General features: G+C 56.5%; 1 protein-coding gene across 3 annotated transcripts; it reads left to right on the plus strand.

The window, feature by feature from the left end:
• The first annotated feature begins 18,836 nt into the window (after window positions 1-18,836).
• On the plus strand, window positions 18,837-120,823 carry LRP5 (LDL receptor related protein 5). 3 transcript variants are annotated; one of them, XM_027580149.1, is made up of 23 exons: window positions 18,837-19,008; window positions 47,758-48,154; window positions 54,104-54,301; window positions 57,436-57,632; window positions 58,752-58,883; window positions 75,953-76,349; window positions 77,766-77,937; window positions 87,300-87,516; window positions 89,642-89,931; window positions 91,382-91,608; window positions 92,938-93,122; window positions 95,509-95,832; window positions 96,837-97,036; window positions 100,426-100,634; window positions 101,788-101,978; window positions 102,589-102,798; window positions 105,582-105,707; window positions 109,018-109,254; window positions 111,476-111,586; window positions 113,325-113,561; window positions 113,813-113,952; window positions 118,397-118,494; window positions 120,354-120,823. In XM_027580149.1, exons 1-23 carry the CDS (start codon window positions 18,945-18,947, stop codon window positions 120,613-120,615), a joined length of 4,821 nt encoding a protein of 1,606 aa, XP_027435950.1. In that variant the 5' UTR covers window positions 18,837-18,944; the 3' UTR covers window positions 120,616-120,823. The 3 variants fall into 3 exon arrangements, with proteins under 3 accessions (XP_027435950.1, XP_027435951.1, XP_027435952.1); XM_027580150.1 differs by lacking the exon at window positions 58,752-58,883 and having other exon boundaries at window positions 120,354-120,728; XM_027580151.1 differs by lacking the exons at window positions 118,397-118,494; window positions 120,354-120,823 and adding an exon at window positions 114,400-115,337.
• The last annotated feature ends 1,073 nt before the right edge of the window (window positions 120,824-121,896 follow it).

Genomic DNA, 121,896 nt, shown 5'->3' on the forward strand with positions numbered 1-121,896 from the left:
ACTCTCGTGCATACTGCCCCATGGGGCCATAACCACAGAGAGACCCAAAGATGCACACGCAGGGCTGCCAGCTGCAGTATTAGGTCCAACGCTGAGAACACGGAGAAGGCTAGACGCCGTGCAGAATGCTTCAGTAGGTTGTACTATATCCATAGCAAAATTACGAAGCAGCTATTAAAAATGATGCCTGCGGAGAACATCTAAGAATATGGGGAAATGCTCGGGACATAATATCAGGTGGGGCAAAAAAAAGCAAGATAAAAAATTGCATAAAAGATGCAATTACTCTTTTGTATCTCATGCATTTCATGTGAATGTATTGCCGGTTTAAATATGTAAAGAACAAAATAAAAGTTGCAGTTAAAAAAAGAATGAAAAGATATGTATAAACGTAGGGGGGAAAGTTGTTAAATTATCCTTTCTCTCTCTGTTTTTTTTTTTAGCTGAAATGATTAAACAGCTAGAAAGCCCGAGATAATCAACATTAAAAAAAAAAAGATGCACCTCAACCCTGATCTTGGTTTCTAAATACCATTCTTTTAAAGTAGGCTCCACGCCCAGCATGGAGCCCAACGTGGGGCTTGAACTCACGACCCTGAGATCAAGACCTGAGCTGAGGTCAAGAGTCAGACGCTTACCCCATTGAGCCACCCAGGCGCCCCTAAATACTCTTCTTTGTAAAAGGAACAAGGCTCCCTGGAGAACTGGTTAAGTGGTTGACTCTAGGGCTGGGCAGGGAATAGACCAGATAATCCTGGAGGACCTTGCAGAGCCAACATGTAGGGAAATGCTAATGGTAATAATAATAATAATTATTATAATTATAAAGTACCCCTAATGGAGGGTGTTTGTCAAAGGAACACAGGAGCCAATTGAAGGAGTTCCCAATGACCCAAGCTGGAGAAATTTGAGCAAGAAAACAAGTAAAATAGTATTAAACTAAACCCTAAGTATAAAATAAATATCCATGAGTGATATAAGTAAATGACTTACTAAGTCAACAGGATTCGGGGAGACAGTTCAATGTCCCACACAGAGGAATCCTAAATAATTTATACAGATGCCCCACCCTCAGGGAGGTGGAACACCACGCCCTGCCATCCATGTGGGTTGCAACAAGGGACTTCCTTCCAAAGAGTACAGTATGGAAACGGGGGGGGGGGGGCGGAGAGTAACTTGGCAGTGGAGAAATCTCACACACACACCTCAACCAGGAGGCCAAAGTCAGCATGAACAGTGGGTAGGGCCGTCATGTTGAAGTTCCCTTCGTGTGATGTGATGAGAAGGCGCTTTACCTCTGTGGTCTTCCTCCCCCAGGCCCCGAACCCCTGCCTAATCATGAGAAAAAAATTCCAAAGGAGAGATATTCTGCGAATCGTGACCAGCGTTCCTTGAAACCGCCAAGGTGAGCCCAAGCAAGGAAAGCCTGAGAAACTGTTCCAGCCCAGATGAGCCTATGAAGACAAGACTAAATGTGATGTGACATCTCATATGGGCTCCTGGAACGGAAAAAGAATGTCAGGTAAGAACTATGGGAATCTGGGGGCGCCTGGGGGGCTCAGTCGTTAAGCGTCTGCCTTCGGCTCAGGTCATGATCCCAGGGTTCTGGGATCGAGTCCCGCATCGGGTTCCCTGCTCCGCGGGGAAGCCTGCTTCTTCTCCCTCTCCCACTCCCCCTGCTTGTGTTCCCTCTCTCGCTGTCTCTCTCTGTCAAATAAATAAATAAAATATTTAAAACAAAAACAAAAACAAAAACAAAAAAACCATGGGAATCTGGGGGCACCTGGGTGGCTCTGTTGGTTAGGCATCTGACTCTTTTTTTTTTTTTTAAAGATTTTATTTACTTATTTGACAGAGAGAGACATAGCGAGAGCAGGAACACAAGCAGGGGGAATGGCAGAGGGAGAAGCAGACTTCCTGCCGAGCAGGGAGCCCGATGTGGGGCTCGATCCCAGGACCCCGGGATCATGACCTGAGCCAAAGGCAGATGCTTAACGACTGAGCCACCCAGGCGCTCTAGGTATCTGACTCTTAGCTCAGGTCTTGATCTCAGGGTAGAGAGTAGGGCCCTGCATTGAGCTCCACATTGGGCATGGAGCGTACTTAAAACACACACACACACACACACACACACACACACACACACACACAACTATGGAAATCTGAATAAAGCATGGACCTCAGACACTAAGAATGTTATTGGTTCATTAATTGTGTATCATGCTAAAGTAAGATGTTAATAACACAGGAACCTGGGTGTGGACTGTATACGATCGCTCTACTGTCTCTGTAACTCCCAATCGGAAACTGTTCCAAAAATTAAATGTGTACTTAAAATGCAGTTTGATAAAATAATGAAATAATATGTAGACATGTTGGAAAGGAGAGAGTAAAATTCTCTCTCTCTCTCTTTTTGGTAGCTGATATGATTACATAGATAGAAAACCCAAGATAGAAACATTTTAAAATAATTAAAATACTGGCGCGCCTAGGTGGCTCAGGTGGCTAGGTGTCTGACTTGATTTGGGCTCAGGTCACGATCTCAGGGTGGTGAGATGGAGCGCTGAGTTGGGCTCCGTGTGGAGCCTGCTTAGGATTCCCTCTCTCCCCTACTCCCTCTGCCCCTCCCCTCCCTGCTGGTGTGCATGTTCTTTCTCTATAAATAAATAAGTAAATAAATAAAAAATTAAAATAAAAAACAAGATGAAACAGGACAGACTTAGTACCCAGATCTTGGTTTCTAAATACCATTATCCCATCAAAGGAGCCAGGGCTCCTGGGAGAACCAATGATTCTAGCTCTGGGGCAGGGAAAATCGAAGTTGGTCCCAGAGCGTCTTACGGGGCCAGACACTAGGGAAGCAGCGGGGCGGGGGCAGGGGTGGGGGTGGGGCACATTACAGGGACCAGAGCCAAGTACAGAGCTCCCATGACCAGTGTTGCAACAGCTGGCCTCACAAAATAAATAAGGGCAGTATGCGATTATGACCCAAAGAATAAAACCAATATCCGTGGGTGCACACTGGTCTACATGACTGAGAAGAAGGAAGAAATGCAGAATGCTGTCTTGCGGTTTCTCAGGCGCACGAGGCTTCCTCCCGCACACACAGTGGAGGTTACCGCTACTGCGTACAGTCATTGATTTCGATTTAACCAAATGTTTACCATTTTGGTTGCCTCCCTTTGCCCTGAAGAACATGTTCAAGCAGCGTCTCCGCTGAGGGTGTGTTGGCAAACTCCCTTCCTTCTGTCTATCTGAAAAGGGCTCTCTTTGGCCCCGTGTTTGAAGACGGTTTTGCTGGGTGTGGGATGCATGGTGCAGGTGTTTCTGCTCCGAGGTCCTCCGCCGCTGCCCTGGGCCGGGCTGGTGGGCACTGGCGGGTCGGCATTCCGTCCTTCCCTCTGGCTGGCTTTGGGAGCTCTTTCTTTCTGCTGTCCTGCGGTCTCGCTGTTGGGCCAGCTGGTAACTTGCTGCCTGCTCAGTGGCAGGGGACCTGGAGGGCACTGGGGACAGTGGGGCGGAGGACCGATGGCTTGTCCTGCTTCTGTGTGTTTCTGCCCTCCGCATCCTCGTGGGGGCCACCGGCAGGACACCTCGCCACGACAGGCTTCCCCAGCATGCGAGGGTGGATTTCCGGGGACTGCTGCTGGTAGCACACCTCGGGGAACTCTCCGGCACCCTCAGCCCTCTTGGGTGAAGGCTGGATCTCTGCCCGGGGATCACCTTTGCTGGGCCCTCTGGCTCAGCCCCTCTGCTGCTCCTGTGTTCTTTGGCGTTCTCGGTACCTCTTGCTCCCTGACCGCCATCACTCCCCTCCCCGTTATTTTCTTCTTTAGCATAAACTTTCCTTGTTCAATGATGGTGTGATTTCTGTCTCTTGACTGGACCTGAATGTATCCCTACGTGTGTAGGTGTGGATTTCTTTTTCTTTTTTCTTTTCTTTAAAAAAAAAAAAAATCCTGCTTGTGGAGCGCCTGGGTGGCTCAGTCGGTTAAGCATCTGCCTCCGGCTCAGGTCATGGTCCCGGGGTCCTGGGATTGAGCCCTGCATCGGGCTCCCCGCTCAATGGGGAGCCTGCTTCTCCCTCTCCCCTCTGCTTCTCCCCCCACTCATGCTCTCTCTTTCACATAAATAAATCATAAATAAATAAGATCTTAAAAAATGTGGGAAACAATTTCTTAAAAAATAATCAAAAATATAAAAAATCCTGCTTGGGATTCACTGGGTTTTCTGAGTCCGAGGACTTTGGGTCAGTGACCACTTCTCTAAACTTCTGCAAACTCTCAACCATTAGGACACTGAATATTGCCTCTGCCCCTCTATGGTTTTTCCTTCTGCCGGCTGATGCTCTGTTAGATCTCCTTGCCCCACGCCCCTACCCTGTGTCTCTTCATCTTTTTGAAAAATCTTTGTTGAGATATAATTCACATACCATACAGGTCACCTATTTCAAGTGAAGAATACAATAGTTTTTTGTATGTTCACAGAGTTGTGCAACCATCCCTTCAACTGACGCCGGAACATTTCATCACCCCAAGAAGAAACCCCATGGCCATCAGTGGTCGCTCTCCATCTTCCCATCCCCCCAGCCCTTGGCAACCTCTAATCTGCTTTTTCTGTCTCTATGGATTTGCCTCTCCTGGATGTTTGAAATAAACGGAGTCATACAATATGTGGTCTTTTGTGCCTGGCTTCTTTCATTTAGCATAAGTTTCAAGGTTCCTCCCCATTGTAGTGTGTATAAGCACTGCATTCCTTTTTATTGCCAAATACTATTCCCCTAGTATCGATAAATCGCATTCTGGACATCAGGGCCGTTGGGTTGTTTCTACTTTGGGGCTATCACGGATAATGCCGCTGCGAAATTTCATGTGCACATTTTCATGTGGATTTTTCCCTTTGCTTCTCTTGAGTAGATGCCTGGGAATGTGGTGGTACTAGGTGTAACCTTTAGAAGAGCTTCCAGAGGGTTTCCAGTAGAAACAGCACAGAGCACACACACCATTGTACATTCCCACCAGGAATGTGGAGCTAACTTCCTTTTCACCTGCTTGTCTCTCTGGACTTTGCTCCGGGCAATCGCTTCCATCTGTCTCCAGAGCACTCGCCGGTGTTGCCAGATCCTTAACCAGGCCATTCGTTTCCCAGGTGCAAGGATAGTAGTTTTTATTTCTGAAATCCTTCTTTAGTCCTCTTCTGCAATTTCCCTGAAAAATGTGATGGCTTCTTGCTTTTTTGTCATACTTTCAATAGCCTGTTTTCTTTTTTTTTAAAAGATTTTATTTATTTATTGAGAGAGAGAGAGAGAGAGAGAGCGCACACGTGCACGCAAGCGGGGGAGGGGCAGAGGGAGAGGGAGAGAGAGAGAGAACTTTAAGCAGGTTCCACACTCAGCGCAGAGCCCGACGTGGGGCTCGAGCTCACGACCCTGAGATCATGACCTGAGCCGAAATCAAGAGTCAGATGCTTAACCAACTGAGCCACCCAGGTGCCCCCAGTTTTATTTCTTTGAACATTTGAAGAAGGCTTTTTTTTTAATGGTTCATAACTGAAGTTTCTCTGGAACTTGAGTGTCTGCAGCTTTTATGGCTCTGAACCACAGTTTGCTTTTTCTGCTGACCCTTGCTCATGGTGGTTCATTTCCTGATGTGCTCTATGAGTTCCATAACTCGATTAGCGGGAAGCCTTCAAGGGCTGTGTCTGAAGTGCGTTCCCTCCTGAGTTGCCTTGGCTTTGCCAGGCTTTGTGGAGCTCTACCAACGGGGACCACTTTGGATTACACCCTCAACTTCAAACTTTATGCGGCTTCTTGCTCCAAGCCCCTGGGAGTACAGCGCCATGCTGAGACATTCTCAGGGAGACGTCTATCTTCCTTCTTTTTCTGCTCTACTCAGAGCCGAGGCCAACGTAAGGAGGTCTTCTCCCTCTCACCCCCACAGCCCCCCAATTCTGTTGCTGTTTACTTACTGAGGATGTCTCTTTTCTGGGGGGTCTCAGCATCCTGGGGCTTTCTGATCTGACCTTCCTCCTTGCTCAGGCCCAGAGCTTTGCTCCTGTTGGCAATGTGCTGCCCTCCCAGGGGTTCTTGGGGACAGAGACATCCCCAGGGCAAAGCCAGCTGCGGCCCTCCATGATTGTGTTTTCATTTAATGCAGAATTTCAAATATACGTAAATATACAAAGAACAATGTGACGACCCCAGTGAACATTTCAATTAGTTCAGTGAAGTAATGACACAGCCAGCTTTGAAACCCACTTACCCTCGGTATGGTTTGGAAGCAAATTCTAGACATTATGCTGTTCCATCTGAAACTACTTTGGTATGCATCTCCAAACAATGAGAACTCTTTTTTTTTTTAAGATTTATTTATTTATTTATTTATTTGACAGAGAGAGACCCAGCGAGAGAGGGAATACAAGCAGGGGGAGTGGCAGAGGGAGAAGCAGGCTCCCCACTGAGCAGGGAGCCCGACGCGGGCCTTGATCCCAGGACCCCAGGATCATGACCTGAGCTGAAGGCAGACGCCTACCGACTGAGCCACCCAGGCGCCCCCAAACAATGAGAACTCTTTAAAAATATGGCCTTAACGTCTGCATTCACACACCAAAAATTTAAAATAATAATCTCCTAGTATCATCAGTGTTTACACCTCTGCTATAATCAGTGTTCAACTTCCCAGTTGTCTCAAAAATATTAATATGGCTTTCTTTTTATTTTCGGCCTGGAAGATGTCCCCTACTGTCCCGCCAACTCCACCATGCCTTAAAAAAAACTTTTTTAAAATTAATATTGTCTCAGTATTTTTACGTGCTCTGTATTAAGAGGTGCTATCTGGATATCTAGCTTGTCATTCTGCCAGAAACAGAAGCTTCTGACTACAATTTTGCTGTAAAAATGTCATCTCAGGAGCACCTGGCTGGCTCCGTTGGTTGAGCCTGCGACTCTTGTAAGTTGGAGCCCCGTGTTGGGTGTAGAGATCACTTAAAAATAAAATCTTAAAAAAAAAAAAAAAAGGTCATTTCCACATGTATGCCTGGGAAAAAAAAGACTAGAAGGAAATAAATAACAGTGCTAACAGCAGTGAGCTCTGTCATGAGATTATATATGATTTTTCTTGTCTTCTTTATCCTTCCCTGTCTGCAATGAGCATGAACGAATTCTATAATCAGAATACAAAATAAATCCCATTAATTTTCTAATTGAAACCATAAGCACCGCCTCTGAAACTGGGCACCTCTCTCTTTGACTTTTAGCCTCAATAACACCAGCCTTACTGTAATGATCATAGGGCTGCCCCAGGCCACTTGCACGTTCCTCAGTCTATTGAGGCTGGCAAGGGATGGGGTGGGGGTCCTGACTGCATCCCCCCTCCACACCTGCCCATTGTCTTGCCTTTGGCTGAGGGTCCTGAACCAGTGGGGAGGGGGCAAGGCAGACCAACAGTGGAGCTCTGCCTAGAGTTTTTCCCAGGAAATCCAGCAAACCTGCCCAGGGCAGACATGCGGAAGGACAACCATCAAAGTGTCCATCAGCAGCTCCCACCTTGGTTGAGGGGATTTGGGAGGAAATTAACCTCCCTGACCCTGCAGAGGTCACTTGGACAGCCTTCGGTGCAGGTTTGTGCAGGACTTGGAGGGTGCCACCCCCACCCCCACCAATCCCATCTCCTGGGCCCCTTGGCTGATGCAGGCAGTGGCTCCAGACCAACCTCTCTGAGCCTGTTTTCTCACCACAAAATGGAGACACCTCTGCCTGCAGGGGTGACACGGATGCTCAGTTGCTGTTATGGATCTCTAGATGTGTAGGTCCCCAGTGTGGGCCGAGAAACAACGTGCCCTGCTTGTGGTAGTCATGGGCCGACCAGGGAGACTCGGAGCGGCCCTGCCCTGAAGGGCACCTACCCAGGTGTTATGAGGTTGCAGCCTGGACGCCCAGGACCCCCCCTCCAGGCACATGCAGGAAGCCCAGCCCCGTCCTTGCTGCTGAATCCCCCCGGGGGATCTCTGAACGCTGCTGGTGACATTTTATGTGCACTACCTGGTTATCCTTTCTTTCTTTCTTCCTTTCTTTCTCTCTCTCTCTTTCTTTCTTCTTTTTCTTCCTTCCTTCCTTCCTTCCTTCTTTCTTTCTTTCTTTCTTTCTTTCTTTCTTTCTTTCTTTCTCTTTCTTTCTTTCTTTCTTTCTTTCTTTCTTTCTTTCTTTCTTTCTTTCTTTCTTTCTTTCTTTCTTTCTTTCTTTCTTCTCTCTCTCTCTCTCTCTCTCTCTTCCTCCCTCCCTTCCTTTCTTTCTTTGGATTCTTTCTACCAAACCCCTTTAGTAACTAATGTGAGCCTTAGGTGTTCAGGTAAGATTTTTCCAGGTCTGGCTACCTGGTTATCATCATCCCCAACACAGCCAAGCCAGCAGCTACTATTAACTGAGCACCTTAGCACCGACTAGAAAACTGAGGACCCCGGAGGGCGGGGGGTTCAATAATTTGCCCAAGTGGCCATTCCAACAGCGTCCGCTGATCAGGGAGCCCGCGTTCTTTCCTCTTATCTTGACAGCATCTGGTGTGTGCGGTGTTTCTCTGGGAGGTCGTCTCGGAGTGCGCTTTCTTTCCCCAGCGCCGGGGAAGAGCCAGGCCGGGCAGGATGCTGCTGCCCCCTCCTGGCAGCACGGCTCATTGCAGGCCCGAGGACCCGGAGCGCCCGGAGCACAGAGATGCCTCCTCAGTCAACCCTCACTGGCCTCAGCGGCTTCTCCCCAGAAAGGACGCAGAGCCCCGTGGAGACGAGAAGTAACGGAGTCTGCAGTTCCATCCTTGCTCACTGAGGAACCTCGGTCAAGTCACCTACGGTGAAACCGACAGTTTCCCCCACTGTAAAATGGGCATAAATGAGACCTTCCTTGAAGGGCTGTTAGGAGGCAAGGAGCTCAGCGGGCCTCCGGGAGAGCCTGCCCTGCAGCCTCCGGCGCAGGGAGAGCATTGAGAAGGCCTGTGGTCCGCTTCCTCCTTGCAGGGAGAAAACAGCGTGGTACAAAATCTGCAGCACTTTGTTGACTGTGAGGCGGGGGTGGGGGGGGGCCGCACATCAAAGGCGCCGGGTGCCCTTGCCCACTGCCCGCTGTGATCTTTGGTCAGAGACTTACGGAAAAGCAGGAAGGACGCATGATCCTGGCCTGGGAGAGGACACTGGCAAGAGGCACGCCCCCCTGGCCAGGCACCCCCAAGCTGCAGGCTCTCAGCCTCCCCTGCTGCACCCGATAAGGGCTGAGGGCCAAGGCCCGGAGAGGCGCAAGCAAGCCCAGGGTCTCGCTCGCCGGCTTTGTGAGGGGTTCCGTGGCCTTACTGCCCCGATGCTCCAGCAAGTGTATCTTTCGGCTCGAAGCTATCCTGCTGACCCTCTGAGGCCGCTCCCCCAGAGCCTCGGCAGGGGGAGGGAGAAGGCTTTCATGGCATTAGTAGGGACCCGAGACCCCCTGGGCGTGCCCTCAGCCACAAACAGCCCTGAGACCCGCACCCTCCCCCACCTGGTCCCCGCAAAGCCTCCTGTCCTGGGCGCCTTCCTTGACCTTCCTTCCCATCACCGCTCCTGGGGTGTCTACGTCCCAGGATCCCACTGGGAGGGAGTGTGTCCTGCAGCAAGGAAGGGGTTGAGACCCATCCCCCGGCTAGGCTCCTGGAGCGCCCCGAGGGGACAGCGCACAGTATTCCAGCAGTGCAGAGCCCTCATTAGGGGGAACGCCCTGTCTGGATCCCTGCCCCTACAGCCCGCCTACCTCCAGATCCCCTTCCCCCCCCCCGCACTGCAAAAATCAGCTGCGCCTGGCCCCAGACCTGAGTGTCACCATTCCACGCACACACGCTGTCTCCTACCGGGGGCACCAGCCTCTCCATGGCTGCCCGTCCCAGCTGACCCTCGGTGAGGGCATAGTTCACCCGGTTCACCCTCGCTGGTGGCTGGCGGGGGCCTCCTGCACACGGAGTTTCTGTAGCACCCACTTACTCCTCACCGCCCTCTGTCCCCCTCTGAGCCCCCTTGGCCTCACCCAGTGACCATCACGCCCGCAGAAGGGCAGCAGCTAGACCCAGAGAGCCAGGCGCTGGGAGGACTAACCAGCCTGGAGGATCCGAGCCTGGCCGGTGGAGAGGGGATGGATGCCAGCGGGAGAGCACGCTCCAAACCTGGGGCCTGGTAGAAACAGGAGCCATGGGGCACTGGGGAGCCAGAGAGGGTTTATGTGTAGGGAGGGCCACAATCAGATGGGCATTTCAGGACCATCGGGCTGGTTATGCTGGCAGCCAGACTGCAGTGGAGAGAGCCCGGGGGCCCGTAGCTAGCCGTGGAGATGGAGAAAAGTGGCACAGCGGAGGGCCAGGCCAGCAGCAGGAGGGGCCGGGACTGGGAGAGGGGTGTCACAGAACGGGGGTGCGAGGTGACTCAAGGAAGCACTGGAGGGAGGCCTGGGGTGGAGGAAGCTGCAGAATCGAGAAGCAAGATATAGCAGGAACGGGCTTTGGGGTCGGCAATGGAAGATCACGGCCGGGGCAGGATCGAATGAGCAGGAGGTGGGCTGGAGAGGCTTGACAGCTGAGGGCTCAGAGAGGAAAGAATGAAGGGGAATGGTGACTGGGTCGTGCTTTCCTAAGAAGGCAGCCCCTCGCTCCAGGTTGCAAGCTGAGCCAGTGGAGCTGGAAGCGGGGGGTGGGGGGGGGGGTGGGGGGGTGGGGGGGGTGGTGTCGGGTCCTGGTGGGAGGCGAGTTCCCCGGGGAAGGAGAGGTGATTGGTGCAAGGGAGGGGATTAGCCTGGCAGGAGGACCACGGCAGAGCCAGGAGGCCTGGGTTCAAATTTCAGCCCGGCCATTTTCCAGCTGTGTGACTCCGTGCAGGTGCCCTGCCCGTTCTGAGCGGTGGTGTCTCTCTTGAGGGGTGGAGATATTGTGGGACTTTTCACCCCAGCGTTGCCTGATATTGAAGACCTCAAACAAAACAGGAAGCGCCATCCTGCCTGGGGCTCCAAGCTCTAGGGGACCCCCCCCCGCGCCCCCTCCAGGCTGCCCATCCCCCATCGTGGGCATGCTCCCTGCCCCCACCCCACCTTTGACCCCGAATCCCTGCTGCAACAACACAGGGCACGGAGTCCAGGCTGTGTGCGCGGCTCCCCCAGACCTACCCTCCCACCTGCTGCTGTCACCTGGGGCAGAGGTCTGGTGAGCTCACCTGACTCTTGTTACCAGGCTCCAACGCAGAACTCCAACCAATCCAAGAAGTTCTACGCAGCACTGCCTTCCTGATGTTACGAAGGTGGGTTTGTCCAGCGGGAGGACAGAACACTCAGTGTTCCATAGTCTGTGGGCTCATTTATAACTTTTTGTTTTTCAGTGACTACCTGTAATTTTATTACCTAGATTCTAAATTTGCTAAGGTTTTGCCACATTGCCAAAAATATAAATATTGAGGACAGTTGTGGACAATATGGTGTTTCTCCACTGAATAGTTTGGAAGAGATCTCCTAGGAAAATTCTCCTACAAACACATAGTCTGTCACATCTAAAAAAAAAAAAAAAGCTCATGGAGTGCCTGGGGGGTTCAGTTAGTTAAGCATCCCCCTCTCGGTTTCGGCTCCCCGCTCAGCGCGGAGTCTGCTTCCACCTCTCCCTCTGCCCCTCCCCCTGCTCGTGACCCCTCCCGCTCGCTCTCTCTCTCAAATAAGTAAATAAAAAAATTTTTAAATGCTCATAATTTTTAATATCAAAATTATTTTTTAAGCAGGATATCATCAGCCAGGATATCTCTTTTGTCTCTTTTTATTCAGGAAAATCCCTCTCCTTAAAAAACAAATCCGACATCCACGAGTTCAAGAGGGATTTTCAACTTTTAGGTGGCAGGCACAGTGTAAGGCCTGCTTTGCACTTTTGCCCTGGGCCCCCCATGTGCTTAGGGTCAGGGCCTTGCAGAGGGGAGCTTGGTTCCACCGGCCCTAGGGCAATCCACTTGTTCCCATATGCCTGGGACCTTCCCAGTTTAAGCTCTGAAAGTCCCGAGTTCTGGGAACCCGTCGGTGCCAGGCAAACTGGGATGGCTGGGCACCTAATTAGCCCACTGCCCAGTGAAAGCATAGAAGAGGAGAAGGCAGAGTGAGAAGAAAGAGAGGTTCTGAGGTGGGTCCCTTTCATCTCAAGACCTGACAAAAGGGGCTCCAAGGAACCAGGGGGACATATGTCCCTGGAGCTGGGTCTGTGTCTGGTGCTTGCTCCATGCCTGATAAATTAAAGGCCAAGGCCATTGCTGTGGCTGCCTGGCCAGCCACAGAACTGGGCAAAGTCATGTGTCCAGGGGTCAGATGGCATCCGAGAAATAGCCAAGGTGCCCACAAAGAGCCCGAGAGGGAAAGAATCAACATCTGGAATCCCTAAACCTACAGGCCCCCAGTCAGGCCACAGGGACGCCTGTCTGTCCCCCCACCCCAGCCCTTTCCCGCCCCCATGTCCCTCCCTCCCCCTGCTCCAGCCTTGAGGAGGAGAGCAGAGGCCAACTGGCCCTCTCCCGCTTTGGCTCCCCTGCCCCCAGCCCCGTCTAGCTGGAGGAAGGGAGAAGTAGTGACTTTTTTTTTTAAGATTTTATTTATTTATTTGACAGAGAGAGACCCAGCGAGAGAGGGAACACAAGCAGGGGGAGTCGGAGAGGGAGAAGCAGGCCTCCCACGGAGCAGGGAGCCCAACGAGGGGCCCGATCCCAGGACCCCAGGATCATGACCTGAGCCGAAGGCAGCTGCTTAACGATTGAGCCACCAGGCGCCCCAGAAGTAGTGACTTTGAATAAACTTTGAATAAACTTTAGTTTTGATCGTTAAGCCGGAACTGGAATTGCAGTTGCTAACCAATGCTGTTTGGGGACCCAAAGTGACCCAAGGACCTCACTGCCCCCGAGAGTGACCAGGGAGTTGTGGCAGCTGCCTCAGTTTCCCCCCAGGTGTGTGGGCCCAGGTGCTTTCTGCCCTCACTCGTGGAGTCCTCCGTGTTCAACTAAGTGCCTGTCGTGTTCCTGGGCCCGGGTGAAAGCCAGGTGCATGTGAACCACTGTGCATTTCAAAACAGCTCCTCAAGGTCACGGATGACCAGCCATCTGCTGGGTCCAGTGGACAAGTCTCCATCCCCAGGCTTCTCGTCTCAGCAGCTGCCACACTTGGCCCTGGCCCTCCACTCACTTTCTCCCTGGCTTCTGGGAGCCCCTCTGTCCTGGTCCCCTCACCTCTGAGCTTGGAGGCCCCAACATGCCACCTTGGACCTCTTTCTGCTAGGATGCTTCTCCAGGATCGTGGCCTTAACATTGAAGATTCCCACCTTTCTGTGCCCAGCCCAGCCCTCCTCCCTGAACCCCAGACTCTCTCATTCTACTCCTCCGCTGGGAAGTAAATAACTGAGCTAGACAAGTTCAAGGCAGGATGCCACTCCCTGAGCCTGGGGTCTCTTGCCTTTCATTCAGCAACACTTACAATCTCAGCCCAGCCTTCCAGGTGCTCAAGCCAAATGCTTTGACAGCATCCTTGATTCTTGCTCTCCATGTCCTCTCTCCCCTCAGAGAGACTCAGAATCCAACCACTTCTCATTTTCTCCACTGCCGCCAACCAAGTTCCCACTATCTTGAACTTGGACCCCTGCAGTGGCCCCTCCACTGGCCTGCTTGGTTCCTCTCCTGCCCCTGCTGCCTATTCCCTGCATAGTAGCTGACAGATTCCATGACATGGAAATCAGATCCTATGCTCCCTCTGCTCCTGGCCCTCTGGGGACCCCCCTCTCACTCAGGGAGGTGAGGGCCTCCAAGACCCCACAGAGCTGGCCCATTCCTCTCTGACCTTGGCTCTCTCTGCTCGGCTCCTCTGGCCCCTCACAGTGCCTCTGGGCCTTTGCACCGGCCTTCCCTGCTGGCTGCAAGGCTCACTCCCTCCCTTCTTCCAGTCAACAGATGTTGCCAACAGATGCTGCCTTCTGTACCCCTTGACCCTCTTACCCTGCTTTATTTTTTCCAGAACAGGCATTACCATATGAGCACAGGTACCCTAGAGCACAGGTGGGAAATGTGTGTAAGAGAGCAGATAGCAAATATTTTAGGCTTTGCAGGCATACCATCTCTGTTGCAACTCCTCGACCTTGCCCTTGAAGACAGTTGGGGGATGGTACCCTGGACAAACCATTACCTCTCTGACCTCAGTTTCCTTCCCTGTAAAATGGGTTTGAGAAAATTAGGGTCTGTAGTAGTCGCCTGTGGCTGTTGTAACAAACCATAGACTGGATGTCGTAAAACAGCAAACAGCGGAAGCGTATTCTCTCGCAGCCTGGAGGCCAGAAGTCCGAGATGCAGGTGTAGGCAGGGCTGCACTCCCTTCTGAGGCTCTGGGGGAGGATCCTTCCTGCCTCTTCCGCCTTCAGGCGCGCTCCTGGGCTCGTGGCTGCGTCCCTCGCACCCTTGCCTCTGTGGTCACAGGTTTCCCCTGCTCTTCTGCTCTTTCTCCTCCTCTTCTGTCTCAAATCACCCTCTGTCTTTCTGGTATAAGGACAACTGTCACTGGACTTAGGGTCCACCCGGATAATCCAGGATGATCTCTTCATTTTATGGTCTTTAACTTAATGATACCTGCGAAGACATTTTGTCCAAGTAAGCTAACATTCCCAGGTTGGGGATTGGGAATGCGGATATGTCTTTTTTTTTGGGGGGGGGCACCATTTAACCCACTACAGACGTCTTTAAAGTGCCTTAAAAGGAAAACGAAACTGGAACATCAGCTTCTTAATCTGTAGCAAAAAGAAAATGAGATGGGCCAGACGCTTGTGTGGCTCGGTCAAGAACATGGTCCCCAAGGACGCAGCCCACACGGCTGCCAAGCCATCAGGAGGGCTGGAGCTCAGGGCTGCAGAAGGTCAGGGCTGGTGACAACTATCAGAGGGAGCGGGGGGAGGTGGGGCGGTGACACTGAGTGGGCCCCAGCGCGTCCATCTTCCTGCCCTGTCTGGGGCCCATGTTAATCACGATTCACATTCAGGCAGGGCTTTAAAGTCTAAAGAGCATTTTTCTGAGTCTCCTCTCATTCGAGATTCATGTCAGCACCGACAGATAAGAAGTCCATCAGATAGCACCGATCCCATTTTATGAATGAGGACGCTGAGGCTCAGAGAGGTAAAGTCCAGCTGATTCCGTAGCCACCATGCCCGCTACCATCTAAGCCTTCCACTGCCCACTCCCACGCGGCAGTGGCCGCCTTCCCTCGCCTGCCCCTGGCGCAGGTTGCTGGGAGGCGGTGGTGCAAGGGAGAGGCTGGTGGGGCCCAGTGACATCTCCACTGCGTGCCTCTACCGGGGAGCCCTCGGAAGGATGCTTGGGGCCCGGAGAGCCCAGGAACACTGGGCACCCAGTGCACACCTCTGATCACAGTGGCTGGAGGGCTCTCGTGCCCAGAATAACTCTCTCCAGAGTCAGCATGTTCCAGGTTGGGAGGGAAACCAAGAAGGCACTTTCCCCCAAGTGTCATGGGGCTGAGATGTCATCCTCCGATGGGCCCTAAATGGACCCCAATTGAGCCCCTGTCCCCGGAAACGATTAGACCCGACAGGTGCCGAGCCCCGTTACCTCACTGGGACGGAACTTGCAACTGAGGGGTGAGTTGAGAGTGAACGCTTCCAAACGGGAGGCCTAAGAAAAGGTCGGTGGTGTGATGAGCTGTGACAGGCAGTCCTGTGGGGAAGTGGGAGCTTAGCACCCTCTCCGGTTGCTTCTCACATGAGGGAGGAGTCTAAAAATTACTTCCCTCGTGACGCCGGAATCCTGCAGAATCAAATAGGGACCGTTCTCATGTGTTCTCTGCGAACGACTTTTCTAAAGTTCTGATAGGAGTCAGGCAACCTAGGATCTTGTTCTGATGTCTCGAGACCTGGGGCTCAGTCCTTTCTTTCTTGGGGGCGGGCGGTCTCCGGAGGCTCCTGAACCTTTGGCATCTCAAAAGGCAGCACAGGAAAGTGCGGGGCACGCCCAGAGCCGCTGCTGGCCCGCCATCCCGTGCTGGTCATGGTGTCTTCTGGGTTGACTGAGTTCTCCCGCTCTGAGAGTCAAGCTTTCCATCTCTCTCCTGGAGAACAAAGAATCTCAATGTCTCTCTGTGTGTCCTTTTATTCTGGTTCATTCCCCTTTTAATCATTCGTGTAACTGGGTATAGGGTCTTCAGCCTCTCTCTATTCCTTCTCAGCTCTAGAACCTTGATTCGAACTTTGGACCAGCTGCTGCTGCAGGTGTCCCCTTAGAGGAGCCCCTGGGGCTCTTCCCCAGTGCCTTTAGCGAGTCCCATTAGCTCTTCCTAAAGCATGCTGAATCCAGTTCCTTCTCGCCATTCGTGAGCATCCTGCCCCCCTCATCAGGCCAAGCCACCACCTCTCCCGGCTGCCATGAAACCCATATGCTGACCAGTCTCCCGCATCCCCTCTCCTCTCCTGCCCTGTCCCTAGTCAGCAGCCAGAGTGCTCTTTTTATGAACATAAGTCAGAGCTTTTCACTTCATTCTGTCATTCAACAAACATTTACTGAGCACATACTGTATCCTGGTCTAGACACAGGGGATACACACGGAACAAAACAAAGGAAAATCTCTGTTCTCTGGAGCTCCCATTCTAGTGGAGGGCAGAAAAGTAAGTAAACAGTATGTCAGATGTTGGTCAGAGCCAAGGAGAAAAGTAAAACAAAGAAATGGAGCGGAAAGTACCTGCCGGGGCGGGTGGTGGAAGGGATGTGATTTACTATTTTCAAAGGGGGTCAGGGAAGGCCTGGCTGAGGAGCTGAAGATGTGCGGGAATAAATCAGGTGGATAACTGGGGTAAAAGAGTACCAGCAGAGAGAAGAGCTAGTGCAAAGGCCCTGAGGCAGGAGTGTGCCTGGTGTGTTTGAGGACCAGCAAGGAGACCTCTGTGGCTGGAGCAGGGTGAGGAAGAGGAAGGACAGTGCATTAGGAATCGGAGAGATAAAGGGACATATGTGGCCGGATCAGGCCCTTAGGTGCCATAAGGCCTTTGGCTTCTCTTCTGATTTGGGAGTCAGCAGATTCCTGAGCAGATGAGAGAATGTGATCTGTCTTGTTTCAACAGGCTCACTCTGGATGCTGGGAGAGGAGGCTGATGAGGGTCATGGCAGGAAGTGGGAGACTCGTTAGGGTGTGGGAGGTGTTGGTAGTGGGGGGGCTACAAGAACTGCATCCGGCCCCAGGAGAGGCAGCAGGACGGGCTACTGGAGCTGTGCATGGGGCCTGCCTGAGGAACAGCCAGGGTTTTTGCTACTTAAACCCCTGTAATGGCTTCCCGTTGCTCTTGTGATAAATTCTTGACACCTTTTCCAGGTCCGGTATGCACTGGCCCTGGCTAGCTTCTCCTAATTCAGCACTGCCCCCTTCCACCCGACCTGCAGCTTCTGCAGCCTTGGCCTTTGGGCTTCCTCCCACGAGTCCAGCATCCAGGCGGGCCCCTGCCCAGGGCCTTCACCCTTGATGCTGTCTCCACCTGAACTGCTCTTCCCACAGCGCACCTGTTTCTGAGTTGTGGCTCGAATATCCCCACTCCCTAAGTCACAATGTCCCAAGACTTTGCAGCCCAACACCATCCACTTTTCATGGCAACCCTTGTAGTCCGTTAGTGGTGTTTTTGGTTTTCTGTTTTAAATGTTTCTGTCTCTTGTTTTATTTTATTATTTTATTTTATTTTATCTTATTTTATTTGTCTCCCTCTCTAGAACATAAGCCCCAGGAGGACAGAGACTTCTGCCTGACCATTAGCTTTGTAAAGCTGTCCCAAACACACGAGGAATGTGCATATCCTCCAGTATGTGGTTGCACATGTGAACTATAGCTCTCTCAGCACCTGTGAGGTAGGCATTGCTATACCTATTTTATAAGGGAGTCAAGACTACCGGAGAGGTTATATTTAGACCTGCCCAAGGGCACACCTGGTTCTAGGAAGCAGCAGAGCCAGAGTTTGAACTTGGGCCCACCAGTTCCAGAGCCGGTGCTTTGCCCCCTCCCAGGCCCTCCTGTGGCCTGAGGCTTCAGAGCTGAGCTGCCTGCTCAGATGGGCAGAGCTGGAAGGATGGGGGAGCTCGGGTGCATGCTGGCTCTACGAACCAAAGGTGAGGGCTGCCATCCTAGAGCAGCTTTCTGCCTCAGAGGGCCTAGGAGCATATTTGGAAGAAGAGCGCGTCTGCTGCTCAGTGCTCGTGCACTGTAATATAGAGGGCATATATTTAGTGTAGAAAAATAACCTCAAGCTCCCCCCCCACTCTCAGCTACTGCAGCTCCCGCCTCTGCCCATCATCCGCTTCTGTCCCTGCCTGGACCGACTCGCCGTCGCCCTCCTCTGCCCTCCCGGGCGCCCTCGCCGGTGAGAACAGGTGTCTTGGGGCTGCCCCGCGCGACCGGACCCTGCCAGGGTGGCTGCGGTCTCGGGAAAGCGCACAGACCTGGCTCCGAGCTTCCGACGCCCTAACTGCCCCGCGGTGTGCTCTTCCCACGCCCCGCCCCCTGTGCCTCAGTTTCCCCGTCGGTAACGGCAGGGGCCTTGCGGCTCTACAGGTGACACACCTGCTTCCGGGACTCGATCGGCCCCGGAGGGCCGCCCCCCCCTCCCGCCTCCCGCGGACTGTCAAGCCCGCGCCGACCCCGCGCGCCCCCGGGGAGCCCCCGGGGAGGCGGGGGCGCGGGGAGGGCCGCGGGCCGGCTCCGGGGGGCGCCCGCGGGAGGGCGCGGCGGCGCGGGGGGCGGAGACGCGGCGCGGCTTCCGCTCCCGCGCCTCCTCCCTCCTCCCCCGCCGTCCTGGTCCGCAGCGCCCGAGGGGGGGAGGCGGCAGGCGCCGGGAGCCGCGCGAGGAGCTGCCGCCGCCGCCGCGCCATGGAGCCCGAGTGAGCGCGCGCGGGCCCGCCCGGCCCCGGACAACATGGAGGCGGCGCCGCCGCGGCTGCTGCTGCTCGCGCTCTGCTGCAGCCTGGCCCCCGCCGCGGGTAGGTGGGCGCGGGCCGCGGGGACAATGGCCCCGCGGCCAAGTGCGCGGCGCGCGGAAGCGACTTTGCAAGTTGGGGGCGAGTTGGGGCGCGCGCCGCGGGTGCCCGCCGCCCCCCGCCGCCCGGGGGCCGCGCGCGGGCCCTTTGTCTCGCCCGCCCGGGCCCCTCCCGGGAAGGCCGGGCCCCGTCCCGCGTCCCGGGCCGGCGAGGAGGGCGCGCAGGCGGCGCCGACCCCGCCAGGTGCGGCGCGGGCGGGTCCTCACCTGCCCGCGGCCCGGGGCGCGCTCCGAAGTGCGGCCGCGTGTAGCCGGCCGGGCGAGGCCGCGCCGGGACCGTGTGGACCCCGGGCGGCGGGCCGGCGCAGAGCGGGGACTTTCGGCCCAGAGACAGGCCTCGCCGCCCTGCGTCGGGGACTCTTCGGCGAGCCCGTTTCCGATGGCCGCGCGGCAAGCCCCGAGAACTGATTTAAGTTGCAGAGAAAGTTCTCAGATCGGGCGCCGGGCGGCCTGGCCTGTTGCGCTGCCCCCTTTCATCTGCGAGGCTGTCGGTTTCCAAGCGGACCGACACCTGCCAGGTGTCCGGAGGACCCGTCTGGCCGCTGGGCCCCCACCCCCACCCCCCCGCAGTGGCCCCGGGCCGGTGTCCACGCCAGGGGTGGCCTCGTGGGGCCGCCGCGCGGGGTGACGTGGTCGCAGAGCACGGCGTGGTCGGGAGGCGCGCTGGTGCCCTCACTCGTGCACAGCCTTTGGGAGATCGAGGGCTGGGGACCTTTCTCTCCCAACTTTTGGTGTGTCCCAAGGGGTGGAGTTGAGGTCGGGAGGACTCAGGAAACCTAAGCGCGTTGTGAAACGCTACACATGTTCTTTTAATTTGGAGATTGCCATGTGGTTTTGAAGCAGATCTCTTGCTACCTAAATCATTCTCTTCGGATGTGAGTGTTTTGTTTTTCTGGAGTGTGGCTGGCCAAACTGGACAGGGCCACAGAGCCCTGGGCTCCCCGGGACGCCGTTCTGCTGCTGGTAGCAGATTTTTGGGGGCTGCTGCTGGTGGTGGTGGTGGGTAGCTCAGGTCCCTTTGTCTGGGCCTCTTTAAGGCGAACAGCTGTCTCCCTGAATATTTCCAGTGTGGGACATTGCAGGGAGGTGTCCTGGCCAGGCGCTGTGGTCTCGTTCCCGGCGCTGCGGCCCCTTCCTTGAGGTTTGGGGGGCATAGAGCAGATAGTTTCCCCAGGTCCCTTTGCCTCCCAGCCCAAGCCTCCAAATGTTGGCGGGTTCACCCCAAATTTATCTCCCTCGGGAGCGTGTTTACATTTCTCGGCTATGTCTAATAGCAGCAAAACAAGGTGACGACAAAACAATGACAGTATCTGGGCAGTTCAGGCCAACGCGCTGCTTTTCTTTCCGGAAATGCCTGGATCACGGAGGCAAAAGGTTTTTTTTGTTTTTTTGGGGGAAGATGTTTGTTTTAAAGGTGGAGTTTCTCAGCGGGCTATGTTGCTTTTCACTTGGTTGCTGTTTTGGATTTCCTGTACCTTTCGGGGTGACGTTGCTGGAGTCGAATGCCTGTCGTTTTGTGGTTCGAGCCCCTAAGGAGAAGGAATCACATCTGTGGAGTTCAGTCGTGTAGGAGGCAAAAATAGAGTTGATTATTTTAACATTAGGAAGCATGTCAACAGCACCGGCTAATGTGGCAATCCAGTCCTAAAATGGAAGGAGGTGAACTCCTTCTGCACAACTGCTTTGACTGTTCTTGATATGTTCTGCCCCTGATTTCTATGTTAGGTTTATGCATTGGTCCGGAGTGGAGCCAGTAAGTTGGTAGCTAATTATTTTTTCTGATTGCTTCCTGTTGCAATTTGAAGCTGTGAGCCCACGGAAATGCCTTTGTTTTAGTGGTCCCTGTGCTGGGAATGGCCTTCCCCAGCTCCACAGGCCCAGGCCTCTCCCCTCTGGCCCCACAGCACTTGCTACAGGACCACCTGTCCAGGACCCTCCCTTCACCCCCCTGCCCCCCTCCCCCCAGCAAGGGTGGTTCCTGCGGATGCCTACTGCCTGGCCCACTGGAAGGGCCCAGCAGGTGGGTGCGGAGTTAATAACTAAATGCTGTGTGGAGTCCACTGAGAGAGGTCTCCCCCCTCCCTCCTCCCCACCCCCGGTTTTCAAAGCAGGGCCCACGTGCTTTTAGCCCTCCCTGTTCAAATCCAAGAATTTACCCCGACAACCCGTATGATCCCACATTTGCTGTGGAGATCCTGTCGCATTTGGAACCCATTTAATTTCAGCGGCACTGTATCACCACTCAGGCATTTAGCAGAATTTGCACACTGCTGTGTGGGGGGGGGGGTGGTGGTGGTGCAGTCAGGTGAGGAGGACTCAGCATGGCTGCTTGCCCTGCAACTTGGGCTGAGAATGGGGGCTCTGGGGTCAGACCAGCCTGGGTTTCCATGCTCAGGAGCTGTTCAACTTTGGGTGACTTACTTAGCTTTTTTGCATCCGGCATCTTCCCCTGATACCCCCCTACCCCGGGCCGTTCGGGGGCATGAAGTGTTATGTGTGAAACCCTTCGCACCATCCCCGGCCTGGGTGTGGGACCAGGGGTAACCGAAATACAGTGCCTCTTGTGTAATAGGGTCTTTGATCTTTCTGGCCTAGAGGTCCAAAAGCTCTGGATTTTTCTTCTGCATGCGACCTTGGCTACTGAGGTCCACTGTCCTGACTCATTTATTGCTGCAACATTGGTGGGGGCTCTTGAGGTGATTAGCAGCAGGACAGAGCCCGAGTACCAGGGGCTAACGTCAGCCTTGGTGCGTGGAGGAGCTTGAGCATCCAAGCCCACCTCGTGGGCCTCACTTTTCTCTTCTGTAAAACGGGATAATAATACTTCCTATCACTCAGTGAGTTAACACCTGCCTGGCGCTCTGTCAGGTCTTACCATTGCTGCTGTTACTCTTTGGCCCCTGGTGCCGTGTGACGTGTGGGGACAGAATGGCAGACGAGGTTGTCAGGACGTTCTGTGTCGACGGGAAGATAGGCGGACAGAAGCCGTTTGGGCGGCTGTGGGAGAGGTGGGCCCTAGGGTCTCTCCCTCACGGTCCCAGAGTCCTGTCCTCAACCATCAGGTGGTCTCCTCCAGTGAAAGAGGCCAGATCACCATGCAGAGTCTAGCATGCACTACCATGCAGTGCTCCAGAAGGCAATGGAAGCTTCTGGAAGAATTTAGTCAGGAGTAGGAAATAGGAAATGCAGGCTGGAGTTGTCAGGCCTGTCCTAGGTGAAAGGTGTTGAATTGATTTTTTTTTTTAATCGAGGTGAAAATCACGTAATATAAAATGAACCTTTCGAAAGGATACAGGGCATTGGCATTTAGTACATTCACTATGCTGTGCCACTGCCACCTCAATCTAGTTCCAAACATTTCTGTCTCCCCAAAATAACACCCCACACCCATTAAACAAGAGCTTCCCATTCCCCTGCCATCAGCCCACTTTCGGTCTCAGTGGGGTTGCCTGTTCTGGATGTTTCTATACACGGCGTCATATGATACGTAGGCCGTCTGTGTCTGGCGGCTTCTGTCACTGAACCTCGGTGTTTTCTAGGTTCGTCCACGCTGTAGCGTGTGTCCCTGCCCCTTTCCTTTTCGATGCTGAGCAATATCCATCGTAGGGTCAGAGTGCATTTGGCTTATCCACTCACCCGTCAATGGACCGACCTTGGTTGGGGCCTTCTCTGCAGGCACGAGCTGCAGGCCGTGCCGTCCGAGTGGGGTTTGGAACAGTGGACGCCGTTTGAAGCTGGGCTGGGCGCGAGCAGATTTGTCCTTAGATCTGCGTCTCGGTTCAGAGACGTGAGAGCTGGTGGCCGAGGCTGGGGACAAGCAGAGGGCTGGTGCTGGCCTCCGGGAGGAGGTTTGCTGGGAGGTGGGCTGCGTGCCGTGTTCAGTACTGCCAAAGCCCTGGGAGACACTGGACATTTGTGGCTTGTGCGGTTTCTCGGACAGTCACTTAACATGTGCTCAGCACGGGGAGGCTCTGCTGGGGGTGAGGGGCTGCGTCCCAGGCTTGCTGGCATACTTGTCCGGAGAGCAGTGCTATGTCTGCCACGAGGCAGGCCCCCTGGGGGGGGCTGTCCTGGGGACAGCGTGGGTCCCAGGGCTGACCTGTTGAGGCGGCTGCAGGTCTGGCCAAGAGCCGACCCCAGGGTCCTGCCTGCTACTCTGTCCTGGTCTCTGCTTTCTCTGGCGAGTGGTTTGCTAGCTCGTGGCCTCAGGTTCTTCGTCTGCAAAAGTGGGATGTGACGTCTGGCTTGTGGGGTTCAGTGAGCCAGTGTCCGTGAGGAGGGACCAGGAGGCTCTTCCCTCAAGACAGGCCTCAGTGGGAAGGACACCAAGAGGTCCTGCTCCAGGTGTCCAGGTTGCCTTTTCAGTGTGCTGGACGGCACGATCAGAGGCAAGGTTGAGAACACCTTCCCCAGTGGGGGGCCGGGAGTGCTGAGACCTGTCGGGAGTCTGGGTTTGGCGCTGGCTTGTCCCTGGTAGCCCTGAACCTGTCCAGAGCTCCAACCAGGAGCAGACCTGGCTGCTGACGCTTCCCTGGTAAGGAAGGGTGTCCCGCTCCCCAAAGCCCCGTGGTGCCCTTGTGCACGACCGTTCTGCCGCTCCTAAGCCCTGAGCAGCCCTGACTCCCGTACGCCTCCTAGGCCAGCCTTTGCCCACCTGGCTGGGGACAGTTAACCCGCCACGGGCCCTGCCCACGGCTCACTTGCCAGGGGAGTGCTCCCTCACAGTGGCAGCGTGGCCCCGGAACCTCGGGTCCAGATGCAGTCCATGCCCAGAGTCACATGTCCACTGTATCCTTCTTGCTCGGGGTGTCTCTTGCCATGGACCCCCCTGGGCGGTTATCATGGTGATGTCACGTGTGAGCCCTTTTGCAGGGGTGGGGCCTACTGTACTTTCTGGGTATTTTATTTGCATTATTGGTTGGTATTTAATTTAGTGCTTTCAGTTTGCCTCATTGCAATTTTCTAGTACTTAAAGGGAAGCAAAGATTCACTTGGGGAGGAGAGTAGTTTTTAGCCTTTTTGGGGTCTCAGGAACCCCTCTGAGAATATGGTAAGGCTCTTCTCCCTGGAAGGAGCCAGCAAGTGGTGCACACACACTGGGCTCCTAAGTGCCTCCCTGTGGGGTCCGGGGTGCACTTCCCTTCCACAAACCTCAGTTTCCTTCTTTTTTTTTTAAGATTTAATTAATTTATTTGAGAGAGAGAGAGAGAATGAGAGAGAGCACAAGCAGGGGGAGTGGCAGGCAGAGGGAGAGGCAGAGCGAGAAGCAGGCTTCCCGCGGAGCAAGGAGCCCGACATGGGGCTCAATCCCAGGACCCCGGGATCATGTCCTGAGCCGAAGGCAGACGCTTAACGACTGAGCCGCCCAGGTGTCCCTATTTCCACAATTTTTTTTTTTTTTATTGCCTGAAACAGAAACTGTGTCTATAGAGTGGTCACACCCCATTCATTGCTCTCTGCAGCCCTGGCTGACCTCTCTCCTACTTTCCTGTGGCTGCAAATCTGCCTCTTTGTGGAATCATGCAGTGTTTGTCCTCTGGTGGCTGGCTTATTTCATTTAGCGTCATGTTTTCGGGTTCATCTGAGTTGTAGCGTGTGGCAGAACTCCATTCCCTCTTACGGCTGAATCATAGCTCACTGTACGGATAGTGCACGTTTTGTTTGTCCGCGCACCTGCCGATGGACCCCGGGGCTCTTTACCCCTCTGGCTGCTGCTGAGCACATGGGTGTGCGAGCATCTCTCTGAGTCCCTGCTTTCACTTTGGGGGACGTGCCTGGGAGTGGAACCACTGGACCATATGGTAAGTCTGTGTTTGATTTTTTTTGATGATCCATCAAACTGTTGTTCAGCGGCTGCACTGCTTAAGTGGCCGGCAGCAGCCTGGGAGTTCCAGTTTCTCCACATCCTGCTCAACACTTGTTTGCTTTGCTTTGCCTTTCTTTTTTTTTTTTTTTTTTTGGCGCTGGATGGTGCTAGTCATCCTGGTAGGTATGAGGCTGGTACTGTGTTGTAGTTTTGATCTGCATTCTCCTGGCAGCTGATGACATCGAGCATCTTTGCATGTACTTGTTGGCCATTTTCTTTTACAAATATGAATAAATATGTAAATGCAAGACGTACAGGAATACATATGCACTGCTTAAATATTTACCATGGTTCTTGTTTCTGTGAGGATGAGCATCTTTGTTTATTGTCTGTTTTGTTTCTCTCCTCAGAGATGACCAGACCTCTAACACAGACTGTAACAAATGTATTACATTGTTTTGAACCGGTGTTCATATTTTTTACATAAACCCAATCACTCTCTACCCGATTCTGTAGCCTTTTTTCCTTGCTGTCTTAAACATTTTCTGTATCTTTACTTTTCAGATCTTCTTTCTTTTTAAAAGCTAAGCAGTATTTCATAGTACGGATCTACCATTCTTCATAGCTTTTATCCATTGGAGGAGCATGTACGTTTTTCCAGGCTTTCTTGTTATTATGAGGCATGCTGCAGTGACCACCTTGTTCACGCAGGTCTCCTTGCCCAAGAGAATATCCACTTGTAAGTTTGTAAAGATACTGACAAATTCCACCAAAGAGGCCGCACTGGTTTATACCCTACCAGGCATCTGTGAAAGTGTGTGCTTTCCTGTGCCCTCGCCAGTGCTGGCAGTGACCAGATTCCACTTTTCTTAAATTGGTTTGTTTAAAAATTATAACACCTTTTGTTTTTTTTTTTAATATTTTATTTATTTATTTGAGAGCGAGAATGAGAGAGAGAGAGAGAGAGAGAGCACATGAGAGGGGATAGGGTCAGAGGAAGAAGCAGACTCCCTGCTGAGCAGGGAGCCCGATGCGGGACTCGATCCCGGGACTCCAGGATCATGACCTGAGCCGAAGGCAGTCGCTTAACCAACTGAGCCACCCAGGCGCCCCCAAAAATTATAACACCTTTTGATCTGCACATCCCTCATGACTGGCTTCTTGGCCATTTGGCCATTTGTATGTATTTTTCTGTAAATTGCCTACTCCTGTCCTGAGCCCATTTTTCTGTCGAGTTGTTTATCTTTTCCTTATTGATTTGTAGGAGCTGTTTATTTGGCACGGACCATAACTGTTAAATGTGTTCCACATTTTTCTTCTAACCTGTCGTTAGTCTTTCACCCTTATTTCTGGTGTTTTATTATCATAAAGGCAGTAAAAAATTTCGTGTAATCAAAACTATGTCTATTCCCTTATGGTTTCTGGGTTTTGTGCTTTATTTCTCTCCCTTCGGATTGTAAACACCTCTTCCTTTATCTTCTTCCAGGGCTGTTATTGTTTTGTGTTCTATATTCAGACATTATTTTATCTGATTTTGGGGAGGTATGCGGTATGAGGTAGGGATCTGAACTGTCCCTGATGTGGCCCCCCCCCCCCCCACTGTAAGTGGATGGGGAATTTTCCCAACACCACGACGGAACAGCCCATTCTGTTCGCATTCATCTGAAATACCACTCACTGTTTTGTGTGCGGTGTTCACAGATGGCGTGGCTGCATATCCTGGCACCTTCTGCTCTGCTCCATCTTTCTGTACCAGTATGCTGTTTTAACCTCTGTAGCATCATAGCGTATTTAGAAACTGAGTGTGCCACTTCATGGTTGTCTTCAAAAAAATTGTGTCTACTATTCTTGTACCTTTATTGTTTTTTTTTTTAAGATTTTATTTATTTATTTGACAGAGAGAGACACAGCGAGAGAGGGAACACAAGCAGGGGGAGTGGGAGAGGGAGAAGCAGGCTTCCCATGGAGCGGGGAGCCCGATGTGGGGCTCGATCCCAGGACCCTGGGATCATGACCTGAGCCGCAGGCGGACGCTTAATGACTGAGCCACCCAGGCGCCCCATTGTACCTTTATTCTTTTGTGATAAACTTCAGAGTCAGCCTATCAGGTTCCATCCTTTGATCTCTTGATCCAGAGACAGTAAATGGCCACATTCAACAGGTGTCAGAGGGCTGGACTTTAGAAGCGGTCTCCGACAAGCAAGCTGGCCTCTGGCTGTGGAAGTAAATTCATCTTCCACTGTGAAGGAGCTGGTCTTCGTATTTTTGCTTCCTCTTGCATATGGAGTGCTTCAGAGGTGACATTTGTGCTGGATTGCCCGCCGCGCTCCTGTTCTTGGGCTCACACCAGTGTCTGCTCAGGAGCCGAGCTCTATTGCAACTAATTCCAGTGTTAGCCTGAAGGCAAATATAATTACTGCGTAAATTACTGCTCCCCTCCCCTAGTTCATTCCAGAGTAAAATGTGAGTAACTTTAATTTCTTACCTGGCTCGCACCCCTTTATTAGCCCAATGGGGAGGCGGTACCTGCCTAGCAGAAGTCTTAGGGAATTGCTCAATCCGGCATTAAAAGCCGCCCGAGCGCGTGGCCCTGGCCAGAACATGTCAGCCAGGTGCCTGGGTGCCTTCCAGACTGTCCACTTGCGGCAGCTACCACCCTGGAGTTGGCCCTGTGGGAGCTGAAGTGATGCCCACACTGCAAGATGTGTTTCAGAGCGAGATGTGTTCTCCAGTTGCTTTTTTGGGGGAAGGACATTTCTCTGAACTTTCTCCAGAACAGACTCGGTTTCAAAAAGAGACTGATGGGAGTGTGCACCGTCTTGGCACCCGCCCACTCCCCCCTCCGCCCAGGATTCCTCCCACTGAGGCTGGAGTGCGGGGCCGACCCCAACAGCCGTTCTTCCTCTGCTCTGCCGGCCGGGTCTCCTTTCCCTCCTGCACATTGGAAAGCCCGGGTGCGCCTCCTTTCCTTCCCCTCTCCACCCCACTTCTCCGGCTCTGAGGCCTCACCTGTCGGCCCCCCACAGCACTCACCCTTGGAGTGGGAGACTACACCAGCTTCCAGCAGGTCTCCCAGAACCTCTCCCTGCCCGTGTTTACCTGTCACTCTGGCCAGATTAGGTTTTCCAAAACTAGTTTAATCATGTCCTTCGCCTTCTCAGAAAATGACACCAGTTTCCCAACATCTAAAGTTGGAACTTTTTGGCCTGGTATTCCGTGCGGCCCCTGGGCTGGCTTCAGCCCACCCCTGTGCTCCCTGGAGTGAGCGCTTATCCAGACAGATCTGTCTCCCCGTAGTCCAGAACCTTCCATGGCCCTCCCAGCCAGAGAGGGTCTTGGGGACAGAGGCTGCCTTCATGCTTGTGCTTCCACCTGCTGTCTGGCATCCCGTAGATGCTCTGTCGCTGTCTTGAGGGTTCCCAAGGCCCCATCTGTCCAGGGAGCAAATCTTACCCATCCTTACCCCCTCTGGCCCCTAGATCTACAGCACGGTAAGCTCCCACCCCCATCCTGGTGTCCGGCGCTGTGTTCCCGGATTATAGAGCACCTGTCCTACATAACAGAAGGCTTGTGGGGCCAAGTGTGGGAACCACTCCGACAATAGAAACCCGTATTCCTGAGGTATGGGCTCTGAGAGGGCCTGCTACAGATAAGGCTGTTTTACTTCAAGAAACCCAGTGCATCCTGGACACACTTCACCGTGGAGTCCCGGGTCCGTGAAACACCTACCTGCCACGGGGGGTGGTTGGTGCTGGCTGTCACCGTGACACCCGTGTTTGCGCGGAGTTCTCCTTCCCCACGGGCCAGCGCAGTATTGCCTCACAAGGGCCGCGAGGCTGGATCCCCAGCCCGGCCCGGGAGCAGCCCCGGCACAGGGGCCTTGCGTGGGCGCCGCCCGCCTGAGAGGAGTGTGGGCCCGGTCATCTCGGTGCCGGCTGCGGCCCCGCAGAGCAGGTGAGCACCTAGCCTTGCGTGGGTGGAGCAGGACAGCCCCGAAGCCTGTCCCCGTTTGCCGCCCCCCCCACCCCGACCTGCTGGGCTGGGTACAGAGTGCCGCGTCCCTGGGGAGGACACGGTGTGGGCCATCTGCAGCCCGGGGACGCCTCTGTCCGTCTTGCCCCCGGGTGACCTCAGCAGAGGGAGTGGAATGTTCCACTGAGGCTCTCCTCACTTTCATGTCATCCTCACCTTCTTCCTGGAGAGGCTTGAGCCGCCGGCCGTGGAGCGTGCCGGCGATCGCTCAAGACGAAAGAGCAGTTTTCACTTGTCGGGCTACCATTTCTTTTTTTTTCTTTTTTTAAAGATTTTATTTATTTATTTATTTATTTGACAGAGACACAGCGAGAGAGGGAACACAAGCAGGGGGAGTGGGAGAGGGGGAGGCAGGCTTCCCCGCGGAGCAGGGAGCCCGATGCGGGGCTCGATCCCCGGACTCTGGGATCATGACCTGAGCCGAAGGCAGACGCTTAATGCCTGAGCCACCCAGGCGCCCTGGGCTGCCCTTTCTAGTCTCTAAAACATTCTCCCTTTGTTTGGGAAGATTGTACCCTTTCAAGGAAAGGGCCTTTGTTAAGTATTAACCTTTTCTGCATATCTCTTCGGCCTGCAGGTGGCCCGGTGCAGATGGCTCGAGCTCTGGAAGGCCCGCCAGCAGCATGGGTGCCCGAAGCAGCCTGGGGGTTCCCTTTGCCTTCACGGGGGCGGGGGGGGGGGGTCTTCATTCAGCGCCTCCGTGGCCCCTTGGGCCATGGACCTGGGCTGGAAGTAACCGATTTGGAGGGTGAAGTAGAATTATTCCAGGATCCAGGCAGGTGTGGCCACGAGGTGGGCACTGGGGGCCCCGGCAGCCCCCTTGCTCTGCTCCATCTGGGAGGATCCAGAAAGACCTGTTCAGAAACCCTCCCCCTGCCCCAACACCCCAAAGCATTCCTCCAGCCAGACTCCTGCATCCCTGTGTGGCCCAGTTCTTGAGACCTCTCTACAGAGCAAGGCCTTCCCGGGGCCCCACCCCCGCCAGGATGGAATGTGACCGGACGTGGGACTCCATCACGCAGGCCCAGGGATCCTGTTGGGGTCCTGCCTGACCGTGAGCCTGCGAGACAGAGTCCCCAGGGTCTCTAGGCACGTCCTCACGGATCTCTCACCACGATAAGGGTGTGCGGTCTCTCCTGGAGGGCTGGGAACGGGGCACAGGGGAGGTTTGGGGTTTTCCTGAACGTCAGTAGCTGTGTCAGCAGAAGCAGGAGGGGATGCAGTTAGGAACGCGCTCCCATCCACGGTCAGTGAGGTCCTCGCTATCAAAGGTGACAGGGGACACATTTGGTTAAAGTGTCCCCCTTCCGCTCTTTGTGGGTGTGAAGAAGACAGGTGGGCCCCGTTTCTTCTCACCCGCCTGTAGTACCAAAGGTCAGCCGGGTCACCAGTGATTTCTCGGGAAGGTCACCCCACTGTAGCCCACTAGACATGGTATGTGTTTGCATCCCGCAGCTGCCCCCACTCCGGTGCTGGCCCCCCCAGCAGGGTCACTGTCTCGGGTACCCCTGGACTGAGGCATGCTGCACCCCGGCCTCCTTCCCTGCTGACGCCCCCAGGTTCACTGTGAACAGCTGAGGGGGCTGCTAGAGGGATCTGAGCACGGAGCCCAGAGGCCTCCTCCACCTGTTCCGGCCCCGCCCACGTTCCTGGCTCCGCTCTCAGCTCTGCGGCCTTGGGCAAGAGAGGTAACTCCTCTGGGCCTCAGTTTCCTCACGTGTCAGGGGATAATCGTTGCCCGAGGATGCAACGAGGCTGCAAAGTGCTTAGCACGGGGCTGGTTCCCCGTGAGTGCTCAATAATTATTAGCTATTAGGGTTATTATTACAATCATAATTGTTATTCTCCGGGGAGAGGGCCCTCAGGGGATTCTGGAGTCAGGTTCAACTCCAGCTAAGGGGTGACTTGGCTGAAACCATCTTAGCTCAGACTCATCAGAAGCTGGAGTGCTGAGTTGCGTTAATGGCCGCATTGAGCCTGATCTCTCTGCACTGAATTTGCTTCCTTGCCTAGATGAAGCCTGGCAGGGGTGGGCTCTGGAAGCCCTGGGCCTGGGGGAGCAGGTGCACATGTCCGTGGGGGGCGGGGATGCCTCCCGGGCCTTTGCTCTGTCAGAGGTGTGGCCAGGGCGTGCTCTGGGCTTCGTTCCTTCATCTGGAGTCCTCGCCCGATCGATTTGTGGGGTGTTACCAGCACACCCCTTACCTCCCCCTCCGCCTCCTCAGAGGAAGTTGTTAGGGAGCCCGCTTTCTTCTCTCCCTGTGCCCGACTTCTGACAGCCCCCGGCTGGGGCAGGGCATCCTCCGTGGCAGACCGGCCGCCTGGCTGGCCAGCAGTCGTCTCTGGGCCTCTTCTGTCTGTTGGCCCTCCTGCCCCATTAGTTTCCCGCTGGAGGCAGAGGAGGGAGCCCGGGCACCGAGTCTGCCCCCCCAGGCGAGCTCCCTGCTCCACCCGGCTTCCCCACCCTGGGATGTGGACAGTCAGGGCCTTTGTCCCAGGTGGCCGACGGGGCCCTGTGCCCAGAGAGGCTGCTTTCCAGCCCGTGGGCCAGACCGGCTCTCCCATTGCCACCTCCATCTCTTCCACAGCCCGCAGGAGGGGCGCAGACCCCACAGCCCCGAGCTCCCCGAGCTCCCGGCCCTTTCCCTGCACCTGCCCTCTGGCCAGGAGCCCAGGTGGGACCTGCCCGTCCCTTCCTCAGTCTAGGCTGGCTTTCCTGACTTCCTGTTGCCTCTAGCCCGAGAGTAATTTGAGCCTCTGGCAGGTGCTCCTGTGTGCCCGGCCCAGAACTAGGCCCCCGGGAGAGGATGAACACAGGCAGGCAGCGGCTCTGTCCTCATGGCCAGGCCGGGCCGGGGCCGGGAATAGAACACTCTGACCCTCGGTCAGTGGTGACTGCACTTTAGGTGAGGCCCTCCACCCCGTGCCACCCCTGTGCCACCTGGACCTCGGCTTTGTCTGGTCTCGCCTCCTGGGGAGAGCATGGCGGCCTCTCTGCCTGCCTGGTGGGCCATTCTTCCCCTGCTTTGACCTTCACACCAGCCCTGGAGGCAGGGAGGCTGGCCACATCTCCGTGGTCACCGAAGAGCCTCAGAGTGCTGACCCAGGTTTGGAGAGTGAGCCATTTGAGTGGCAGGCACGCCCTCCCCAGACCCCAGCACTCACTGCTCAGTGTGCGACAGGAATGTTAGGCCCTGTCATGAGGGAGATGTGTAGCTCCACGCTTAGAGCCCAGTGGTCCCTATGCAGGGGCCCTCGTGGAGTGTGGGTTCACACTCCTGGGTTGCTGTGTGGTTCTAATGCCTGGCATGTCCGTACCCCCTTCCTACACATGGGAACGTTGAATCTGAGGAGAACCTGGAGCCTGTACAGGGTTGTGCTGGGATGACAGTGGGGGGGGGGTGGCGGGTGGGGTAGGAGCCACAGAGATGAGCAGGAGGGGCTGCTGACCCACCCGCCTGACCTGGCTCCCCCTCCAAAGCAGCAGTCTTCTGGGACCTGCTGTCTCGCCTGAGAAGGAGCAGTGTGGAGCACCAGGCTGCAGGTGCCCCTCTCTGTTCCGTTTCTTCTCCCTGGGGACGGAGGGGTTGTCCTGGAACACAGGACCCGGGTATGTGGTCAGGTGGTGGGAGGCCACCATCCCTAGGGGGCAGAGGCTGAGGGACGGGGCTTCCTCCTTGGCGTGTGGTAGGGTGACCGCAGTGTCTTGGGGGCTGAATATTGCTCCCTTGTCTCTCTGACCCTTCTGTAGAGAGATCTTGGGGTCATTCAATTGCCCCCTTAGGCAGAATGAATGAATTTCAAGTACTTTGGTAAGAACCTGCACTCTTTGCTCTCCTGTGTTGGTGAGTAGTGGAGGGTTACTTTGGGCAGGTTACCCAGCCCCCTCGTGCCTCAGTTCCCTGGTCTGCATACCAAAAGAGCTCCCCTAGGGCTTCTCCAAACCCTAATTCCAAACCCTAAAGAAACCTGAACCCTAATTTTGGGCTTCTCCACATTCTCATGAACCTCCAGACCCGACGCTTAGCTTGTTCCCGGGATAATCAGAGCTGGTCTTCAGTGCTGAGTGTTATAGGCAGCCCCCAGACCTGCATAAGATACTCAGGACTGAGAAGATCCAGCTCTTGAAGGCATGTTAGAGTTCAGAGAGGCTTCAGTGGGGACCAAGAGGCAAGAGGTTAAAGCAGACCATGGTGAGGATGGTTTCTACCTGTCCGCTTCTCTCTGCTTGGAAGAGAGGTGTCGCGAGCCTGAGGTCTTTTGTTTGGCTCCTGGCCGCAAACTGCTTTTTTCAGGAACAGTAGATCTTTGAAAGCAGAGCCTCCCAGTTTTGCCCCATAAAAAGGAGATTTTGCAGAGTGATGGTAAATTTGGCACGCCTTTATTATTTTTTTTTTTGCACCACTTAAAGAAAATAAAAGCTGGTACAAAGGTATGTTTGTTTCTGAAATGCGTTTCCTTTCCCAGATGTTCTTTTCTGCCAATTCCAAAATGCATTCTGAGCTCAGTTCTCATTTCCTCTCTGCCGAGCAGAACAATGAGATCTCTGTGACCACACGGGGAAAGCGCCGTCTTCCTCGCCAGTGGACCTGGGGGCGGGGGAGGGCTGCAGTGGTCCCACCTTCTCCCACTTCAGTGGAAACGACCCGTCGGTGCCAGCCCGGTTAGAGACCCCCGCTGACTGTTGCGGGTTTGGCAGCCCGCGTGCCCGTGCCCGTGGTGGAAACTTGCAGGGTGGGGGCTTAGAGGCACCGGGCGGTCTGCACCTTTGTTCCTGAATCTTGAGTTTGCTGTGTGGTCTTGCACGAAATTCTTTTTTTTTTTTTTTTAAGATTTATTTATTTATTTATTCATGAGAGACAGAGGGAGAGAGAGAGAGAAGCAGAGGGAGAAGCAGGCTCCCAAGGAGCAGGGAGCCCGATGCGGGACTCGATCCCACGACCCTGGGATCATGACCTGAGCCGAAGGCAGACGCTTAACCGTCTGAGCCACCCAGGCGCCCCTTGCACGAAATTCTTGTATGTGCATTGCATTTGTGCACCCTGGGGTGTGGGACTATATGTGCTCCCTGGAGCTGATCTGGCCCCTTCTTTCTTGCATCCAACACTGGTCCCTGGCCAAAGGGCAGGTATCCAGGACACAGTGCAGATGCCGAGCTGGCCGGAGAGCCAGATAGAACCGGGTGGGCATCACCAGAGTCAGCAGGGCCTCAGGCCTTCCTTGGCTGACTGGCCTGACCCCTTTTTCACTTGAGACGGGTGGTACGTGTGCTCCTTAGGAGCTGTGAACCACACACCTGCCCGTGCTCACACATAATACACACATGCATGCGTCCACGTGCAGTACCCTTAGAACCTTCTTGGTTGGTTTCCAGGGACTTTGAAGAGACTCATAAAAGCTTGCTCTTAGGATGATTTTGATACTGGTCTCCATTTAGAATGTTTTCTGTGGGGTGTGCATTTTTAGTTGGGGTGTGCATTTCATGAAATCTTTACTTTCTGGTCAATGCATCCTGCCTTAGAACACCCACGATACAACTATCTAGACTTAATAAATAAAAATAGCTGATAGTTACTGCACGTTTATAGTGTATCAGGCAGGTTCTAAGGGATGTTTAGTGACTCATTTAATCCTTGCAGCCACTCTGGGGACTGGGTGCCCGTTATATAGATGAGCAGACTAAGGTTAGGAGAGCCTGCAAAACTTGCTTGGGGTCATGCAGGGACTAAAATTGGCAGGCTGAGGCCCCACTGCCTACCCCTTAATTGCTTTTTGAATTATAAAAGTGTTTCCTTTCATCTATAAAGGAAATAGGCTGCAGAGCCCCCAGTGCATTTAAACGAGCGGCTTTCATTATTGGGGGGGTGAGGACACCGAGGCCAGAGGGCTCTCCTGGGTGGCCCCACCTTCTGTACGAACCTGAGCTGCCACCTGGTGCCTATTTCCATGGGGCCTTCAGGACACTGGGTGGAAGCTACTGCCCCCCTCCCCCTTGCTGGAATGGGCCGGCAGCGTCAGCCCCCCAGGGCCCCCGAGTCAGTCTCTGCCATGGCCTTGGGCCACTTCCGGGAGCGGGGAGCTGTTGAACCGACATGGTATGTAATCAGAATGCTATATTTTGTCGAAAATAAGAATGTTAGTAACGGGCTGGTTTCTGGCAAGTCAAACTGGGACTCTGAAATACATATTTTTCCCTGCTCTGCCCTAAACCTTCTAATTAGTGAAAAACGCACATTTGCAAACATCCATCAAATGTCGTATTTCCTATAAACTTGTCCTAGGTATCACTGAGTTGGTAACATTCCATGGGGGCTAAATTAGGGCTTGCAGAGTGCGTGTGTGCATGAGTGTGCGAGAAAGCACGAGGGAGTGGGAGGGAGACACTGCGGTGCCTGCTGGTGAGCCCTGGCCGCCCGTTTCCTTCCCTCGCAGGTGCTTGGGCCTTTGCTTCTGGCCCCCTCACCTGTCAGCACCTGCTGGGTCACTGCAGCGAAATGGATATATTCACCCAGTTAAAACATAGCTGGTAGCGGAAATGGCTTTAGGGAGAAGCACTTCCCTCGCAGGGAAGTCTCTGTGGTGTTTGTAACCAGACCCTGACATCCACCACCAATGGGCTCTGTTAATGGACTCCGTTTTGGAAAGGGCGATTTTTTTCTGGTAACCGGCCCTGGTGTGGGCTGTGTCCTCCCTCACTGGCACTGGGACCGGCTCTAGGGCCCCCTCCTCGTGCGCTTCTCTGGCCGGGTCCAAGGACGTGACCTTGGGGTCACGGTCAGTTGGGGTCATTTCCGGTTCTGTGCTGTGTTGGTGGGTAGGATGCTTTTTTGCCCGTGGGGACCAGTGTCCTGGAGCTTGTTGGGTCATTTGTAGCTGGGGTGGTTTGTTGCATGTGATTTCCCAGTAACCAGACGGAGAAAGTCTCTTGTTAGGACTGACATGCTCCCGGTCGGAAGACCATGTGGCCCCAGAGAGCCCCCAGCCTTGGACACCAGTCTTCCTGTCCATGAAAAGGGGAGGAGGTGGCTGGGGGGTGGGAAGTGAGTGTGCCGAGCTGGAGATGGCTGGCATTCCAGGATCTGCCTCTGCCCAGTGTCTGCTAATGTGTCCTGTTCAGTTTTGCTTTTGTGTTTCCTGTTTTACTTCACCTTCAGGCCAGTATTTTTCAGAATGCGGCCCCTAGGTCAAAACTTCATGGTGCTCTTTCATCAGATATGCTTGGGAAATCCTGGGTATAGGACATGAACTCGGTTTCCTCACTGCGGGACTTCTCAGAGCCTTTAAAATGGCAGTTACATGCTAGACTATGTCCCCCTCTCCCTAGGCTCACTTTACAGGTTGGGGAAAAAGGGTGGTTCCTGGTGTGTGAGTTGGGTTGTGCCCAGAGTGACATGGGACATCCCCAGCACTGTTCTTTCCTGTCACCCTCGCTTTGGTGTGGCTTCTTCACACTTGTCACCCCTGGGAAGTAGTCTCACTCTGCTGACTGTACGGAGTCTAGCTTTGTGTCTGAGTCCAAGGTCAGGGTAAGCTCCTACCCACTCCCGTCAAGAGATTCGGTGAGATTTGTCAAGTTTGACATTCTTTGAGATTGCTTGTTGGTTGCTTTTGGGATTTGTCCCCTCAAATAGACTTGGGTGAGGAGTGGCATGGTGGGAGGTAGTGGAGGAAAAAGCCAGCTTAAGATCGGGGGCTCCACCCCTCGCCCCCTCCCCCATTGGATGCTGTGTGGCCTCGGAGAGCTGCTGGAGGGATTTGTCATCTTCAAAAAAGAAAAAAAGAGAGAGAAATAGATAAAATTGCTGCTCCATCGGGCCCAGGGGCGGGGGGGGGGGTGGTGTTTTGAGATTGAGTTGGGTTAAGGTAGAGGGTGATGAGCGCGCAGTAGGCCCGCAGCAGATGCCAGTTCCTTCCTCTGCCCATCCCTCTGCAAGTTGGGCTGGGGCCTGGGTGCTGGGGAACCGGCTTCCGTTGCGAAGGGGTTTCTGGGATTTGCAAGGTGTGAGGCTTGCTGACCATCTGACATTTATCCCTGGAACGTGTCCTGGGTTGGGGGTGAGCCGATACTGGGTGGGAATTAGGGCCACACAGTCACCCCTGGAAGGGGCCCATGTCACTTGGGCCAGGGTTGGGACCCATAGACTGGCCCCTGGAGGCATTGGGCTACCCCGACTGCTACTCAGGGGTCACTCTGGCAGGCCCTCGCTGGGTCTGTGCCAGGTTCTGGGCCTTTGCTTGTCTCCCAGGACTTTGCGGAGTAGCTGAGCCCAGGTACAGCCCCCCTCAGGCAGGAGGACAGCGGGGGCCCCCCCAGCCCATCTCCCTGTTTAATGAAAATCCTCTTTAAGGGCTTCCTCTAAGCTTCTTTGTGCTCCGAGGTGTCTGAAACTTTATTTTCTTTGTATCTTTTGCCACTGATTTCTTCTTTCCTGCCCCACCCCCCAAACCTGCCCCTGTGTTTCCTGTCTGCCTGCTTCCCTGACCTTTGAAATGTGGTCCCTGCTCAGGAAACTTGCCTGGGCCTCAGGGTTAATTACTCGTGTGTGTGTGTGTGTGTGTGTGTGTGTGTGTGTGTGTGTGTGTGTGTGTGTGTGTGTGTGTGTGTGTGTGTGTGTGTGTGCGCGCGCGCGCGCGCCTCAGGGTTAATTACTCGTGTGTGTGTGTGTGTGTGTGCCTCAGGGTTAATTACTCGTGTGTGTGTGTGTGTGTGTTAGGAACCTAGCATGGCAGCTAGGGAACAGCAGAAATGGGGTGACCAAAGGGTTAATTACCGTGCGTGTGTGTGTGTGTGTTAGGAACCTAGCATGGCAGCTAGGGAACAGCAGAAATGGGGTGACCAAAGGGTTAATTACCGTGCGTGTGTGTGTGTGTGTGTGTGTGTGTTAGGAACCTAGCATGGCAGCTAGGGAACAGCAGAAATGGGGTGACCAAAGGGTTAATTACCGTGCGTGTGTGTGTGTGTGTGTGTGTGTGTGTGTTAGGAACAGCAGAAATGGGGCGACCAAAGGGTTAATTACCGTGTGTGTGTGTGTGTGTGTGTGTGCGCGCGCGCGTGCGCGCGCGTGTTTGTGTGTGTGTGTTAGGAACAGCAGAAATGGGGCGACCAAACTGGAGGAAGAGGGCTGGCTCTGAGCGGCACCATGAGCCCAGGCTGGAGAGCCTATTGATGGAGGAGCAGGTGGGGAGACACCAGGAGCCCGGCAGGTGCAAGGCAAGCCTGAGGGCCTGGCACCAACCCGAGTGGCTGGGCTGGGACAGGGAAGGTAGGTTGGTGGCCTTGCTTCTGCAGCCAGTGATGTGCATAGACCTCAGGAAAGCAGCTTGATGAATGTCCACAGCTCACCGTCGTAGTCCAAGTCAAGAGTAGAACTTCTAGTGTTCCAGAAGATTCCTCGAGCTGCTTTCTAGCTTTCCCCTGCCCTCCTTGTCCTGGGAGGCACCACTCAGGTTTTGTCTGTTCTGAACTCCCCACCCTTGTGGTTGTAATAAAGCTCTCTCTCGGTGTCACAAGCAGCCTTGGTTGGGAAGTAGATAAGCAGTCCTTCGTAATGGGTTATCGTCTCATGCCAACCTTGGCCGTATCTGCTCTGGATTGGAAGCAAAATGGGAGATATATTTATTATTTTTGTGCAGATGTCAGCATACCTGATCGATGGCTGGGTCATTTTTGGGATAGCGCCTGGAACGGGAACGGCGGAAGGAGGGCCCTCTGCCAGAAGCGCCACATGCCGGGGCCAGCCTCCAAGGCGTGCGTCCCCTTGGGCAGCTGGGCCCTGCTGTGCATGGGCCCATGGGTGGCACCGGCCATCCCTGCCCCGAGGAGGTGGGCCAAGCCGGGTGGTCTCACTGAGGACCCCACTTTCACCTGGGCCGGGAGTGGGACCAGGAAGGGCTCGTGGGGGTGGGAATGGCTAGAGGCATGGTGGTAGGGAATGGGGTCTCCTTGGTCTACGCTGGGGGGGAGTGGGAGCCTGCGGGGAGCCCGGTGGGCTGGGACCAGGTAGGAGGTGGGAGAGGCGTTTGGGCAGATCCCCGGCTGAGTGGGTCCAGGGTGAATAGATGGGTGGGGCAGGCTTTGGAGCTCTGACGGGGCAGGCGAGGGGGAAGCTGGGGGAGCAGAGTCTTCCTGGGGCTTTGGGAGAGGTTATCGAGGGTTCCGCTTGGGCTCAGCCCCTTCAGGCTGACAAGTTTGAGTTTGCTGAGCTTTCCATAAAAGGCAGAACATCTGTTCAGTTAAAGGAAACCCAGCGTTTATTACTGTTGTAAATGTCAAGTCTCCCCTTTAGAACGTTCAGGAACTGCAGAATGTGTCACGGAGGGGAACCTCTTTTAGTTGTGTGGAAAGACCCAGGTGGAGGGTGAAACTCTGTTGCTGGGATCGTGGTCACCCCGGCACGAGGGGTTGCACACGGGGCCTCTGCGCCCCAGTGACAGGGTGCCTCCCTTGCGCTGGGCGCCAGGGCAGAGGCGCGGGGTGGGAGGGTTCCCGGCTTTGAGGAACTGCTCACATAAAAGGGAGTTTGGGCATTTGATATGACGGTCATCGAGAAGTTGCCCTGAGAAGCTGCAGTGGGATTTTGCTGAGATCGCTGCTCCCAGTAGAGCCACAGACATTTCCTGCCACTTTAACATCCTCGCATTCCGTGCTCGGCAGAGAAGTGCAGGCTCCTTGTACTTGGAGGTGAGGGACTGAAATTCTCCGAGCGCAGAGCTGGGGAGACTTGTTCGCTTGCACTTTTGGGGACAGCACCGATTTCTCCTTGATCCCTGTCATTTTAGCCAGATCTGCGCCTCTCCTGCATTTCCCCTAGAACTTTCCTGCCCTGGGGAGGGGGAAGAGGCTTGCACAGCTCCTTAAACATGCCCCCACCCCAGCCCGAGTGCCTTTGAGGTATGCTTTATCTTAACATTCAAGAGAATTCTGCAGTTTCTCTCTGTTCAAGTCATGCTCCTTTTTTTTTTTTTTTTTTAAATGATGGTTTGAACTTTATCTGAAGTACCTAGGGTTATATCTAAATAATAATATATAAGACTGTTCGGAAAAATAATACAATTTTATAGAAGGACCCTAAACAAGATTTAAATAAACGTTCGCGGATAGGAAGACACTATCCTAGAGATGTCACTTTCCCCCACATTGATCTGTGGCTTTAGCACGACTCCAGTGTCCTTCCTTCTCCCGGGCACAGATGCTGGGCCCTGGCACGTGAGGAAATGGGGTGGTGATGGAGGTGCTGGTGGTGACATGGCCGGGCCGCCCGGCCTCGGAGCTGCAGGGAGGGGTGCGGTGAGTGGTGGCGGGCGGCAGAGGCTGGGAGTGGCCGGGAAGTAGTTACATTGAGCAAATAAGTAAATGGATCGATGGTCACAAATGCCCGGTGTCCACTTTGGAGAAGCTGCTGACCGGCCCAGCGAGGGGAAAGATTAGAAAGCGCCCCGGGAAGTGTGTCAAGTTGCGAGGACTGCTGTGCACTGCTGGAGTTTTACCACGTGCACGCGCACGCACGCACACACACGCACGCACGCACGCACACACGCGGAAGGAGGCACAGAAATAGTTCCGGGTGTGCGCATATATACACGACTGTCCACTCTCCTTAGCTATAGTCGCGTGTTCTGGGAAGCCGCTGCAGACATGAATTAGTGAAGGTGGGGAAATGCAGGATTGGCTTCCCGGGAGCCTCGGGTCACACAGCAGGTTTCTTGTTTCGTGCTTTTGTCGAAAGACACCTTATTTTGTGTGCACTGCTGAGTCGTGAGCCCTGAACGCAAGGCCAGCAGGGCTGTGAGTCACGCCTGAAGGAAGCTCCTCTGGCGCGTGTTTGTCTGTGAGGCACGCACGCGACACGGCACTCCAGCCTGGGGACCGTTTTTAACGGTGACCCTACTACCGACAAGCACAGAAATATGAACAGCACGGCGCTCACGGACGAGGCCACAGAAAGGACGCTGGCTTGCGGTGTGAGAGAGGAGACCAGGAGGCAGAGCGTCGCCTCCGTCTCTCCTGGTGGGACATGCAGGTTGGGTGACAGTTCTCTTGCCTCTGCATGCGCATGTCCGGGGACGGTCACAGACGCTCCACCGGTGACCTGGGGACTGTAAATGAAACTTAGTGGGCCAACTCAGACACGCGGTGTGTGCGGATAATGGGGGTGGCGTACGCTCGTGTTTTCAGGCTCTGTCTCCTGACAGCCCCGGAGACAGTGACATCCCAGTGGCAGCGAGCCCCGCCGGTGGCCAGGGCCGGGCTGCCGAAGCTCACTCTCCCTGGAGAGGAACCAGAGCTTGTCAGAGGAGAGGCCAGCTCGGGGCTGAGGGAGGGACAGGGGCACCTGTGCCTGGAGCGTGTTATTGGCCAGAAAGGAAAGAAATCCTCAGGGGGCAGTGGGGAGGTACCAAGAGGACACCGGAGCCAGCACGAAGGGAATCTCACTGTCCGGACGTAGGGAGGTGTGGACATCAGAGTAAACGGGGATATTGGACTGTAACCCATCCAGTGAGCTAGGAATAGGTGAGTCTACACTGGCTCAGATAAATGAGTACGTAGCACATTGCAGACACGCTTTAACGATGGCCCAACATTTGAGCCGGGAGCCCGATGCGGGACTCGATCCCGGGACTCCGGGATCATGACCTGAGCCGAAGGCAGTCGCTTAACCAACTGAGCCACCCAGGCGCCCCAAGGGCCCAACATTTGAAAACAGAACGCCGAATGCAGGCTATACCTGTGGTTCTAAGTCATTCTTTTCAGTAGCTTGTGATACCCTGTAACATTACCACACCATCCGTTTTGGTTTATGCTGATGTGTTAAAATACATATCACATAAAATTTACTGTCTTCATCACGGAGAAGCATCCAGCCCCCGTGGCATGGAGTACATTCACGAAGTTGTGCAAGCATCCCCTCCACCCACCTCCCCTCCCACGGTGACGTGACATCGAGACGCTCCCGAAGCCAGGCTTTTGCTCCCAGACAGCAGCGCGATAAGCATTCTTGTGTGTCTTTCTGTCCCGCTGGCTACGCTGTACCTTTTTGCCTTTTCGTTTTGGGAACCCTTTAGGATTCCATAGAACATCCCAGCAGAGACTGTAGAACTCTGGGAGCCGGTTGTAAAGTGTGTAGGGGGGTGTAGAGGGCCCGAGACAGCCAGGACGTGCTGAGGAGGAATCAGGAGGGGCTGGCTGTGCCAGGTGTGGGGGCACGTGGTTGTGGTTGGGGGTCGGACAGGTAGACGAGAACAGAGGGAAGGCAGAAGCAGACCCAGGCGTAGCTGGAGGTATGGCATGAGCAGGAGAGGCATGGTGGCTCCTGCCCCTGGGGATGGGGTGTGCCGGAGGGTGGTATCCATACCTGGTTTGAGAAACTGCTAGAAGGCATGCAGAGCTCTTAGATGTTGGGTAAGTTGCTTGTAAGCCATCGTGAGTAAAATTACCTTGAGTGCAAAGATGGATCTTGGTATTGAGCCTGGGCACGCTCGGCATTCACAAAGTCTTATTCATCCTTCAAGGCTCTGGTCTCCCTTCCTCCAGGAAGCCTGCCAGGTCCAGCCGAAGGTTCATTCTCCTTCAGGCTCCAGAAACCTCCCATCTGTGGCACTCACCGGCCATTTCTTCTTGTTTCGGTTAACTGTGTGTGTGCAGTGTGTGTCCTGCCCAACTAAATTATAGGCTCCTTGAATGTGGCCCCACGTAGTCTTCCTTCCCTCGAGGGCTGGTGTGGGACGAAGGGTCACTCCTGGCTGATAAATCCACAGCTTGCGTCCAGGCCTCGCCTGCTCTGGTGAGCAATGTAACGCTTGGTGAGTATCAATAGGGCATGTACTAAAAGCGTTGCTTCTTTGGTGGAGTAGCAGAGGATTGGGTTACCTTGAGTTGGGTTGTATTTAGTGTAACCATGTGAACAGTGTAAAATACGGCCTATTGGAATGGAAGGCCAGACATCTGCTATGAATTCTATATATAAATACTGGATATGCTTACATGGGGTAGAGTGGGATGGCTCGGGCTGGATTTTCAGACTCCTGATCCTGCTGCAGTGGGGAAATTGGTCACGGGTCCTGGTCCCCAAGGGAGGAGGGAGAAGGAGCCGGCCTTTGTCCGACGCTAATTGGCCGAGGGGGGCCGGGAACATCAGACCGCCTGCAGACAGGTGGGAGGTCCTGCTCCCAGGCCCCTAACGGGGAGGTATGGAGAACCCGCAGGACTCTTCGGGGTGTCCTGAGGGTCGTGGCAAGAAGGGGCCGTGGAAATCCAGGGCCACAGAGAGGGTAATCTTCACCTGGTTAAACCAAGGAAAATGTCCCAGGGGGATTCAGTCTGCTTGGGGCGCCCGTGTGCCTTTTAAGAGTAGATCTCATTTCCTGCCTCTAAAGTTTTGCCCCAGATCTCACGGCGAGAGGCCAGGTCCCGAGAGGCCAGGTCCCCTGGGTCCAAGTCTGGGCACATTCCTTTGGAGCAGAGCTGGCCCAGGGCTGGATGGAGGAAATAATTACTACCCCACCCCGGCTGCTGTCTACTGAACATTTCAAATGTGCTGCTTCTGGGCCGAGCCCTTGGATGAATTGCCCTGGTCAAGCCTCACAGTCTCCGAAGTGGAGGTATGGTGATCACCCCCATTTCAGACTAGACGTCACGGTCTGAGAGGGCTGGGTCTGAGCGGTCGCCCTGAGCTGGCTCCGGGGCTCACACCCTGTCCGTTGGCCCTTCTGATATATGGTCCTGAAAAATATATTGGCACAGGTAACCTTGTAGCAACATAAATGGAATTCAGGGCAAAAACGTGACAAGTATGTCTACCTGGAGACCCAACAAGGTCATCTTCTCCCGTGTCCTGTTCGGTCTTCGGCGTGTGGGCATTAACTGTGCAAGTACAAATCAGGGCTTAGAGTTAGGGTGGTGGGTGTGTTTCGACCTAACACGGTATCGTGCACGTTTTCTGATGTCACTGCGGCCACTTTCTTATTACTTTTGTGGATGTGATTTTACGCCGAAAGAACAGTCTGGTTACCCCTGACTTTGGAGAAATTTTGTTCATTTTTTGTTACAAAGAAGGCTGCAGCAAATACCGTGACCAGGATGTTCTCTGGGATGATTTCCTGCCAGGGTGATCCCCGGGGAGAGGGTTTAGATGTTTTCATGGTCCTTAATACAGGTTGCCACTGTGTTTTCCAAAAGGGTTTTCCTGGCATCCGTGGCCACGAGGTGACAGTCTGATTTTTCGTGGTGACCTGTGTGGGTTCTGGAGCTGGGATGTGGCTGGGCCCAGTGGCTCCCACTCCCACTGAGCCCAGAAGCTCAGCCCGTGAGTCAACAAATCATCCCTGGGTGGAGTGACTGGGGCAGGTCAAGGTCCCTTTCCCAGAGCTGCAGTTACCTCAGCTGAGACCCCTGACCCGCGGGGGGCTGTGGGATGAGAGGGGCTTGGGCCTATGGGCACGCTGCCTGGCAGGGAAGGAGTACATAGGACCAGCGTCTGCTCCGCCCACATGCTTCACCCCAGGACCTTTGCACTGGCCATTCCCTCCGCTGGTGACGCCTTCCCTTCCACCCTCCCTCACCCCTTCACGTCTGCCTGATTGTCACTTTCTCAGGGGGAGTGTCCTGACCATCTTACCTGAAATGACAGCCCCCACTCCCAGACCCCTTACCCTGCTCTGTTTTTGCAAACCATAGCATTGATGTTTCAAGGTACTAACTTGGCCTATCTATTGTATTTATTGCTTATTGTCCGTTTCCCCCCGTTGTAATATGGGCACGAAGGTGGGTTCCGCGTGTCCCAGAGGGTGCTACAACAGCCGTCTGCCCCCACTCTCCTGGCTGGCTCTGTCCTGCTCTCAGTGCAGAGCACCACCCGTCTGTCCTGCTGTCCTGAGAGCTTCCTCGCCTTTCTGCTCTGCTCTCGTCTGTTCCATCTGGCCTTGCTCCCACCACATCCCCGTGGCAGGCTGGCTCCTGTGCATCCTGTTCCCAGCGTCTTTCCAGCCATGTCTCCCAGTGGGAAGGCCCCCGTTGGCCAGGGTTGCCTAGGCCCGGAGCAGGCCACCGGGAGAGTGGGTGCTGCCTGTGTCAGCTGGGAAAGCACCCCCTCGCTGTGAGTTCCCCGGGGGACTGGGGTGAGGCTGGTGCCTCTGGGGACTCGGGAGTGGAGTGTGCCATGCTTTCTAAACATCCTAGAAGCAGGAACTGCTCCTCCTGGGAAGACCCTGCCTGCTGGGGCCATGCCTGCCCGGGCTGCAAGGAAGCTTGCCCGCTGCCCACCCACCCACCCATCCCTGGCTCTCCAGGGTGGCTCCCTCCCCAGGAGTCTCACTTTGGGAAAAGCACAAGAAATTGAAAAACACCTCCCCCCCACTCATCTGTGGCCTTTGAAGGGTGCACCTGAACTGCCCAGAGTGTAAACCGTGGTGAAAATGTGGTCTTTCCAGTTTGGGGAGAAAGTACAGAGCAGAGCTAGGATTTTTTGTGCCTGGGGCAGCTTTCAGGAGCTCCCTTCCTCCCCCCCCCCCCCCCCCCCCATCTTCCCAGCCCAGGCACCTCTGCTGTAGGGTTGGGTGTTTTGGATTTCTGGCTAATACCAGGGCTGGCAACTCCCCCTCCCCCCCCGCACCTCCATAGCACCTCCCCTTCCGGCTAGAGAGCAGCTGATTGGAGACTGCTTGTCTGTGGGGCCGTTCACCTGATGATGCTCACACCTGGCACGGCTCCCCTGCAGCCCCTCACCTGTAGTCACCAACCAACACTTGAATATCTATGACCACAGGGAGCTTTGCTCCCCCTGAGACAGATGCTAACTTATAGAAAGAGTAGTCAGCAGCTCCCCCCTGCTTGCTTTAGCAAGGGCTCGTCTGGCCAGAGCTGGGTCCTCCTTGGTAGGGGGACGTCATGGGGCCTTGGTGACAGCACCGTGTGTGCACCTGTGCGGGTCTGTGTCTGGGGAGAGGATCAGTTTATCAGAGAGCGTTGTGGTCCTCAGAAGGTGAAGAACCATAGTGTGGAATTTCAACTCCACGTGCCCGGGCAGGTCATGCCTTGGCTGGATGAGTGGGGACGAGCCAGGGGACCTGGCTGCAGGGAACCTCAGGAGCCTGGGCACCGTAAACCTCATGGGCGGAACGGGATTCCTGGTAATCCTTGCTCTGGGTGGCCAGGAACAGCACGGTGATGATGAATGGGAATGTGCCCCAGGCCTGCCACGTCACCTGGGTTTGCTGTGGGGTGTCTTTGTTGGCCGTGGCTTTGCCTGCCTGTGTCACTCTGTCCTCCCGGATCCCACATACAACCCTGTTTGCAGTGGAGGCCCCCCTGCCTCTGGTCCTCATGGATTCTTCCTCCTTGGAAGGTTCTGGACCCTCCATCGTCCTGGGCATCATTCCCTTCCCCCACTGTGCTCTATGGCTGGCCGGCACCTAAGTTTCAGATGGCACCAGCTGCTGGCCAGGCCGCTGGTGGTGGGTGTCCCTCTTCACCCCCCGGAGCCTCTTACTGGGGGTGGTGACCTACACCCTCTGGACTGTCCCCCTTTTCCTTCCCACCTCTCACAAGGCAGAGGTAATGTACCTTCTTAAAGTTGGGGTGCCGGAGGCTGGGTGGGGCTGGTGAACGCTATGTGTAGAGCAGCCGGGTGCTGGCCCTGGGGGCAGGGCCAGGAGCGTTCTTAGCCAGGCAGGTGGACCCTCAGCATGTTGGGAGCCTTTCCTGTAAGAAGCTGGGAGGACGGGAAAAGTTCCATTTCTTAATGGTTAAAAACTCTTTAGTGAAGTAAGTATACACAGAAAAGTAACGCGTTTTTACAAACCAAATACACCCATGCAACCAGCACATGAAAAGTGGTCCAAAGCGCAGTGGCTTTTGGTGCACTGTTGCACTTGGCTGTGCAGGCGCCTCTCCAAGTCTTATCCTCCCCTTCCATAAAGTGGGCGCGATGTCTTGCGCAGCCTAAGCCCGTGCACGGGGTCCTCAGGGCGCTTAGCGGGGAGCCCGCACGGCTCTGCGTATTGTGTGTGAGCAGCGGAGAGCAGTCGGCCTGTGGTGATGAGTGTTCTTTACTGTCTGTCTGCATCTGCTTGGGGCAGGGAGGGGTGAGATCCGGGGACACATGTCCTTTGTGGCCATCTCCTCCTTGCAGGAGGTCAGGATGCCCAGCTCAGGTGTAGCTGTACCACCACCGTTTGATCCTTACGGGCGTCCGTTCCTGCCTCCTGACATCATGATGCCGGTGATGGTGGCAGTGGCGGAGCCCTGTGGGGGTCCTGACCTCCAGCCCTCCTTGTGTCCCTGAGTCCTGCAGAGGCGTGGCCAAGGTTGGAGCCTGGCGCTCGCTGTGGCAGCCTGACCTCAGCCCCCGTGGCACAGGGCGCCGTCGGAGGGGTTTGAGCTGAGGGGCTGGCATTCCAGAGTGGGAAGCCGAGGCCACTGTCCCAGGAAGGGGCCTGAGCTGGGACAGCAGGTCTGGGAACTGTGAGGGACTCCTGAGGTTCTGCCGCACCTGGGCTTTGCAGCCCGGCCGGGACTGGGCCCCCACACCCCCTTCTCTTGCATCAGGCTGATGTGACTTCTCTGCAGCCCCTAGAGATGCCGTGTGGCGTGGCCGTGGCAGGAAGAGTCACCTGGGCCCTGGGGGCGCTCGATGGCAGCCTGCCGTGACTCCAGTGATAGCGGCCCTGTTGGCCACATTGGAAAGCTCCACGAGTGGCGGGCTGGCCCGGGCCTGCCGAGGCACCTGCCTGCCCGCGCCCGGGGGAGCTGAAGGAAGGAGCGGAGGGGCCGGGGTGCGGCCGGGTGGGGGCCAGGAGTGCGCGGGGCCCGCAGCCCCCTGTGCCGGGCCCCCTCCTCACCGTTCGCTTCCACCCCTGCAGCCTCGCCGCTCCTGCTGTTCGCCAACCGCCGGGACGTGCGGCTGGTGGACGCCGGCGGAGTCAAGCTGGAGTCCACCATCGTGGTCAGCGGCCTGGAGGACGCGGCTGCGGTGGACTTCCAGTTCTCCAAGGGAGCCGTGTACTGGACGGACGTGAGCGAGGAGGCCATCAAGCAGACCTACCTGAACCAGACGGGGGTCGCCGTGCAGAACGTGGTCATCTCCGGCCTGGTGTCACCCGACGGCCTGGCCTGCGACTGGGTTGGCAAGAAGCTGTACTGGACAGACTCGGAGACCAACCGCATTGAGGTCGCCAACCTCAATGGGACGTCCCGGAAGGTCCTCTTCTGGCAGGACCTCGACCAGCCACGGGCCATCGCCTTGGACCCCGCACACGGGTAAACCCAGCTGCCTTCTTCCTTGGGGGGGGGGGGCGGTGAGGGGGTCGTGGTTTCCCTCTTGAATTGAGCCCAGGCAGCTTTGTCAGAGAAAACCTGGCCATCTTAAAAGGAGTTCACCTTTCAGAACCTGTTGTTGAGAATTATTTCCCCTTGATAGGCTGTAGTTACGTTTCTGTTTGACACCTGCTGCGTCCAAGGCACTGGAGGTGAATCATGAGGTATCTCTGTTGTGTGCGTGATGGCGTCCGAGGAGGTGCGGTTGGTCCAGCAGGTTGGATCTGTACCTTTCACACCTTTCTAACCGCATTTGCCGAGAACGGTGGTCCTTGTCTGGAAGTAGAACTGGCCAGGGGGACTGTTTGGCCTCTTCCGGAGTCCTCTGCTCTCCTCTGCTCCCCGGTCTGGCCAAGCTCACCGTGACCCATGAAGGCTCAGGGCCCAGCCCTGAGGCCCAGGTGGGGTCGTGTGAGTGGCAGCGAAGCTAAGAACATCCTTGGATTTGAAGGCTGGGAAGGCGAGATCACGGGGAGGTGCCTGAGTGTCACAGCCCAGGCTGGCCAGGCCCATTCTAGACTTTTCCCAGCGGGAGCTGTTTGCTCAGTCACCGCTCCGCCCTCAGTCCCCTCCTCCCACAGCCTAGGAGGGACACAGCCTTACCTGGGCAACAGTTGCCTGCCTACCCGCTGGTGGCAGCCGACCCATGGCTGTGTGCATCCAGTTCTCTGCTGGTTCGGTGGTCAGAGGTGGACGGCTCCCTGACATCTTGAACAGAAACGCAGTAGGACCCCTGGGTTCTGGGCCTGATGCCACCCGCTTGCTCTTGTCCCTGCCGTGCCTTCTCTGCCCGGTCAGCCCTCCCCAGGGTGGGTGGAGCAGGGGCCGGGAGGTGGAGGCCTGTCCCGCCAAGGCTGGCATTTGGGGGAGCAGGCTGGGTGAAGGGGTGCTGTGGTGGCCGAGTAACCCACCTTATGGCATGCTGACTTAGAAAATGCACCCCTCTGGCTCTGGTGTCCACCACGTGCGCACACACGAGGTCAGGGATGGTCTGCGATTTACGGCCCCGGCGTCTGATTCCCTGGAGTCAGGCCTGACAGGCCTGGTGCTTCCACCACTGGAGGAGCACCCCAGCATCCTGGGGGGCCAAGCCCGACAGTGACTTCCCACCCTTAGGCCCCTCTTGCCCCCCTTCCAAGCAGGCTGAGCGGCCCGGGGCCAGGCTGACCTTCCAGGATGTTCCCCATTTCACACCTCTCCCATACTGCGGGCCGAGTCTCCCTGGCTAAGAGGGGACGTTGTCAGTGATGGGAGAGGCTGAGGGCTGCCACCTCGAGGCCCTTGTGATGCACCTGAGGGAGAACACCATAGTATGGTATGTCCAACAGATACTATGCCCAGGAGGGATGTGTGCCACAGAGGAGATTAATGCTAGGCCCGAGGACAAGAGGGGGTGAGGCAGGGTTAGGTCAGGAGACTAAGAACATCTGTTGGTGACATTTGAGCAGAGCCCTGAAGCAGATGAGAGTGAGAGCCATGTGGCCGTCCAGGGGACAAATATTCCAGCCAGTGGAAGTGGCCAGTGCTAGGTCCTGGGGTAGGAGGAGGCTCGGCCTGTTGGAGGGGCTGTAGTGGAGTGAGGGGGAGAGTGGAGGACACAGAGCAAGGGGAAGGGTAGGTCCTGTTTAGAGTGGAGGAGTCGCTGGGTCTGACTCATCAGCAAAGGGGTCCCTCTAGCCGTCGGAGTGAGGGTGGACTTTGGGGTGGGAGCGGGGGGCTCATCAGCGGCTATCACCATGATCTGGTGCTAGAACGTGAAGACTTGGATCAGGAAGCTAGTGGGCCATGAGTGAGAAGTGGCCAGATCTGGGATCTGTTTTGAAGGCAGAATCACACGGGTTTGCTGGTTCTTTGCGTAAGGGTTAGAGAGAAAGGCAAGAAGCCTGCTCTGTGCCTCAGTGTCCCCATCCGTACAGGGTGAGACCATGTCCCGTGTCCTGCAGAAAACACCAAGAACAGTTAGCAGCCTCAATTAGTCTTACTTGTTGTTACACTAAAAATGCCCCTCCCTCACCACCCCAAATGGCGTCTCCGTGCCTGTGCACAGTGTTCTCTTTTTCCTTCCTCATGACCTCTCAGTGTCTTGGTTAGGAGGTGCTTGTGCTCAGCTGGGAGGCGCTTGCTGCTTGGTTGGGAGCTTGGTGGGGAGGTACTTGGTGGGGAGGTGCTTGGCACTTGGTAGGGGTGCTTGCTGCTTGGTGGTAGTAGATACTTGGTAGAGAGGTGCTTGGTGCTTGGTGGGGAAGTGCTTGGTGCTTGGTGGGGAGCAGTCTTCTCCATGTTCATGTGCAGGCTGCCCTTGCCTGCGCCATCACTGGGAGTCGGTCAGTCTCTAGCTCTGCGTTTTCTTATTAAATGTTTGAAATCTTTTCTGATCTTGCCTCTGAATTCTCTCCAACACCTCCACCCCCTGGGGCGAAGTTGACTTTGGTGCTGATGCCTTGGGAAGGACTCCTGAGCTGACCTGTGAAAGCCCCACACTTCCCCTGTGGTGAAGGTTTGAGATGCCCGTTCTGTCCCCTTGGGCACCATGCTGCCCAGGAGGGGAGGACTCTGGGTCAGTACCCAGTTGCCACGGGCAGCACCACCACTCTTGCCGAATACAAGCTGGGGCTGAGTCCTGGGGGCAGGACCGCTGTGGGTCATGCACTCTGTCCTGGCCACAAGCACGAGGTTGCAGGAGCAGCAATGCCCCTTCCTGGTCCCGTTGGAGCCTCTGCCACGTCCTTGTGCCCTCCTGTGACACAGTCCCCTGTGTTAGAGGAGGGGACCCCCGGACCTCATCAGGAAGGAAGATTCTCAGTCCATCTCAGTGTGCACACGACTGAGAGCCCACAACCAGGAGGGCCCATGGTCCCGAGGCTGGGCTTGGCGTGGTTTCAGCAGCACAGGTAGCCAAGTGTAAGCATCCAGACAGGGTGGAGGGAAGACACCACCCTCCCCAGGGCCAAGGGCCCACGTGGGCGGCAGAGCCAGCTCTGGCGAGTACCCTCTGGCCCTGAGTACCTGGAGCAGGGCAGACACCAGCCCCGCACCGAGGGGAGGCCCAGGCCTGCACCAGCCCACGAGGGGCTGCAGTGGCTCCTGGGTCTCAAGCTAAAGCCAGGCTGAAACCCAACCCCTTCTTTAAAATGCAAGATGGTCCCTCCCTAAAATAACACACAGCCACGACCCACGGCCGCAGGCAGCCTCTGCACAAAGACCGGGCGCTGTGCTCTCCTTCGGAAGTTGATTTCCCCCCCGCGGAACTTGGCCGGGTCCGTGGCAGCGTTCAAGATTTTGCAAAAGCACGTCCACGCCAACGGGTCTCTGGTAACGGAGTGGCTCGCAAATTCCCCATTTAAGGAAAGCAGCGGGCCTCTGTTATGAAACCCGGGGGAAGGAATTTGAATTATGCTCCTCGCGGAGGTCCTGAGCCTTCACATTTTCCGGCCTTTCTCGCTGGCTGCAGGGAGCGTTCAGGGAGGTCAGGAGTGGATTGCCCTGAGATTGATTCTCCTGATATCTTCTCGGCGGGTGGTGGGAAGGCTGGGCCCTTTCCAGGCTGCTGGGGGGCGGGAAAAGCACTGGGAAGAAAGGCGTCTGCAGCAGGCCGGCGGGAGCCCTTGCTGAGCTGACCCACAGCACCTGCGAGCCTCGGGCGGCCAGGAAAAGTGCACCAGGGCCCCGGGCCTGCTGGTACAGAGGAGAGTCACATGACGGCCAGGCTCGGGCCCTTCTCAGAGAGCCACGCGGTGCTCCCGGAGCCGCTGGTACGTGCCTGGGGCAGGTCGGCCTCTGGAGTCTCAGTTTTCCCATCTGTCCGGTGGGAAGAGTGATCCCCGCTCTCCCTGTGTCGGCCAGATACTCACTAGGTGCAGAGGAGGGAGGGCAAGAGAAGCCCCTGCGAGAGACGTTTCATGTGAGGGGCACTTTCTTCTCCTCCTGTCCGCACTGGGGTGGGAGAGCAGGGGAGCTTGGTGGCAGGAGCCTTGCTGCCACGCGGGGAGGAGGCTGCCTTTTGCATGGCTCAGTGACCTGTCCCAGCTCCTCCAGCCATGGCAAGAGCTCTTAAGTGAGGCTGCACGGCCTCATAAACGGGGGTGGTCCCTCCGGCACCCACACCTCCCATGGCTGCAGGGGGCCCACTGGATGAAGACCCCCAAAAGCAAGGTGGGGCGTGTTCTCCCCATGCCCCCAGTGAGCGCGCCGGCTCCCGGTGCACAGCAGAAGCTCAGGGTTTGCTGAGAGGGGAGGAGATCTTACCTGGGATGGAGTAGAGCCCGGAACCATAGGGGACTTGCCGGGTCAGAGAGAAGTAGCTCGAAGTGAAGAGAGAGTCTCTGGGCCCGGCACCTAGGATCCTGAGAAGGGACGGTGCAGCGCCTCCGCCTGCTGGATTTGCACTCCCCACGGGCCTCCCACGGATGGCACAGGTGGGACCCGGGAGCTCCCTGCCTTCTCGGGTCAGCGTTCCGGGTGGACTTCCATTGGCCCGGCGGGGACGAGCTGCCTGTCTTTAAAGCAGTCTCTGAGGCCGAGGGTTATGGGATTTGCTGATTAGCCACGACCCACCCATGCCCACCCGGGGAGGCAGGGAGAGCTTGAGGGACCACACGTGGGAGTGGGGCTTCTCAAGGGGAAATTGGACACTGTCCTTGTCGGCAGAGAGACGCTGGGCAGACCAAATAAAATAGGTCTCCCACCCTTGTGTCCCATGGCTCATCCATGTCCGACTAGAACCTGAGGGTCCCGTGTCCTCCAGGCTGGTGTGGTTCCTCTCAGCTGTCACTAAGACCCATGCCTGGCTTCGAGGAGCACGCTGGGTGGTGTGGTCGCCCCACCTGGAGAACTAGATGCGTTCTCTGGGTGCTGGTGGGGTTTGAACCCGTCACCCCAGACGCCTGGTGTCACTGCATATCATGTCCGCTTACTTGGTGGGCCGTCATGTAAGGAAGCCTTTAAGGAGGTGGGGTGGCTTCTCGCGGATGTGAGGGGCCTGCCCCTTACTGGAAGCCGAGAATGTGGATAAGCAGAGCCAAATCACCCACAAACCCACCCGTGCAAAACGGCTATTACTGTTTCAGGGCACGCCCCACCCGTGTTTTTTTGTTTTTTTTTTTTTTAAATAGACTTTATTTTTTTAAGCGGTTTTGGGCTCACAGCAAAATTGAGGGGAAGGTACAGAGATTGCCCATATGCCCGTGAGCAGTCTATGGTTTTGAAAAAGATGTAACACCGTGCATCCACCAGTGTAGTAACTTACAGAAGAGTTTCACTGTCCAGGAAATCCTCAGCACTCCATCTGTTTGTCCCTCCCTCCACAACCCCTGGCAGCCCTTCATCTTTTTATTGTCTCTGTAGTTCTGCCTTTTCCAGAATGTCCTGTGGTTGGAATCACGTAGTATGTAACCCTTTCAGATTGGCTCTTTCTCTTAGTAATAGACATTTAAGATTCCTCCATGACTTTCCATGGCATAATGGCTCATTTTTTTTATCTGCTGCATAACATTCCGTCCTACATATTTTTAATTGGCTTTAGCGGTCCATTTACAGCATTTTCGTGGTAGCAAAGAATCACAAACAACTCGAACGTCTGACGTGGAGTCATGTAAATAATTTATGATACCCCATCGCCATTAAGAGAATAAGGAGGATTTCTATTAGTAGGAGAGGGTACCCAGAGTATATTGCTAACTGAGGACAAGTTGGAACGGCATATTTTGATTACCCAAGTTTGTTTAAAAATTAGTATGTTCCTAACTGCTTAGGAAAGACATTGGAAATGAGAATAGCCGAGCCCCTAAGCACTGGTTATCTCTAGTGGGTGAGATTTGAGGACGAATTCACTGTCCCTGTCTTACACGTCTGCATTCATGTAGACAGAAAGCTCGTGCTCTGCCTCCTCGTTAGGTACATGTACTGGACAGACTGGGGCGAGACACCTCGAATCGAGCGGGCAGGGATGGACGGCAGTACCCGGAAAATCATTGTGGACTCCGACATTTACTGGCCCAACGGGCTGACCATCGACTTGGAGGAGCAGAAGCTCTACTGGGCCGACGCCAAACTCAGCTTCATCCACCGTGCCAACCTGGACGGCTCGTTCCGGTAAGTGCCCACCTGCTTGTGGGCCCCTACCTCTCCCTCTGTTCTCTGGCCATTGCCAAGGCCTTGGCCAGTCCGCTGGGCATCAGCAGGTGACCCTTCTTAACTCAGACCCCATGGTCTCGTATCTGAAACCCTGGGGGCCGGAGGAGTTCTGGACTTTTCAGCACTTGAAAAAGTGATAGAGTACACACGATATGTCTTAATTCCACACCAAGCAAGGTCGGTGGGGGAGGGGGGTGGCGTCTGCCGTCCACCGTGTGAATATGTTCGCAACAAAACACAGAATGTTCGTTCTAAGCAGGGTTGGGAGACTATAAATAGCCCCACATCCACACACAGGTTTTGCCACCAAATGAGTAACAGAACTCTTGCCATTTTCAGAGTTTTTTGGATTTCAGAATTGCAGATAAGGGATTGTGTACCTAAAGCCCAGGGGTCCGACAGGGTTTGAAGAGTTCACTGTACCCCTTTCCTCCTGTCACCAAGTACCCATTGTGAGGGCAGGAGCAGGGTTGGTCTTGGGGTTCACTGCATTACCCCGTCTTGCCAGAGGGCCTTACACCTAGTAGTGGCTCAGTGAAATGAGTTAAATGAGTGAACTGTAAAGGATTTTTTACTTGTTAGGTAATTGCTTTTAGAGTTTTCTGGTCAGCTTAGCTTAATAGCCCCCTACCTCATTACGCTGTAGATGTAGGAACATCCCTTCAGCGCACAGGTGTTTATTTATTTTTATTTATTGACCAAAGACCGCCTGCTAGCTCTTTGCCGGGTCTTGGGGGTCCTCCTGGGAGGATAGACCCTGTTCCTGCATGGTGGAGCTCCTGAACCAGGCGGGGAGTATGTGGGTGCTGGTGCCATGGGCTGCAGTCACGTGGCATGGGGAAGACTCGGCTGGATCTCTGCACACACAAGCAGATGACAACTCCAACAGATTTGAGGATGTTAGCAAGTTTGCCACATTTTACCCAGGCCTGCGTATTAGTTGTCTATTGCTTTGTAACAAAAGACCCCCCAAACTTGGCCACCTAAATCAGCAAACGGGTTTTTTTGTGGGGAAAGGGTATCAGGAATTAGGAGTGGGTTAGCTGGCTTAGCTCAGAATGTGCCCTGTGGTTATAGTCACGCTCCTGGTTGGGGCTACCGTCATCTGAAGGCTTGACTGAGGCTGGAGGATCGCTCTGATGGCTGTTGGCAAGAGGCCTCAGTTCCTCCTTGACCTCTGCTGACCATGCCCAGCTGGTTTGAAACATTCTATCCCATAGTCTCTGTGAGCACAGACTGGCCTGGGGCCTGGATGGAGACTTGGAAAGTGTGGCAGCCTAGGGAGCTGTGGTTCTTGGGGAGCTGAGTGATCCTGGCCATTGTGAAGGGAGTGTTAGAGGCTGGAAAGGCTGCAGGCTGGGGGTGCCTGGTGGAGGGATTGTGACAGGACAGCAAGGATGGTGGTGGCATTTAGGATATGATAATCGTGGTGGTAGTGATAATGGTAATGATGGTGTGGTGGTGATGATGGTGATGGTGATGTGATGGTGGTGATGATGGTGATGGTGATGATGATGATGGTGATGGCGGTGATGGTCATGGTGGTGATGATGATGGTGATGGTGATGATGGTGATGACGGTGATGGTGATGATGACGGTGATGGTGATGATGGTGGTGGTGATGGTGATGATGGTGATGATGGTGATGGTGGTGATGATGCTGGTGGTGATGGTGATGATGGTGATGATGGTGGTGGTGATGATGGGGCTGGGGTGGAGGGTAAAAAGGGTAACAGCTGAGTGGGCTCGGAGTTCTCCTGAGGAGCAGTGGGAATATTTGGGAAGTAGATGGAGGTAGTGGTTGAATAACATTCTAGATGTGCTGCGTAGCACGGAATTATTAACTTAACAAAATAGTTAATTCTGTGTTACGTGAGTGTCACCTCATTAAGTTTATTTAAAAAGTGACATCAAGGGGATGCCTGGGTGGCTCAGTTGGTTAAGTGTCTGCCTTTGGCTCAGGTCATGGTCCTGGAGTCCCGGGATCGGGTCCTGTATTGAGCTCCCTGCTCAGTGGGGAGCCTGCTTCTCCTTCTCCCTCTGCCGCTCCCCCTGCTTGTGCTCTTTCTCTGACAATTAAATACATAAAAATCTTAAAAGTGATATCAAGAAAACAAAAAGGAGGCAGCGTTGGGTCAGATCAGGGAAGATCAGGGAATGTGGCTTTCAGTTGTTCAGTGACACCTTGTAAGTGTTTGTCTCCAAGGTGCGGTGCCAGGGGGCTGGGGATGTGCTGGGTATCAGCCCCCTGCAGCCCTCCCCCCCTACCCCACCAGGGAGCCTAGAGGCAGGGGAGGGTCATTAAACCAGATAATCACACACGCTACCAGGTATAAAATTCTGAATCATTACCAGCATCCATAATCTCATTAAAAACAAGTTGTCGTTGGGACGACTGGGTGGCTTAGTCGTTAAGCGTCTGCCTTTGGCTCAGGTCATGATCCCAGGGTCCTGGGATTGAGCCCCACATCGGGCTCCCTCCTCTGCGGGAAGGCTGCTTCTCCCTCTCCCACGCCCCCTGCTTGTGTTCCCTCTCTCACTGTCTCTCTCTTTCTCTCTCTCTCTGTCTAAATAAATAAATAAATCTTTAAAACAAAAACAAGTTCTTGTTTGCTGGGCATTATAAATACATAGAGGAGAGCTGCTTTTTCTTGCATTGATATCAAATTCAGTTTACTCTGATCCTATAAATTATTGGCCTTACAGGAATGAGCAGGCGCATTTGGTCCAATTTGTATTAAGTTGTTGAAACATCAGGCAGAGCAGGCGTGCTGGTCACCAGCTCGTAGTCATCAGCTGTGGCCTCCCCTTGCCATTTTTCTTCCTGTGGGGCCCTTTGCCACCAGCCACTTTTCTAGAAGCGGGTTGGGAGGGGAGGCCTGTGTCTCTGTGAGGGGTGGCGGGAGGCTGGTTGAGTCTGGGAGGTGCCCCGCACACACTGGGACGGACGGTTCCTGGGATGCCTGCCCCACTGTTGTGATGTGTGATGTGAATGGGTCCACAGTGACCTTGGAGGGTTTTCAAAGCTGGGAGCACGCAGGGCTGTGGGCAATCTGCTCATGGCTCCTCGCTCTGCCTCCCACCCCTGCAGGCAGAAGGTGGTGGAGGGCAGCCTGACACACCCCTTTGCCCTGACGCTCTCTGGGGACACTCTGTACTGGACGGACTGGCAGACCCGCTCCATCCACGCCTGTAACAAGAGGACTGGAGAGAAGAGGAAGGAGATCCTGAGCGCTCTCTATTCGCCCATGGATATTCAAGTGCTCAGCTCAGAGCGGCAGCCTTACTGTAAGTGGGGGGCTGGGTAGGGGGTGGCCGGCAGCTTCCCTCGGCCAAAGCCCCCAGTCTGGGGGCACTGACCTCAGAGCAGTGGAGGAAAGGAGGTGCTGGTAGAGGAGAGGGAGATGTATGCAGAGTGCAGGGCTCGGCTGGGGGGCAACTGAGAGAGCTCTCTGCAGAGCTTGGGTGAGGGGCTGCTTCAGGTGGGCCCCCCACCCCAGCTGCCCTCTCTTCAGAGGTGACAGAGGGACTCTCAAGGAAGGTTGCTTTGTTTTCAGGGCCAACAGAAGTTACATAGTTATTGATGAACAATCTGCTGTAAGTTGAGGCTCTCAGCCCGGGGTCCCCATAGGGTGGTGGCTGGGGTCCTTGATGGTGAAAAGCTTGAAACACATGGGCTCAGGGCTCCTGTGACAGGTGGCTAGCAGGGTCCTTGGGGACCAGGGTGCTGTAGAAGATTCCAGCTTTGAACTTAACACTGGGGGCCCAAGGGGGGCAACCGTTGTCGGTGCCAAAGGGAAGGTGGGGCTCTCTGGAATTGTTTTCTGGTGAGAACATCATGGTCCTTAAATGCATCCACACTTGGGGCAGCTAACACCTGGAAGGCAGCCTTAGGGAGAGGAGAGGCACCACCCCATATATCTTCTCCAGTTGACGGGGGGTGGTTCATACTCTAATTTCGGGGTACTGCACCCCAGCCTGCCCTGAGCAGAGTGAAATGCCGGCAGTGTTCAGTTCAGTTGGTGTTGGTTGTGGGCGGGCTTGGGAAAATGAGAAGGGTTGCTGGCAGCACCAAGAGTGTCCAGGCGTGGCCACCAAACATTTGTGCAGGTCCCGTGGGGTCCAAGCACGCCTCCGGGATTAGGCAGGCCTCTGCTCCAGGATCTCCCAGTCCATACCGCGTGCGGGGGTAGGTCCTGAGATCCTGGCGGCGGGGGCTGAGGGTGACCTTCACAGAGGAGGCGTCGTCTGAGGGGCCCTGGAGACGGCCAGGGTTTCTTGCTGTAAAGGGTGGGGGGAGGGGCAGGCCAGGGAGGATGCCCCCACGAGGAGTGGTGCGTGGCAGGGGGGAGTGGGGTCGCGGGCCCTGTTCTAGAGCCTTCCCTCAGTCTGCCCCGTCTTCGCCAGTCCACACACGGTGTGCGGAGGACAATGGCGGCTGTTCCCACCTGTGCCTGCTGTCCCCGAGGGAGCCTTTCTACACGTGCGCCTGCCCCACCGGCGTGCAGCTTCACGACAACGGCAAGACGTGCAAGGCAGGTGAGACGGGGGGCGCCGGCTGGGGGCCGGCCTGGCGGGGGGGTGGGGGGCGGCCACCCGGTCAGCGCCTTGTCCTGTCCGCAGCTCAGCTTTCGCGCGCTCTGGGCTCCGCGTCCAGGGGCGCTTGGGCGGCCCAGCAGCTGCGACCGGGCTCCGATCTGGGCTCCGCTGCCCGACAGGCACGCTACCGGGCTCGGGACTCGGGTTCTGGTCCGTCGGGCGAGCTTGCAGGGGGCCGCCAGCACGCCACGCTTGCAGCCTAGATGCTCGCTGTCGCGAACTGCCACGCGGAAACCGTGCGGACTGGAAGAATGACGTCAGTGGGGGAGGACCCCGTGAATCGGGAGGCGCCCCGCGATCCGGTGCCCGACACTGTGGCTTCGTCTCCTGCTTTTCTGCTTTTTCCGCGTTGATACGGAATTTATGATTCATTTTTATCCTTGCGTCCCATTTCCATGGTGTCTTCATGCCCTAATAACCCGCCCCATGGAAATTCAGGTTGCAGGCACGTGCTCAATGGGAGAAAACTTTGGGCACACGGAGTTCAGTTGCTGTCCCTCCCTGCGTGCAGGTGTTCTTCTCTACGTCAGGTGTTCACCCACCTCTTTGTTCTCCTCACGAATTCTCAGCACTTGCTGCTTTGAGGACTCCTAGTATGATTATGTTTTAATGAAGTGTCACCTGCTCGTCCGGGGCACTGTCTGAGGCTCTTCCTTGCCGGGTGTCAGGTTCAGGGTGTGCTCTTCCAGAAATGATGCGCATCTAGGATGCGGCCATCTCTGGGGATGTCCAGGGCCCAGCGCGGCTGGCTAGCACTGGAGTGGGCCCTGGAGTGGCTGGCGAGGGGCTAGTGAAAGACGTCAGGAAGCAGCCACCCCTGGGCCAGTCGCACCTGGGGGAAGGAAAGGGAGACCAGGGCTTACCTGGGGACCTGGGGGCAGAGGGGAGGGAGTGTTACCAGAACTTGAGCACAGGTTTATTTATTTTTTTATTTTTAAGATTTTATTTATTTACTTGGGGGGGGGGGTGGAGAGCGTGCTCGAGAGAGAGCCCAGGCAGTGGAGAGGGAAAAGCAGGCTGCCCATTGAGCAAGGAGCCCGATGTGGGCTCGTACCCAGGACTTTCTGAGCCCAAGGCGGCCACCCAACCAACAGAGCCACCCGGGGCCCCATGAGCACTGGTCTAAAACAAAATGTTCAGGGGCCCCTGGGTGGCTCAGTCGGTGGAGCGTCCAGCTCTTGGTTTCGGCTCAGGTCATGATCCCAGGGTTGCAGGATTGAGCCCTGCGTCGGGCTCCACCCTCACCATGAAGTCTGCTTGAGAGTCTCTCTCTTCCTCGGCCCTCCCCACTTGCGCTCTCCCTCTCGCTCCATCTCTCTCTCTCTCAAATAAATAAATCTTTAAAAAAAAAAAAGAGCAAAAAGTTCATCCTGGCAAATCTGAAAAATATGGGGTATACTGAGTTCCACGAATCCACAAGCAATGACCTAATGTCTGTTAAAGGAGCTGGGTGCAGAGAATAAAGCCGTAAATGACACTGGCCTATTCCCGCCCCCCTTCTTAGAGCAAATGTGCTAGTGGGGGTGGGGCCGACAGGAAGCAGGCAGGCAGGCACACAAATGAATAAAACCAATTCAGATTTGGGTCAGAGTGAAGGAAGGACACAACGGGGGGGGGGGGGGGGGGGGGGGGGGGGGGGGGGGGGGGGGGGGGGGGGGGGGGGGGGGGGGGGGGGGGGGGGGACTCAGATGGGTGGGCGGGGGGAGGCTGGGATGAAAGGTCAGAGAAGTTCCTTCCCAGGAGGCACCATTCAGGCTGAGACTGGAGGATTACCAGGGAGGAAGGGCAAGGAACAGTGAGAAGAACAGCGTGTGCGGCGGCCCTGAGGCAAGAGCTAGGTGGTGTCAGGACTGACTTCACAGGGGTTTGACCTGTGCAATCACTCAGGGCCCCGAGTTCAGAAGAGCCCTGTGCTTGGTTTAAGGCTCTGTTGTTGCTGACTTGAAATGCTTAATAATTTTGGGGCACGGGGGGCCCCACATTTTCATTTTGCAGTGGCCCTGCAAATTATGTAGCCAGTCCTGCTTTGTGTATAGGAGAAGCTGAAGGGCATCTGGAGGTCGTCTTCATATTTTGGTGGGTCTTTTTCTGCTGGTTTTCCATGTGCGTCTGTGCATCTTACTTGACATTATCGCAGGAGTATTTGCAATTGCAGGAGGTGTATTTGCTTCTAAAACACGAGTTTTAGTACCGAAAAAGTATTTATCCAATGAAACATCTTTCCCCTGTTGGGCATCTCTGTTTTATTTGTGTTTTTGCTATTTCCGAGTCATGCTGCCTTGAGAGAGCCAGCGTGGGGCCTGGCCCCAGGGTTAGAGGGATCTGAAGCTGGTGTCTCTTGCTGCCGTGGATTGGTGATCCCTGGCCTAGCCGTGGTGCTGGATGGGGGAGGTGAGGTCGGCTGTGGGCGGAGGACAGGCATGGCTGAATGCCAGCGTGGTTGCCATCTCTGCCCACCTGGGGTGTCTGGAGCCGGGGTGCACGTGGACATTTGGGGAAGGGGTGAGGGCTGGACACAACCGCCCCCCCCCGCCACGGTGGATCACGCAATAGTGCTGGCCCTTTTGGGGAACTTGTGCAGGCCGCTTTTGTGAAGGGGCCCTGTGAGGGAGGAGACCCATGCATCAGGGTTCCAGACTGGAGTGTGGGGCCTCCTAGAATCCCAGAGTCGTGGCTTAGTGCCCTGCACAGCTGGAGAAGCCTGGAGTTCCACCAAGGACTTGCCCAGACTACCCCGGGGTATAAACGGCTGTTGGTCATCGAGGGTGGACGGCATTTGGGGTCTTGTCGCTCTGTGCCTCTCTTCCTCCCTTGTGAGATGGGGCTGTCACCGGCCACCCCCTGCCCGGGGAGGCCGGGGAAGGACATGGCGTACTGATAGGACTCAGAAGCACTGTGCAGGGCACCCGGTGCGTAGTCAGTGCAGAGTATGTGGTAACCACAGCCACCGTTCACACCGTTGGCGTCTTTCTTCACGTCGGGCCAGAGGAAGTAGGCCAGGTCCTCAGGAGGCCTAAGTTTGCCTCCATCGTCCAAGGGCCCTCCCACCCCCTGGGGAGGGCTGATTTCTTTGGCAGGCAGAGGAGCAGGGACTTTCTGGTTCCCTGCATTCTAATAGCCGGAGCCTCTGAGGTCCGGGCACCCTCGTCTGTAGTTGAGCCTCTGGAGGGCATTCTGTTCTTTTTGCAAACATCCACGGGATGGGGGTGGGGGGCAGGGGGCAGAGTAGAGGAGGTGCCCTGGGGCAAGAGGGCTTCCTGGAGGCCGCTGCACAGGAGGGAGGGGGCTGGACGCTGTTGTGGTGAAGAGGTGTGGGGTGGACCTGGGGGATTAGCAGCGCGGCCTGTCCTGTGGGAAGCTGTCTGGCAGGGGGCTGATCCGCAGCTCCTGGCCTCCTTCAGGAAGGACGGCTAGCTTGCAGAGTCCCCTGGGACCCAGCAGTGCAGGGCCACCTTCCCTGGTCTTGTGAGAGCTGTTTCCATCTCCCAGCTGTAAAGGGCACATTCACCAATAACTCAGTTGGAGAATGCCAAGTGTGAGGAAGAAAATCATTTTTGTTGTCTTTTGGCGCTGCCGGCTTGGGTGGGTGGGGGAATCCATCTGCACAGAGCAGCTCAGGGGACTCAGGCTGAGGCTGCGTCCTTCTGCTTTTGCTCTAGATCCCCTGTAGGGTATGTCACAGGAGAGGGAAGATCCCAGAAGACAAAAGGGATGGGCTGGGGCTCTTGCTCTGCATGAGAGTGTGACCGTTGGGTTCTGTGTTTTTGTAAGAGTGGTTCCCACTCCATGGGCTTCCCACTCATTGACTGGCTGGTTTTGGGGGCTGCATGGGGCTTCTGTAGCTTCCTTCCCCAGAACCACTCAAAGCTGGGGTGGGAAGGGACAGAGTTTCCTAGAAGTTTTGGTTTGAGTTGAGAAGAAATCCAGGAGCTTCTCACAACATTGCAAGGGTTTGCCATCAAGGTGGCTTTCTGGAAATTTGGGGTGGAAATGTGGGGGATATCTGTCTGTCCATATTTCTTAATCCAGAGGGATCGGGGCACGAGTGAGGAATGGATTCTGTCTTTGAGGGGCTTTCCTTCTGTTTGGGCGACAGACACAGCGAGTCAGAGACGGGGCCGTGAGCGGGGGCCGAGGGCTTGGGACTTCACAGCACGCGACAACTCCACTGGCTGACTGCGTTTTAGGGTGCAGATCTCCTGCCCTCCAGGGTTTATTCCTGACCTCAGAATATCACGTTAAAGGAAAGTGTTTGATGAAGACGCCGTGGTTGTTTTCCTTTCCTCGAGTGGCCTTCTAGGCTGCCCCGCATCCGCCGGTGCGTATAGTTTTGCCTGCTGGTGGGTCTAAATTACACGCCGAGTGTGGATTTTGACCGCTGACGTTGTGCAGGCAATTGTGAACGCGGCCTGGAGATAGCAACTGGCAGCACGAGGGTAAGATGGAGAAAGCAGACCCTGAATCCTGCTGGTTGCCTCTGCCCAGAGTGGAGCTCGGAGGTCCCAGCGTGCGGGCACCCGGTGCAGGGCCCCTCGCTGGCCGGAACTGAGCAGCACGCGTGGATACCGCTGGCGCTCGGGAGAGGCTTGCTGGCAGCCGGTGGGAGGGTGGGATGCAGGGCCGGCACAGGAAGATCTCGTCTGGGCCATGGAATCGGTGAGGTCCAGTGCCCCCGGGGGTGAAAACTGAGGCCGCACGCTGAGGGTCAGGAGGTCCTGGTCTAGAGGAAAGGCTTTTGGGAAGGAGAAATGGAGCGTCCCAACTTCCGCTCTTCTGAAAGGGGAGGCGTCAGAGGCGACATTCGCGGTATCGATCGTGGCTTTGGTCTGTAGTTGAGAGTCTGCCAGAGGCTTTTGGGGTGGTGAGGAAATTCAGTCTCAGGGAGACCCAGAATTTAAAGCAATTTCCTGTCATGTGATGGCTTTGTATGTCCGCTTATCATTCTATGATACCGGCACTCACATCCCGGCTGTGTGATCTTGGGAAAATAACTCAGCCTCTCTGTGCTTTCAGTCACTTCACCTGTAAAAAGAGATGATAACAGTACCTGATTCTTGGGAGGAAGGCCTGGCTGCCCAACAAGTAGGAGTGTGCTTAAATTTGAACTTGAACTTGGAGCCAGGCAGGCACTCTGATTGGATGCCAGAAGAGCAATTCTTCCCTGAACGTTTGGAATCAGAAGTAGATGATGAGGCTGGGTGGTGGCGAGAGGAGGCTCGAGGGGGCGTGGGGTGGGTGCGGGAGCCCTCCTCGACACTGCCAATGGGAAACGGGTGGAAGAGTGACGTGTGTGTCCTGAGTGCACTGGGCACGTGGCTCGCTTTCCAGGGATGAAGGCCAGCATGGGGCTGGGCAAGATTGGGGTCCGAGGCAGGGGTCTGGATGTGTCAGAATTACTCAGGCCCTGACGTCACATCCAGGTCGCCCAGCCCTAGCAAATCAGAGTCTCCAGGACAAGGGACGGGCGTGGGAGGCAGAGGGCTGAGTCTGCGCTTGACACGCGCCCAAGGCAGGCTGATGTGTTGCAGTTGGGGAACCCTCCGCACTGCTGGAAACATCTCAGGACCCGAAGCCACGGCCTGAGGCATGACTTGCGGATTCCTGGGGCTTTCACTCTGAGCGTCTGACCATTTATGCTGTGGAGTTGAATCGGAAGAAATTTTCGTGATATGCATGAGTCCTATTTTTCCCTGCTTTTGAGCAAATGAAAGCCAGCCCTGTGCAGGGAGTTGGTGCCTTGCCCCAAGGAAGGGGCTTAGGTGGCAGTGATGCTCAGACCCCCGTGAATGGGGCTGTGACAGCCCAGGGCCTGCAGACTGCCCCCTGGAAGCAGAGGATGACACGGGGCGGGGTGTGGCCTTCTCACCTGTGAAATGGGGAGAGCAGGATGACTCTGCTCCGTGCAGCTGGTGGGTCAGATGAGAGGCTGCTTCCCACAGTGCCTGGGTGGGGGCCGCACAGACAGGACGGGAGACTCGGACTCCCTTGCCTTGGATCAACAGTGTCTTGTGTCCCGTGTGTGGGTGGGGTGACACCCACTCGCTGCAGGGTGCAGTGTCTCCGGTCCCCCAGTCCCTCCCGACGTGGCCCCCGTGGGGGTCCTGTAGGCTCTGAGACTAGGAAGGATGTCAGAGCAAGTGGCCCCCTCCTAGGCCGCAGCTCGGCAGGGGGCCGGCGAGGGGGCTTGGTGAGACCCAGGGGGCCTGAGTGACTCTTGTCTCGCGAGCCAGTGGGAGAGGATGCCTGGGCCAGGCTGCGATCCCACGCACCGTGCGTCCGCCAGCGCCAGCCTCCCGCACCCCTCCCCGGCAGCCTGGCCCACGGAGGCGCCCAGCTGGCTTTGGTTTTCCCCATGTTTTTCCAATTATGTGGGATGGGCTAAAAACAGCAGTAGCGGGGCCTTATTTGGGAGCTCCCACCACCAGGAAGCCTGGTGCTCTCCTTGCTCCAGCTCCCACGGTGGCTCCTTGTGGAACGTGCCCCTGTTGTGACATTCGTCCCCGTGCATTCCTCACCACTGGGGGCTTTCTGGACAATGTGTGTCCCTGCTCAGGGCCCGAACGAGCTGGGCAGGTCACTCGCTGGGGCTGTGTCCGGGGCAGTGGGGCCAGGCTGCCACCCTCTTTTGTGCCCTCCACCGTGGTGGGGCGGGCGGATGGGCGGCTCGGGCTTCATGGTTTACGGGTCCACCTGCTGCACCTCGCCAAGAAGTGGTGTGAACAGGTGTTCGCGGGGACAGGAAACAAAAGGTCGAGGGGCTATGGTGGGCCGAGGTGGGGGGGCCGGCGGGGGCGGACAGAGGGCGTCACTGACGGGTGTGACGGCCAGACTGACAACTGGGGCCGTGTCTAGAAGCCCCTCACGTTCATCCGTCTTTCTGGGTGGATTAGCCGAGGCTCAGGGCCGAGGAATAAGGGGCGCGTTTGTTTCCAGTCTGACTGTCTTGTCACTTACCGGGGAAGTAGGTCAAAGGGAAAAGAAAGGAGGCCCTTGTGGCCGAGGCCTCCGCCGCCCGGGCCGTGACTGGCGTTGACTCTGCAACCAGAAGGCAGCTGCTGTTCTCAGCCATGGACCGTGAATTTGTAATAGCAAGAAAATCAGATTGCACAGTCCCAGGAAATGGTGTCACAAGTCCAAGCACTGACTTTTTTTTTTTTTTGGCCGGGGGGGAATGAAGGTATAGCTTGCAGACAGTAAAACACACAGAGTCTGAGCGTCTGCTGTGATTAGCTTTGACAGTTGGATACATCTACCTCTCCACCACCCCCGTCCGGATACAGAACATTTCCAGCACCCAGAAAATTCCCGGGTGCCCCCTGCAGCCCCCCTGCCCACCCCGCTGGGCAGCCCCGTCCTGACTTCCAACACCACGGGTTAGTTTTGCCTGTTCTGGAGCGTCCCAGAAACGGAACCACACAGCATGTGCTCTTTTGTGTCTGAGCCTGAAGACTAACTTCTAAATCTAATAAAAGAGAAGAGGGGAGTATGCCATATTCTTAGAGAAAACTGTCATCCTAGGGCCGGGCAATGAGACCGGGTGGGGCCTCCGGGGTGCCCCGGGTCCGCCGGTGGAGAGCGACGCTGCCGTCACTCCCCGTGCTGGCCCCGTCCCCCACCCCCAGCCCGTCCAGTGTCCCCCTTGCTGGTGCCACGCGAGTCTAGCTCCAGCCCGGCCCCAGAGCGCAGGCAACTTCTTTCGTCTGTGGAGTCAGGTTCTGGGCTTGAGGTCCAGGCCCTGGTGAAGCCCCCAGGCGGCTAGAGAAAGGCCTCACCTGCCCCAGCCCTGCCCACCATGTGCCCCTCCTGCCGGCTCTGGCTTTGGGGATGGCTGCAGGTCCTCTGTCTTGGTTCCACGGACCGTGCCCTGGTGCGTCTGCCCTTCCCAATTCCCAGGGCCCTGGGGTGAGCTGATTGCCCATGCGTGCTGGGCTGACGCCGGGGCCTCTGACTTGTCCTCAGACCGAGGCCAGGAGGCCAGGAGGCTCTTTTTCATCCCTGGCCTCCTATTCCAACTAAAATGGATGGTTTGCTCCTTTCCCACCCACCTTTTTGCCTTTGCCTGTGCTGTGCCCATTGCCGGGAGCACCCTTCCCTGTGGCTTCTCGCCTCACATTCCCACAGGCCTCCATTCAGACGGCCCCGGCCCCTCTGGGAGATGTGTTAGGTGTGTTATGATGTGCTCCCACATCCACGGCACGGGAGGGATCCTGGCTTCCCGCGGGACCAGCGTCGGGCCCAGGAAAGTTGATTAGGCGCCTTCAAGAGCCTTTGCCCTGGCAAGCGCTGAGGTTTTTTGGTCATCCTGGGGCCTGACTGCACCCTTGTCCTCTCCCTGCCACCCCAGGTTAGGGGGAGAATCAGGGCATTTGAGTTTGGCCTTCGCCCTGCACGATGTGGTTGTGACCTGATGAAATGCAGGATCTTCGTGTCTCGTTGACCTGGGAGTGAGTATCAAACAAGCTCACGTTTCCTAAAGCGCCTTATGAACTGTAAGGTGCGGGGGCGCCTGGCTGGCTCTGTTGGTTAAACGCCCGACTCTTGACCTCAGGTCTTGATCTCAGGGTTGTGAGTTCAAGCCCCACGTTGGGCCCCATGCTGGGCGTGGAGTCTACTTTAAAAAAAGAAAACAAGAAGGCCTGTAAAGTGCAGTGCACTTGAGTTAGGTTGAACCACACGGCCCGTCCCCACCAACCTCCTTCCTTGGTTCTGGCCTCGCTGCCAGGGTGGGGTGGACAGTAGCAGTAATAATCCTGCCCTGGGCTGCCGGGCAGGCACGCTTCTGAGCGCTGTATCACTGGTCAGAGGGCTGGGGCCAGCCTGCTTCGGAGGTTTGGGCAGTCAGAGCTTGCTCAAGGCCCCAGAGGAAGGGATAGAGGTGGGATTTGGACCCAGCCTTGCCCCGTGTTGCTGGGGCCCCGGGGAGCTTTTATGTGCTGTGGCGCGGGGGTTGGGGGGGTGGGTGGCGTGGCCGCCACCACCTCCAGGAGCCACAGGGCAGGAAGGATTGCTGCTGTACATGGACACCTGCAGTATGCCTGGGCTCGGGAAGGCACTCTGTGCTTTTTTTTGTTTTTTGTTTTTTAAAATTTTATTTATTTGAGAGAGAGCGTGAGAAAGGGAGCATGAGCAAGGGTGAGGGGGAGAATCAGACTCCCCGCTGAGTGGGGAGCCCAATGTGGGGCTCGATCCCAGGACCCTGGGATCATGACCTGAGCTGAAGCAGACGCTTGCTTAACCGAATGAGCCACCCAGGTGCCCTCGTGTGTGTGTGTGTGTGTGTGTGTGTGTTAAGATTTTATTTATTTATTTATTTGACAGAGACACACAGCGAGATCAGGAACACAGCAGGGGGAGTGGGAGAGGGCGAAGCAGGCTTCCCGCAGAGCAGGGAGCCCGATGCGGGGCTCGATCCCAGGACCCTGGGATCATGACCTGAGCCGAAGGCAGACGCTTAACGACTGAGCCACTCAGGCGCCCCGTGTGGTTTTTTTTAAAGAGCTGAGCCATATGCCCAGAGAGGTTGGACCGGGCCTTTTCCATCATGTGAGTCCCCGACTGTATTATATCGTCCAACCCCATGTTCTTGTGTTTCAGGTGACCAGGGGTCGCCCACCTTTAATTGGTCCAACCAACTGCACTTTGTTCACAAGTGTCTCTCTCTCTCAAGACCCTCTGGCCTGGGTCATGAGCCTCCAGGCCATGTCTCTGCTGCTCGTTCAAAGAGAACGTGGCCTGAGGTGGGTCCCCGGGGCATGCTTGGTGCCACCAGGAGTGGGACTTGTGCTGGGGCTGTGGCCTTGGGCTCAGAGGCTCATTGACTTTGTCACGGGACCACCCAGCCTCGCTGTGAGGAGACAGAGGTCAAGTTGCTCACTCCCGGCCACTCAGTGAGGAAATGGGGGCCGCGGGTGGGTGTGGCTTTTGGCTGTACGGCCTGTGTGGTGAGCAGCCCCTGAGGGGAGGGGGAAGGGCAGGTGGCAGAGGACCACGTGAGGGGCTGACTCCTGGCAATAGGAGAGCAAGGGAGTCACGAGGCAGGCACCGACCTTGCTGCCCTGGCCGCCCCAGGCCTCAAGGCAGAGGAGTGACTCTCCCATTTTACTGCTGTGCAGACAGAGGCCTGGACCCTGGGGCCGAGGTGACAGCCTCCCACACGCTTGTATGAGGGCCCGGGGTGGGTCGTGCAGACAGCTGCTCGGGCCTCAGGTTTCCAGTGGAGCCAGTGCCTGGCCCGGCCACTTCCGCTGTGGTCACTCGGCACGGTCTCCTGGGCCAGGGCGCCGGGCTGTGGTCTCAGCGCCTGTCCAACAGCTTACCCCAGGGGGCCGTGGAGAAACTTAATCAATTGCTAAAAAACAAAAATAAGTTGGCTGCCTACCAGCTGTGAAGCTGTTTATGGCCTTAGAACGGTAGTGTGGAGGGCGGCCTGCGCTGGCACCCGGCTCTGCCCATATGAAGCCAGGGGTGGGGGCGGTGAGGGGGGTCGGGGCCGAAGGGAGGCGGGAGGCTCCGCTTGACGAAAAGAAGCTGGTAGGAGCCGCCCTGGGGGCGTGGTGTAAGCCTCTTGATGGGGATCCGTCCTTTCTCGGAGATGTCTTTGGTTCAGTGGGGACAGTTGTGATGTACACTCTGCCAACTGGGAAGGCCAGGCCCTGATGCTGGGTGAGCGGGTGGGGGGGCGCAGGGCTTGGGGGCGCTGCCTCTTTTCATCTGTGTTGATTTGGTTGGTCCACATCCTGGGACGTGTGGTTTTACTCATCGTGAAAAATCCTTTCCCGTGTTGGGGTGCAGAGGGGATTAACCAACAGGATCTTCCAGGTCTCCACGCTGGAGCACCTGGCAGGGGGCTCTCCTCCAGGGCTGTCCAGGGGCTGTGGATCCTTCTGCCCCGTCCCTCCTCCTGTGGTTCTTCCCTCCCCCTCAGCTCAGAACCTGGAGGCCAAATAGGTCAACCCCGCGTGGCCGCTCCGTTCCCGCTGCTGGGACAAGTGAGAAAGCCTTGTCCCCGGAGCCAAGCCCTCCCCACCACCGCGAGAACCACAAGGCCTCTCCGCATAAGCCGGGGCAAAGTCTTGATGTTTTCTTGTTGAAAAGTTACATTTGTGATCACCCTTGAAAGGAACACATCACCCAAAATAACAGAAAATAAAAACCACCCAGAGAGGACCGCTGCTAACCTTTGGCTGTTTCTTGCTCCTCTGTCCCTCTGCTTGCGTTCAGGTCTGGGTTTGCACGATGTCTTCATAGCATGGCCCCGTCGCGCCCTGACCTCCTCCACCGCTCGGCGGGCATTTCCTTCCCCAGCCCTGCTCCAGAGCCCGGTGCTTTCGCGGGCCCTTCGTTTATTTGCTGTTCTTGTGTTGTGGGATATTGACATTGCCTGCAGGCCCTTTCCCGCGGGTTTGGGTTTTGCAGTGATCGCGAGGCCATGGTGATCCTGGGCAGCCAGGAACCCGCGTGCATGTCTAGCGGCTGCTTTGGTCTGGGCTTGCCGAGGGGAAATTGCCGGGTCAGAGGGTCCCCAAGCCACACTGCCGTCCAGGAAGCGCGTGCTGGGCTCCGTCCTCTGGGAGGCGGGGGCCTGCCGCAGCCACGCCGAGTGACCGGCACTTTCCACCTCCAGCACCTTCCTCAGGTTACTCGTCACTCCTGTTTGTTGCTGGGGTCTGGGTGGTTTCCTTCTTGACTTCGATGCCGTCCAGTGAACTTAAAAAACGACAGACTTTACCTTGCACGGCAGTTTCAGGCTTACAGGAAAATCGAGTGGAGGGTCCTGAGAGTTCCTGGGTATCTGCCCTCCCTCCCGACACGGTTTCCACCGTGACTAGGATGGGCCGTCTCATGTTGTGAAAGGTATACACGCGCGTGTCAGCCGAGGGGCCGCAAACCTCGCTCAGCCCCTGGGCCACGAGGCTCGAGGCCTGTTTCTCTGCAGCCTTGGAGCTCTGAAAGGTTGGGACGTTTTTGCACGGTTGAAAAGAGACTCACAAGAAGGATGTTTTGTGACACAGGAAAAGGAGAGGAAATGCGAATTTTGGTGTCCCTGCGTGACGTCTGGCTCGCATCCCCCTGCTTCTGTGCCGTCTGCCACAGCTTTCGCGCTGGGACGCCGAGCTGGCCGCCGGCGACAGTCGGGGTCATGGCCTGCAGAGCCTAGCATGCTGACGGCTGGTCCTTTACAGAAGACGTGTGCAGACCCCCGCTGGAGACCAGAAGGAAGACCGAGAATGGTCCCAAGATAGCCGCTGTGGACGTTTGCGTGTGTTTCCTGCCAGGAAAGGAAGCTTTGGTTCATCTGTGGGAGCAGATTTTGTTCCAGGGAGGCTTTTGTTTGTCTTGTGGCTGGGCTCCTGCTGCATGCACAGCATGCTGTTTGCACGAGGCTTCCTTGTAGGCGGTGGTGGGCTCAGCGCTGTCCCGGCGTCCGGAGTGCATGGTGTCCATGGGCTAGCTCCATTCCCATCCATCCCAGTGGCAGCAATGGCCCGGCGCGCTCTGGAGCCCCCCACCCCCACCCCCCCGCCCCTTGGACCTGCCTCTCCTTCCACGGAACATCTCCTCTCACCTCTGCTCCCCACCTCTTGTGGGTTGCATTGTGTCCCCCAAGAAGACACGTTGAGTCCCCGGAATGTGAATGTGACCTAACTTGGAAACAGGGTGTTTGCAGGTGTAACCAAGTTAAGATGAGGTCATACTGGAGTAGGGTGGGCCCTGAATCCAATGACTATTGACCTTTATAAGAGGGAAATTGAGACACAAAGGTGCGGGGGAGGAGGCTGTATGAAGGCAGAGGCAGAGGTTGGAGTGGTGAAACCACAAGCCAAGGAATATCCAGGGATTGCTGGTAACCACCAGAAGCTGAAAGAGGCAAGGACGTCTCCCCCAGAGCCTTCAGAGGGAGCTTGGGCCTGCCAGCCCCTGGCGTTTTTCCTTCTGGCCTCCAGAACCGTGAAGGAGTCCGTTCCCACTGTTATGAGCCTCCCCGTTTGTGCTGATGTGTTACGGCAGCCTTTTCCTGGCTGGGTCCGTGTGACCCACAGGACGGTGCCCTGGGATGGAAGGCAGCTTGGTCCGGAGGGATGTTGGCAGAGAGGGATGGTGTTGAACTTGACGTTCCCGTGACATTGGGCCATCCCTCAGGTCGGCTTTTTTGTTTGGAGAACGCCGGCTGCCAGGAAGGCTGTGCCCTGGCCTGTGGTCAGTGCCCCGCACTTGGCCCCAGGACAGGGGCGCTACCCTTCTTTCCTGCGTGTGTGCATGCAGTGAGGAAGGGGGAGGTCAGGAGTCCGCCCGAAGGAGGCTCCGGGGACGGCTGCCCAGCCAGCGAGGGGAAGGTTTCACTTTCCTTGGCAGCACTGTGGGGCAGGCTATTTGTTTAAACAACCCCAAAGAAAACCATTTGGCCAAACTGTTAGTTTCTAAACAATTTACTTCCCTAGTGTTTAAACAAACTCCTACCCAGGATCTGTGTCTGGTCCCAGGGAGGGGGGTGGCCTCTCCTCCTCTTGGCCCTGGCACAGTGCCCTATACCCACCCAGGTGGCCGGAGGCCGGGGCTGCCGCTCAGACCTCGCTGCTGACAGCCTTGGAGGTCACCTGTGAGTAGCAGCCTCTGTGAGCGAGCGGCTGGGGGTTCTGTCTCCGCAGCTGCCCCCCCACCCTGCCCGCCGGCCTGGTCCTGGACAGAGTGCTCCACCCCCTCTGTGCTTCAGGCAACAGGCTGGGCTGTGACTCTCGCCTGCATGTCCCCGTCTTCTAGGCAAAGCTCAAATAAAAACTTCAAAGGCTCTGCAGCCCAAGGGGAGTCACACCCCCCTCCTTGGAGTCAATTATCACCTACAGATTTATCCTGGCACTTAATTACTGCCTCAGCCACAGAGACTTAATTCTAAGGGATGCTGACAATGGGGTTCCCTGGCGGTGGGGTGTGCTGGCGGCTTTGTATTGACCTGGTTAATGGAAGGCTGGGGCTGGGCACACTTCACCCCTGATGGCTCTGTGCCCCTTGGGGACACTCTGCTGGAATCCGGTACATGGTCACAGCCACATGATTCTGAGGTTCTTGGAGCCAGAGGCCAGACTCCCCATCTCAGCTGGCCCCCTTAGCAGGCCCACCTGTAACCCCAGCTCTCCTCCCTAGTCCCCATTCACTGATAGTCTTCCTCCCTAAAGGGCTCTGCCCTGTGGTCCCAGGAGCACCGGGGGTGGGGGATCCTGTGTCTGTTTTGCCCACCCCCATCCCCAGTTCCTGGTCCAGGGCCTGGACTAAAGTAGCTGCCTGCAGAGATAACTGGTGGGGTGACCAAGCCAGCTGGGCGGCCCGTCAACATCGGGCTTCCTGTGTGTGCCATCTTCCGAGATTCAGGTGTTTGTGGGACCTTATTTTTCCACTTGCTCCTGTGTGCCCTGGGTCAGGGAGCTTAACCTCTCTGAGCGTCAGGTTCCTCATCAGTAAAATGGGGCATAATCATACCTCTTGGATTGGTGTGAGGATCACACTGTTTTAGGTGATTGTGTCTGGAGAACCATAGCAACAGGGATGGGTGAAGCAGGCTCTAAATGTGTTCTGCGGGGCACCTGGGTGGCTCAGTCGGTTAGGCGTCTGACTCTTGATTTTGGCTCAGGTCGTGATCTCAGAGTCCTGAGGTTAAGCCCCGAGTCAGGCTCCGCGCTCAGCAGGGACTCAGCTTGCGGTTCTCATTCCCTCTCCCACTGCCCCTCCCCCCGCTCATGCTCGCTCTCCCTCTTCTCAAATAAATAAATAAAAACCTTAAAAAAAAATGTGTTTTGGGACAGAGCATTGGTTTCCCTGGGGACCAGTGTTTTCTCTGGGGAGGAAGTGCTGCTTGAAGTCAAGTGGGGTTTGACACCCACCTTTCCGCCTTGCACAGTGAGCAGCCCCGGCCTCCGCTTGGGAGCCCGGCAGCCTCTTTGGACAGTTCTATAGACGCCCTCTTAGGGCTCTTCCCGGCCGTGCCCTGGGGGGGCTTCCCACATCCCTCCCTGGTGGCAGATAAAGCCAGAGCCCTTCATGGAGTCTGGTTTATGGTTCCCTTGATGTCAGAGCTAGACAGAAATTCAGACACCATCAGGTTGGGCCGATTCTTCACTATAAATGGGAAGACCAGAGCCCAGAGGGGGAGGACCTGTCCAGAGTCACACAGAGAATTCTGCCCTGTGTTCTCCCTGCTTGTCTTAGGATGTGCCTCTGCTCTGGGTGTGGCTCTGGGTCTGCAGGGAGCCAAGGAGGCATGTGCCAGAATCCCAGTGAACCATTAAGTGTGGTGCCCTTGCAGGGGTGTGTGTGTGGGTGTGTGTGTGTGTGTGTGTGTGTGTGTGTGTGTGTGTGTGTGTGTGTGTGTGTGTGTGTGTGTGTGTGTGTGTGTGTGTGTGTGTGTGTGTGTGTGTGTGTGTGTGTGTGTGTGTGTGTGTGTGTGTGTGTGTGTGTGTGGTCAGCCCATCCACTGGGGTAAGGGTGGCAGGAAAGGGAGGAGGAGGAGGAGGTGTGTGACCTGGGCCTTGAAGGAGAGGTCAGATGTCAACAGAACATTTTGGGAATGGAGCCCAGAGGAAGACAATTTATTAAAATTCAGAATTCCCCTCCCCTCCTTCCAACACCCCAAATCAGGACCAAATCTGAATTTGGGTGTCGGGGGTTTCCAGAGCAGTCAGGCACTTGGGGTACGTTGTGAGCGCTGCCTGCCTCGGTTTCCCGGCCCTGGGCTCATAAAGCCGTTGCTGTCGCGTGTGCGCCCTCTAGGGGAGGAATTGGATTATGAGCTCTGGGCCTTGGAGCAGGACGGTGAGGATCCGGGTCCCCACCCTTACTTGAAATGCCAGGCAGGGGACCCCAGGTGGACTCTGCAAGGCACCGGGCTCCGAGGGCTCTGCCATGGTGGCAAGAAGTTGGCACCGGATGCAGGAGAGAGTCTGCTGTTTGAGAGCTGTAGCTTGACCAGGCAGCTGGCTGCAGAGGCCTGGGCCTGGGGGCCTGAGTTTGATGGATGTGCCCAGCTGGTTCTGCCCCTGTCCCCATCCTGCGTTGCTGCATAACTTGAGGTGGGTCCTTCCCCATTCTGGGCCTTTCCAGTCGGACCAGGCAATTGGCCCCAAAGTGCCAGAAGCAGTCTCTGGACCTAATCTTGGTTCTGTGGGTCCTTGAGACCAGAAGGGGCCAGAACGAATGAGTGAACAAGGACCCAGCTCTGGCGGAGGGAGTCACGTCCTGGCCCCAGCAGCCTTGAGGCGTCCAGGCCAGGGTTGGGGAGCACAAGAGGCTCCATGTGCTATTTGCCCTGGAAGTTCGGACAAATTGCAGCAGGGAGGGTCCAGGATAGAGTCAAAATATTAATACTGCTGGGGTGGCAGAGGAAGACTGGGGCACCTGCCCCCCAGGTGCTCACCCTTGTCAGTAAGATGGCCAGGTGGGAAGGACTCAGGCCGGGCAATGATGTGTGCACTTAGGTGACATGAAGCTGCCTTGGGGGGTGAGCGGGGCGTGGGTAGGGCCTCAGGGAAGAAGTAGCATCTGAGCTGAGCCATGAAGGGTGAGCAAGTAGAAGTGGGGCCCAGTGGGGGTTTTGAGAAGTGTGTCTTTGACAGTGGCAGTCTGGAGCCCAGTGCCTGTGTGGGACTTGCATTTGGAACTGGTTTGTGGCCGGGAGAGGGGCTTGCAGGGAGGGGGTAAGGGGGACTGAGTGTGAAGCAGCTCTTCCACAGTGGTGGAAGTCAGGCGGCTGTGTGGCTTTCAGCTGGTTGCTTGACCTCTCTGTGGCTATGTGATCTCATCTATAAGATGATGATCCAACGCGTGCCGGCCTCATAGAGCCCTCACCAGGATGAGCCAGTGACTGCATAGGAGGGTCTCGGCCAGTGTTACCTAAAGTCACCGGTTGTCTCGAGGAAGCTCTGACCCCGGGGGCTGGCTGAGCCCCTCCCTGCCATGCCCAGCACAGGCCTGGTCTGCTGTCCTGCTGCAGGCCTCTGACCCCACTGCGTGTGCATCCACAGGGGCTGAGGAGGTGCTGCTGCTGGCCCGGCGGACGGACCTGCGGAGGATCTCGCTGGACACACCGGACTTCACCGACATTGTGCTGCAAGTTGATGACATCCGGCACGCCATTGCCATCGACTACGACCCGCTGGAGGGCTATGTCTACTGGACGGACGACGAGGTGCGGGCCATCCGCAGGGCGTACCTGGACGGGTCAGGGGCACAGACGCTGGTCAACACCGAGATCAACGACCCCGATGGCATCGCGGTCGACTGGGTGGCCCGTAACCTCTATTGGACGGACACGGGCACCGACCGCATCGAGGTGACCCGTCTCAATGGCACCTCCCGCAAGATCCTGGTGTCTGAGGACCTGGACGAGCCCCGGGCCATCGTGCTGCACCCCGTGATGGGGTAAGGCTGGGGGTGGGCGGACCTCCCACCTGGCGGGGGCTGTAAGCCAGACCACCCAGAGGTGAGAGAGACTAGTGGTTCTGGAACTTCCTCCAGCATCAGAATCCCCCAGAGCAGGGCTTGTTAAAACGAGGGTGGCTGGGCCCTCTTCCCAGAGTTCCGATTCAGGAGGTCTGGGGTGGGGCCTGAGAACCTGAATTTCTCGCAAGCTCCCTGGTGATGCTGCTGCTGGTCCAGGGACCAGACTTTGAGAAGTTCTGACACAGGCTGTCAGGTACACGTATACAGGGCCTGGGGAGCTTGGGTGAGTCATTTCTTTCCATGGGCCTCACCCTTCTCACCTGCAAAATGGAATGGTTCACCAGGGTGATTTCTAGGCTGATCATGGTACGTACTTACTACATACGGGCCAGGCCTCTTCTAAACGCTACACACGGTGACTCTTTGCCTCCTCCTCTCTCCCTGGGAAGTGGGTGCAGTTGTACAGTAGAGGAAGCTGAAGCCCAGAGAGGTTAAGGGACTTGCCTAAGGTCACACAGCCAGGAGGTTGGGATTGGACCCGGCAGTGTGGCTCCAACTATCCGTTTTAGGATTCTGTGAAAACAGCTTGTCGGTCGACGAAGGAGCCTTTCTGAGAACCTCCGCAGCTCCGGAGGGCAGCAGCGCCCCCCCTGGGGGCTCACGACCAACAATGGGAAACTGGGAGGAGGGAGGAGGAACAGTTGGAGCTCTTGGCAGGTGGAGCTGGGGCTGCAGGGAAGCCTCTGGCCCTCCGTGCAGGATGTGGGCGGTGTCCTGGAGACAGCCTGCAGTGGGGCTGGGAGGACGGGAAGGAGGCCTGGGAGCCGTGCCTCGTGGGGACCAGCAGAGCTACAGCAACAGTAACCACGGCCACTGCAGGGGCTGCCGGCCGCGGTGCACCCCCGGGGTGTCAGGTGCTTGTCTCATTTCCCCGCGGCTGAGGCTCAGAACCTGCGGCGACCCGTTTGCGGTGCCTGCTGGGAGAGCTGGGCCTCTTGGCTCGTCTGCCCGTGGAGCCTGTGCTCTGCACACAGGAGCCCTTCGGCTGCTTGGAGAAGGTCCCCCCCCCCCAACCTCGGCCTCCTCCCTGGCTCTTGGCCCCTCCAGCCCACGGGCCTCTTGGCAGGGCGTCTGCTGTCTGCCCACCTGCAGGACGGGAGGGGAGGCTACCAGCCCGCTTCGAATCCCAGGGCCCCATGTCGTGAAGCCCACGCTGTGGGCACCCCCATTTCCCGTGGAGTCCCTGGTCCTGTGTGGGGGGCTTGGTGCTCACCTGTGCAGTGAGCTAGCGTTGCCTGAGCACCTCCTGCCGGATGGGGAGGGCATGGTCCTCAGCCCTGGGGGGTGCAGCAGGGACGAGACAGACAGCGTCAAGGACATGTGCTTCTTCTCCAGCCTCATGTACTGGACAGACTGGGGGGAAAACCCCAAAATCGAGTGCGCCAACCTGGATGGGCAGGAGCGGCACATCCTGGTGAACACGTCCCTCGGTTGGCCCAATGGCTTGGCCCTGGACCTGCAGGAGGGAAAGCTGTACTGGGGAGACGCCAAGACGGACAAAATTGAGGTGAGTCATCCGCACCGGTGGGCGTTGGTTCCTGGAGCTGTTTAATATAGGTTGTGCCGCCTGGCACAGCCCGGCAGGCCTGGAGCCCTGAGTTTTAGGCAGAAGCCAGGCCTGGCCGCCCTGGAGCCCATCACGTGTACCAGGCGGGCATCGGACGGATGCCTGTGCTCTGCTGTTTTTGTTTTTGTTTTTTTAAAGATTTTATTTTTTTTAGAGAGAGAATACGTGTGCGGTGCACGTGCGAGCAGGGTGGTGGGGGGGAGAGTCAGAGGGAGACGGAGAGAGAGAGAGAATCCCAAGCAGGCTCCACACTGAGCACAGAGCCCGACCTGGTGCTCGATCTCATGATGCTGAGATCATGACCTGAGCCAAAATCAAGAGTCAGACGCTTAACCGACTGAGCCACCCAGGCGCCCCTGTGCTATATGCTATTTGGACAAATAGGATCCTTGAAAAAAATAGTTCATTATGATACATTTCTGAGGCCTTAAGGAGATGTGTGGCCGAATGAAAGCCGTCATAGGATATACCGTGGTTGTGTAAGATGTTGTCATGGGGAAGCTGGGTGAAGGGCACACGGGAGCTCCCTGAGTGACTTTTTGTGTGTCTTAAACTATTTCAGAATATAAAATCTTTGTTTTTAAATGTATTTATTTGAGAGAGAGAGAGGAAGAGAGAGCATGTGCAGGTGTGGGGGCTGGGGCAGAGGGAGGGGGAGGGGAGAGAGAGAGAATCCCAAGCAGACTGCCTGCGGAGCACAGAGGCCGATGCAGGGCTTGATCTCATGACCCTGAGATCATGACCTGAGCCAAAATCAAGAGTCGGCCGCTTAATTGACTGAGCCACCCAGGCGTCCCTCAGAATACAAAATCTTAATGAAAAATCACATGCAAGTGCCCACCGCCCAGCTTAAGACAGAAAATCTTATCAACGTAGTTGAAGCCAGAGGTGACCGCTGCTCTGAGTTTGGTGCCGCGTTCCCAAGACGTTTTCTTTTACTACACGGATGTCTCCCCGAACAGTATGTCCGTCTTGTTTTGCGTGAGTCTATGTGATTAATAAGTGGTGTCCACATGTGTTCTTTGGCAAACTGCTTTTTGCTCATGGGTGTATTTTTTGGAGGTGCTGTCAATACGACGGTTAAATTTGTCCCTGTAGCAGGGAAGCCGCCGACGTTTGTGCCTCTCCTCGGTGTGGACGCCTCCCTCAGTTCTGGTCACTTCTGGGATCCTCCTCCTCTGCTTCTGGTCACATCGCTGCTTATTGACATCCCTGGGGGGTCACCTTCGCTCCTCTCCTGGCTTGGTGGGGAGCCCCCACCAGGCAGCTTGAGGGGGAGGGTGGGAGCGAGGATACCGACGTATGTCTCTGTTGCACGGTTTCAAGCCACGCTTCTGAGCAGGACCGGGAAGGGGACTCAGGGCTGGGTGGGTGCTTCTCCCACACAAGTCTCTGCCAGAGTGGCCGTTTCCTGTCGGATTCCCTACAAATGACCTTGTTGCTAAAGGGAGTTTCTCTGGAGCCTCTGAGCCTGAAGCCAAGACCCTTGTTTCCAGTGGGGTCTGCTGAGGAGGCTTCGTCTCCATGGACCCCACCCACCCCTGGGAGTGGGCCGGGGGGCTGGGGACGCGTGTGTCCAGCTGACAGTGCTGGACACGGAACAGGCATGGCTCCGTGTACTCCCATGGCAGGGTGCTGGGGTCGTCTACTGTGGTAAAACACACATGATCTACAATGGCCATTTTTACAATTAAAGCGTGCCTTTCAGTGGCCCCTCATAAATTCACAGTGCTGAACCACAGCAACCATCACTACTGCCTAGTTCCAGAATGTTTTCATCACCCAGGACGCCGTGCCCATTAAGCAGCCAGTCCTGGTCTCCCCTCCCAGCTCCCGACACCTACGGATCTCCTGTCTGTCCCCGTGGGGTTGGCTGTTCCGGGACATTCCACGTGAATGCAGTCATCTGGTATGCAGCCTTTCATGCCTGGCTTCTTCGCTCAGCATGATGTTTTCGGGATTCATCCACACGGTGGCACCTGTCCGCATTTCATTTTTATGGCAGAATAACATTGGTTGGATGGATGGACCTCACGTCATCCACCTGTCTGTTGATGGACATTCGGGTTGTTTCCCCCTTTTGGCTGCTGTGAGCAACTCTGTGAAGGGCGCCGTGTGCAAGTTTTTGTTTGGGCGCCTGTTGTTCGTTCTCTCGGGTACCTACCAAGGAGTGGAATTGCTGTGTCGTGTGGGAATTTTATGTGTGATTTGCTGAGGAACCGTCAGACTGGTCCGTGGTCCGCACCGTTGCGCCCGCTCTCACAAGCAGCGTATGTGTGTGCTGCTCTCAGCACAGCCTCGGCCGTTGTAACGTTCGGTGTCCTTTATCATGATTGTAGCCATCCTGGTGGGGGCGCTGTGGTGTCTCCTGGGTTTGATTGGCATTTTCCTGATGATGGGTGATGTTGAGCACCTTTCGTGTGTTTGTCCCACAAGAGTATTTGGAGGTGTGTGGCATGGTCCCCATGCGTGGATGAGAAACTGAGGTCCAGGGGGACGGTACCTTGCTCAAGGTCATGTGGCAAGTGGGTGGTTTTTGATTTTCCACCTTTAGAATCAATTCACAGACAAAGCCCTAAGACGGTGTCAGGCTTCCCGACGGAATCTGAACATGATCCTCGGTGGTAACCACTAAGCAGAAGGGACAGAAGTTAGGAGGCGGGAGGCTGGGGAGAGGTAGGAGCGCAGTTTTAAGGGTAACCAGTGGAGGGACTGAAGACAGTCTGTCATGGTAGCGTGAGGGTGAGGGAGGGCCCGGAGTAAGGGAACGTGCACCACAAACCGGGAATGCGCACCACAAGCAGGTAATCTATCTGTTTGGAGCTAATCACCAGAAAGTGTGAAGAGACAGGCTACAGAATTAGAAGGATTTGAGAATCTTTGATCAAGCAGCCTGGGGCAATGTAGGCGTGTAGGTGTTCTCAAGCTACATGATCGAGGGTCCCTTTCTTTCTCTGCCGTGGCTCTGGTGGCACGCACTTTGAGAATGCCGACCCCATCAGAGACTGTTGCAGCCACCTCCCACACATCGGGGGCTGACCCTGGCTGTGGGTTTTGTGCCGGACACCCGCTCCTCCCCTGCCCCGGGGCGGGGGCTGCTGACGTGCATAGGCGTGGAGACCATCTTCCATGTAAACTCAGGAGTGTCTTCTCCCCCTGGTGGGAGACGCCCCAGGCGAGCCACGGGTGTTTTCGAGTCATGCTGGCTTCTCGGGCTCTAGCACAGGGGTGAACATTTTGGAGGTGGCCCAAGTGTGCTAGGGGCCTTGCCTCCATGTTCCTGCTGTGGCCTCTCGGCCCTCACTCTGGGGTCCCGGGGTTTGCCGCCGAGCACCTGGTGAGTGCCAGCTATGTTCCAGGTGCCTGGGGCCACCTTGGTACGTCTGCCCAACAGCTCTTCCTCTGGTACGCCCCTCAGGACCAAGCTTTGGATCAGGCCACCAGCTGAGAGCAGAAGCCCCTGCTGGAGGTCACAGAGGTTTCTGAGGGCTTCTGGGGGAACTGCTGAGGGCCAGGGGCTGTGTTTACTTTCCGGTTTCCAGGTGGGAGGGATGGTCAGGGGAGGTATAAACCAGGCTAGGGAAGCAACAGGACATGCTTCTAGCAGTGGTAATGTTTCCCAGAAATTATGCCCAGTGACAATGGAACAGCCAGGCCAGATGCTAAGGAGCCTGAGCGCTGCTCGGGCCTGCCTCACGCAGTTGCCTTTGACGGGGAGAATGGATTCCGTGCGGCCTGGTTGTGCGCACCGCCTGGCTCTGAACGCAGAGGGAAGGCGCTGGAAGAAAGGAACTTTAGACGGTGATAAACTGGCTGCGCCTTTGAAGAGGTAATCGGGCTCCCGTGTTCCGCCCGCCAGGCCCCCAAGAAGGACTTTATAGGGCAGCTGTGGCTAATCCCTTGATGAACTGGGAGGAGAACAAAGGTCTGGAAAGGCCGGACGGATGAAACGGGGATTCATCTGGATGGCATTAGCAGCACATAGATGCGACTTACGGACCAGGCTGAATCGCGGGCCAGTCGGGGCTGCCCTGCAGGTGGGCCTCCTGCTGGCCTTGTCTGTGACAGCTGTCCTGGACGTCAGGGTCGGCCCAGCCCCCGGGGCAGCCCCTCGGCGGCCCAGCTAGCTGCCGTCGTGACAGCTGGGGTGGGCTCAGGCTGGCCCCTCCAGGCTCCCTCCGGGGGGCGGCCCTGACTTCCCCGACCCCGCAGGCTAGGGCCACGTGGGATGGGTGGGCGCTGAGGTGCCGGAATTCCCTGGGCCGCCTCCTTGCCTGTCTTCCTAGATGTGAGCCCTTGGGGAGGGGGCTCCCGCCCCAGCAATACCTGTAGTTCCTGTATCCAGCCCTTCCCACGACCGCAGCTGCGCCCTCAGGACCAGGCCTCCAGCGTTCCCATGGCCCACCATTTGTTTGTGCATTTTTTCCCCCTCTCCCTCCTGCCCTGCGGGGCTCCCCACCCCGAGAGCACTTCCCCTCCTCCTCTGACCTGCCGCGGGTCTTCGGTCCTGGGTCACAAGGGTCAGCCGGATTCATAAAAGCAACTAGGACTCCCTCCGCCCTCCGCTGTCTCTAGCCAGTGGCCGCCGGGGCCGTGCACTTCTCTCTCTGCTCTTGGCAGACGCCAGGCCCTTTCTGCCTCTGTCCCTGCTGCTTGGCAGACACCAGGCTCGTGACCGCCCAGCATGGCCTTCCCCCCCCCCCCCCCCCCGCCCCCCGGCAGCTCCTTCCGTCCCTAGTGCCCTCCAAGCCCACGTGCCCAGCTGCCCCCTGGCTCCCCCCCTCGGAAGCCCAGAGTTACCTCCTGCCACATGCCATGGCCCCATGCATGGGGACGACTCGCCTTCTGCAAAGTGCTGACATCCCCGTTCCCACCTGGAGGCCGTCTCTCCCGCTGGAAGCCGCAACCCCTTCGAAACCGGTCGGGTGCTCATGCTCTGGCTCAGCCGCCGGATCATTGGCATCATTATCGTGCCCACCTCACTTGTTTGTGCGTGGGCCTTTTCTCTCCAAGCAGACGGGAGCTCTCTCGGGTCCGGCTTGCGTCAGGGTCTCCGTGCTGACGGTGGGTGGGGACTCGGGACACACCGGGTCGGTATTGAGGTGCCTGCTCCCATGCCCCTCCACTGTTCCCTCCCACACTCTCTGTGGCTCCCACTTGCCCCTTTCCCACAGCTGCTCAGCGGGTCCCTGAACAGAGCTGTCACGTCCCCCCAGCCTCTCCCACAGCCCTCGGCGAGCACCTGCGCATTCCACAGCATCCACGGACACTGCCTTGTGCCGGAAGAGCAGTGAGGGCCAGACCGTGCCCTGAGGGGGCGGATGTTCTAGAGGGGAGTTAGGCACGGGGGGGTAACAGGATAGCTCCAGCACGTCGGAGGTGGTCGGTGCTCTGGAGGGCCACTGAGGAGAGGGGATGGGCCGCAGGGGTGGGGTGACGTCCTGGCTCCCTGGACAGCGCCTCGGCTGCTTTTCTAACCGTGTCTGTTCAGAAGCCCCTGCCTTTGCTAACGTATTTGTGCAGATTCTGTTGCTTTCAGTTTCTGGAGTAGAGGGAGGAATGGTGCCCCTTAGCAGAGCTGACAGAGGCAAAGCACTTAAATAGCCGGGCACACGCTCTGTGATGCGTGTCCATGGAGGGTGGTTTTAGCCGTTACTGAATCGAAGCAGGGACTGGTCTTGCCCCTTTGGAGTCTTGAGTTGCCTTTGTGAAGCTTTGTCCTTGGCTGTTTCCCTCTGGGTTGCTCGGACTCCAAGCAGAGGTCTTGCAGGCCAACCCAGGCTCTTCAGCCTGTCTCTGCCATAGGTGTCACCTGCGCGTGGCTCGCCCTGGACTTGCTGGGGGCTCCAGATCATCTGGGCTCTGTGAGGCCCCCTGCTCTCTCACTCTGGCCAGGACAGTGACACCTGCCGTCCAGGGTCAGCTCTCAGATCCACGCGCCTGGTGGGGCAGGCTGGGGATAAGTCACAGACTGAGAGGTTACACAGGTATCTGTCTCCCTGCTCCTGACACGTACTGGGTACTGGGTCGGCGGAGGGGATTTCCGTTACAACCAGAATACATACTCAGCACAAGAGGGATGGTTGCAAGGCCTGGGGGCTGTGTGTCCCCCGGGGAAGAAGTTAGTACATGGGGCTTCCGGGCAGCTGAGCCATGCATACGTGCACGCAAGTGTGTGTTTAAGATCTTTTTTATTACATGGAACAAAATAGCCTGGGCAGTTTTAATGGGGGGGGGGGGGGTTTATGTCTGACTGTGATAATTATTCCGTCAGAAAACAGAAGTCTTTTCCCTTGAAACGTCTGCTTTCAAAGGGTTGGTCTTGGGCTCCTATCTCTTGTCGTGGTGACTTTCTGGGGCCCACCATTTTGTGGGCCTCCCCACAGACCCCCGTGGGTGCTGCCCCTCAGAGCGCAGCAGGGATCTGCGGGTGTCTGTTCCGCTTGTCCCACCTCTCTGCTGCCCCCTCCCCTACCCCAGACCCGGGCACGGAGCGCGGAGTTGGCCCAGCACAGGAGGACGGAAGCCAAAGGTCAGAGAGATCAAGGCTGGTCCCGGGCACCTTTGGCATCTGGCGTGATCATTTTTGACGTAACTCCTTGGAGAGACGTCCAGTTTCCTTTCCTGAAAATCAAGGGCGCAGGCGCTCAATTCTAGAGCAGGGGTTAGAATCTACAGCCCGTGGGCCTGATCGCCTGTGTTTGTACCACTCTGAAACGGAGACTGGTTTTTATACTTTCAAATGATTGCGGAAAAAAAATTGAAAGAAAAATAATATTTCATGACATGTGAAAATGACACCAAATTCAAATTTCAGCGTCTCCAAAGTTATTTTTGTTCCTTGCACAAACGATGTGCTGTAGGCACACAGCCTTGCTCACTCACTCACACGCTCTCTGTGGTGGCTCTTGCATTACCAAGACCATATGGCCGCAAAGCTGGAAATGTTTATGATCTTCTGCAGGAAAAGTTTGCCAGCCCCTGACCTGGAAAATCTGTCTCCCATACTCTCCCCTGACTCCAACATTCTTGGGTTGCAAATTCGATTCCGTTATTCCCGAATCCTGTTTGGACGCGTTACCCTCGCAGGAGTCCAGTGGACCCGTGCTCTGTGTCTCGTCACCTTACCCTCGGCTCCTCTCCAGGAAAGCTGGGATGTTGAAATGTGTGTTGCTCCCTGTAGACAGGCCCCACGGGTGCTCCGGGCCTGGGGAAAGGCCTGGCCCGGTAGTTACTTTTACGGATGGGCTGGATTTGCTCACCGTGTGCAGAACGCTGCCATAGAAAACCACTTTGGGCTCGTGTATTTTCCTCAAGTGTTAAGAGTCTTGATGGAGAGCCTGCGAGGTGCTTCTTGGGTTCTCTGATTGGTGTGGAAGGTGATCGGGGTGGGGGAGTGGCTTCTGGAGAGGCGTGGGATCCCGCGTTCGAGGTCGGGGCAGGAGGGGGCAGAGGCAGAGAGAGAGAGGAGGGGCTGCCAGCCTTGTTGGCCCCATGTCCTCCGTGGGCTCGTTTTCATTGTTCTTGAGCCAGGGAAAAGGTACTTCCTTGCCTCAGTTCAATAGAGTGTGTATTTATTTATGTCTGGAGTTCAGTTATTAAAGAAAACTGAGAAAATATGGAAATACTGAGGGAAGAGGAAAATCTCTTACAGAGGCGGTATTGACATTTTGGTGCATTGAAGCCGAGTCTTTTTTCCTAGATGTGGATGATTTTCTTTGTAGTGTCAATGCAGTGCGTGTGCGGGCCATCCCCGGCGCGGCCCCCGTTATCCCGAGCTGAGGAAGGAGCAAGGGTCCCCAGGGCCTCGCTTGAGCCCTGCCCCTGACGGGATGTGTTCTTGGAGATACTCTTTCTCCTCTCCCAACCTCACCTCCTGGGCCATGAGCCCAGGATGAGACCCCTCCCAGGGGCAAGTTTTGTGCAGAGCGTTCTCTGAGGGCTGGCGCCCAAACCGTTTGGAAGAGTTAGTCCATTACCTGCCATTTACTGCTAACCAGCAGGGCCAGGAGTGGTGCCCAGGGATGAGTACAGAAATCGGTGCAACCCGAGCTCCTCTCTCCAGGTGAGGTTGGCAGCTCCCCAGCTCTCAGTACAAGGGCACCCCCCAACCCCACGTTCTCACCTGGGTGGCGCGTTGGAATTTCCCACGGGGAGCTGCTTCCAGGATCCGTACCTGGGCCGGAGCCTGCCACTTCTGCCTGAATTGCCTCATATTGGGGGTCCAGGCGTTGTTCTGTCTTTGGTTAAGTTACCTGGATGACGTCAGCTGCTCCCCTCAGTTACAGGTGGAGAACTAGGTCCATGGGGCGCAGGGGTTTGCTGGGCCCAGCCCAGAGCTGCCGGCTCCTCTCAGGCGACCTGGTGGTTTTGTCCTGCGCTGTCCGACAGCAGACGACCCAAGTCTCTTCTGTTCAGCATGAATTTGATCTGTCTTCTGTTCTCACCGCCTGCAAAACAGAGGTTTTGTCGCTTTTCTGCGGAGCTGGAAGTGTCATCTGGCTGCAGGAGGTCTGTTGGGACTTGTCATGTCTCTTTCATCCTGGCCTGAGAGCCGGAGAATCTTGATGTTGTGTTTTATCGAGTCTCCCTTTCAACAGAAGCTGCTACAGGATCATCTGTCATCGGAATCGTAGGCGTTTTTATGTCTGACAGCAGTTTTCTCCTTTGTGGCTTTTGTGGTTAATGCTTTTAATCAGCACCGATTCTTCAAGAAAAAGCTAGCTTTTGTATCTCAGAGTAAATGGCCACTCGTGTGTGGGGGTGGAAAATGTCTGAGAGTTACAGGCTCAGACTTAGGGCCAGAAGTGCCCTCAGAGTTCATCTGGGCCTGACCAAGCAAGACATGGGTCCACAGACCGGTGTGTCGTCTTGCCCAGGGCCCACGACGTCTTAGTAATCCAGCCTCTGGAAACTCAAGTCTGCATCGAGCGTGTGATTTGAGACCTGCCGGTGCTGTGTGCAGGCAGATGTTGCTCTCAGAGCCTGCCCCTGGTCTGAGACCCGCACCTCGGTACTGCAGGCGGATCAGCCACAGGAGGGGAGAGGACAGCCGTCTGCCTCGCCTGGCCCTTTCGGCACAGTGTCTGTGCCCAGGTAGGGGAGGCTGCAGGGAGAGCCCTGAGCCAGCCCCACCACTGAAAAGGTCATTCGTCCAGCTCTGCTGGGGAGCCACGGCACCTGGCTTCGTATCACGGCCTCGCGGGGTGCAGGCAGAGCTGAGCATCCCAGGCGTTGACCTTGGCTCATTTCCGGCAGCTCAGGCCCGAGGCCGGTTCATACCTGTGTCTGCCATCCTGTAGGTGATCAACGTCGACGGGACAAAGAGGCGGACGCTCCTGGAGGACAAGCTCCCACACATCTTCGGGTTCACGCTGCTGGGGGACTTCATCTACTGGACCGACTGGCAACGGCGCAGCATCGAGCGCGTGCACAAGGTCAAGGCCAGCCGGGACGTCATCATCGACCAGCTGCCCGACCTGATGGGGCTCAAGGCCGTGAACGTGGCCAAGGCTGTCGGTGAGTCCGTTCAGCCTCCAGCCGCCGGGGAGCCAAGCCTACTGGCACGAGGAAGAAGCAGGGGGCTCGTGGCTGCCCTTCAGTCCACGGGCGCCCACCTGGGGAGGGGGCAGGTTAGGACATGGTGAGATCTGGTGAAGGACGGGCGGGATGGACGTGGTATCTCGGCCGGGGCTGTTGCCTAGGTAGTGGGTGTGGCTGGGCGCCGCTGGCGGTAATTGTTACGATCAGGGCCAATGTTTGTTAAGTGTCTGCTGTGTGCCAGGCTCGGGCTAAGTGCCTTAGTGCCCGGAGCAACCCCGTACGCTGATGACCGAGCAAGCCCCATTTACACGGGGAGGAAGGAGGGACGCATGGCCACGTTGCTGATGTGGCTGAGCTTGGGACTCACTCCAGGTCTGCCTCAACCTCATCACTGGGGTGGGCTGTGACTGTTGTCCAGTGTGGCCAGGCTGGACCTTCAGATACGTAATTTTTTTTTTTAAGATTTTATTTATTCATTTGAGAGAGAGACAGCATGTGAGGAGGGAGGGGCAGAGGACGAGGGAGAGGGACAGGCATGTCCCCCGCCGAGCACAGAGCCTGTTGCGGGGCTCGATCCCAGGACCCCCGGATCATGACCCGAGCTGAAGGCAGATCCTTAACTGACTGAGCCACCCAGGTGCCCCCCCCCCCCCACACCTTTTATCTGAAAGCCAGGATCTGCAGAAAGCTCACTTAACCTGATTTGTCTCTTTATGAAAAGAATTCCAGATGCGGGTCATTAGGCTACACGGGAGAAAGTAAGTGTCCAGGTGTGGTGGGGGTGGGACTGTGGGCTCCACGTGGGCTGGGGCTCTGTTCCCAGTGGGGGCCTCTGCACCTACTACAGCACCTGCTGTAGTCATCGGAGGTGCTCAGTAGAACTTTGCTGGATGAATGAATGAAGGAATGAATGGGCAGAGAGGATCCAGTGCTTGCCCTCAGGTAGCTCCCAGTCCCTCCGTCTAGTGGCTGAGACAGTCCTTAGCTCTCCGCTGGGCAGTGGCTAAACCTGGGATGATGCTAGGGATGCCTGGCTTTAACACACGCGGGAGGTCACTTGAGCTTGGAATTTAGGGGGCAGGTGGGGGCAAGTTTGGCCAGGCACGGGGGCAGCTGTGCAAAGACCTGGAGGTGAGGCTGTGGGGGCGGCGGGGGGGGGGTGCGGTGCGGCTGAGAGCAACTGGGCCTTCTGTGTCCCCGGGACGGGTCTTACCGCCCAGCCACCTGGGTTCCTGACAAAGAGGGATGGGACCGATAAGCTTCGTTTCCCAGTCGCCTTTTAGAACACACTGAATATCTGCTGTGGACGGTGAGGCCCGTCTGTGAGTGATGGTTTCAAAAAACAAGAAATAAAACCCAACAGGTAATAAAAAAGATGTGTCTGTCAGCTGTGCTTTCAGGCTGAGAAATTGGGTTCGTCTCTCTCTCTCTCTCTCTCTCATCTCAGGACTTCCTGAGAGATTTGGGGAACAGGATTCTTTTTCTTAGCTGAAATACTTAACACTACATTAAAGTCACTTTTAACAGTGCCTCGGTAGGTAAAGGAGATTAACAGGCTGGCCAACAATAAATGAACACCCTAAGTACTCTGTGTTAGTGAAGAAGAGACCCCCTTGGCAGTCCTGGGCGAGTGTGGGTTTGTGAGGCCTTGGCACCTGGGAGGTGCCATCTGGGCGGTCGGGCCAGTCAGCAGGCCCGGAGTCCAGGCCCGGGGGCTGTGTGTGTGTGTGTGTGTGAGACTTGTCCCATCACGGCCCATTCTTAGAGCTGCGCCACTTCCTGCCTGTGTCACCTCCACCAGCCTCTCTGGGCTTCACTTTCTGCGACTGGAAAACAGCGGTGGGAATGGCTCCCGCCTCCCAGGCTGCTGGGCGGACAGACTGAGTTCTAGGCACCGGGTCACCCTGGACGCAGGGCCAGCCACATTGTGCTTGTTACTGTCCCTTCCTTGCAGCTGGGGAGGACCTCGGTTTCCGTCCTCCCCACCCGGGGTCCCCATGTGCTGTCTGGCTGGGGCAGAGCCCCATGGGATGGTGGACCCATGCCCACCTCCCTCTGCTGGGCTACCGAGGGTTATTAGAGCTGCCATGCTTGCTTCCAGGAACCAACCCGTGTGCAGACAAGAACGGGGGGTGCAGCCACCTGTGCTTCTTCACGCCTCACGCAACCAAGTGCGGCTGCCCCATCGGCCTGGAGCTGCTGAGTGACATGAAGACCTGCATCGTCCCCGAGGCCTTCCTGGTCTTCACCAGCAGGGCCGCCATCCACAGGATCTCCCTGGAGACCAACAACAATGACGTGGCCATCCCGCTGACGGGCGTCAAGGAGGCCTCTGCGCTGGACTTCGATGTGTCCAACAATCACATCTACTGGACGGACGTCAGCCTGAAGGTACAGTCTGCGTGCGGGGTGTCCTACGCGCGCAGCTTCGCTGTGGACGCCTTGCCTGTGACGGCACCACCTCGAAGGCTTTTATAGTCTTTTAAGACTTAGAAGAGCTGTAATATTCAGGGGTGCCCGGGTGGCTCAGTCAGTCAGGCGTCCGACTCTCAATCTCAGTTCAACTCATGATCTCGGGGTCATGAGTTCAAGCCCCGCATTGAACTAAAAAAAAAAAAAAGAAAGAAAAAGGAGCTGTAATATTTATGGTAACGTGATCTATGACAATAAAGTATGAGTGACTGTTTTAATAAACTAACACGAATGATTATAACCAGCACGTCCACTAGACACACGATGGGCTTTATGGGTCTGTGAAGCGTTTTATTGTAAGTTGACACCGTCTTTGGATTCGCTCCCTCAGCAGTGCCCACCTGCTTATTAGCAAATGCCGTCTTTATGCACCATGTGAATATCCAGGAATACACAGAAGGGCCTTTTCTTATCGTAAAGCAGGATTTGGCAAACTAGCTCGCGGGCTGGCCTCCTGGTTGTGGAAATAAAGTTTTATTGGAACACAGAGATGCCCATTTGTCTATGGGTTGTCTGCGCCCACGCTTGTGCCGCTAGATTGTGCAGTGGCACCAGATCTATGGCCCTTGGAGCCTAAATATTTACCATCTGCCCCTTTAGGGAAAAGTTTGCTTGCCCCTGGTCTAAAGTACCGTACAACCGAAGTAGCATACTCATTTATCTCTTATTCTGCCGATGGTATTGCCCATCTCCTGGAGATTTTTCTAAGTCACGGGGGCTCACTGGAGAAAAGAGGGCAGGAGACAAAAAAGTGTAAAGAAGAAAATAAAAATAAAAATCACTTCTATCCCCTCCACCAGCTGACGTTTCAGGGGAGTTCCCCATGTCGGTGTTGCTCATGGTCCCCATCGGGTGCTCTAGAGGGTTCTTTATCCCGGTTTTTTCACTTAACATTGTAAGAGGTAATCGATTATGCTGTTAGGAACTCTTTAACACAGTTCTTTAGATGAGTGAAGTATTTCACCGCACGGATACTCCGTATTTTATGTAACCATTCCCTTCTTTTAAATGTCCTAGTGGCTTCCCGTTTCCCCGCTGTAAACGATACCGTGGTCGTGAGCGCTTCTGTGTTGTTTCCGTAGCTCCTCACCTTTTGCATTTTTATTAGTTCGTAATAAAACTTCATGACAAAGGTTACTGAATGAAAGAACCTATTTGTATGTGATATACATACAGAAATATAAAGACTTAAATATTATCAAATCTTTTTTTTCCCTAAAAACGTTTATTGAAAAGCCTTTGAATGTTGGCGATTGGGCACCAGATGTGGTCAGTAGTTGCTCTGGGTGGCCAGGCATCTATCTCATGGTTAGAGGTCTGCAGAAAGGCTGGTTCCTAACCGTGGCCCTTGCCTCCTCCCCGTTCCCAGACCATCAGCCGAGCCTTCATGAACGGGAGCTCCGTGGAGCACGTGATCGAGTTTGGCCTCGACTACCCGGAAGGCATGGCCGTCGACTGGGTGGGCAAGAACCTCTACTGGGCAGACACTGGTACCAATAGGATCGAAGTGGCCCGGTTGGATGGACAGTTCCGGCAGGTCCTTGTATGGAGGGACCTGGACAACCCAAGATCACTGGCCCTGGACCCCACCAAAGGGTAAGAGCCGCTTTTGTTCCTCACACGTGTCTCCCCCCCGCCCCACTTCCGTACATCAGCCCGCGTGTGACGACTGTAGGCCGAGGGGGGTGGCTGTCCAGCTGGCCCTCTCATTAGAGCCGTCCTGACCGCCACTAGCTTTGAGGTGGCCGGGGCGGGCAGGACCCTGGAGGTATCTAGTTTGTTTCACAGAGGGGAAACTGAGGCCCAGAGCAGAAGGAAGGAAGGGTGGCCGCTCTGTTGGATGCTGCGCTGGGCACTTTGACCCGAGCTGTCTCAGTGCAGCATCCGGGGGGCCTCCATGGGACAAGTGTCTCTGTCCCTGATGTTGCAGATGTGGAAACTGAGCCTCAGAGAAGCTGAGTGACTTACTGAGGGACAGGTAAGCAGGGAGAGCAGAGCCGGGCTCCTTCCCTTGCCCCGTGTTGCTGGCTTTTAGGACCTTGGAGTCCAGCGTGCTCAGAAAGGGCTCCTTGCAGGCTTCCCAGGCAGGGTTCCACCTGCCTCGCAAGGCACCTGCTTTTACCTGTCAGGAGCCTGGGGGCCCTGCCCCGGGCACGGGGGCCAGACGGGCCAGGGTTGAGTCTCCCTGTGCACCAGAGTTTTCTGTGCTGCGGACATAGTGCTCGCCCCCAGTGCATCAGTGATGTGTATGGCGTACCCCGAACGCTGCCTGTCGCACACTGTTAGAGAAGGAAAGATTGCAGGATGGCAGAGCAGAAAGGCCCGGTTTTAGCCGAAGGGCAAGTAAGACGCACACGGTTCTGGAACAGGGGTTCCTTCTGTGGAGCTGCTGAACAAGAAGGGAGGAGGACCCTTTGGAAGCAGGAAAGCTGAGTTTGGATCCTGGCCCCGTAGTGCCTGCTGGCCTCAGATTCTTGTCTTCTTCCCCTTTTGAGTAAGGGGACCGTGTGTCCTGATTTGCCCACATTCATCCTGACTTCCCCTGTCACCCTGGCGTCCTGTCCAGCTTAATTAGCATCCGTCTCTGACAAAAGTATCCCACCTGGCGTTCTGTTACGAGGTCACCCCATCTGTGCCACCGGTCTGGCTCTGTAAACAGATGTGTTTGCCGTTACCCTGCAGGGGAACTGCTGTGGGAACTCAGGAGGCAGCACAGTGACAGCACCTGGAGGGATGTTAGGGTTGTGGGGGGCTCCCAGGGTGTCACCCCGTTCCTGCTTCCTGGAGGGATGTCATCAGTGTGGTTTTCTCCAGGGTGGAGAAAACCTCAGACCACACTGAGGAGATGGCGGCGGTCGTGTCCCCCCGCCCTGCAGTGGGGGTGGACGCACCTGAGCCCGCTCTGCCCTCCCTGTGTCTTCCCAGCTACATCTACTGGACCGAGTGGGGTGGGAAACCCAGGATCGTGCGGGCCTTCATGGACGGGACCAACTGCATGACGCTGGTGGACAAGGTGGGTCGGGCCAACGACCTCACCATTGACTACGCTGACCAGCGTCTCTACTGGACCGACCTGGACACCAACATGATCGAGTCGTCCGACATGCTGGGTGAGGGCCAGGCGGGGTCCTCCTGGGCGGGGGCATCCCTGGGCTGGGGCGCCGGCTACCTCTCGGCCCCTACTGCACCGTTCCCTCTGGCCTGCGAGCCCTTAAGCCCCACAGGAGGTATGGACACAGCCCGGGCTGCTCATCCAGCTTTGTCTTCTTCTGGGGGCTGTCCCTGTCCACCCCAGTGCCATTGCTGTAGGCATGTCGACAGAGGCCCTGGGGACAGTTGTTTGCTGCACACCTACTAAGAGCCGGGGCTAGGCCCTGTGCCGGGACTCTAACATGGTTCAGGTTTCCGTTGATGGGGAAGCTGAGGCCCAGGGAGGTCACGGGATTTCCCTAAGGTCGCAGAGCGCTGCCCGGATTCCAGGGTTAACACACTTCATCTCCATCTGACCCCAGGCACCTACTGTGTGCTGGGCATTAGTCTCGGATCCACTCATAGGCCACACCCAACATCCTGGGAATAGGTAAAAAAAAAAAAAAACAACAAAAACAAAAATACCTCATTCCAAGTCACCCACCAGTGGGGGCAGGACATGCAAATCTAGACTCTGTACTGCTGGAAGGGAGTGGTTATGTTAGCTCTCGGGTCGGGGCGGGGGGGGGGGGGGGGGCGGGTAACCGGGTGATAGGCTGCCCCAGGCGATGGAGAGAACTTGATTTTCTGATCACCACTGTTGTCCCGGCGTGATGGGTGTGGTTGTGCCCATTTTACAGGTAAGAAAACAGTGGCATAGGCCGGCTGAATGGCTTGTCCCGGGTATCGTATGAGCAGAGCCAGGGCTGGAACCCTGGCGTCCTGGTTTCTGCTCAGCGTGGGTTGCACCTGCCCCGCATGCTTCCTGTCCAGGTTTCTGAGGCCAGTGGCAAGGTCTGAACGTGTCTTCGAGACAGCCCCGCCAGCCCCACAGTGAATTACGAGAGGCTGGTGCCTGATGAGGAACCCATCCCTGAACAGCGGTGGTTGCCTGAAATCATTAAGCTCACTGACTGCCCCGGAGGGAAGAGGCACCGGGGCGGAAACCAGCGTGAGCCCCAAAACTTCCACGGCCCTGGAGATCGAGGGTGGCTACGTGCCGTGGGCCTGGCTGTCACTCTGCTCTAGCACGCTTTCTGTTTAATGCCACAAACATTTGTGCACCGGGGGCCTCACTGTTGGGGTGCGGTCCTGGCCCGGCCTCTTACCGTGTGACCTCAGCCATGTTCCTTAACCTTCCTGGGCCTCAGTTCCCTGACACCGATGGCACCTTCCTCACGCAGCTGCCGTGGGGAGAACTGAGTGAAAGCACTTCTCACCGAGGATGGTTGTTGGGAGCCCGCTCCTGGCGCGGGACCCCGGGGGTGTGAGCTTGAGTGTGTGTTTGATGGACGCACTTGGGGAACGTCTTTATGTCATAACGGGCTTGTTTCTGTTTTTTTTTTTTTTTTTTTTTTTTTTAAAGATTTTATTTATTTATTTGAGAGAGAGAATGAGATAGAGCATGAGAGGGGAGAGGGTCAGAGGGAGAAGCAGACTCCCTGCTGAGCGGGGAGCCCGATGCGGGACTCGATCCCGGGACTCCAGGATCATGACCTGAGCCGAAGGCAGTCGCTTAACCAACTGAGCCACCCAGGCGCCCTTAACGGGCTTGTTTCTGATGGTAAACTAAACAACGTAGGACTTTGCTGAAAACACAGAAACACAGGAAGGAAAAGTAATTATTCATAATTTTCACCACCCCATGTTAATCACTATTGACATGTCGGCGTATTTTTTCCTAGTCTCAAAATTTTTCATTGATTTTTTTTTTTTTTTTTTTAAGATTTTTAATCGTCTCTACTCCCAGTATGGGGCTCAAACTCACGACCATCAAGAGTTGCATGCTCCATGGACTAAGCCAGCTGGGCCCCCCTTTTAATTGATTTTTTAAAAAAATTTTAAAAGAGATTTATTTATTTGTTTGAGAGAGAGGGAATGCACACCCTCGAGCTTGGGGAGGGGCAGAGGGAGAAGCAGACTCCCCGCCGAGCAGGGAGTCCGATGCGGGGCTCGATCCCGGGACTCCAGGATAGTGACCTGAGCTGAAGGCAGACGCTTCACTGACTGAGAGCCACCCGGGTGCCCCCATCCACTCTGCTGCTGATGGACATCTGGGTTGTTTCCCGGTTGTGGCTCTGTGCACGTTTCAGCCTGTATGGCATGTGCATTTCCAGTGCGGAGGAGGAGGGGACTTGCCTGGTCACAGGGTAGGCGGACTCCGGCTGCAGTCGGCCCTGCTTTGTTTTCCGAAGCGGTGGGCCACTCTGACTCTGACGCAGGTTGCCAGGCAGCTTTGAGCCGGTCAGCCCCGCGCCGGGGCCCGGCCGTGCATCGCTGACGCTGTGCCCGTGTGTGTCCGCGCAGGTCAGGAGCGCGTTGTGATCGCCGACGACCTCCCGCACCCCTTCGGCCTGACGCAGTACAGTGATTACATCTACTGGACCGACTGGAACCTGCACAGCATCGAGAGGGCCGACAAGGCCAGTGGCCGGAACCGCACCCTCATCCAGGGCCACCTGGACTTCGTGATGGACATCCTGGTGTTCCACTCCTCCCGCCAGGACGGCCTCAACGATTGCGTGCACAACAACGGGCAGTGTGGGCAGTTGTGCCTCGCCATCCCAGGCGGCCACCGCTGTGGCTGTGCTTCCCACTACACCCTGGACCCCAGCAGCCGCAACTGCAGCCGTAAGTGCCTTGCTGCGCCCCCGCGCCCCTCTCCCCCGTGTGGGTCAGGCCGGCTCCGGGGGCGGAGGCACAGAGGAGCGTCTTGTCTGGAGGTACCTTGGTACCTCCGCAGTGTTCCTGGATGGTTGAGTAGGTTGTACACTGCGTAAGCTGCATGTTACCTGGAGGCCTAGGCCTGGCTCTGGGAGTGAGTGCTCTCCCCTGCGAGTGGATTTTACATCCAGAGATCGTGCTATGGACTGTCTCAGCTGAGGGCTTGGCCCGTGTATTTGTGTCTTGATGAAGCAGCAGGTCCTCCACCTGGGCCTCCCTACTCTTGGGACCCCTTTGGCCCCGTGGTCCCCGTCCCCTGGGGGCCATCACCTTGAAGGGTCAGCGCAAAGGTGCAGTCACCCACCGGCGGGGATGCCTGTAACTCGAGCCTCTGCTCTTGTGGCCGGCAGACCTGGGGCCATGACTTAGTTTCAAACCACCCAACTGTAATTCTCTGACAGTGGCTCTGACCGTCACCTCCTACACATTCTGAGCAGTGCGATTTCTGCGCCTGGGCAGTTTGGCTCACTGACACCCCCGTAACGTGTCCCCTCCCGTGTCAGGTTCACTTCATACAGTTTCAGCAGTTCACGTGAACACATACGGGCGTACGGCAAATGATACAGTTATCTGAGCATTAAGTACGTTTATGGGTGGGAGTTTGGTATTTCCTACCTTCACCCTCCTTCTGTCTTAAGTCTCGATAATTTAAAAATGCTGTCTATTTCAAAATAGTTCACGCACTTACGAAATGTTGAAACAGAGACACACATAACGTGGAAAGTAGAATCCGCCATAGTCCACCCCCAGGAAGTAGCTTTATGTCCTTCCCGTGTTTTCCCCAGTGCATCTAGTAGGTACATATGCAAATCTGCCTCTTAGGAGAAAGCGGAATGCCGTCCCTCCCTGCCGACCCCGTCTTCAGCTCCGGACGCTGACGCGCAGCCCCCTTGTCTCTTTGCCCATTCTAGCGCCCACCACCTTCCTGCTGTTCAGCCAGAAATGTGCCATCAGCCGCATGATCCCTGACGACCAGCACAGCCCAGACCTCATCCTACCCTTGCATGGGCTGAGGAACGTCAAGGCCATCGACTATGACCCACTGGACAAGTTCATCTACTGGGTGGATGGGCGCCAGAACATCAAGCGAGCCAAGGATGACGGGACCCAGGCAAGTGTACCTGTTGGGGGACACGGGGGTCACTTCGGCAGGGAGCTCCCCTGGGCCGTTTCCAGGCTGCCGTCCCCTTTTGCTTAGCAGAGGGGTGCCAACAGAGCATGGCTTGCGTCAACAGCAACCTGGGCTCTAACTATGCCGTCCCAGGGTGTAATCCTGAGCAGTGTGAAACCCTTAGATTGTGATTATAGGTAGAAATGGGATTTTTTTTTCCCTTTCCACAGTGGTTTTGTGGAAGGCTAGTTGGTATCGGTTATTCTGGATTTATTCTTAGTTCATTGGACTTGCAGAGTCAGTTTCACTGTAATGCAACACAAGCGTTCGGAAACCTCACTACGCCATGCAGAATCACGCAGCAAAACCACAGGGCTATGGGAGAAGGGGGCGAGGCGCACAGCGCTCAAAATTTTTGCCAGGGACAGGTGAAGAAAAGGTAGGGACCTCATAAATACAGGTACACCTTTTTGCATATGTTAAAGGATTAAAGACGTAACTCCTAATGACCTTGAAGAGACCCGAAGTTGGCTGAGGACGTGGGGGCGGGGAGGGCCACAGCTCGTGGGTTTGCTTGAGCCGTCGTCGGGGCGGGAAGTTACGCGCCCAGCGTGCACGGGCGTGGCTCGCCGCACACGGGCGGCAGAGGGCGCTGCAGGTGTGTGCTCGTGCGGGCCGCCCTCGCATTCACGCAGCGCTTCTCAGGGATGAGGTTGTGCTTTGGCAAATGCAAAATCCGTGTTAGGCTGACCCTGGGCCCCGGTGAATCGATGCATCAGAACAAGTATGCCTTTTCAAAATGCTTATTGTAGCAGAACGGCCCGCTTTCATGTTAGGTTTCGGTGACCCGTTCCGTGAAGGACCATCTCACGGCGGCCTCGGGGCCCACTCGGGGTCTCCATGTGGCTGGCGTTCCGTTAGTGTGGCATTCACCGCCATGCCTGGCCCAGCCCGCCAGTTTCCAAAGACTCCTTGTACAGAAGCTACCGAACCCTCCCTTTCTCTGTGGCGTGATCAGGGTCAGACCTCATGTCCTATGGTGAAATCTTGGCTCTGTTACAAGGCGACGCAGACAAATGCCGCCGGTGGAGACTTCCAGACGATTTTTGTGTCTGTGAAGTTCCCTTGGCTCTTCTCCACCCTGACCTGAGTCCCAGCGCTGTGTCCGGGATTACTCCATTGACAGCACAGCGTTGACAAGCCGTCCCCTGCGGTCTGTGTCCTTGGTTGGCGATAAAAGTCCCAGCTGAGCCTGGGCAGCTGTGGTATCATCTCTGCGGGGGCGTGGGGGCGGGCAGAGCCTGGCAGAATGGTGGCAATGCGTTCCTTCCATCCCTTCCAGGACAGGTGACAGTCGAGTTGAGTCCTTTGGAGGATGGGAAGTGTGAATTGATGGCCCGTGGCTTCCCTGCTGAGGAAGGTGCTGGGTGCAAATTGCCTTAAAGTCTCATCAGGAAGTGTTCTTTCCTGGTGTCTGGCAAAAGCAGGGAGAGACTTTGAAGGGAAAGTCCTTTAGGGACACCTTCTGGGTTTCTACTTAATTTGGGAAACATCTGTTTCCCTTCCTGTGAGTCTTGCTAAGCTCCACCCTCTGGTGCCTTTGATTCTTTATTAGGGGCACCCCTTACCCCCAAGAATGAAGTTTTGTTTTGTTTTGTTTTTTGTTTTTTGTTTTTGATTGATTGATTTAGATTTCATTTATTTGAGAGCGTGAGAGAGCACACAGGCAGGGGCAGAGGGAGAAGCAGGCTCCCCGCTGAGCAGGGAGCCCGACTCGGGGCTCGATCCCAGGACCCTGGGACCGTGACCTGAACTGAAGGCAGATGCTTAACTGAGCCACCCAGGTGTCTCCCCAAGGATGATGATTTAAATCATTATCTACTTGACTAAACTGTTTTTCCAGTAAACTTTTTTTATTGTACTAAACGTACGTAATGTTGGGATGCCTGGGTAGGAGAGGTGTGGGCAGTGTGTCATCTCATGCTCCCTGCATTTCGCAGCTGGTTGTTCTGATGACCGGTGCCCCAAAGTCTGGTTTTATGCTCGGCCCTCACAGACCCACCCTCCATGGGGAGCCTGATTCCTGCTAGGGCTGGCTGGAATCTTGCTTCACTCCCAGCCCGGCAGGTGCCCCGGGCTGTGGTCTTTGGCCAGAGTCTATGGCTCTTGGGAAAGGAATGTGCCCAGCTGGACCTGACGCTTGGCTCCCAGAGCCCCCAGCTCTTGGGGATGTGGATGTTGTTACCTGCAGAGACACACGACCCTTTAAAGCAGTGTTTTGTGTTCACATGTGAGTCACACGCTTCTAGCTGCCCAGTGGGACTGGACCAGAGGCTCCTGTTTGCGCGTAGGGTGCTGTTCGTTTCTAGCTGGGTTCAAGAGGCTGGGCCTCGTGAAGGGGCTTCTTTTTGGCTGCAAGCCCCTTCTTGCACCAGGAGACTTTGTTTTGACTGCTGACGAGAGATGGATAAAGTTTGCAGTGACCTCTTAGCAGAGCATCATCTCAATGATGCCCTTCACAGAGGAAGGGACTTTTTATCCAAACTGTTGGTAGTCGCTCCAGGAAGCCCACTTTGCACCAGATCGTATCACCTGAGAACCTTTCGGGGTAACCCAAGGGGCCCAGATCCACCAGGGAGTCAGGCTTCCGGCCGGTAAGAGAGATGAGGCTCTCCCCTCCTTCTGCAGCATTTCGTGAAACAAGGTATTCTCTGGTAGTTCTGAAAACCAGGGCTCGACCCTGAGATGCAGCAGGTGGCAGAGAGTCAGGCATAGTTCTCCAGAGAGACTCCCGGGGCGGAGATGCAGGGTGTAGACAGAACCCCCGCCGAGAGGGGCATCTGCCTCTTGCTCTGGAGATGCGCTGTGTGTCACCTACCCCCCCTACCTGGGCCTGTACCCCTGGCCTTTCCCTCAGAGAAGAGGGCTGCGAGGAGTGGACTTCTATTCTATACACCTATTGTCCTGGCACCCTAAATTTAAAAAATAACAAGGTTTGAAGGTCTTCTTCCAAAAGCATGAGTCCGAGACATTAAGCAAGAAGAGAAAAGATGTCTCGAGAAGGAGGCTGTGATCCCGGGCTGACTGTGGAGCCACCAGGTGGGCGGCCCTTCTGTGGGGCAGGAACAGGACCTGGAGGGCATGGAAGCTGACAGCCCGCTGCGAATTTGTGGGTGGGAGGGCTGGAGATCTGAGCTAACGGCCGAGAGCCCTGCCAGGAGCTGCTGCTTGGTCAGTTTCCCCCTCAGACGGGTGTGTGGTGCACGCTGGTCTGACAGGAAGGGGCCCCGGGTAGGGCCGGAGTCCCCACTTGCAGTCTGGACTCAGAAACCGAGGCCTCTGCCCTCCCGTGATGGCCGTAGCCAATGCTCGTCTCTTTGTTTTTACAGCCCTTTGTTTTGACCTCTCCAAGCCAGAGCCAAAACCCAGACAGGCAGCCCCACGACCTCAGCATCGACATCTACAGCCGGACGCTGTTCTGGACATGTGAGGCCACCAATACCATCAACGTCCATCGGCTGAATGGAGACGCCATGGGTGTGGTGCTCCGTGGGGACCGTGACAAGCCCCGGGCTATCGTCGTCAATGCCGAGCGAGGGTGCGAGGCCGAGGGGTGGGCGGGCACCGCAGTGCAGGGTTCTGCACCCCAGCGGGGAGACAGAGAAAGGATAGAAGTTTTAGTTCATAGGTTTTGTACCATCCCCATCAAATCTGAACCCAAAACAAAAAATCCCTTCCAGAGCGTCCCAGCTGATGGCTGGTTATTCACTTGCATACCTTCCATCACAGGGAGCTCACCACTTTTCTGGGCACGGCCTCAACTCCTGGGAGCTTCTTCCTTCCGTGAAGATGTAGACAGACTCGGAGGGTCCCAAAGGGAATAAACAGGGTGAGAGGGAGACCGAAAGCCACATGACCTAAGGCTCAGAACTAAAGCTAGGCACGCAAAGGTTTGGGGGCTGGCGGCAAGCACACAACAGCCACCTTCAGGCATCTGCGGGGCTGCCACCAGGCGGGGCTCAGACTTGTGGAGGCACCACTTGATGGAGCTCACGCCTGGGGATGGCTCGTGTGAACACAGGTCCTGGGCTGGGCAGACCAAGGTTGAAACCTGACCCCATCCACTTGCTGCCCTTGCGACCTCACGCAGGTGATGTAAGCTCAGGGATTCAGTGTCTTCATCTGAGAATCTGAGGATGATGGTGGTATCAGCCCCTGCAGCACACAAGGGCTCAGGGAGCACAAGCCTAGTTATTTTAGGTGGCTCTTTAACAACCTAATGAGTCTCCTTTGAGGCTGGCCTCCACGGAGGCAGGGACTTAGCCAGAGCACGTGCTAGTCCTTGAGGCTGTCACAACAAACGACTACCATCTGGGGGATTAAAAGAACTTTCACAGTTCCAGGGGCCAGATGTCTAAAGCTAAGTGTCAGCAGAGCTGTGCCCCCTCGGGAGGCTCTGCAGGGACCCTTCCTTGTCTCTCTTCCAGCTTCTGGGGGCTTCAGGTGTTGACCAGATGGCCTCACCTTGATTCTTAACGGCATCTACAAAGATTCAGTTTCCAATTAAGGTCGCATTCTGAGCTCTGGGTAGATAGAATTCTTGGGCGGGGGGGATACCATTCAACCCCATACAGCCTTGGGGGCCAGCCCTGCTGGATCCGGGCCTGCTCTCTCTGGTGCTTTGCGTGCTCCATCCTGGCCGTGGAGCGGGCAGGCCGTGACACCCGTCCTTTACCTGCCCCCTCCCGCAGGTACCTATACTTCACCAACATGCAGGACCGCGCGGCCAAGATCGAGCGAGCGGCCTTGGACGGCACCGAGCGTGAGGTCCTCTTCACCACGGGCCTCATCCGGCCTGTGGCCCTCGTGGTGGACAACAGGCTGGGCAAGCTCTTCTGGGTGGACGCGGACCTGAAGCGCATCGAAAGCTGTGACCTGTCAGGTATGTGCCCTGGGGCTGCCCTGGGCATTGGGTCCCTCAGCAAACCACAGATCTGACCTTGCCTGGGACAGCCGGCCTCCCTTGTCATCCGTAATGGTACCAGCCGCCACGTTTGTCAGGCAGGGGTCTATTTCGGGTGGGCCTTGTGCTGGGGCTCTGTGTCTACCACATAGAGTCCCAGCCGAGTGTTGCAGACATAGGTCCTGAATGATCCCCATGTGGTGAGGCAGAAGAGGAGTCTCCGAGAGGGTGGGTGACCTGCCCAGGGTCCCACAGCGCGGGCTGGGACAGGAGTGTGAACCCTCTGCCTCCAGCACCCACACTTGTAGCTGCCCTCAGTGGACTTCCTCTTAGACTGGGATGCCCTGAGGCCAGAGAGGAGCTTAGAGGGGCTTTTCTTCCATGCGTGGGGTGGAGGGGAGGGGCCGGCCCAGTGGGAGCAGGGCTGTCCGAGGGCTGCTTGCAGGGGAGCTGCTCTAGCTCCTGGCCCTGGCCGGAGCATGGAATCCCCTGGGGCCCCTGGCAGCCCTCTGTTTTGAGCTCAGCATGGACTGAGCTCTGGGGGTCAGCCGCCGCCACTCGGGGTGGGGGGCATCTGTCCCACTCACAGGGGCCAACCGCCTGACCCTGGAGGACGCCAACATCGTGCAGCCCATGGGTCTGACCGTGCTGGGCAAGCACCTCTACTGGATTGACCGGCAGCAGCAGATGATCGAGCGTGTGGAGAAGACCACCGGCGACAAGCGGACCCGAGTCCAGGGCCGAGTCGCCCATCTGACGGGCATCCACGCTGTGGAGGATACCAGCCTAGAGGAGTTCTGTATGTGGGGGTTGGGGGGGGGAGTGTTGTGGGCAGGTGCCCGACGGAAGGGCGGGCGTCTGTGCAGAGCCCCGAACCGATCCCTCGGAGCAAGTAGGAGGCTGGCCAGGGTGAGGACCGCGGGACTTGCGGTTGGCCGGGGCCACTCTCGGCCCTCGCTGCCCCTCCGTCTCGGCAACAGGTCCGAGTCTGACCCACCTTTAAATTAGTATCCCTTTTGATTAACTCCAACTCAACTGATGAGTAGCCTCACTGCCAAGTGCAAAACGCCCTTGCCGCGGACGGGAACAAAACCATGGGCATGACGTGGCTCATCGCACCCACTGTGCAGGGGTTCAGGCTGGGAAATGGGATTTAGGATTCGCCGAAGGGCTGGGTGGGAGGGACCCTTATTACACTTGGGGGACCTCTTGTTCCTCCACCCCCTCTGTGTACGGCTAGAGCTGGATATAGGAGCATGTGTGTGTCTGTCTGTCTGCCCACTCAGTATTCAGTAAATACACCCCGGCTGCCGGCCGGATGCTTGCTGCCAGGACAGAGCGGTGAGCAGGGCCATCGCGGTCCCTGTCCCGTCCAGCTCCCTTAAGCTGCCCGTCTTCGAGGCCCTGGGGGCTGCCCTACCTGCCCGCCTCAGCCGGGCCCCTCACCCTCCCGCTGGCTGTGTCTCCCCTCCCCGGAGGCCCTGTCTCTGATCGCCTTTCCTGTCCTGCTCTGAGTGACTCCTACTGATTCCTTGGCTCCCCCTTGGCTCAGGCGGCATGTTCTCGGTGAATAAGCTTCTCTCTGGAGCTGGGGGCATCACCTCTGATGAACTGAATCGGTCACTTCTGTGTTGACTGCTGAGTGGCTGGTTTCTGGCCTTGTGGGTTCTCGGCCGGGTCCTGGATAAGTGAAGCCGCTGGGTAAGCGGCTTCCAGTCCGCTCAGGCACCTGACGGATGTGGGTCAGAGTGCCCGAGTTTCCCTGGCCCCTTACACCATTCTCAGCGAAGCCACGGAGTCCTGGGTGTCACAGCCTTGAGAACTGCCGGCCGTGGTCGGAATGGTGAACTTTGAACCCACGAATGTCCAGACCTGCTGGTGTTGGCATAAAGCCTGGCAGGCCGACCAGCAGCTCCTTGGACCTTAGGAGATGGGAGAGCCAGGAAATGTTTAACAAAGAGGGATGAGGTCGGAGACGGGGGCGCCGCTGTGAGTGCTAATGTGCAACGTCTAGGGTGACGTGGAGAGGCTCCTCGTTTGGGGTGAGGGTGGGGGACCCTTGAGTGAGCTCTCCCGTGTTGGTCTGGGACGTGGGGCACCCAACCTGCTTACTCACGAAACTCTGCAGCTCACCTCTAAACCACAGGTGGCGCTCCACGGCCCCTGGGCCCATCCGGGCATCACCTGATTTTGTGAATAAAGTTTTATTGGTGCACAGCCATGCCCATTGGCTTATGTGCCACGCACGGCCGCCTTCCTGTGACAGCTGGAAGACTTGTGACAGATGGTCTGGCCCGTCACGCCAAAACTGTTTACTTTCTTGTTTATAGAGAAAGTGTGTTGACCCCTGCCCTAAACCATGACCTCTGTCACTTTACGCACTTAATTCCCGAGGTTGAGGCAGGACCCTGGTTTTTCTGTGGGGCTGGGAGCCGTGCTTTCTCTCATTTCCTCTCACCTGAGGGAGGGCAGCCACCCTCCCAGGCTTCTTCCTGTAGGTCAGGTGTTGGTTAATTCGGTTCACTGAATTGAAAACTGTGAGTTCCCTGGGGATTTGCTGTCCTGCATGGCCAGCGGGAGGGTGAGGGGCCCGGCTGAGGCGGGCAGGTAGGGCAGCCCCCAGGGCCTCGAAGACGGGCAGCTTTTAAGGGAGCTGGACGGGACAGGGACCACAATGGCCCTGCTCACCGCTCTGTCCTGGCAGCAAGCATCCGGCCGGCAGCCGGGGTGTATTTACTGAATACAGAGTGGACAGACAGACAGACACACACATGCTCCTATATCCATCTCTAGTCGTACACAGAGGGGGTGGAGGAACATGTTTATCCCCATGTGTATTAGCTTCCTGTGGCTGCCGTAACAAATGGCCACAAACTGGGTGACTCAATGCAATGGAAGTGTATTCTACAGGCTGGAGACCAGACGTCCAAGATCAAGGGGGCAGTGGGGCTGCACCCCTTTTGGAGGCTGTGGGTGGGGACGGTCTTTGCCCCTTCCAGTTTGTGGTGGTGGCAGGTGTTCCTTGCATCCACAGGGCTCCGGTCCCTGCCTCTGTCATCACACAGACTTCTCTCCTGTGTCTGCGTCTTCACCTCCTCTGGGGTCCCTTACAGGGACACCTGTCGTTGGAGTTAGGGCCCACCCAGAAAATCCAGGATGATCTCCTCTCCGGATCCTTAACTTGATTACATCTGGGAAGCCCCTTTTTTTCCAAATAAAGTCACATTCACAGATTCTAGGCATTAGGACGTGGCTATGTGGGGGCCATCCCCCAATCCACTCCACCACGAGAGACAGGCAGTGCAGAGTGCTGCTTGTGGGCACAGTGGGAGCTGGCCTAGATGGGCCAGCGTGTGATGTGAGTGCTTTCAGCCTCTGTTTTCCTGTCCGTAAAATGCACGGCAGAGGAAGTAGACCCCGTAAGCTGCCCTGGGAATTAAGTGGGACGATGTGTAGGGGCCTGGCCCACAGGAGCACCCATTCTTGTGAGTTCTTGCCTGGCCCTTGTTTCCAGCACCCTCTAGGCTGCAGTCCTGAGGTGAGAGGCAGATACTGACCCCCTCCCCCTTTTTGTCTCCACAGCGGCCCACCCGTGTGCCCGGGACAACGGCGGCTGCTCCCACATCTGCATTGCCAAGGGTGACGGGACACCACGGTGCTCGTGCCCGGTCCACCTCGTGCTCCTGCAGAACCTGCTGACCTGTGGTGGTAGGTGTGACCTCAGCACTTTCTCCTGGGACACTGGGTTCCCCGCCTGCCAGGTCCCTGCCCAGCATCCTTTTAAAAATCACAGTCACTGTGGCATCCAGCCTCCAGGACCAAATGTCTCTTCGTCTGCCTTCCTTTTCCAGTGTGTGCATTTGGGGCTGTGCATTTCCCTCGAAGTACTGCTTTTGCTGCGTCCTACAAATTTGATGAGTTCTGTTTTCTTCCCTTAGTTTAAATTGCTTTAAAATTTCTCCTAAGACAATCTGTTTGGCTCCTGAGTTATTTAGAAGTGTGTTGATTAGATAACGAAATAATTGGGGATTTCCCAGCTATCTCTCTGTGACTGATTTCTAGTTTAAAGATTTATTTATTGGGGCGCCTGGGTGGCTCAGTCGTTAAGTGTCTGCCTTCGGCTCAGGTCATGATCCCAGGGTCCTGGGATCGAGCCCCGCATTGGGCTCCCTGCTCAGTGGGGAGCCTGCTTCTCCCTCTCCCACTCCCCTGCTTGTGTTCCCTCTCTCGCTGTGTCTCTCCCTGTAAAATAAGTAAATAAAATCTTTAAAGATTTATTTATTTTTATTTGAGAGTGCAAGTGCGAGTAGGGGGAGGGGCAGAGGGAGAGGGAGAATCTCAAGCAGACTCCCTGCTGAGCACGCAGCCTGACGTGGGCCTGGATCCCAGAACCCTAAGATCATGACCTGAGCCAAAACCAAGAGGTGGATGCTTAACCACTGAGCCACCCAGGAGCCCCTGATTTCTAGTTTTATTCCACTGTGGCCGGAGAACATACTTTATATGATTTCTACCCTCTTAGCTTTGTTCAGGTGTATATTATGACCCAGCATGTGGTCTTTCTCGGTGAGTGTTCCGTGTCAGCTTGAGAAGGATGTGTCATCTGCTCCTATTGGGGGAAGTGTTCTGTAGATGCCAGTTGATCCAGTTGGTGGATGGTGTTGTTCGGCCGTCTGTGTCCCTCCTGACTACCTGTGAGCTCTCAGTTCCCGGCGGGGGTGTTGAAGTCTCTGACTCCAATAGTGGGCTTGTCTGTTTCTCTTTATAATTTTGTCTGTTCTCCCTCCTTCCACCCTAGATCCTCTTCTTCCCCTAAAGCTGAGTGGGGAGTGGTCAAGAATGTAAGCTTCGGGGTCAGACAAACCTGGTGCAGATCCTAGCTCCCCCACGCCCCAGCTGAGCAATCCTGGGCTGGTCACTTGCCCTCTCCGAGCCTCCGCTTTCTCTTCTGTGGAGTAGAGAGGTCGAGAACGCCTGCCTCGGAGTAGTTGTGGTATTGTGTAACGAGTACCTTGCATGGTCCCCAACACGTGGCACACAGGAATGCCAGCTGCTATTAGCTGTGGGATGCTGGGCAGTCCTAAAAAAAAGGTGACAGTTGTCATCATCGCTGTGACGAAGCCCAAATGCTAGGGCTTCCTCTCTGCTGCCCCTCCTGTCCCCCAGGCCACGTTGGATCCTCTCATCTCCCCTTCTTCTGTGAGCTCAGCGGCTGGTTTTAATCCTGTCTCTTTTCTGCTTATCCTTGCCCCTTACGGCACCCACACCGTGTCCTACACATAACAGATGCTCAGCACGTGCCTGTCAGTACATGTGTGCCCGTTCTCACCTCGCCTTGCCCCTGGAGCTCAGGGGGTAGGACCATAGGCCCTGTCCTTCTGGAGCTTTCTCCTGCCCTGCCTTACACTGTGAACCCCAGAGAGTTTTGCCTAGAGCAGAGGGGACATTTTGTGGCTGTCCCTGGTGGGGGCCACCTTGACCCTCCTGAGCTTCTTTATGGCCTTTTTTTTTTTTTTTTCCAAGTTCCAGCCCCAGGGCTCACATGGTTTTGTGGCCTGCGTGGCTCTGACTCCCACAGATGTCCAGGCTGCTCTGGCGAAGAGGGCTGCCCAGAGTGCTTGGCTCTCCCCTGGACCCCGGCCCTGGGCCTCTACCTGAACGAGGCGCCCCTTCGGCCCCTCCCCCACCCCCGGTTTCAGCCCTTCAGACTTGTGGATGACTGGCTACTTCTCTGGGGAGAGCACAGAAGGATAAGAGCTCGGAGGGATTTTCAGGGGTGACCAGGGGCCTTGTGCCTCAGGAGGTGGCAGGCGCCAGACAGTGGAAGGTGCAGCCACGTGCTTCAGCTTTGTCAGTGGCACCACCACTAAAGCTGCTTGAGCCCTTCCCGAGCCAGGCACAGCCACACACACCCACGCTTACCTTGCCATCCTGTGAGGAGCGTGGGACGTCGCGTGGCTGCTTCTGTTTTAGGGATGAGGGAATGGAGGCTCTGGGAGGTTGGGGCGTTTGTCTGGTTGTGCAGAGTGGCCGAGGGGAGTGCAGGTTCAAACCCAGACCTGTCCGACTCCCACCCGACCCCACCCTGCTCCCCAACTGCGTCCTGGCCAGCACCTGGCCTGCACTCAGGAAGGTGAGCATGAGGAGAGGAGCGACTTGCCATGGTCACCTGGGAGGAGGTGGCCCCAGGTCTCCTGTCTCCTTCTCACCCACTTCCCCAGCTTTAGGTGACGCCCTCCACCGGGAGCCTTCCTACTGCCCCTTGCACCCTCCCACCATGGCACCCTCGCGCTCCTGCCTCCTCCCAGCCTGCTCCCCAGCAAGATGCCCAGCAGGTCCTCCAGCAGCCCCCTGCTGTATCCGTGGGTGCGCTAGCCACCCGCAGAGTCCCAGCCCCACTGCTCCAGCTGCCCCAGACCTATAACAGAGGCAGGTCCTAAGCACCTGCTTTCTGACCCTCCATCTCTCAAGGGGAGTGTGTGTGTTATGTGTGTGCGTGTGCAGGCAGTGGATGCTCAGGTGTGGCCAGGCGGGCACGCATACAGACTCTACACTAGATTGGCAACCCGTCTGGGACCCCAGGCAGGCAAAGGTGGGGCTCCAGTGCGCATCCCCAGAGACCTGGCCCAATGCCCTGAAGGGCATGTGAGGAGATGGAGACCCATAGGAGGTGGGTCTGCCCTGGCTTCTCAGTGGTCAGGATCGAGTTTCTAGCTAAGAGCATTTTCTCCTCAACTCGGTGTTAGCACCTGCTGCTTAGAGCTCAGGTTTCCCTTCAGGACCCTTTCCCCACAGTTAAAAGAAGCAACAAAGAAGATTCCTGTCTCCTTTCAGCAAACATTTATGACCCCCACTTTCATCTTACTATGGGGCTAGAGGCGGGACAGCGATAGATCACACTGCCCTTAGAGACCGTGTGGGTACAGCACCGTGGTCAGGCGGAACCGTCTCCCGCTTGGAAGCCCCGCAGTGCATGGCCCCGCGGGGCGGGGCGTGATGGTGTTTGTGTCCTCCGCAGAGCCTCCCACCTGCTCCCCCGACCAGTTCGCGTGCGCCACCGGGGAGATCGACTGCATCCCCGGGGCCTGGCGCTGCGACGGCTTCCCCGAATGTGACGACCAGAGCGACGAGGAGGGCTGCCCGGTGTGCTCGGCAGCCCAGTTCCCCTGCGCGCGGGGCCAGTGCGTGGACCTGCGCCTGCGCTGCGACGGCGAGGCCGACTGCCAGGACCGCTCCGACGAGGCCGACTGCGACGGTGAGGCCGGCCCCGCCCCCCGCCTGCCCCCGCCCCGCCCCTCCTAAGCCCCGCCCCTGCCTCTACCGGACCCTGCCCCCGCCCCGCCCCTCCTAAGCCCCGCCCCTGCCTCTACCTGACCGTGGCTCTGACCCCGCCGCTCCTTGCCCCTGCCTGCCATAGCCCTGCCCACCCCCCCACCCCCGCTTCTGGCCCCGCCCCACCCCGCTGACCCTGGGCCTGCTCCATCCTGGCTGCCCCCTCCCTGAGATGCGCCCCCTGCAAGCCGCTTGCCTTGCCCTCCTGAAGCTTGAGCTCAGTCTGGCCACACAAGAGCAGGTTCGCTGTAGAACCTTTGCCAAGGGCGAAAGTGCCAGATCCTCCTCGGTTTAGGAGAGGAAAATGTTACTTTTAGGCCCACTGAGGAAAACCTTGCCATCCACCCGGTCCTGCCATGCAGTTTGGCTTGAAAGCAGACTATAAGAGCCTATCTTTCCTTCCCTCCTTGGGTCAAGAGTTTCACAGAAACCCAAGGCAAAACCCAGTAGTCCTGGATTTTCGCGGTGCGCGCTCTGATTAATCCCTGCCCCAAAAGGCAGTGCTGTCCTCCACAGAGCAGTCTGTGGAATAACGCTTACTCCTGGGTGGTTTTAGCACCCCGCTGCGCCAAAAATGACAAAAAGATTTCCTTAGTCATCTCCAGTCCACTCTGACCAGCAGGATCTTCCTTTAGACCTTGACAGCGAAACATCTATCTGTGTGCATCCTCTGAATTTTCCTTTTATAAACGACGTGCTTGGTTGTTTCCTGCCGCATATCGTCAGCACCAGGGTCCCATGACTGAGCTTAGTGGGCTGCTCTAACTGCCTCCCCCACAGTTGCCGGATGCTGTTCTTAGATAACTCACATGCTCGTTGGTCACCATCCACTGTCCCCATTCGTGATGAGCAGCCATCTTGTGGAAGATGAGGGCCTGGGGGTGGGGGGCCACTTCCTCAGCTGTTTCTATAAAGCTGTAGTCGTGAAGTCTTTCCCGCTTACGGACCCTTGAGAATTTGAGGGAGGTGGTAGACTGGGGATTGGCAGACCGCAGCCCGAGTGCCAGATCTGGAGCACCACCAATTTTCGTTAAAGTTTTATTGGAACACAGCCAGGCTCATTTGTTTACATATTGTCCATGGCTGGTCCTGCTCTAAAACAGCAGGGTTAAGTCCTTACAATAGAGACCTATGGTCCTTGAAGCTTAAATACCTATTATGTGGCCCTTTACGGAAGAGTTTGCAGAGTCCCGCCGTACACCCTTGCCCTAGCACACGTGTTTTGGTGACAGTCTCAGAGGATGGCGGGAGCCCTGACTAGGAAACACTCCCCCACCTCTTCGCCTGTAAACGTTTATCCTGGTGCAAAGTCCGGCACTGAAAGCAAGCCCTGTTCAGGCTCTGGGTTTTACCTTCTCTTTCAGAAGCCCCCTCCCCTGCTTCGTTGCCAACAGATTGTCCCACTCACTGCAAGGACAGGGTCCTCTCATCTCTGGTTGCCAGGAAGGGACACTCGGGGCAGGGCAGGACAGGGCAGGTGGGGAGCTTAAATAGCAAGCTCTGGGGGTGGGCGCTGGCTGAGCCCTCTGGGCAATGCCTTCCCCAAAGAGCTGTAGCTTCGTCCAGGTCCACGTTCTAGAGCACGGAGGGAAACAGACGGCAGGCTGTACCCAGCCTCCTTCTTCCTAGTCCAAGAGGCTGTAAGCTGCCTTTGCCTTCCTGGTTGAGCTCTGCTCCTCCTTCCTGATTCTCCACCCCGGGGAGCTCTGCTGAGATAGCACCTGTCCCCTGCCCCACCCATTCTAGGTCATTCCTCTAGTTGGCTCTCACTCCCCGTAACTCAGGTGAGCCTTGGGGCAGAGGCTGTGTTAGTCCTGGCTCTGCCTGGGCCTGACCTGTGGTAGGAGCCTGATAAATACTTCCCAGGCGTCATTGAGGTCTCTTCCCTGCCATCCCTACCCCAGCATCACGCAGGTCTCGGAACAGGGGTCATCGAGGGGGGAGGGTGGAGACTGGATCTGACGTGACCACTCCCTGACCCCGTCCTCGAAAGGGTCCCATTTGTCTGCTCTGCATGTAGAACCCAGACCTTCTTGCTGGGTCTTAGTGGCGGGGCAGGGAGTGCCGGTTGGTGGCTGTCCCTGTAGCGAACGTGGTCGCATCACACCCTGTAGCCCCTCTGAATGCAAGACCCCTCCTTGCAGCCGTCTGCCTGCCCAACCAGTTCCGCTGCGCCAGCGGCCAGTGCGTCCTCATCAAGCAGCAGTGCGATTCCTTCCCCGACTGCATCGACGGCTCCGATGAGCTCATGTGCGGTGAGCCAGCTCCCCGTCGAGGGTTCGCCCCGGGCCAGTGTCGGGACTAAGAGGAGAAGTATGCTGGGGGCTGAACGAAGAGGCCAGAAGGTTGGGAATACTGGGCCTTGGGGGCAAGGCAGGCAGGGAAGCCTTCCCGGAAGAAGAGGCAGTGGTGAGGCTGACCTGGGAGGGGGAGGGGGGCTGTGGGCCCTGGGGTATTTCTGGCTGTGACAGAGACAGGCCCCCTGCGGACCTGCGGCGGACGGGGCCTGAGAGGGCGCGCTTCTGCCCACTAGGACGTCACGCAGCAGCATCTGTCAGGCAGCAAGACTACTCTGATGGGGTCGGGGTGGCCCTTCCCCCGGCCGCCTGTTCTCTGGCTGAGGAGGTGCAGTGTCCACATGCACACACACGCTCCACGCCTCTTGAGTGATGTGGTCTGTATAGTCAGGGATACGGGGGCCACAGGATGTGAGGCCAGGGCAGTCAGGGAGGGCTCCCTGGAGGTGGTGGCTCTCGAAAGGCTGTGACCGGAAGGGAGCTGGAGCCCCAGACAGGAAGTGGGAATGTGCGCACATGTCTGGGGACATGGGCTCTCCACTTACTGTAGAGGTACCTAGGCTGAGAGCTGATTGCCGCAGAGAGGTGTTGTGAGTGGGGAAGGAGCAGGGGTCCCCAAACACTTTTGTACCTTCATGTGAAGCCAGGTGAGGCACCTCAGTTACCGTCTCAAGAAGGTGGGTAACTTGGGGCCGGAGGACAGAGATGGGGGCAACCGGGGATCTGAGCCCCCACCCATTGGCTGGGCAGGTGTCAGTCTGACGGTGTCTCCAGCCTCTGGCGTGATGCTGGTTCCCACGTCAGGGGTGATATTCATCCGTAGTCTGGTCCTGTCGCCCGAACCAGTGCTCTCCTCCTTCCCTTTGGGTTTTGGCTGGCAGGAGGGACATAGTGGGTTGCCTTTGGAATCCTTGGGCCAGCCTGATGGGAAAGTGAATGTCCTTTTGTCAAAGCTGAGTTTAGAGCCTCCGTGGCCCCCCCCCCCCCGCCCCCCGCTGAGGCTTTGACAGCAGAGCCAGCCCCAGGAGTCCCCCAACCTGGCCGTTACACTAGCAGGGACCCCAGAAAGACTCCTGGGCACCTTGCAGCCCTGAGTGGGCTTTGGCTTTGCAGGTTTGGCAGAGTCCCCATGCCCAGGCTTTGTCACACCCTGCCCCTCACGCTACCCTCACGTTGGGCGTCTGTGCCAGGCTGGCATGTGGGGCTCAGTGCATGCCTCCAGCCCTGGGTGTGTTGTCAGCCCAGCGCAGCCCCTGTACATGGGTGATGTCCCCTGCTAGACAGGCTCACAGCCCCCAGGCCCAGCTGTCTGGGGACCGTGACTCATAGGGCCTCCAGTGCATGCGCTTTCAGCCATCACGGAGAGCCCCTAGACGCGGGGATGGATCCCAGGCAGCTGTAGGGGAGCTGCTGTTAAGGGACTGTTGGAAAGTAGGTAAAGCTTAGCCAGCCAGGTGGGGAGTGGGACGAGAGAGGAAGGGGGGAGCTAGGAGGAGAGAGGAGGGTGCGCCAGGCAGGCCGGGGGCGTGGGTGGGGCAGCATGTCATTGGTACTGAGATCAGCCTGGCGCCCTAGCACCCCAGCATCTCCCTCCTCCCACCTGCCACCGCTGGGTGCTGTGCTGAGCCGGCCCCTCCGGAGAGCCCGTGCCTTCGCGGTTAACGTCCGCCATCTCTCCCTGTCCGTCCGCTGACAGAGATCACCAAGCCGCCCTCCGATGACAGCCCGGCCCACAGCAGCGCCATCGGGCCGGTCATCGGCATCATCCTCTCCCTCTTTGTCATGGGCGGGGTCTACTTTGTCTGCCAGCGCGTGGTGTGCCAGCGCTACGCCGGGGCCAACGGGCCCTTCCCGCATGAGTACGTCAGTGGGACCCCCCACGTGCCCCTCAACTTCATAGCCCCGGGCAGCTCACAGCACGGTCCCTTCACGGGTAAGACGCTGCCGTGGGCCAGGGCCCCGGGCAGAGGTGGGGCGAGTCGCCGGGGCAGGGTGTGGGGTGAGTGGGTGAGACGCACACGGGGGGTGGGCAGAGGGCCCGTGGGGGCAGGGACGGGACAGGACTCGCCCCCCCCCCCCCCCCCGAGCCTGGCTCTTACGGGCAGCAGGAGCCAAGGAGCATGTGCTGTGTCTGGGGGGGGGCCTGGCCCCTGACCCCACCTCGTCCCCCTCGCCCCCTGGCAGGCATCTCATGTGGCAAGTCCATGATGAGCTCCGTGAGCCTGATGGGGGGCCGGGGCGGAGTGCCCCTCTACGACCGGAACCACGTCACCGGGGCCTCGTCCAGCAGCTCGTCCAGCACCAAGGCCACCCTGTACCCGCCGGTGAGTGGGGGTGGGAGCAGGCCTGGCCATCTGGGGGTTCTCCACCATGAGTGGCTGGCCAGGGGACACTTCCTGTGACCTCAGGATTCCTGGAATTATTAGCTGTCCTACCACCACAGAGAAGGGTGGGAGCATTTGCTTTCTTCCCTGTGCGCAGCTTGTCCTTTTTCTCTTCGGACATTTTCTCTGTTTAGAAGGGGTACTCCTTATTTGTTGTGGCTAATCTGGAAACCCCATACAGATATCGAGGGCGGAGTCTCCCCCATAATCCCACCTCCTAGGGTCGCTGTTGGACATTTCAGTGCCCTGGTGACCACCTTCGTTCCTCACAGGCCGGCCCTGTCTATGACTGCCTCTTGTAGGGCCGGTCTGGATAGGGCGCTCCACGGGCCTGCGTGCCCTTCTCCTTAGCATCCCTGCCAAGATCATCCTATTTTCTCTCCCAAGGCCCTGCTAGGTCCCAGGAAATAGCTGGATTGTTTTCCAAAGGACTGTCACTCACAGTTGACTTTTGTGGCTGAAACACTCCAAGGAGGCCGCGTGGGCTGAGGGCCTGGTCCTAGCTGAGCCACATGCTACAGAGAAATGACCGTACAGAGGGTGAAACACTGAAGCCCCCAGGGCCCCCCCCTTCCACCAGGTTCCTGCCAGGGGACCTCTCCTGAGGCTGGCTTGGGGGGGGCGGGGCGGGGACACTTCCAAGAGCACAGCCCCAGGGACCTGGGTGAGCTCGATGCACCAGCGTGAGTCTGTGTAGACAAGCATCGGAGTCTGACGTTACATGGTTCTATACTTTTTAATCCTTAAAAAACCTGACTTCCTGCAACACTGTGCTCTTCTAAGCTGAACACTACCTCCTGTGCTTTCTTTGGGGGTCTCCAGGAAGCCCTACCCGCCAGGGCTGAGTGTTTCTGCCTTTCCGGTGTCTCGTGTCCAGGCTCTCCGCTCCTTACCACATCTGACACTGGCAGCCCTGGGAGGAAGGGGCAGCAGGGGACACTGTCTGGGCTTTGCCCGCTGGGAACTGCGTCTCCTGGAGGCTGCAGGCCCAGGCCATGTCTAGAGGCAGCAGAAACGAGGAGCCGCAAGCCTGGGGTTCAGAATACTCCCCCCCATCCCTCTAGTCCTCTGTGTTGTCCCCATCCCCTGACTCTTACATGCGCTACGTGACCAGCTAGAAATACCAGCTCACTCCGGGACCGCCCCCGAGCCCCCCGTGCGGACACCAGGAGGCTCGATGCTCTGGCTTCTCTGTCCCCTGGCTCCGCTGGGAGCCGGGGGAATTCTTATTAGCAGCAAGAGATGACACTGTTACCAGCCCAGCTATTTTTTTTTTTTTTTTAAGATTTTGTTTGTTTATTTGAGAGCGAGCGAGCGCACTTACAAGTGGGGGGGAGGGGCAGAGGGAGAAGCAGACTCCCTGCTGAGCAGGGAGCCCAATGCGAGACTTGATCCCAGGACCCTGGGATCATGACCTGAGCTGAAGGCAGACACTTAACCGACTGAGCCACCCAGGCGCCCCTTTAAACAGCTTTGTTGAGATACAACTTAGATACCATACAGTTCACCCACTTAAGGGATAGAATTCAGTGGTGGTTAGTATATTCACAGGAGTGTACAACTGTTACCACCGTTCTAGAACATTTTTGTGTTGCCAAAAAGAAACCCCGTTGGGGCTCCTGGGTGGCTCAGTCGGTTAAGCATCTGCTTTTGGCTCAGGTCATGATCTCAGGGTCCTGGGATCGAGTCCTGCATCGGGCTCCCTGCTCGACGGGGAGTCTGCTTCTCCCTCTGCCCCTCACCCTGCTTGTGCTCTCTCTCTCTCTCTTTCTCAAATAAATAAATAAAATCTTTAAAAAAGTATTTTAAAAAAAAACCCCGTGTGAAGCTAGCTGTTTTCAAATTAATTAACTGCATTGTTTCACATCAGTAATATAGGGTCATGGTACAAAATTCAAAAGGTACAATAGAACGGACAGTGGAAGGAGGGTCGGTCACCCCCTCACTCTGAGCAAGAACTGCCACCTCCCAGTGGCACATCCTGTGGCGAGTTTCTCGTGTGTCCACACGAGTAATCTGTACACAAGCAAATGTACAAAAGGCCGGACTTTGTTTTCCCAGCCGAAAGAGTGACTTTTTTTACTTTGTATTTTGAGATCATTGTCAATTCACATGCGGTTGTGAGGATACAGAGAGATCTCACGTACCCTTCACCCAGACCCCCCCCAAAGGCAGCATCTCGCACCACGAACGTCTTGGTCCTCCTCGGCTGCTCTAACAAAGATATCACAGGCCGGGTGTGGCTTAGACAGCTGTTTTTCACAGTTTGGGAGGCTGCCCGGTCCAAGATCAAGGCGCTGACAGATTTGGTGTCTCGCGGGGCCCAGTTCCTGGTTCACAGGCGGCCGCCTCATCCTCCTCACGGGGCAGAACGGGGTCTGTTATCAGGGTACTGACCTGGGTCATGTGGGCTCCACCCTCATGACTGAGTCACCTCCCTGAGGCCCTGCCCCCCGATACCATCACATCGGGGGTTAGGATTCAGCATAGGACTTGAGGGGGGACACAAATGTTCAGTCTAGGGCAATAGCACAATGGAAGTAGCAGGGCACTGATAGGATATTTTTTTTGGCCCTATTCAGATTTCACCAGTTGTACAAATGTGCTTTTTTTGTTTTTAAGACTTTTTTAAGGGCAATTTTAGGTTCACAGCAAAATTGAGAGGAAGGTGTAGAGATTTCCCACATGCCTCCTGCCCCCCCCCCACATGGACAGCCTCCCTTATTGTCACCTCTGATGTCCTGCACCAGGGACAAACCCACGCGGACACATCGTAATCACACAAAGCCCACAGCTGATAGCACGGTTCACTCTTGGTGTTGCGCATTCTGTGGGCTTGGACAAGCGTGCAGTGACACAAATCCACCATTCTAGGATCACACACAGTAGTTTCATACGTATTTTCTGGAACCCACACGATAGCATCTAAAGGCAATGATAGCCCCTCGCCCAACTCTGCTTTTTGCTGCTAAAGTAAAAGCCGGCCTTTTTGAGCACCTCTGACGCTCCGCACGCGATGTCAGCCCGACCAGAAGGGGGCGCTCTCCTGAGCCCCCCGCGTCCTTGAGGGGCTGCCCCCCGCCCCAAACTTGGGAAGAGCAGCCGGACCACCGTGCGCTGGGGGAAGTAGCAGTGACCACCCACAGAGGAAGGGATTTGGGCAGGATCCCAAAGCTCACCTTGGAGGTGGAGGTGAAGGGAAACCAGATCCAGTCAGATTCATGGGCAGAAGAAGAAACAGGACCCCAGGGGCGTGGGGTGCAGGGGCGGTTCTAGGAGGCCTTTTCTGCTGGGCTTCCCCACCTGGTTTCTGCTCCCCCCTCTGAATGACACCCCCTCAGGATCGTGCCCTCCCAACTCTGGGGGCAAATCCTGAGAAATCCCCAGGCTGGCTATTTGGGCCGAAGAGGACCTTGGGGGCTCTTGCTACTTCCCGAAGGGCACTTCTTGTAGGTTACTCACCATGTGTCACCAGGGGGCACGCCGCAGCTGGGAAGTGATCAGGACCCATACGCATCTGCCTGTCAAGAAAGGCTGGGCCCTTTCTTCTGCCTTCCAGTCCCTCAGGACACGCAGTGACAGCCATGTTCCCATTCAGCTGCGAGAGCTCCAGAAGCAGGGTCCGGCTGTGACCCCACAAAAGCCCCGCATGTCCAGAAGGGCCACGTGATGGTGGGGTGTTGTTGGTGGCAGCTGCTGGGGCAGATGCAGATCTGCGTGCGTCACTGGGGGCCCCAGGTCCCTCTATCCCTCTGTGGGGCCGGTCCTGGGCTGCCTGGCTCTGGAGGATGCATTGTATTCATTATCACAGTTCTGGGGCAATACATCCCCTGGGAAAGGGGCACCTTCACCTGATTTGCGTGGAGGGGCTGTGGGGGCCTCCAGCGGGGCTGGGGCCCCTCCCTCAGCGTGGCACGCCCTGTACGTGGTCAGGGTTCCAGCCGGAATGCGGAGCCAACTTAGTGTTAGGAATTAAGGAGGGTCTCGTAGAAATTAAGTCTTCACACCATGTGGGGAGAAACGGGGAAGTCACAGTCCAAAAGGGGAGTTAGAGAAGGCCCAGAGAAGCCTCATGAGCCGCCCACCGGCACCGGGGTACACCCCGGGACCCGCAGGGACATCTGCTGGGTGTTGGGGGGCAGTGCAAGGGGCTGGCGCGGGCTTCCAGGGACCTCTTTAGAGCCCGGCTGCGCATCTGGGTGTGGGCCTGGGGTCCCTGCTGGTCTGCAGGGCGGGTATTTGGGCCACAGGCGCCACTGCCTCTCACTGTGACCACCTTCAGGGGTGACAGGACAGCTATTGAATCCCCACAGTGTGGGGCCCACGTGGCCAGGTAGGCCGGGGCGCCACCGGAAGCGCGTAACCCTTGCTTGGCTCTCCTCAGATCCTGAACCCGCCACCATCCCCCGCCACGGACCCCTCCTTGTACAACGTGGACATGTTCTACTCTTCAAACATTCCCACCACCGCGAGACCCTACAGGTACGAAGTCCCTTGCCACAGCCCTGCACACCTGTGGCCGTCTGGGCCTCTGGACAAGCCTGTGGTAGAGGAGGGGTCTTGTCCCCATTTCCTGGGTGCGAAAACCTGGCAGAGAGGTCCAGGGTGCTGGTGGGCTCTCCTGGGCCCTCAGACCGTGCCCGGCTTGCCTCCCCATGGAGTGAACCGGGCCTACCTGTTGAGTCCGGAAACCAACCAAATCCCGTGTTCTGAGCAGGCTCTGGAATCTCGAAGTAGCTCTGGGGACACACCCAGGCAGGCGTGGCCTTGAATGACGCCACCAGGGGATTCCCACTGTGGCGTGGCCGGGCCCCCACTGCCCAGGGAGGCCAAGGCACAGGGGCCAAGGTTTGCCTGTGTTTGAATCCAGCTGCAGGACGCGGGCAGCACCACCGCTTGCTGCCTCCGTCCCGGAAGGATCAGATCCAAGTCACAGGAGGGCTGTTGTGGCACCTGCCACAGCAGGCCCTCGACTGGATGATCCTCTCTTCCTACCCACCACAGGGAAACCCGCAGGTCTGCTCCAGTTGGGGTTGCACTCCCTGCCTCCCTGGGTCGGGGGTGGGGGGGGGGGCGGACACTTGAGAATGTTGAGAAAAGGGATCTGGGTGTGCTGGCCTGTGTCCAGGGGCCAGGTCAGGGCCCGAGGTGACCTTCGACCCAGTGCTCTCAGCCTGCAGGGCCTGCCGCACAGGTTCACTGGACCCCTCACCCCACAGGAGCGAGCTGAAGGGGCAGGTGGAGGCGGAGGCTTGGGAGTGGAGGCCCCTCCTCCTCCTCCCCCTCCCCCCTTCCCCTCCCCCTCCCCCCTCCTCCCCCTCCCCTCCACTTGGGAGTGGAGGCCCCTCCTCCTCCTCCCCCTCCCCCGCTTCCCCTCCCCCCCCCCACCTCCGGTGCAGAGGCGCCTCAGAGCGTCGCCTGCCATCTGGTGGCCATTTCAGGAACTCTGGGGCCTGAAGAGGAGTGGTGCCCCTCGTTACTGAGTCACTGCCCTAGTCAGGGACCTGCCGTGGTCCCCCCGGTGCCTCCGTGCCCCAGTGTGTCCCCAGTGGCCTTGTTGGTGGCTGTCCCCAGGCTGTCACATGCACACTGGCCAGACCCCTCAGTCTCTGGTCCACCCCCGGCTTTACTCCTTAGGTCCGATTTTTGTGCCACTTCTTCCCTCCCACACTGTCTGTCGGGGTCCCTTCCTGCCCCTCCCCCAGGGTCCTGTGAGGCACGTCCTCCTGCTGCACCTTCTCAGCCTCACGTGCCCCGTGCTGGCTCCACCTCCTCACCCTCGATGAACCCCCTGGGTCTCTGAAACATACCATGGCCGCACCCCCAGCTCAGGCCGTACAGCAGCCCCGCACAGAACCTTAGGGTGCAGGAGACCTCTGGGAGGCATCTCCTGGGTCAGAACTGCCTTAACTCAAGAGGGGACCCTTCCAGGCCCATTGGTCTGCCGATATCTATAGGAATGATAACATGGGGACCGGTTGTCAAGCACTTTCCCGTGTCCGGCCCTGTTTCTAGCACTTTCCATGCAGAATCTCATCTAACCTTCATAAGCCCCTTTGGAACCGGGCACTGTTTTATCCTCCTCATTTTACCAACGAGAAACTGAAGCCTAGAGAAGTTAAGTAGTAAGTCGCCCAAGGCCAGCCCGGCCGGCTCTGGAGGCCGCGTGCTCCGCGAAGGCAGCCTTGGCCCGGGCCTGCGGTCCCTGCGGGGGGCTGGGCTCGGCCGCCCTGGGGTGCGGATGCAGGCATGCCCACTCGTGCGGCTCCGAGAAACCGCACGAGTGGGGGGCCCCCGTGCCTGGTCCCCGAGCCGAGGCCCCACTCCCGTGTCCCCTTTAGGCCCTACATCGTCCGTGGCATGGCGCCCCCCACAACGCCCTGCAGCACCGATGTTTGCGACAGCGACTACAGTGCCAACCGCTGGAAGGCCAGCAAGTATTACCTGGACTTGAACTCGGACTCAGACCCCTACCCGCCGCCGCCAACGCCCCACAGCCAGTACCTGTCGGCAGAGGACAGCTACCCCCCTTCGCCCGCCACCGAGAGGAGTTACTTCCATCTCTTCCCCCCACCCCCGTCCCCCTGCACGGACTCGTCCTGACCTCTGCCGGGCCGCCCTGGCCTCTCTGCGCCCTTGTAAATAGTTTTAAATATGAACAAAGAAAAAAATATATTTTATGATTTAAAAAAAAATATAGTTGGGACTTTAAAAACGCGAGAAATGTGAAAACAGTGACGGGGTGGGCAGGGCTGGGAAAACTTTGTACAGTGGAGAAAATATTTATAAACTTAATTTTTTTAAAACGTCACTGCCATTCTTTGGTGCCATGTGTGTTTCTGAATCGAGTGTCCTCACAGAGTGGATCCCGGCCTCCGGCCCTCCCGTGCGCAGCTGTCAGAGTTGCGCACTTGTCCCTCCGGAGCACCGTGTCTCTATCAGGCCCCCACCCGGTAGGCTGAACCCCTGGGCAGAGACGTGTGGGCAGGAGGCCTGACTCGTGCCGTCACGAAGGGCCCCTGCACCTTATTTTGTGCTCTGCTGTTGCCATCCCGGTATTCTGAATAGTTCTTAAGAAAGAGGCCCTGCGTTTTCATTTTGCGCTGGGCTCCGCAGATTACGTACTTGGGCTTTGGGCTATTCCTCGGCCAGTGTCTGCTTCCATCTGACCTGCCGTGTGTGGCCGCCCCAGGCTTCTGCTGTCCAAGGGAATCCCTCCTGGCCCTGCCATCCGTGTGGACCCCAGCGGATGGGGCTGCCAGGCCGTGCTCACCCAGGGTGGGGGCGGGAACCTCCCAGCCCTCCTGCCCTCCCTGGCTGCCGCCCTGTCCTTTCCAGCAGACGGGCCCTGGAGAGCCTGGTCCTCACGGAGGCAGGCAGTAAACACGGCCCCAGGCCTGCCCTGTTACCCACTCGGGTGGTACTGGAGGACACCAAGAGATAAGGCCTGCTGCCTGCCCCTGGGGGGTCTCCAGCCTGCAGGAGACGGAGAGGTCAGCAAGTCAGGAGTCATGAGGAAGCCTGGCTGCGCCTCCCCCACCACCCCCCCCCCCGCCCCCCAGCCAGGCAGGAAGGACCTACCCCCGGTTGGAATGTTGCAGGGAGGTTAGAGAAGAACCACCATGGGGAGTCCCGGGCACACACTCCACTTAAGAATCAACACGGAGATCTGGAAGAAGGGCTTCCCAGCAGGACTGAAGACTGAACCCTTGGCCCACCTCCCAGGGCCTGGAATGCGGAGGTGACAGCCTCCAGGATGGGGAAACCACAGAATACTCAGATCCCGGGGCCCCAGTGCTGGGAAAGGTGGTGGCCCTCGGGGCTCCCGAGACTGTTCGACCAGGGGACAGAGCTGGGGACGTCAGGTACATAAGCCTGCCAGGC

Source organism: Zalophus californianus, chromosome 11, assembly GCF_009762305.2.
Source record: "Zalophus californianus isolate mZalCal1 chromosome 11, mZalCal1.pri.v2, whole genome shotgun sequence".
Lineage (NCBI taxonomy): Eukaryota > Metazoa > Chordata > Mammalia > Carnivora > Otariidae > Zalophus > Zalophus californianus.

What these genes read in the sequence shown, in the direction of transcription:
- LRP5 (XM_027580149.1), top strand. Translation starts at nt 18,945, where the DNA reads ATGGAGGCGGCGCCGCCGCGGCTGCTGCTGCTCGCGCTCTGCTGCAGC. An exon ending in CTCAGAGCGGCAGCCTTACT is followed by an intron (nt 57,633 to 58,751) that starts GTAAGTGGGGGG and finishes CGTCTTCGCCAG; the next exon opens with TCCACACACGGTGTGCGGAG. An exon ending in CGACGAGGCCGACTGCGACG is followed by an intron (nt 109,255 to 111,475) that starts GTGAGGCCGGCC and finishes CCCTCCTTGCAG; the next exon opens with CCGTCTGCCTGCCCAACCAG.